The sequence below is a fragment of the Thermobia domestica genome, chromosome 5 (assembly GCF_964235325.1).
Source record: "Thermobia domestica chromosome 5, izTheDome1.hap1.1, whole genome shotgun sequence".
Taxonomy (NCBI): Eukaryota; Metazoa; Arthropoda; class Insecta; order Zygentoma; family Lepismatidae; genus Thermobia; species Thermobia domestica.
Window position 1 is genome coordinate 162357125 of NC_137458.1, and position 144179 is coordinate 162501303.

Below are 144179 nucleotides of genomic sequence, written 5' to 3' on the forward strand. Positions count from 1 at the left end.
ACAATACAGTTATCAATTTTGGTTTCGGTGATTCATAAATTAGCCTGTAGATTAAGTCTATTGTAAGGTCACCGACCATTGTAAATAGGATTACAGTAATTGAGAATATTTTCATGATTGAAGTTAAATTCCGGATTTACGAGAGTTGATTAAAGGTTAAGGTGTGTAGGATCTTTCATTGTGGGAATCATTTCCGTAATTTTGATTGGGGGATAGGATTTTTAGGTCCTAAATTAATATTAATCTCCGAGTTTGCCTTTTTGAAGTCATTGTTGGTTAAACTCAGTTCAGTTGATGATTGCAAATATATTTTTGATAAAAATTGGGTTTGCTTGTATAGAGTTTGAAAATTTAAGAGAATTTAGTTGGAAATTAGTAAAATTTATCAGTGTTAGCTGTTTTCTAAAAACAGTTTGAAGTTTTTCATAGCTCCATTAATAAAAACACGAGTGACTTGCAACTACACAAGCTGTCAGCTGTGGATGATTTCTATTTACATTTGTTGTTGTTAAATAAAGTGAAATTTAATAAAATTTGTCAACCTTTATTTGTACTGGCTTGCGTGCTAGAGATTGAATGAATGAGTTTCATTGTAGAAGTAGTTGTAGTGTAGCTAAATTGGAGTATTTATATATTGTCATAATTGAATTTATTTTTGTGTTACTACTTCCTTATTTAAATTGTACTTTGTGTTTAATTTACATTTTGTTAAATTATTGTGGTTTAAACATGGAATTTGACAATCGATCTGTTGTTTCAAATGCTACTTCAGTTATTATTGAAGATCCTATGATAGAAGTAGTTGAAGTTTCTGACATGTCGACTCAGTTTCTACAGGAGAATATTGTAGCGCCACCTAGATTTGAAAATGATATTGTTTACCAACTAAGCGATGAATTGAATAAACTGAAGATAGAAAATGGGGGTAATAGTAAAGGTGCAAACAGATGTTTTGCAGGATTAGGTGTTTCCAGTAAATTACAACAAAATTCTGAATCGTTTAATCGAGTTGTTGGTTCTCATCGCTATGCGAATAGAAATTTTACAGTACAACCTAACTTTGTTGATAAATATCTTAGTCATAGAAGCGAACATGCGTCAAGGTTAGAGCCTGGTAGGTCGTTAGAAGTTAGTCATCAAGAACCATCTGTTGAAGGTCATGATTTAGGTAATCCTAATATACCAGTGGCGTTTAGTGGTTTAGGAGTAAATGATCATTGTCACATGCCAGATCAGAATCAGCATTTAAATAGGAAGGAAATAAAATTTGATAATTTAAATCAAGAAAGTCAGGGAAATGATAGAAAATTTATTGTTCCGCCTCCTCCCTTGCATTATAAGGGTGCTATCCCTAAGGTAAGAGACGTTAGGTCTCAGATGATATCTAGTGTGCACAATATTTGTAAAAAGGACTCTGAAATTGAAACTGAAGTAAAGCAAAGAGTACTTAACCAACAAAATTCAGGGAACTTTGAACAACCTCCTCAGTATGTAGATAGTGTGGGAGCTCAAGTGTTTGATGGTATTCATAATACGTATGGACATTGTCACGAATCAGTAAGGTCTCACTACTGTGAACCTCCTAGAGCCTTTATGCCTTTAAACACATACAGTGTTCCTGAGAGAATTCCGGTAGCAACAAACTGTGAGGATAATTGGAAATCTTTTGATCCTTTAATAGATAAGTATGTTTTCAATAAGATTAGTATTCTTATTGACACTAAACTTGGTTCTTTGAAAAAGATTGATGGTAATGACAGTTTTCAAGTATTTGAATTGATGCTTATTTTAAACGATCTTGTTTTAAATTACAACTTCCCTTTAAGAATGATTTTGTATGCAGTTTCTGTTAAAACTTAAGGGTTGTTGTATACAGAAATAATGAATAGTCTTACATTAAATAAAACTTGGCCAGAATTAAGGATGACTTTGTTGAACAAATTTATTTCTTTAAACGTTAGGGGATATTTAATAGGAGTTAAAGTATATAGGCCAATGAAACCTAGTGAACATGTGATGGAATTTATAGATAACGTGTATAATTCAGCCAAGGTTTTAAATGTAGGGTCAAGCGAGTTTGAAATCTTGGAAATTATCATTCATGGTTTGAATCCTGTGTATAGGTATAAATGTTTTTCAGATAGGATTCCACGAAACCTTACTGAAATGAAAAATATAATTGAGCAACATGATTTGTACAAAAGATCAAAAAGGGAATACTTAGAAATTAATTCATCTAAAAACAGAAACTTAAAAACTTGTTTTGTTGCAAATGAAGATCAGGAGGTAAGGGTGGCCAGTAGTGGTCCATCAGCTGAGAATGCTTATAAAGGCAATAGATTTAAGCTTAATTATCCTAATGGAGGGAATAGGTTTAAGGATACCATGAATTATAGATCTAATAATAATTCTAAAAAAGTTTCTGAAAATAATTTTTCAAATAATGTCAATAAGAAAAACTTTGAATCTGAACAGGGTATAACATGTGTAAGTGGTAATAATGTGAGGTTGTACTCAGATAAGTCAAACCAACTCAGTCCCAGCACGGGAGGTCCTGGGAAATCCATAAATGACAGAAAGAGTGTAAAAGCATCTCCTACGTACAGAGTGCCTTCTAGTGGAGATAATTGTTCTGCAACCTTTGTGATTGGGTCCATTAGTGATAAGAGACTTCCTCTTTGTATTGACAGCGGAAGTTCTGTAAATTTAGCATCGTCGACTCTAATTAATCAAATTAGTCATCTGATTAAGAGGCAACGATCTATTCCGTCGATGAAAATGAATTCTATGATGTGTTCTAATGTGACAGAACCTAGAGAAGTCACTGTGGACTTAAACTTAGGTGGATTCAGATTTGAAGTGGACTTCGTAGTGATAGCTTCTTTACCCTGTGATGCGATCTTGGGTACTCCGTTTTTGCGTTCAACTGGTGCCATGCTTGACGTACTTGGAAATAAACTTTATTTTCGAAACCAAAGAAGATACGTTCCTCTGAGATCAATGGAGACTTTAAAAAATTTCTTTGAAGTAGATGACATCCATGGTTCGAGCGGCTTGAAGGATGAGGGTCTGAAGCCTGTTTGTATTTATCTACATGGCTTCCGTCGTCGAAACAACTTCATCCCTTCCGTTCCTTCAGTGGTGTCTGGTGCTAGGGAGATTGGAATCCAGTGTGAACCAGTTCCTAATTTGGACTATCCGGAACCTGAAGATACAATAGTTAACACTTTTCCAACATCAGTTTCTGGTCTTGTGGATCAACTTGGACGTGTTAATGGACTTCGTGATCATACTAGAAAGAACCAAATATCTAAAATCGTCTTAGCAACTGGTGAAGTGTACGCCGATAAGGATGGAGTGTTAGAACGGGTAGATTCAGGTGAAACCAAAAATGCTAACGAGTGGAGTGAATCCTTTGAAGAAGAATTTAGTGAAAGATTTAAGAAGTTAAAACAACAACTTGGACTGGAATCTTCGAGTGACATAATAGTTTGTGAGAAACCACCACTTGAAGAAACTGAAATTAACTTGGATAATAAAGAACTTCATGAACCTGAGGATGAATCTCCTATTGGTAGTTCTTCGGAAGATGATAGTGATTATTGGATTGATCCAGATATAGTCATTTGTGCGATCTCTCAAACAGGATTTTCCTGATGTTGTGAGTGAGAAGGTGGGCTGCCTCAAAGATTTTAAATGTAAATTGTACCTTCGGGAACAAAAATATTTTAGAGAAAAACCTTTTCCTATACCCAGGGAAAAGAGACAAATTTTTGAGAATGTCATTAAAGAATTAGTTGAACAAGATGTGTTAGTTGAAACAGATCATTCAAACTTTGGTAGCACATGTTTCATTGTGAAAAACCGAGATGGTTCATATCGATTAGTTGCCAACTTTGTAAAATTGAATAGTATGTTGTCAGATTATGTTTTTCCGACACCTCACATGGAAGAATGTTTAAGTAACTTATCTGGGTGCCCCTATATATCATTGTGTGACCTAAAGAAGGCTTATTTTCAGCTGGAGCTTGATGAAGCGAGTCGAGATTTAACTACGATAGTCACTCCGATTGGTACCTTCCAATATAAGAAGCTCCCAGCTGGAATTAAGGTTGGAAGTAGTGTTTTATCTAAATGTATGAAAGATGTACTTGGTGACCTTGAACCGTATGGTGTTCATGTATACTTTGATGACATTTTAATCGCAAATAGGGATAAGGAGTCACATAAAAAGGCGATTAGAATGGTGTTAAATAGGTTTAGAGAATATGGTTTGACTATATCTCCTGATAAGAGTTTTTTCTTTAAAAAACGGATTAAATATTTAGGTTTTATAGTCGATGGGGATAATATCACCATGGATCCTAAACGAGTTGAGTCTATTCTTAATCTTCCACCTCCTAAGACCAGAAAGGCTGTGCAGCGATTCTGTGGAGTAGTTAATTTTTATTCAAGGTTTATACCAGGATTTCAAGAAATTATAGGTCCTATATCTGAGTTAAGATCTATTAAGAAGAAGTTTGAGTGGGGGGAAGCCCAAAATAACGCCTTTTTAGAAATAAAAAGAATTTTCTCAGAAGAGCTTATTCTAAAAACACCTGATCTTTCAAAGAGGTTCGTAGTACACGTCGATGGGTCCTCGCGAGGCTTAGGAGGCGTAATTTCACAGAAAAATGATAAAGGCGATTTAATTCCTGTGGGTTTCTTTTCGAAGAAACTAAGTGAGGCCGACCGGCATAGATCAATCTATGAGATTGAATTTTTAAGCCTAGTTAAAACCATAGTAAGATTCAAACATTTTTTGTTTAATGAATTTGATTTGTATACTGATAACAAGGCCTTAAGTTGGATAATTAATAACTCTAAAAGACTACTAAAGTACGGTTCACTTATAGAACAACTTTCTCAGTTCTCATTTAAAATCCACCATTTGAAAACGAATGAGAATAAAGTAGCAGATTTCCTTTCTAGGCAGTATGATATGTTTAATTTTGACCATAGGGTTAAAGTCAAAGAAAGTAATGATGAAACATATTTAGTATTGACAAATCTTTGGAAATTACCTTTTCTAAGTGAACCATTGATCGAATTACAACGTAAAGATCCTGAAATAAATGAGTTAATCGTTAAGGTAGAAGGTGGTGAGAATAGTAATGAGTATCAAATCAAACATGGGTTTTTGTTAAAAAAGACTAGGGCAAAGAACAATGAGTGGAAAATCGTTGTTCCAAAAGATCTTAGAAGAAGTCTGGTCGAATACTACCATTTAGAATATCTTACAGGTGGTCGTTCTGGAATATATAAAACCTTACGTAAAATTATGAAGAGATTTACATTTGATGGTTTAGTAGAGTACGTAAAGGAATTTGTTAGGTCTTGTCCAGAATGTCAAAAGGCTAAGCCTTTAAACACTAAGAAATATGGTAGACTAGGGTCTCATGTAACTCGCAGGATAAACTCAAACTGGATGATTGATACCGTAGGGCCTCCACCTTCTTCTGAAGGGTACACTTATCTTCTAATAGCAGTAGATAATTGTTCTAGATATTGTATGCTTGAAAAACTAAGGAGATTATCTTCAAAAATAATTTGTGACAAATTGTATGATTTGTTCTCCCGTTACGGTTTTGTAGAATCAATATCTAGTTATAACGCCTCAGTATTTACATCTGAGTATTTTCAGGGATTTATGTATAGTTTGGGTATTAAGCATATAAAACTGAGCCCTTACCATCCGGAGGCAAATATTGCTGAAAGGTTCATAAAAACTCTGAAATACTCTTTGAAATCTTACTTTGCTGAAAGACAAAACAAATGGAGTAAGGTTATTCGTGAGCTCCAGTTTAATCTTAATTTGTGTGAGCACGAAGGACTAAAAGCTGTACCTTCAGAATTATTTTTTGGTAGAGAGTTAAATAGTCCATTAGAGATCAAATGGAAGGTTATGGATGCTGATCTTAAAGGTTTGAATAGTCAAGATCTTTGGAAAAATGCAATGGATAACATGGTAAACTCTTGGGGAAAACGTCGTAAACTATTTGAAGGTAAACGAAAGGATGTAAATTTGGTAGTAGATGATCTTGTGTTAGTTAAAAACCACGAAAAATCATCTCTGAAAGATAAAGTAACTAAGAGTTTAACGTATCATTGGATTGGTCCATTCAAAATTGTGAAATTCTTAACTTATAACTCCGTGTTATTAGAAGATGTAAACAATGCTAACAATACTAAGAGAGCTCATGTAAGTGATATTAAAAATACTTTGTGAGAAGGAATGGAGCAAACACCAACTGAACAAATAAAAATGAGAATCCTACACATGTAGAGTTATACTAGAAGAAATTAAACTTTAGTATGTAAGGTTAGATTAAGAAAATTTAGATTTAAGTTAGGTTTAGAAGTAGGTTAAGGTAGGAATTAAGATGTCATGTAGATTTAAGATATGATCACAATCGTTTCACGTTCATTTTTTCATGTTCATTAAAAATTTCATTTGTGAAACATGCATTAGGGTAGATTTATATCATTTATAGTGTAGTTAATAGTTGAAATGTATAACATCTGAATAATATTATCTACATGTGAAAGGGAAAATGTCGAAGATCTTATTCTCATTTTGAAAATAAATCCTTTGTTACTTTACAGGATTAACATCTTGTAATTGCCTGAAATTAATGTTTCTATTTATATTTGTAGATTGCCTTTTGTTTTCCTTACATTGATGTATTTTTATGGAGACATGTCAAAATGGTCAACGCATCCTGTAGAATGGCATATGGTCTCGAATGGAACCTAAGCTGTAAACTTGGAAGTTTGGAAATCTCTTATCTGGCTGGCTGTTCTTAAACCCAGACATGGAAAATTGGTCTACATTTGAGTGGAATGTTTCATCAATCTGAAATGGAAATTCTACTGAAATGACAAATTTCAGAATGGACTTTTGAAAAATTTCGTTCAAAGGAAGGATAAATTGAAGTTTGAAATGAAAATTGTATATTGAATATTGTATATAAAATTTTTTTTCCTTAAAATTTTATATTTAACAAGGAGGTGGTGTTTGTAACGATTGCAAAATCGTTACATTTTTTGTTAATAGTTTCATTATGGAAATTACTTTTTTTGTTTTCCTTTTTTTTAAAAAGTAAGAAGTTTACTGTTTTTGTTTTTGAAGAATTATTTTGTTATGCGTTGTTGGATTGAAATGAGAGTACTTTCATTGTAAAGAGCATGAAAAAAGCTTTAAAATGATATATATATATGTTTATATGTTAGCTTGGTTATTCTTGTAATACGGCAGAGAATCAATTCTGATTTTTTTTTTAAATTACATAACCACTTCAGTTAGCGCAGGGGTCTGGAGTGACGTATGTAATGAGTTGGGCGCTGCGCAGTAGCGAGAGTCTTGCTCCTATATATGGCATTCTGATCCGCTGCGCCTCATAACTGTATTGTAGTTTATTGAGCCAACACGGGTTGGACTCAAGTATTAGACATCATTACTTCGCGCCGAAATTTGCTCTTTTTAGAAAACGTGGTCGAGAGTTCGTTATAGCTGTGCCTCGTTTAACTATGTGAAGTGTGTCTTAATTACAACTGTGATTCTAAAACTCAGTTCTAAATTACTAAGAGTTTCAGAAATATAAAATTAAATTGTGTCTAAATAAGTTCTGTAAAGTTAAAAAGTTAAAAGTGAAAAAGTTACTTGTGTTTCTAGAGTGTGAAGTAGTGTTAAAAGAAGACGTATCTTGCAAGTGAATGAAATTAATAAGGTCTAAATTTTCTCTTAATAATACTTCCGTGTTAAACCCTTTTTAAAGAAGCTGAAAACTACGTTAAATTCCTAACGCTGTTTTGTGAGAGACGAAACACGTGTGTTACGTCATCGAGTCTAGTGCGTTTCTTTCTTTCGTTGTGCCACTGAAGGTCGAGTAAGAAATTTAACTGGGTAACTTTAAATGGGGGAAGAAAAATAAAAAGTAAAATCAAGTATTAAAATTCCACTTTTAAATTGCATACTCGCGTAGTAACTAATATGAGAAGGATTTCCTTAACTTATTTTCATTCATTATTAAACTTTGTCGGTAATTAATGGTAATTAAAATTCCTAATTACTTTTGTTTTTTTTCTATTAAATTTTAAAATCTAAAACAGTCTCTAATAACGTGCTTAAAGATTTGAAGAACTAAAGTAAAATATAAATTGGTATTTCCTGCTGTGGAAATAGGTTAACTAATTTACAGTGCTGTTAATGAAAAAGTCACTAGTTACCTAATTCATTAATTAACTGCTGTTAAATGCATATATTACTATTTTAGTTCTCTTGGAATTCTCGGCTAGGTGTCAATTGTAAATTTGAAGTAAAATGAATAATTTTGATTAAATCTAGAACATGCTGTCCGACCGAATAAATTTTTGCTTAATTTTTAAATGCTGGAAATATTCGCGTGCACTGTACTGTATGGAATGGTATTGTAAGGAACAGTCTCTAAACCCAAGAGGATCTGGAGTTGAGAAATGGTAACTACCTCTGCTATACTGTCACTATTATTTCCTGCTGTATTACGGTAAGTGTGAAGTAGTAATGCTAGTTAAAAGTATTGTAGTTAGTTAAATAGTTCATAGTAGCACAAGCACTGCGAACATTCCTTAATTAAGAAATACTGAGAGAATTAAAGAGATAAATAGTTCAAAGGTTAATTGTTAATAATTATACGAGGCTACTTCGAAAGTCACGATATCTTTTTGTTACAGTTAGATTAAATTGATTGTCGTGGTTGTTACCTTGCTGTTTATGAATTATAGAATTCCATTTAGCGTTTAATATTTAATGAATTGAGAGTTTTGATTGTGTTATCTTCATTCAAAATCTAATTACTGTAAATGATCGCTGCCTTTCAAAAATTAACTGTAGTTGTTAGAGTAAAGTTTTTTCAATTAAAATATTGAACACCTCCTTCGAAAATAAGAACCTATTAAGAATTTGTTTAATTGTTATAACTGCTCTGAAGGAATCTGAATTGCATTAAATATTTTAAATTAACACTTCTGGAATTTCATTAAATAAAATCTGTAATTCTAATCACCCACCTTCACTCAGTTTAGGGAGTAAGATTGTGTGCTGGTGTGAATGGTACCTAGTTGTTATTTACTTGCTATAATAATATCTTTTTTACAGGATTTGTCCAATCAGGTGTGGTTAAGTCACTCGGGGTCACATTTAGTTTCCTTTTTAACTATTTCAGCTAATAGATGCAGGAAACATTCTGACCGCGATACCGAGAATTGTGACAGATTCAAGCATTCTAGCTAGTTTTGGAGCACTTGTTTTGGGTTCATTTCGGACTAGCAGCGTTCACCCCGCTTCGCTGCGGTCACCCCGGAACGCAATAAACTTTGTTACTTAGATAATTTTTACTTTTTCGCTTTCAAGTGATATGATAAAAACCATAGAAGATTACAGTAAATGTTAACATTATATCGCCTGTCATTTATGTTAACCCGCCCCGCTTCGCTGCGGTCACCCCGGAACGCAATAAACTTTGTTACTTAGATAATTTTTACTTTTTCGCTTTCAAGTGATATGATAAAAACCATAGTAGATTGCAGTAAATGTTAACATTATATCGCCTGTCATTTATGTTAACCCGCCGAGTGACACGGTCATGCGGGTTGCATATAAATACGTTTATTTTTACCTATGATGAACTAACAAAGGATTTGTACGTTATGGACACTTGAATGGTCAATTATCTCAAGACACTGGTAATTAAAAATTAAAGTGATATGATAAAAACCATCTAGGGTCCAAATCCTAATAACCCCCCAAAAATGAAAGAAATTGGTTCAGCCGTATTAGCGTGATGAGGGAACAAAGGATTTGTGCGTTCTCTTTTATATATAAGATAGTTCTTTAAAGAACACGTTTATGATTATCCTTCAGCTTCGTTGGACGACCACTGCGCGGTCAAACTTTGCAACTACTTGTTGCAGTATACCTATTTAGAATGCATTGTACTGTAGAATGTGATTTCTGTACTGTCTCTACTATGTTTCTAAATGTCTCTTACCTTCTTGTCTTGATTTTACAATTAGTTCACGTATTGGAATTGGTACTTCCATTTTGACGCGTCATTTTACTGCCTCTTGCCCATCTCCCTTGCCCAACTGTAACTGCAGTAGTACCTTATCACTAGTAAAGCACTCTACTGTCATCTGTAACCACTGCAAATGCTGTTTGGTGTGTGTTTTGCTTCTTTTGAATATTCGTGCCGTGTACGGAAACTTTTTTTGACCTAAATTTTCAGCAACTTAACTTAAATCGTCAGTTATATTATTGGTATACTCAATACCATCACTATAATATATACAGTGGGCTACAGAAAATCTTCATGTACAAAGTCCGTGAGTTAGGCAACCCAACTAACGCCCGCACCAAGATTAATTACGCCTGGGAGAGTAGCTAGAACAGCAGCATGAAGTTGCCCCCAACTGTTAAAAGAACAAATCGTAAAGAGTGTTTTTGTGCAAGAGTGAGGAGAAACGTTGGCTGACGAAATGACAAAAGGAAGTCTTTGGATACTTGTACTCACAGTAAACAGCACAATGCCAGAAAAAATATACGGACACCAGAGGCGCCGATGAGAAGATAACAGAATTAACTCAAATGAGGGATTATAAACAAGCTAACTTACTTCAAATGACTATACATATATGCGTATCAAATAATAAAGGGATAAATTATGCGGTATATATAGTAGGTCATTTTTTTAAGTAAACACAAAGTTTTGTGCTGAGTTTAGAAACTATTAACAGTAGTCCTACCTGCAAATCAATTAAATTATGGATCGATCATTCGAGGGAAGAGCCCAGCCTCCAATGAAACTTTTGGGGGTCTAACAGGGCCTGAGCTCCTTGGTTCCAGCGCCACTGATTGATACGTAATACTTCGAAAGAAGAACTTCTCCGATTCATTATTCGTTAAATGACTTTTGAGAATGCTAAATATTGGTATGCAGTAATTTATTTCTAAATATTAAAAATGCAAAATTCGATAACACTCAAATGAGTTGGAGAACTTATCCGTTCTAAGCGTATTTCCCCTTAGGTTGCAAATATAACTGATGGTTCCTGATTTGTATAGTATTTCTGAAAATTTAAATATTGAGACACAAGGAGAAAAGGGGAGAGTGTAGTGTCAATTAACAACAATTTAAAAATGCACGAAATTAACGCATAATATCAAATATAGAACCATTAACAGATTTAAGTCTGTAACTCGTTTTCTCCATTCATTTTTCTTCCTTTATTTTCAGGATTACATCATCACTGAATTTCTCCACTGGAGATTATCTTCGTTTAGCAGCATCCAACTGGAGCTCAGCCTTGTAAATGAAACATAGGAAAAAGTCTAAACGGAGAGGGCGCGAATCGAACCCCGACTGGAAATCTCCACGCTAACCATTCACCTAAAGCGTTACTTACTCTGGGTCGCCTAAATAAAGAGCCCTTTCTTGTCGCTCAAAACAGTAGCTTCTTTATAGTCAAACAGATTGGCAAAACACAGGGATATCAGGGCATTATATTCACTAAATTATCAACATTGCAGATTTTTTATAAAACAAAATACAAAACTCCTTTACTTTGAATCAAATACGACGCGTATATTATACACGTAAACAGACTAAAGACGAATCAATTAACGCGTAGTAATCGTGGTTCTGTGGTCAAGGCGCTCGATCCCTAATCTGAAGGTGCGGGATTTTTTTTTTTCAATATATAGAAACATTTCCTTAAATATTAAGTTCTGTTTTGAAGTGCTCGAAAAAATAAAAATCAACTCGTTTCGTCACTTTTCAAACCTCAGTCACATTTATTCACAATGTCCATCATTTATATACGAAGACGCTAAAATGAGAAACGTCAACATTGTTTTAATGGGAACCACAGGCGTCTCTGGCGGGGGGACGAGGGGGTCGCGTTCCCCAATACTTTGAAGTACAAAATATTCAATATTTCATTCTAATTTAATTTATTTACTAACAACAGAATAACAAATAAACTTTCTGCTATGTCCCCCCCAAATTTTACATGCCAGAGACGCCAGTGATGGGAACTGATTTCTGATTTGAATACCAACCTTAAACCACACATCCAAAATGAAAATTATTTATGTTCGTAATACCTACTGCAATATACAAGCGTATACGTAGAGAAAGAGATACTGTGTGTGAGAGAGAGAAGGGGGAAAGAGAGACAGAGAGAGAGAGTATGTGAGAGAGATAAAAACAATATATGCTTGTATTTTTACTTACAATGTGGAAAGTTTTTGTAATTCATAATTTAGGTTTTTATAAAGCGATTTGAACGCTTGAAGCGACTTAATGTTCATAAAGCTGCTTTTCCTTAAAGCTTTTATAATTAATGTCGCAAATAGTCCGATGCTTTGTAATATGTGCCAAAGAAATAAATGCATGGTTTTAGCAGGATAGTATCATCTACCCCTTGCTTCTATTGATGGTATAAAACTAATGTTGAGTTTAACGTTCCTTTCAGCAGCGAGGCTACATGAGAGTTTTACCTACTGATTAGCGTGGAATCCCAACCACATGAGCTCACACCGGGAATCGAATCCGCTCTCTTAAATCAAAGGTGCGTACGCTAACCGCTTAGCCACGAAGGAACTCGGTATAAAAATAAAATACCACATATTACCCCATATTACTTCACCGACAGATTTCTGTTTTATAATCAGTTAAAATAGTATTTATAGACATCTTAGCGAAAAATGTATATCTTATTTCATGCGCTATACGAAACATACAAAGAATAAATACAATAAAAACGAAACAACGACAAGGATTCAATATAAAATGCTTTGCCTCTCTCGAATAAATTACTCAATGTATTACAAGTGCATATCTCGAGCATTTCCAGTAGAACTACTAAAACGCGCTGGCCTTATAACTTCTCTGTGTGGTTTGGTGGCTAGCACGTGCGTCTGTGGTGTACGGGGTCCCGGGTTCGGTTCCGGGTGGGTGTCTGTTCGTGTCCCTGTCGTTCAAGTTTACTGGAAATAGCTGTAGAACGTGTATAACCGAGTAGGGACACAAGTTACTGACAAGGGAAAAGCAGACTTTGCTAAATGAACTTCCGCGCTACCTCTCGCGAGGAAGGAGTGCACATTTAAAGTGTCAATATTACAAACTGCGATAGCCAGAAAACCCGTCTTAAATTTTCTGACTCCCCGCATCAATGATAGAACCCGCTAAATTATCAAGTGGCAGAGTAAGGAGTATCTATACCTTACGCGTAAAAGGTCCCACTCGAGTAATTTTTCTTGTTGTAACTAAGAGAGTAGCCATTTGTAACTACAATTAAAATATTTATTCACCATATGTTTATAATGCATGCAACATTAAAAATGTTCAAATCAGTTGTATCCGTAAATATATTGCCAGTGGCGTAATTAGAGGGGTGGCTATCGGGCTCAAGCCCTTCGAAATAAATTGCGTAAATACACAATTTCATTAAAATTTTTCGGCATTCAAAAGGAAAAACGTAAGTGCTAATTCACGTGTTGTGCATGGCCACTCCCCGAAACAAAATCCTAAATACGCCATTGTTTATTAATTCACTAGATATATTATGGTTGCCACAGTCGTTGTGCAAGAAATGTTCTTGACGCTTCGTATCCATATTTGTGGACAGTGCGAATTACAAGGGATATGAGTAGTGTTGCCACGAGACGAGACATTTCTCGTGTCTCGTCTCGTCTCGTAAACGAGACGAGACACGAGAGGAGACAGACTACTTGTCCCGTCTCGAAAACGAGACGAGACACGAGACGAGACGGGACGTCTCGTGAAAAATCTCGTCTCGTCTCGTGTCTCGAAAATGAAAACGCTAGCGGGAATGGCCAAGATTGAAATTGCTAGTGGTTATATAGATTGCAAAAGGAAAATCCCCTTTGTGAGAAAACATGTTGAAAAGCCTTCATAGAAAAATGTTCTCTGTCTATTGAATGAAACAATCGTGATACATGAGCTTCCAGGAATATCATCCTTAATGTCTTGTCCCCAATTCCCCTTGCTGTAAACTGAGGAATTCTCATTTTTTTTTCATTTCTGGCTGGAATGATGACAAACAAAATCAAAGACAGGGAAGATTTTTACAAGGTCAAGAAACCGAACTACCACCACCATCTATTCAATTTGAAAACTGGATAAGGTCTACACTCATTACAGGCTGTAGTTGAAAGTTCTGGTTGAGATGGCGGATTCTCTGGTGGCGGTATTCTTTTTGCTATATGAACCGAAATTAACCGAAAACGGCAATTGAAGTATGTCATCTTGCAAGTAAAATTTTGTCTTCTCTCTCGTTCTCGTTCACATAAAAATACACTTTTACCATTTTACCAATTGCTCGCTTATTATACAGCAGTCATGTTGTAAAATTCACCTCTTCGTTTGGAAGGCGGGCGCAGGACAAAAAAAGCAAATATTATCGACGAACCCTTCAAACTGTTTGCTTTCAGCAAATTTATGATACTAACAATAACACTTTAAATGAAGAGGTTTTACAGGAGAACCTTCGTTTTGTTACGCGGAAATGTTTGATCTGACCAGTGTGCGAAATTGCCCTCTGCTTCCAAGGTTCGTCGAACCTACTGTTCCTTTCCTCTTTTAAGGTCGCGTCATAACTACCCTTCTTTGAAAACCGAAGATGCAGTAAAATTGTGACGTCACGGCGGGAGCAGAAACAGCTTTCGCCCAAGGTCCTTGTCATTCACCCTTGTTTGTTTCTTTGATTTTTGCAGGAAAGTGAGTGATTCTTGCTTTCCTGTATTAAGAAAACATTAATTACTGTAGTGCTCGTGTTAGCAGGGGCGGCTTGTCTATAAGTGCTGCAGAGCTGCAGAACTACCAGCTATTTTAGTGGAATAAACATATATTTAATTGAGTTGAATTGTGTTTAATTTAATCGAGCTAATAACATGTACTGATGATATTTGGTCTAACAGTGTCCTGAAATTGTACTGCTGGATATGCTACATAGCGTAGAATTACTGGAAACACCTTCTGAAGCTTAATAATATTGCAAGAGCTGTGCACGGATTGCCCTATGCTTTAGCACTGGTACCAAAATATTTACCAGCCGCACTGTATTATGTTTTTCTTGTTTGTTAGATAGGGTTTACTAGAGCTGCACTTCCAGCAGCTCAGAACTCACGAATACTTCCGAAGAAGCCGAAGACACACGACGTGATGTACAGTACACATGAGGCGCCATTCTCTTGCTTTTGATAAAGGTCTTCAGAGTAATTGTTTTGCGCTTTGAAAATAATAGTATTCCATGTTCGAATTTGTGCAAATTTTCTGAACAAACACAATTTGTGTGACTTTTTTTTTTTTGGAAAGCATAAAACTTTAAAAATCCTTCTAACTACCCCAATGACAATAGCTGAAGCAGAACGTTACTTATCTAATTGCCAGGAAAGACTCAATGCTTTGGCTGCCTTATCAATCGAGCGTGATTTTCATATCCACCATGCCGAACTTCAATGATAGAGTAATAGGGCATTTTGTACAGCAGAAGGCATATCGGATGGACTTCATTTAAAACTATAAAATATCTATAATTCAGTAGTAGGAATTTCTGCCTGTAGATATTACGTGAATCCGAAATTTTTATGGTATCTGAAAACATTATGTTTCTTACGATATGGATATGGTATTTTTAAAGTTTGTTGTACGCAACAATGGCGTATTTAAGAAGCAGCTATCGGGCTGAAGCTCCCCCGAAATTCATTAAACTTATAGGCATCCAACAGGAAAAATTAAGTGCTTATTCATATGCTGTGTATAGCTCCTCCCCAAACAAAATCCTGAATACGCTACTGACACCCAATAATCAAAACAATAGTGTTTTGGTTGCATGATACAGTGAAGTTGTATTTTCAATTATAATTCTCATTTATAAGATTAGAGTGCTAAAAATTATGCTGGTTGGTGTACATTTTATAATTAATTACTGCAAACGGGAAATTTAATATATCTATGTACAAAAAAACAACTGTGCAGAACTACCTCAGATTATGGTATCGAGCCGCTACTGCGTGTTAGCCTATAAGCATCTCGAATTCTACACTAAGTACTTGTCGCAATTATAGTAGAAATACTACGGGTTCCAAAGTTATTTATCATGTATTTCCCTCGGTTCCTTTGCGGAAAGTTTGGCAAAAGAAATGCTGTCGGAAAGACATCTTTAAAGTTGAAAACGCCAGCGTCTATTCCGATCATTTTATTCCCGAAGCTTATGGACATAATTTAAAATGTGAGCTTCTAAATATTCTACCCAAGAAAAAGTTTAAACAAGACGTTCCTTCACTAAACTTACCTTTACTATACGGAACCGTGTTGATGTAAATAATGAAAGAATTAAATGTACGGAAGTTAGGTGTTTAAAGAAAAAACAAATCAGACATTGGGGTGCAGCCAGATGAAATAACTATTGTGACTGAAATAAAAAATAACTCTTTGTTTATGTTATTTTTCGTTTGTTTTGTGGAGAGTGAGGGGCTTAAACCAAAAGAAGAGCTCTCCTTTTTGCGTAAAGAGAACGAAAAACTGAAATATAACAGTATGTACAAAGCCAAAAATAATATGTTTACAAACGAAGTTAAAAGAATTGGAAAGCAAATATAATAAAGAATTAATTTCAAAGGCCAGTTCTAAAATATAATATTGTGATCGTTTCAATAAAGTGGTTAAAAACCGGTGGTGGATATATTACGAAAAAAGTTTTATACAGGGCCAAGTAAATATGCTAATGAATGGCAAGAAAAAACTAAGATGGATTGATTAAGATATCATTCATGCGTTAACATCGAATCATTAACATTAAATCATATCGAAAGTTGAAGTCTCAGGATTCATTAGGACCTAAATTATCTTCAGAAATGGTTTCTTACTGAGTGTAAAGAACATTTGGTATAATATTCATGGAACTCCATTGAAAGCAGAAAATATCATAAGAATGATCAAAATTCGAACATTGAAGAACATAATTAACAGAAAAGAAATAGGATACCCAAACCATAATTTTAAATCTGCTATAAAATGTATATCCTATATTTTTACTAATTCCTTACTCCCATGAAAGTATCCTGGGGAGGATATTCTCTCCAATTTTTTCAGACTGAAATCCTTTTATCCCGTACGATTTCGCCCCCTGACACAATACGAAAAAACAAATCCTGTTAAAATCCATACACATGACCCTTCCGGGACTCAACCCGGGGCCTTCAAGCCGATGGTCTATCGCCGCAGACCGCTCAGCTTGTTATGAAGATGTACGTTGTATGATTGCGAATAGATCACGACAATATAAGAAACTTTAATCCAAAATGGCCACCCAAAAATCAACTTTTTTTAGACCACTAGCTAATCTGGGTGTACTGTCATGAGTTTGTTACACAAACGGGGCAACCACCATATAGTGCAACACACCCCGCGGTTATGGGAACAGATTTGTACCATGGAGGTGAAGACTGGCCCCAAGCATTCTTTGGTCCGATGTGTCGTTTGCTCCCATTACTATGGCACTTTAAGTAGAGCTTACTGTGCAGTAACACATAAAATTTCAATCAAATACTTTCCATTACTCAATAAAATTATTTGGTTCCGAGCTTTTTCTAAAAAAAAATAATTGCAACAAATCTAAACATGCTAAAATGGAAAGTAATTTTTGGATTGGTATGGAAACCTAAAGGCTGGAATATATTAAATCAAAGTGTACACACATATCTATCTCTCTATTTATCTATATATCTTTCCATCTCTCTCTCTCTCTCTCTCTCTCTCTCTCTATATATATATATATATATATATATATATATATATATATATATATATATATATATATATATATATATATATATATACAGACACTATAAAGCAAGTGGGCTGATAGTATACGATAGTGTCGTGGATGGTGACACCTTTACATCGAACTTTGCTTGTCGTGTAAACATTATTTGACATTAGTGTCTTCATCTTCGACGTACCTATGAGCAATTTACTGTATATTCGTGTATTGAAACTGGTGAAACAAATTTCAATGTTTCAGAATGTAAAAAAAAAAAAAAAAAAAAAAAGCCAGGATCGAGAAGCCTCAGACAACTAACAGCAGAGATATATTATGTTGTAAACTATTTGCCCTTGCCTTGTGAGCTTATTTGAATTTATTTTTAAGACTTTTAGGCAACTTTGGCCCACCCCGAATGGATGATGATGGGAAAATTAGTGGAATGAAGAAAGTGGTAGGATACTAGACAACTTCGAGAAAACACACATTCAAAAAATGAAATGAAATCTTTGAGTTTTAGGTCCCACGGTTATGCCGGTTAGGCTAAAGAAGGCGGTGATGATGAGTAATGAATGAAACGGTGGAAAGAAGAAAATGGGAGGAAACGGGAGAACCCCGAGAAAACCCAGGCACACGGTGTTTGTCCACCACAAAGTTCACTTGGCAGGGGCTGGGATCGAACACGAGACCCCAAGCACCAGAGATGAACGCTCTACCACTGAGCTACCGCGGCCCCCACACACATTCGATGTTTTTCCATCACAAAGCTCACATGGCACTAACCGAGATCGAACCGACTACCACATACACCAGAGGTGAAGGCTTCACGGTGTAGCTACCGTGACATTTCTTGTATTTGTGTTCTGGTTAATACTTGTAACTTAGTTGTATCTTGATTAGCATGGTGCAAGCCTGCTACATTTAACTTTCGTTCCGATGGTATGCTGCTATATTTTTACGAGACAAGACGAGACAAAACGAGACAAACGAGACGAGACGGGACGAGACGGGACGAGCACATTTTTTCGAGACGAGACATGCTTTGCACGAGACGAGACGAGACAGCCTGAAGTCTCGTCTCGTCTCGTGGCAACACTAGATATGAGGGAGAAATCCCCTTTCGTAATACTGGATATATGCTAGCAATTTGTATTTTCTTGCAAATTACTCGGTTATACACGATCTACAGATATTTCCAGTAACCTTGAACGACAGGGACACGAACACAGACACATCGAGAACATTAAAATTCCAAAAGTTCTCCCACCGTTATTCGAACCCGGGACCCCGTACACCACAATCGCACGTGCTAGCCACTATAAGGCCAGCGCATTTTGGTAGTTCTACTGGAAATGCTCCAGATATGCACTTGTAATTCATTTAGTAATTTATTCGAGAGAGGCAAAGCATTTTACATTGAATCCTTGTCGTTGTTTCGTTTTTATTGTATTTATTCTTTGTATGTTTCGTATAGCGCATGAAATAAGATATACATTTTTTGCTAAGATGTCCATAAATACTATTATAAAACAAAAATCTGTCGGTGAAGTAATATTGGGTAATATGTGGTATTTTATTTTTATACCGAGTTCCTTCGTGGCTAAGCGGTTAGCGTACGCACCTTTGACGTAAGAGACCGGATTCGATTCCCGGTGTGTGCTCATGTGGTTCGGATTCCACGCTAATCAGTAGGTAAAACTCTCATATAGCCTCGCTGCTGAAAGGAACGTTAAACTCAACATCAACTCAACATTAGTTTATACCATCAATAGAAGCAAGGCGTAGACGATACTATCCTGCTAAAACCATGCATTTATTTCTTTGGCACATATTACAAAGCATCGGACTATTTGCGACATTAATTATAAAAGCTTTAAGGAAAAGAAGCTTTATGAACATTAAGTCGCTTCAAGCGTTCAAATCGCTTTATAAAAACCTAAATTATGAATTACAAAAACTTTCCACATTGTAAGTAAAAATACAAGCATATATTGTTCTTATCCCTCTCATATTCTATCTCTGTCTCTCTTTCCCCCTTCTCTCTCACACACACAATACCTCTCTTTCTCTACATATACACTTGTATATTGCAGTAGGTATCAGGAACTTAAATAATTTTCATTTTGGATGTGTGGTTTAAGGTTGGTATTCAAATCAGAAATCAGTTCCCATTAAAACAATGTTAACGTTTATCATTTTAGTGTCTTCGTTTATAAATGATAGACATTGTGAATAAATGTGACTGAGGTTTGAAAAGTGACGAAACTAGTTGATTTTTATTTTTTCGAGCACTTCAAAACAGAACTTTATATTTAAGGAAATGTTTCTATATATTGAAAAAAAATTCCCGCACCTTCAGATTAGTGATCGAGCGCCTTGACCACAGAACCACGATTACTACGCGTTAATTGATTCGTCTTTAGTCTGTTTACATGTATAATATACGCGTCGTATTTGATTCAAAGTAAAGGAGTTTTGTATTTTGTTTTATAAAAAATCTGCAATGTTGATAATTTAGTGAATATAATGCCCTGATATCCCTGTGTTTTGCCAATCTGTTTGACTATAAAGAAGCTACTGTTTTGAGCGACAAGAAAGGGCTCTTTATTTAGGCGACCCAGAGTAAGTAACGCTTTAGGTGAATGGTTAGCGTGGAGATTTCCAGTCGGGGTTCGATTCGCGCCCTCTTCGTTTAGACTTTTTCCTATGTTTCATTTACAAGGCTGAGCTCCAGTTGGATGCTGCTAAACGAAGATAATCTCCAGTGGAGAAATTCAGTGATGATGTAATCCTGAAAATAAAGGAAGAAAAATGAATGGAGAAAACGAGTTACAGACTTAAATCTGTTAATGGTTCTATATTTGATATTATGCGTTAATTTCGTGCATTTTTAAATTGTTGTTAATTGACACTACACTCTCCCCTTTTCTCCTTGTGTCTCAATGTTTAAATTTTCAGAAATACTATACAAATCAGGAACCATCAGTTATATTTGCAACCTAAGGGGAAATACGCTTAGAACGGATAAGTTCTCCAACTCATTTGAGTGTTATCGAATTTTGCATTTTTAATATTTAGAAATAAATTACCGCATACCAATATTTAGCATTCTCAAAAGTCATTTAACGAATAATGAATCGGAGAAGTTCTTCTTTCGAAGTATTACGTATCAATCAGTGGCGCTGGAACCAAGGAGCTCAGGCCCTGTTAGACCCCCAAAAGTTTCATTGGAGGCTGGGCTCTTCCCTCGAATGATCGATCCATACTTTAATTAATTTGCAGGTGGGACTACTGTTAATAGTTTCTAAACTCAGCGCTAGGCTTTGTGTTTACTTAAAAAAAAAATGACCTACTACATATACCGCATAATTTATCCCTTTATTATTTGATACGCATATATGTATAGTCATTTGAAGTAAGTTAGCTTGTTTATAATCCCTCATTTGAGTTAATTATAAGATTATTTAAGTCTCCTAATTGTTATCTTCTCATCGGCGCCTCTGGTATTTCTGGTATATATTTTCTGGTATTGTGCTGTTTACTGTGAGTACAAGTATCCAAAGACTCCCTTTTGTCATTTCGTCAGCCAGCGTTTCTCCTCACTCTTGCACAAAAACACTCTTTACGATTTGTTCTTTTAACAGTTGGGGCCAACTTCATGCTGCTGTTCTAGCTTCTACCAGGAATAATTAACCTTGGAGCAGGCGTTAGTTGGGTTGCCTATCTCACGGACTTTGTACATCAAGAATTTTTGTGGCCCACTGTACACGTTACAAGGAAATACGAACAAATTCAACTAATGTAATTGCGTTTTATTATTTTTTTTATTTTAAGATATAACATTTTGAAATTACCAATCTTCGGTGTACGGAAACTTATTTGACCCACTGTGTATTGAAATGTTTTGTAGGTAGAGTCAAATAATGGACCAAGATTTAGCCCTTCACCTATTTTATTATAAAATGATACTTTTTGTGTCTACAAAAATTCTTCTAACAGAGTCTCTATTATGACCAATGTTGAAGGTTATATCGTCTTGTGCTGGGAACCCTTTCGCTTCATAGCAGCCACCAGGGTTATTCAAGGATACGGTTCTAGGAGACCTCAGCTCATAGCAGCTTTCTTGAGGTGCGGTATTACTAAAGGAAAACCCCTTTACTTCATAGCAGTCTCCAGGGTTTAGTTGTGGTTAGGAAAACCCCTTCACTTCATAGCAGTCTCCAGGGTACTAGGATAGGTTTACGATCAGCGGTCAACTGATGCTTGGTTCCTTCTTGGTCCCTCTTTTATGTGTCCTCTTCGGGTGGCTCGTCTTCTTTCGGTTTCCTTCGTGTGGTCTGTCTCTTTTCGGTGTCCTTCGTGTCTTCCTCTTTAGTGTATCGCCTGCTTGTTTGTAAATATCGTCGTTATGAGTATGTTCTTGTGTTGTGATGTTGAGATCCTTACAATATATAACCGCAGGGTGGTCCAAAATTAGGTATATACCCCTGCATTTATCAAGTATAACATTCTAGCATATAGGTTTATCTGCTTCGGCTGTGCCGAGCTCCAGATATAAGTAAAATACGTTAGGAACAAATAATAAAGAAACTGTCTACCTGATGGATAACGATAAGAAATTATACACGCAATGAGCTGAACACTACGGGACTGTATTACCTACTTTTGAGCCACCCTATATATATATATATATATATATATATATATATATATATATATATATATACGTGTGTGTGTGCGTGCGTTTGGTAGATCTATTTTATTTAAAGCTGTTTGAAAATTCTTTTTTTTTTTTTTTGTACATTTTAAAGAAAGTAAGCTTATGCAATAAATGTGTAATAAAGAAATATTTAAAATTAGAGACAATGTGTGACAGATGATAGATTATTACAATTTAGCAGTCTTATCGAAGTCTAATGTGATTCCACCTAGGTTTTAGACATATATCGATATTAAAAGAATTGTTTTGATAGATGCCTCTATGTTTTCAAGGAATTTTGAAGCTGGTATGAATAAATGCCCCTCATATATAGGATTCTAAAGATAGTACTTGTGTTTCACCCTTGAAAATGGCCTCTCAGATATGCATGTGGGGATCATTGCTAATGTGCTAATGTGTGCATGTAAATTGAAGGAAACAAATTTCTATCGTTGTAAGGCTTGTAATTCTTGTAGGGTACGTACCACGAGAAGAAGACATTATAAATTCTGTCCTTCGTGTATTCTTGATTGAGTAGTGTGGTCATAGTAACTTCTAGGTGCACTACTTCCATACCAGCATTGTCTACTATTATAGAAATACATTTAGAATTTCAATATTGGAATCCCGTACAGCGAAACAATAATAGATAGCGGGAAATGATTTTTACTCTGTCAGAATCTGATGCCGAAAGAGACTGAAGTAGGTGCAACGGTATCGTTCACAAAGAGATGAAAATCGGTCTTCTTAAGTAGTCACTAGAGTTTCAATTGCTATGTTTAATTTGTGGAGTTTGATGGGTTTTCCTGAACTTTATACAGAAAGATCTCTTCTAAATAAAGTACTTATCTTGCAGAAGCTCGTCATTCGCTAAAATGTGAATAAATTCATGACTGTAAGGATGTTTGTTATCTGAATAAATCAATAAGGGAGAGGAACAGGCCTCGATCGTATTAAGAATATGGATCTCTAGCTGAGGTATGGAGTTACGGTTCAGAAATTTTATGATCATACTAAAATGAAGCAAAAAAGTTTGATTACTCCTATGGTTCTCACCTTTGCACCAAGTAGAAAATCTAGATATCATTGCTAACTGATATAAGGAGAAAACACAATAGAATAATTATAGTTATATGAATCGTTCAATTTGCATATTTCAATCTGTATTCCAGGTTTATTTCATGTCACGTAAATTCCACCAGAAATTATCTTTAGTGAAAAGTAAACAAGTATTGGAATGTGAATTTTTTATACAAATAAATATGCAGAAATATATTTTTCCTGTTAATATGTTGGCTGTTCGAAGTTTTGCTGTTTTAAAAAAAGAAAAATTAAAATTCCAGTCCTCTCCATTGGTCAAGGCAGGTAAGGTGCAGTCGAGTGATCGTGAGGCGAAATCCAAAAGAGTTTAGAGATCATCTAAACAACATCAACATTTTTTAACTGTTCTCGATGTTTCTGTATTTGCGTCTGTGTGTTGTTTGATTAAATAAAAATAATATTTAAGATTAAGTGTAAGTCCCTGGAGACAAAATGTCCTGTTCGAGACGAATCATTAAAAACTGACTAATATGTGTTTCTTTTTACAAGATGTCCCGGGTCTGATTTCTGGTGGAAGAGCACTAAAATTTGAATTGCAGTTGTTTGAATTAGTGTTGTTAAAATTCGAATATTCGAACAAATAATATAGAAAACGAGTATTCGGATATTCGAAGAACAGAAGAAAATCGAATAACGAATATTCAAATAATGTTAACAGCACTAGTTCGAACTCCACCTTAAGTTGGGAACCCTGTCTTATAGTTTAAGTGCTGAAAAAGACGCTAAACTCTTATACAACAAATAATATTCTAGTATAATCTACTCTCCTTCACTTAAAATTTCCGCCTCAAAAATGACATTTACGGATATAAATCCAAAATATTTTCAGAAGATATAATTCTAAAATTGATTAAGTGTTTATCATTATTTTGTTAGCTTAAATCTTTAATACATTCTGATATTTAACAAAATCAGAAGAAAATTATAGATCCTCCTTGCAATAACGCAACATGAAATATAAATATAACGATTAAATATATTAATCGGAGTGGTATTAGCAGTAATGAATACAGAGCCAGCATAAAGAGCAACATAGCGCGTGGAACAACACAGCAAACACGTGGGTAGCACGGCCGCTTCTCTTTTCTCCATTCCCAAGTAACTTATCATTTATTTCTGGTATAAATAGATTTATTTCTGGGGAAAATATTAACAAAATAGTCTTATTTACTTTCAAAATTTTTTATAAGTATCAATGTTGAAGGTCTAAACCCTTGTCACTTTTTTGCTGCACTGTTGGTCTCAACACATGCATCTGGAATTCTGGAGTTTGTTTGTTGAAGTCCAGCGTCCCTTTCAAGGACCGAGATTACAGCAGGCGCGAACTTAGAACTTAAAGTGGCGTTCGATCAGCATGCGCTTCCGAACTATACGAGTTTTTAACAAGAATTGAACCCGGATTTCCCACGCCGAAGGCGAGTGCACTAACGATATAGCCACACGAGAACTCTAATATAAGCTTTACCGGAAAGTTTTCTGCGTTCTACCACTCATACGAAAGCACCGTTGTTTTCAAGTTATCAATTATTTTATTGCTTCAAATAATTTCCCTCTTCACTCAGAATTCCTTTCCACCTCGATGGCAGATTTTCAATCTCCCTTCTGTAGAGTATCTCATCTTTACAGTCCAGAAACTGTATCACAGCTTTGTTAACATCATTTTCATTAATGACTTTGTAATGTACCATTACAGTTGAAATTAATGGCAACTTTTTTTTACTCACCCTATACCTAGTAATTTTTTTTTAAAATTCGATTTCGGTTTAATTACACGATGTATTTATTCTCTTTGCTTCAAATTAATGTAATGAATCGAAAGGTCTTACTAGGAATCATATCTTCACGGAATAACATATTTATTTATATATTGATTAATTGTAAATTCCATTTTCGCATATACAAGTTGAATAGTTACAAGATTTACCACTCTGACGTCATACCGAAACATACTTCCGCCATTGGATATAATTTTTCTTAATTTCAGACCAATGTAGAATTAGGCCAGGTAACTAAACCTTCCCTCACCCCCTCTCACTAGTCTATAGTCACTTTCAGATCCGGTTATATTTGGATTTCACCAATTTCTATTTGCTTTGTAATTTCCGCTGCTCAAAGATTTCGCCCTGATTGGTGGAATCCTCCTATCTCTGTCGTTTTCGGCGCAATGTTATCATTCTTACCGAGGAAGCTTTTGGAAGCACAACTTGTCAAATTGTTTACCACATTTCGACTGGACAGGACTGAGATTTTAATGGAATTAAGGTAAAGTCCGATCTAATTTCATAGTTAAGCACTGAAGACGGCGTAGGAGCCCAAAATTCTGCAGTTTCTTTATTAAAGAAACAATTAATAAGTTAGTGAAATATCAGATTCCGATTGACAGGACGCCATGTTGCTGCCAAGCTAGTACAACAGAATGGGAGCGTGATTTTACTTTCCAAATACACACAAACCAACGAGTTCAATTAAGGGTTAGGGAAAATACGACCTGTTTTGTGTGTTTCGTTCGTGTATTTGGTAAATGTGATTTTTTTATTAATCAATAACTCTATGTACATAGTAGGTTTCATAGCTGTAATACTAATCATCAAAATGACAGCTTAATCTAACTAAAAGGGCTCCTATTCACTTTCCGAATGGAATCAGTTCTAGCGGGGAGATGGGTTAGTTATTGTATGTTTTAATGCCTTTTCCCCTCCCAGGGGAAAGGTCCATCAATAAACTTTGTTAAGGTGCCACCATGGCTTCAAACTCTAGTAAACATGTTTTAAACAATTGGCCAGGTCAATTGGACCTAGGGTTACCCTTCTCATTTTGTCCCCCTAAAGTTCAATAGAGCCAACTTTATATACCGACAAGGGAGTAGTGTGTTTTAAGTCTAAGATATCAGGTACTTGCCTCTAATATGCATATAATAAATGGTGCTTGTTTAGTTAATAGTCTTATGTGTAGTACTTATAGTGTTGTATGTAGTTAGTAGTTCTGTGTGAGTGCGTGATGTTACTGTGAGGACAGTGTATTTAACATGCGTTAATTTAATACCATTTGTTTGACTCGAAGTACACCAAACTAGAGTCAATATTATAGTTCCGATTAATAAGTGTAAGGGTGTATTTTAGTGCACGGTAAATTATTTCTCTACTACAGCGCCATCGTGTCCGTTTCCGGTAATCAGTTGTTTGTTGACATTACGTCTTTGCATGAGTTAGCAATCTGGGTTGTTTGATTTTGGCCCCTTATTCTCAAATTACATCCCGTGGATATGGTTTTCGGTTCATACGAGTATACGTTTCGATGAAATGACATGAGATCTTGTAGTATTGAAAATTACAGTTCGTTACCACAATTAGAAACCTAAATATCCGCCGAAATCAAGAATGCATATTTTCTCAACAGAAGTAAGCCTACATGATGTTACTGTTTGTTTCGAAATTATAATATTGAAATCTAATTTCCCGTTGCTATAGAAAGATTTCATTGTTACTTGGATATTATCGTTAAATCAGAAAAAAATATAATCTTTGATAATTCAACATTCAATGAATGTATTTATAAATATTTTTTATTGCAAGTAAATATAATTGAGTGATTCGGAACAAAGAGTCCGTGGTTGGATGAATGTTATCGTGTAGTAGTTTAAGCGTGACGAATTGTGATAATTATAGATTTATTAGTGCATAATGTAATTAGTGTGTGGCCTGCGTATAATATTACTTCGTGTGGAAATGAGTAAATGTAATTATATAGTAACAATACGATTATGATATAAAATGCATGAGATGATAGGACACCTGTACTTAAATGGATAGGCCCATGTTTTATTATATATTGAGAATATGAATATGTTTACTGAAAATCTCTCGCGTTTTGACTTCTACACCGATACATTCATACAACTGAGTTTGCTATTGGATGGTAATCTGTAGTTGAGAATTATATGTTACTTCACATTTAAGTATCTCATATTAACAGCCCCGGTTCTTAAGAATTTCGTCAGATAGGGTAGCATCATGTAGGAGTTACCTTTGAAGGTTTAGGGAAATGATAATTAATAAAAATAGCTACCATCGCCTGGGATCATCGGGAAGTACAGGTTTGGTCATTTGTACCTTTAACATTCATTGACTCTCCGAGATCTTTTTTCTACGTTGCTTACATTATTTACTGTACAGTGTTCATATAGCTAATGGTTCGGATGGGGGCTAGTCAAATTAAATTAACTGCTATTGAAAAAAATTGGGGCATTGCGTACCCGGTTGTCGACCCCTGACCATCTTAAGTATTTTCGGTTCTTTTCTTAGTTTAATTAGATGATGGAAATTAACGACTCCAGACCTTGGCACGTCTGCGCAGGATAGCCATCGGTGATGTTTTGTCACTGAATTCACCGATCCAAAATTTAGTTTATTTTATTTTTTTATTTTGGCAAATTACTAGTTAGGGATATCTTAGCTATTATTTACTCTAGTTTCATTACTATTCTGTACTTTCTTGGTTTACTGAGAGGTCGGATATATTTTTTTTCTGAAATTCCAAATTGAGAATCTACACTAACCTTCCGGTATGGCCGGGGTCTCCTAGAAATAAACCGGATACAGCGAGGAGGGGAATTTCCTTAAAGCTTTCGCCTTTCTGAAAATTCCCTTGTGGGCAAGGGCTCGTTGTGGGCTTGGAGATAATTTTCGAGACTACGTATTTAAGTAAGTCACCCTCTTTCGGCATATGTGAATATTTTTGGCTGTGAATTGTTATATATTTAAATTCGATCACTCGTCTGTGTAGTGAGTAGTACCTCAATTTTCCACCTTTCGTTGGCGCCAATTTCTCTATCTTGTCTCTTTCTTCTTACTTCAAGATTTTTTAATTTTTTTTTACCTTCCCTCCCCGGTTCTGAAACTCATGAAAGCAAACAATGTTCATATCACTTATTTCGATCGTATGTACTAACTGAGACATCGAGGGATACAGTTCGTGGAGGTATTTCAGGTATTTCAGAACAACTTACTACCGTTTTTCACGATACTCAATCCACCATAGGGGGGACTGACGAGATTGTACACTACGATTTCAGATTCCCAGAAACTTGATTATTATTCATCGATCGTACAAACTATACCCATTGATTACTGACTTCTGGTTTATTTCTATTGATTGGTTATATGTTGTGTAAGTATTAGTAGTTTGGGCCCACTAATCTCAAATAACCTGGATTTTTTCTTTCTCTGTATATACATCTATATATATATGCTTACATAGTTTGAAAAGTTACGTGCCTGTTCTACTTGCTGTATTTCCACTTCTTGTTTCGACTTATTAAATAATATCAACCATTTCTTTATACGCGGATCTTAGTAAATTGAATCTTTGTCAATTATCGAGTTTATATATACATTTCAATGTTGCAACCTTATTAAAAGAAAAAGAATTTTTGTTAGTCAGGGTTTTTTTGTTTTGTTTTGAGCCAAGAAAATGTGAATATTTATCGAATATGAAAAGGTTATGTAGAAAATTAAGTGTCGACGAAATACTAAGATTGATATTAGAATAAAATTTATTATATTGAGTAATATGAATATATATATGAGCGAGTATGTATGTAAAGGGCTCGGTATTTACCCTGGTTGTTTTAGGTTGCCATAGATTTTTGACACCCGATATTAACTAACTAGTTGTGATTGTAGAGTATTACCGCGTAATTTGTAATAAATAACACCTTACGGATTTGTTATTAATGTTCGTAACTATTAAATTTTAATACTATGTTAAATGTTGCATGTAAATAGAACAAGTAGCAGGTCGTAAAAATAACCCTAATCCGTATCTAAAATTATTCTGTGAAACCATGACGAAATCAGTGAATCATGAAACAGTGTGCCCCAAATCCTTCCCCTACGACTGGAAACATACCTATTAGTCATTCGCCAGTTCAGTGACTCGAATATCTTGACTCCACGATCTAGACCAGAAATAAAATTTAGTGATCTTAATTTGAACTGAATTTGATTAATAATTTCGTAATGTAAATACAGGACCTAGGATAGGTCCAGAGACCTAGCTCCATTGATATCATATAGTAGAATGGAAATGTGTTCCCAATGTTTGGGACTAGATTCGATATTTTTAAATCTCAAGGAATTTTGGATTTTCATACCAAGTGCGTCAAGTGACGAAATGAAAAATATATATAATGTGAAGCAACTATTTTTGTCTGTAGTTAAGACAAACGACTAACTACTCTCATGGACGCCAACCATAGTGTATAAAGAGAGTTGATAAAGGAGTTATTATCGACGTGAGAAAATGACTCATAAAATTGTCAAAATTTCCCCTCTTGGGATAGAGACTCAATAAAAATGCTTAAAAAATGCTTTTTTTTTAAAAAAAATTATTAACCATTTTTCTTTCTTCTTTCACATTGATATGTATTCGTTCATACTGAATCTTAAATATGTTTAATGTTGGTTTTTTTCTTTTTCTTTTCTTCTTTCGTTTAGTCGACTACTTAGTAACGTAATCCAACTTTTTAATGTATCTACAAAGAGAAATGTGTTATTCGATATTGTTGAAAAGCAAAAAATTTCTGTGCATGCCTATAAACCATATTATTACTATTATTATTTTCTTTTCATGTATCGAAATTTTTCCCTGTTCTGTCAAATTACGTTTTCTTGGAATGTAATAAATGTCTATAGAAATGAAGTTAAGTTAGTTTAATTCAACTAAATGCAACCTGAAGTATACATTGTCCTGTATGAATGTGTGTGTGAGTGAAATGTAGATTAAGTAATAAGTGCACCAATTCTTTTGGCATATATGTACGACTTACTGTAATTAATGGTAGTTGACAATTAAAGTCTTGAAAAGTCAATACTAACTCAATTTAATTTGGCTCTATAAAAGAAGCAAAAGGGACAGAAATAGCCTGAACGAACGATCATCATAGGAGAACTTCGAAAGTCAAAATCTTCGACAAATATGTGTATTACTTTGATTTTTTCGTTCTTCTCTGTGGTCAATTATAACATGCCATCAACGTCATCATTTATACTTTAAGTACTGGATTCTAGTCAAGAACTTTCGGAAATATTGAATAAACTGTTAAATTAAACTTTCTCATCTATCTCAGAGCTAGATTGGGATTCGGTAGTTGGGGTTAAATGGATCTAGGTCTGGGGGGTATGGGTTAACATGTGCCTACCTTTGATCACCTTAATACCAAATATTCGCCCAATAGCTCTTGGAAATAATTCCAATTCTATAATTATTCACTTTCCTTTACCATATTTTCCAAAAATATCCAGTAATAGTTTCCCTCTTTTCTCACCTTCTTACCTCCCATCTTTCTCTTCTTTCCTTTACTTCTTCTATTTTTAATAAACCTGAAAAGGGGGTCTGACTGGGAATTCTATATATAATAAACACGGTCATGTATTTATTTTATTTTATTTTATTTTTCTTCAGAAGTCCGATATAGAAGTTTTCTCATTTTGGTTGAACCTTGTATGTTCGAAAGTAAGAAATGAATAATGTATTCCTATATAATTAGACATAAGCTGATTGCTTCATGAATATCCACCAGAGGTGAAGGGTTCCCACTCACGACTTATCCCAAGGCATCTCATATGCACGATACAGGGCTTTCCCCCTCTTTGTTTCTTTATTTATTTATTTCTCTTTCTTTCTTTCTTTTCCTTTTTTTCCCTTTTCAACTTTCCTTCTATAGAAGAAATTTTGAAAATTCAAAAAGAAGTGGTAGTCTGAGGAAGCAATATCAAGTGAATAAGACAGGTGACTTAAAACTTTCTAACATAGCTCCACTATTTTCTTCTGGGTCAGTAAAGAGGTGTAAGGTCTTGCATTATTATGGAACAGAATGACACCTTTTATGTTCGCTACAGCCTATCGTTTTTCTTTAATTTTGGTATGGAATTCGTCCAACGGAAGGCAATATTTGTCAAAATTAATAGTCTCGTTTGCTTTCAATAATTTATAAAGAATTGCTGCTCTCATATCCCTCCACACTGACTTCTTTGGAGCTAAACTTTGTGTTGGTGTAGAAGCAACAGTTAATCCTGGTCGGCAGTAAGCTCCTTTCCTAGCCACATTCTCGTAGGTGAACCATTTTTCATCCTCAGTTACTAGATAGTCTAGAATCCTTTCAATTCTATGCCTAACAAGGAGAGAAGAACTCATAGTCACACGGTCCAATCGATTCTTCTCAGGTAGTTCATATGGAATCCATTTGGAGTACTTTTCCACAAATTCCAATTGTTTGATGTGTTCAGAAACTATTTGTTGGCCAACTCAAAAGTTACGTGTAATTTCTAATGTAGCAAAGATGTACTTCCTAATAAAAATATTACGAAAAGTATCATCATCAATTACGAAAAGTCATTCAGAGTGTAGTTCATGTTCAAACGTTAGGTCTCCCGTCTTGAATTTCTAGAACCAACTTATACATATATGACCAAATACCGCTCCCTCTCCAAACACAGTACATGAATATCTAGTGGTACCCGATGCTCTCTTTTGATATTGGAGCTCATACTACAATATGCAATGATGAAAATGAACTTTATTCACAAACATATTTTGGGGCCACAGATTCCGTAAGAAATATAGGGAAAGAATCCAACACAATTTTTGATGATCGTAGAAAAAGTGAAACACCTAGTGAACACACGCTACACAACTACCCTACGAAGATGAGTTATAAGTTACCAACTTAATAAAAGTGTATAAGAAAAACACTTAACACAATACCTGATCGCTTCACATATTTTGTGGTTTATTTCTATTTAGTCGTTTGCTTACGTGTAAAATGTTTAATATCTATGATTACTAGGGCTCTGCCGTATGTATAGTGACTAACTTTATGAGATTTACATGTATTTCTAATAAAGCACGAACGTTTACGAGGAACGAACTTAGAATTTAGCAATGAAAATTTCGGAGATTTCTCTTGGTATTTTTTAAAAAATATAACGTTTATTTCTTAATTTAAAAAAAAAATAAAAATAAGTGTTTTCTTTTCCTGCTCGTTTCCAAGAAGACATATGCCATTTTGTTTCATATAAAATATAGTTATTGTTATTTATTTAATTTCTAAAGATATGCGATAAAAAATTTTGGACACGAGTGTACATTCTTCGTTTTCCTTTAATCTTATTCAATTAGCATTTTCAGGTTTCTTCTTGATGCCCTAGAAACCGTAAAGTACTACTCACCATGCTTATTTCATAAAATCAAAAGTTTTAAATAATTTCAAAAGACAAAGAAATATGTGAAAGGACCTCAATTGGTGAAACTTCAAAAGTAGACATGTATCATCAATACAAATGAAACCATCAAAATAGCATTAGTGATTAATGTGATGACCGGTGAAACTGAACGTTCAACCGTTACTAATTAAAATGCAATTAGTAAAACACATTATCGTAGATATTCTCACATTATTCGTAAGGCATTTTTGCCGCAAACTGAGATACGTTTATAGACCAGGGTGTTCACGTAATCTTCGTTATGACAGGAATTATTTGAGATCGTTCATCAACTGCAACCAGTTCCCTCTCTCCCTCTTTTTCCTTCTACCGCAACTTCCAGCGTGTCCTTCATAATGCACTTCCTTCTTAACCAATGCTCCAACCATTTCTCTTCCTCTTTTTAATTACATCTAAAATTCTATTTTTCTGCATTGCTATTTTTAATACTTCCTCATTCGTTTCCTGTTCGATCCATTTGAGTCTTTCCATTCTTCTTCACATCCAAATTTAGAAAGCCTCCAGTACTTTTATCATCATTCTTACGTAATATCAATGATCCTGTCTCGTATAGTATATTTCACACGAAATATTTTATGAGTTTCTGTTAATTCTTTATTCAAGAACACACAAACGACTTCTACCATTGCTATCCATTCTTTCGTTTGCAAAATGAAAAGAATTATTATAGAGGGCGAACAGAAACAAGGAAACGTGGCAGAACTTTTTTGAAGTGATAATATCGTTTATTCTATCTAATTTGATAATTTACTCTTAGAGTATGAATATCACATTAACAATATAATAATAAAATTACATTAATAAATGATTTTAAAGTCATTAAGAGGACTATCTTACTATTTTTAGTAGCGTCAGGATTATATTTGCAACTAAGTCAACATATGTTCAGTGTATGATATTGCATCATCAATGTAACATAAAATTTTCTTCATTTTCTTTCAGTACCTACGCCCATGAGCCCTACCAGAACCCCTGTTGTTGCCCAAGTGGTCTCACTGTCCAACTGGTTGTGGTAGCTTCTGACGACGCAGTTGATTTTGTGAATTACCAGGAACCTCTCATCTACTGTGGCGTTAAGGAGGGTCACTATACAGATAGCAAACCCATGGGTTGTTCCTTTGACAGGAAGATCAACAGGTCGATATGTAATCAACTTAGTTTACAATGTTTTCTTTAAGAACGTTCTATTTACCATCGAAGAGAGGTTACTATGTGAACAAAACTCCACAATGAGATGAAGAGGCACTGGAAAATAACGAGAGCTAAATATAAAAGTTTAAAAATGTTTTGTTAACAAATATACATTTAATGTATTACTTACTCATAATCCTTTACCTGAATTGATTTTCTTTTCGTCTAAACATATCCAAAATTTCGATCACACTTATATAATTAATTACACACTTAAATAAAGGAGCTCAAAGCTCCTCAATGCATCTAAAGAAACTACAAACAGCGTTAACTTGTTTCATAGACCTGTAATACAGATGTCTTGGAGGTGAGATAATGTGGTGAGGAACTTCCTATGTTGAGAAGGTTGATTTTTCACGACAGTCTATGCTTTTGCCCAATATTATTATATGAAAACTTCTCATACAGTTCAACTAGTTTCCCTCGCAAATAGTAATCTTGTAATTATTGTAAATACTGATAACATCGCCAATTTTCGACGGATTTATAGTATGTTCCAGAGATAAACTTTCAGTGGGTCTCGTGGGATAACTATTCGCTAGTTCACAATCATTAGAAATTATAGTTTTACCGCTCAGTTAGTTAAATATTTTCAATATTCTGCCATAATTTCAGGCTTTACTTGGGAGACGGAGAGAGAATGATTACCGACGTAAGAGTCTCAGGTTGTTTATCAGTATATTAGTATACTGTTGGTTAAGAAATGCGAACTTCTCAAGTTCAGGGGCCTCCCTTCCCAGATGACGAACCTGGTTCTAAATAAATAAAGACTATAAAATTAATGAAAATATCAAGATACTGTACACTCGTATATAATTAAGAGTGCACACTTATAACAAATAAGTCATTTTATTTTTACATACTGTATGAAGTCCACTGTCTTGTTCTTCTTGGCAGCAAACTTTTCTATATATAGTCTTTAGATTGAAAACTAATGCATTCTCTACCAATCGTTCTCTATTTGATAGCACGGTCACTGCACTTAGACGACCTGGAGTCATTGTGTTTCTTTTAAATGCTTTCATCATCTTTAGAAAGGAGTCAAACGCATCGCAATATACCACGGAGAAAGTTAGAGAATATACTCCTATAAGTGCTTATAATGACTTGTAATAGAATTGTAATAACTGAAATCGGACTGTGATAGATATTAGTTAGCGCGCAAAAAAAAAAAAAAAAAAAAAAAAAAAACGCTAGCTCAATCGAACGTTTTGTTGATTGTTTTCTGAGAGTTCTAATGCTTTTCTACGTTATCTCTCAAATGTAACGTGTCTATGATAACTGTTCTGATACGCTATACTATTAAATTCCTCTTCAGTTAACAGACGATAAAAAAATAACATTTTAATTACATAATCTATCAGTCATTTATTGCTTTTGTACGTACACAATTATACTCCATAAATAGTAATATGGAAGTTCAGAAATTGAACCAGAATTTGAAGCAGGTAGTAATTTATAATACATAATCTCTACAAAAAAAATCTTCAGCCGTCTGGTCGGCTTAAACCTTACATATTTTCATATATTTATATGCTGTTTAGTGTAAAATGCTTTTCAGACAAGACTGAAAATGAACTGCCGAACTACGTTACTACGTATCTCTTTTGTACGGATATTTCATTCTTTATATTTTGGATTTATGTATGATATTGAGGGCAGGGGAAAAAGTAAGGGGGAACGCTAGAGGACGTCGTTCCCCCTTCCAGAAAATAGCTGCTGTATCCCCCCACTTTCTAAAAAAATACAATGGAGAAAGATAGGCAGGGGGACGGTGCGACGTCAAGCGTCCCCCTACCTTTTCAGATTCTCTTTTACCCCTGATTAAGGAAGTCATTTATCGAAGATAGCTAATAAGGGAACTTATTCACGTTGTCTATTCAGAGGTACAATAATGTAATCCAATATTAATTATAAAAGCAATTGTGTGCTTGAAACCCAAGATAATTTTCACAAGAGAAAATTCCCGTGAAATACTAAATTTTCCAGCCATTTATCTATTAAACAACGTGTCAAAAAGAAGATGAACATGCTAAAAGATTAGCAAATTAGTTAAATCTTCAATTACTTAAAATTTTCCAGTAATGTTTTTTTTTTTTTCTGTGTTAGCTGAAATTGAAGGATTCAAAACTATCAACTTCGAACCAACTGTTCTAAATAGTAGAAATGTCTTCCGAAATGTTAGAGAAATTTAGAATATTTGTATATTTCTTTATTATACAAATTTGACGTAATTATTAGTTTGTAAAAAAAAAAGGAAGAAAAAGAAAGAAAGAAATGCAAAGGAAATGTTATTAGTTTTACAGAGGAATATTGTTGATTTAGTAATTAATCTTTTTGGAAAACCTGACAAACACTATATATATATATATATATATATATATATATATATATATATATATAGGAAAACACATTTCACAGCTCCTTTTAAGAATTTTATGATTATCTCATACAAAACAAGGAGCTGTTATGGAAATTCATTGTTCTAAGGAGTACATATACTTGAATTGTCAGTAAATTAAGTTCGAGAATTCTGTATATTTACTCTAATATTTTACAAATAATGTTGATTGAGCCCAATTGTTAATCTCAAAACAATATTATAACGGTATGAGGACTTTGCAAAATCACATGTTTTGTGATTATTCCCCATCCCCCGCAAGGAAGTCCACGGTTAACATTACATCGTGAAAATGTTTAAAGGTGAAAAATGCCGGGAAATATTTGTAACTGGGCACTCGAAAATACTATGGTCTAAACTACAAATCAACTAACCAACCATCAGAAAATAAAACATTAACAAAACAGGAGAAAGACAGTGACAGATTACAGCATTAAAGAAAACGTTACAAAAGTAATCAGAAATATTCAAAGTGAGGGACATAGCCAGAGTTCTGAGTCTTGGGGGGCCATACTTGCAAATAGAATAACCCATATATATATATATATATATATATATATATATATATATATATATATATATATATATATATATATATATATATATATATATATATATATATATATAGTGAGTTAGTTAGTTAGTTAGTTAGTTAGTTAGATAGATATAGATAAACAAATATAGATGTAATATAGGGTGTCTTAGTAACTTTGTTATTACCAGAGTTGCAACAAAATTTATGAGGAGAAACCGACTCCAAATATGATGTTTTCAATCTAAAGTGAAGATTTTTTTTTTTTTTAATCGGACGAGTCGTGTGGGCTGTACACTCTTTATGCGCCCAATGTTAAATAAAAATGCAACTTTACCATTAACCTGGACCCACAACACAACTGAATGAAGTTAACTTCCTTTTACGCTAAATAAGAGTATGCTGAATGGGAGCATGTTTGAAATGGAATCTGGCCATCACCGACAACGTTTAGGAGGTGATATCTGACATCAAGATAAGACAAAAAGTATAGACCAATCTGGGTGCGCAAATGTTTCCTTTCAGAGTTATCCGACAACATAAAAGAATGAAATTTAAAAGTTCATAGCTCCAATACTGTGAGACGTACCGTAGTCGAGTCAAGACTTCACTTAGGAACTAGCATGTGCCCTATCCAAAAATACATGTTTCAGAATCCTAAGGTACTCATGCAACAATTTTTATATCTAGAGGCAGTTTGGCTACGGGTATATTATTTGAAGTACTCACCAACTATCTCTATAAAAATTGTTGTGGAAGTACTGTAGGATTGTAAAACATGGATATTTGGGTAGGGCATATATTAGTTCCTAAATAAAGTCTTGACCCGACTGCGTAGGATTTTCCAGCGGCATTCAGTTCACTTACAATGACATTGATTATTTCCTCACCGCAGCATAACTTCATTTTAAACTTCTGGGGGATAAATAAGTGGTATTCCCTGGTGCTGCATAATTCTTTAAAAAGGGTCAAAACGTCGTAACAACTCAAATATTTGCAAGAAATTCCCTTTATTTAATCTGCTGTCATCTTCATCGTTACCTTGGAAAAGCCCAAATGGATCACAATCGCCACTGTACTGTACATTTTAAGCACTCGCGAATTTCTTCTCTACAATCGTGGTTTTGCACATACAGGACACCTCCAGTTTCTTTGGACCTCTGAAAACAGTCATTCATACAAATGTTTTGCTATTAGTTGCTAGCAACTTCCTTAGCTTCTTCTTTATCAATAGGGTCCAAATGAATATTTTTCTCAGCAACAACATGCACCTAATCAGTTTGCTGCAGGTACTCACCAATTGCTTATCACTTTTTCCATGTGAAATAAAATATCCAGATTTTATAAATCTCTCCATATTTAACTTAATTTCAAGAACACATTCATAGCAAATTTAACACTGGGTCGCGGTGGCTCAGTGGTAGAGTGTTTACCTCTTGTGCATGAGGTCCTTGGTTTGATCCCAGCTCGCGCCAAGTGAACTTTGTGGTGGACAAACACCGTGTGCGTGGGTTTCCTTGGGGTTCTCCCGTTTCCTCCCACTTTCTTCATTCTACCATTTCATTCATTTCTCATCATCACCGTCTCCTTTAGCCTAGCCGGCATAACCGTGTGACTTAAAACTTAAAGATTTCATTTCATTTCATTTACCACTGTGCACTCCACGTTCAGGAAGAAAATAGACTCTTTACCGCTCAGTCGCAGTGTTGCCAGCGCCAGCAGGTAAGGGGCTAAATAGTTTACGTATTCCATGCTTATCTCTTTTGCCAGAATCGTTGTTAAATATAATAAAAATAAGAAAGTAAATATACACTCAATACCTTCTCGTAAAACAATTAGAATATAAGGTACTGTGTTTCAAAACCCAACAATGGGAGGTTATACTCCTAACCTCTGAGTCGAATCAACCTTTCAGTTTTATCTTAGTCGGTTACAAAAAGTGCATTCGCATAGATTTTTAGCTCCAAGTACCTCCAGGCGACTGTAAGGCTGAAATCACTCTAAAGACTGGAAGAATCTCGCAATGTTAACGAAGAAGACGTCCGGCCCCTAAAGTTACTGATCTTATATACTGTTATTACCGTACCGTTCACTTAACATTTACGAAATAGCCTATAAATTGATTTTAAGAGTAACCTTTCCTTAGAAGTATGAATAATTTCAATTTACTTTGTTTTTTTTTTCGCAGGATAAAAACAATTTGTAACATATAATTTTAAATAAATATTTGGGGGAACAAGCCAAGGTTTGGGGAGGCCCGTGCCCCCCGTGTCCTCTTATCTACGTCCCTGTTCAAAGTACACACAACACTGTAAAACAAACGTCACCACATCTGTAGAACTATTACTAGATGTAACTTAAAACACACAGTACCTTTAATCGAACACTAAATGTCACACCCAGTAACTTTACTCGTAAGCCCAAAAGTTAATACTACAACATCTAAATTTCGGTATGCTAGTAAAAAAAATCAATTTTACAGACTAAGAAAGCAAACAGTATGTAAATTATTCAGAATAAATTAACATTTTATGTTATAATTCTTAAATACAAAGAGTGTTCAAAAAGTTTTGCACAGTGGTCTCTATTTTTTTATGTGTTGCAGGAGGAGAATGAAATTTTTTGTGAACATACTTGAAACATTTAGCTATACACTGAGCCTACTCAATGTGGCCTCCATCAGCTGTGATGCATCTGGTTCAACGTTCTTTCTATGATGTAAATGCACTTTGGTAAAATTCTGGGGATTGACTTTTACACCATCACTTGAAACAGGAAATAAGGTCTTTCTCACTATCAAATGTTTTACCGCGCAGGTGGGCCTTCAAACGTCCAGGTTTGGACAAAAACAACCATGTTTCATCCTGCGTAATGACGCCGTCAAAACACTGTTTCCACTCTTCAGTAAAGGTCGTCATGAGACCCTCGCACACATCCTTCCTCATCTTTTTCATTTCTCTTGTCAATAATCTAGGCACCCAACGTCCACAGATTTTTCTGTACCCTAGTGACTGTACCACTGATACCACACTACCCACTGACAAACCAGTCATTTCAGCAAGCTGTCGTGTCATCACACATCTGTCATTTTGGATGATTTGATTAATGGTCTCCTTATTCACACCACTCACTACCGTCGATGGTCTACCACATCGTGGATTGTCCAGTAGAGAGAAATTACCTTCTTTAAACCTCTGCAACCACCGCTGGATACTGCTGCGATCCAATATGTCCTCCCCATAAACAGGGAGCAACTTCCTGTGAATCGATGTGGCAGAGTCATCGCCGGTCTTGAAGAGGAACTCCATCACCGACCGTTGTCGCAATCTGACATCTACTTCACGGTCCATTATGGCTCACCAGTAAATAAAAGAAAATACTTTTATACACCAACTTATAGCTAAATGTTCCAAGTATGTTCACAAAAAAATTCATTCTCTTCCTGCAACAAATAAAAAAAATTAGAGACCACTGTGAAAAAATTTTGAACATCCTTTGTATAACATATTGATAAGTTATATTTAACTAAACCATTCTTAAATGTTGTCAATATTGGCCTCGAAATTAATATGAGGGTCTAAGATGGATGCATAGCCTACTTATCAAGCAAAAAAATATATTACGAGATATCATATTTCGTAATATATTTTAACTGAGCTTGAATTTTAATCGTTTGATTTTACTAAGTTTTTAGTTAAGTGTTAGGATTAGGATTAGAATTTAGATTTCTGGGCTCTCGACATCTATGGTCATCCAGTATTAGTCCCTCCATTAGTCCATCAAGTATGAGGAATGACGTCCCTCGGCGATCACATTATCCGATGAAACGGAAGGAAAAGAAAATTGGGAAAGGAAGGAAGCGGCCTGATACCTGTATGTTAGGTACTATCCCGGCATTTGCCTGCTTGGAATGAGGAAAACATTATTCAGGATGGCTGACCTCAAAAAACTTTTACACTTTTTCAACTGAGTGTCTCCATCGGGAATGCAGGACGAGTTATTAGTTAAATACTGTTTGGTTTGTAAATACTGAATTTGCATTACATAAAAATTTAACATTACGTAAATTAACTATTAAAATTATACATAAATCGCAAAATTTAATTTTGAGGTAAATTTAAATAGATTTGAAGACGTTAGTAAGAGCACGTCTTTACGCTTGCGGTAGCCAGCCCAAAAATGTAGGGGGAGCTCGGTTGAAGTTAGGGGGGCCCGATCCAAAAATATTATAGTTTATCACCATATTATAGTTCACTTACAAGCCAACCGTGAAATTTTTAGGGGGGCGCAAAAATTAGGAGGCGGCTCCCCTAGACCCCCCTGGATACTGGCCTGCGTCTTTACAATAACAGTTCATTTCCAAGAAAAGACAATAATAATTTTCCATATATTAGAAATCAATGGTGGCGCGGATATTTAATATCTTTATGCAGTGATGACTTTAGATTTCGTCAGGGGGATCTTTTCATTCAAAGTAGCAGTAAGAATATACTGATAATCGCGTTACGCACCATCAGAGATATGCCCTATGAAAAATTATGTTTCTCCAGCACAGGAAATTTGTCCCTGAACTAACCCTTGAAATCAACTGGAATAAGTGTCATTTTATTTAATAACACTTTGTATATAATGTCTGGCTCTCTTTGTATTATATTTTCTTATATTCTTTATTCTCTTTGAGTTATTCACCAAAATTAATAATAAAAGTGGTGTAGAATAACCTCCTAAGGTATAGATGGAGAACGATCGAAAGTTCATTGCTGAGAAATTTCGTGGTTTTATCATTTCATAACTTACTAATGTGCTCCTTCTACTACTTAATGTGCTCCTTACTAGGCTACTACTACTACTACTACAACCATATTATTATTATTATTATTATTATTATTATTATTATTATTATTATTATTATTATTATTATTATTATTATTATTATTATTATTATTATTATTAATAATAATAATAATAATAATAATACATCAGATCACAAAGGAAGATGTTATATCATATGATTCTTTACTTAAGGAAAAGAAAAGATTACAAATAATTTTCAGGCTTCTAGAGAAATTTAGTTAAACCAAAGCAACAAAATTATAAACAAAAATTGTATAACTAAGGATTTTATAAAAATTCTTAAAAACATTAATTAGCCTTTCTTCTTTCCTGGCAATGTAGGGGATCGTATAATTTTTGAATTATCGATACGTATTACTGAATTTTACTTTGATGAAATACAAAATATTTGTGACATTTTAGTTAATGAATCCTTTCCTCAAATATTTTCCTATGTTTGTTTTCAATTATTATTAAGAACAAAAATTCGGTATGAGGTTGCGTTTACAGAAGCTATCAGAATAAAATCAGTATTTTCCGTTATTGTGTCTTGTAGAACAATTATGCTATTGCGTCATCCTCCATCCTGTTATTATCATTCCAACAGACAAGGTGTCGTTCATATTTCCTGTGGTACTACATTCTTGTCATTCCGAAAACAATAAAGTAATCAATATGATGTTACAATTCCAAGATAAATCTACACATTATGTTTATCACGTGCATTGTCAACTTGTAAGTCACGCATGGTAGATGCAGAAATGCATCCGGAAACAACGTAATATCCGGTAAAGAAGGTTCTAGAAAAAACTAGAATGTTCTAGAGTCACTCAACTTCCTGGAATTCTTATGTCATTTGTTTCGAGAGTTCGATATGCTGATTGGTTCCTGGTGAAACACCTTGTATGTAATTGGCTGAAGAATGCAATTTAAAGCCCACTGATGGTTACACCCTTATTAGTCGTCAAGACATTCTCTTAGTGTTCAGCTCGAGGAGAGGATTTGCAGGTAAAATACAATTCTTTTTCCTTAATTGTTTCTCAAAGTGATTGTAGCTACTCTTCAGCGTAATAATTTGTACAGTATGTGAATAATTGTTTTTTGAGTGGGTTTAACTAATACTTTAAAAATTTGAGAAGCTTAATTAGAAAAAAATAGAAATATGATAGCCTGTGGATCATTTCCAAACATAGTGTGCTTTTAAATACATTTATTTCTTTATTTTTTGTAAATAAAACGTATATGATATTAATTAGGCATTTTATACAACGTAAACTGACAATTAATGCTATTGAAAGCCTGCAACACTTTGGTTTCCCTTCACCTGCTGCAAACTTGCAACATGAGGAAGTATTCTAATCTATCGAAAAAAGCATGATTCAGAATCATTTAGTGGTAGTGTAAGCGAATTCCCAAAAGAAGGAAGGTATTCCAATATATTAATCCAGTGTATTAAAAAATATATAGATTCAATTCATGACGTATGAAATGACAGAATTCTGATATCACGAACGGAATCAAAATGCCGAATTTTTTTTCACGTGTTCTGCGTGGTTGCATAGTTAGAGGAGGACTGAATGTTGTAGGTATAATGAATGCAAATAAAATCTTTAGTTTAGTGTCTATGTGCCAGATTATGCCCTGTTGCCTATTGGAGACATGTGGTTCTTGAAAGATAGTAATCGTGAAAGAGTTGATTTATCAATACTAAGCATATGGGAAGACGCGGGAGTACTATAGAAAACTCACGATGCTATCTGTCACAAATTCACTCATCCCGGGATCGAAAGTAAGAGTGCAGCAGAGCTATCCCTGTAGCAGAGCTATTCCTGTAGCACTTAGTCACAGTTCCCCTTTCCCCAGTAGCAAACAAAACCTTTTTGACAACACATTGGAGGCAAACAAAAACGGCCATGTAGTCAAAACTTCCAAAACGGCTTAACAAGAAAAAACCTCGGAAAGCACTGAAACATGAATAGTCGAAGCAAGTAATGACGTGAGGACAATACTACAGAAGTGTGGTACCAGGCAGACCGAAGAAGAAAATAATGTTGACTGTCGAGGTACAAAAATTAAGTGTCTAAAATGAGTGTACTCTGCTCTACGCTATCATGGTGATAGATCAATAGTCCAACCCGCTTCAATTCCTTCTTGATACGTCCGTGACTTGTATTATGAAGTCAATTGTCACCCCTGTTTCTTTTTTCCATCTCATAGTTATGTTTTTATGTCAAAGAAAACGGTTGATAAGTGAATGATTAAAAGAATTTGTGGATCGAAATTATGGAGGAAATAGGAGAAGTTTGAGACAACCTACGAACACAATTTTGTCTACCATAGCTGGCTAACAAACTTGCAATGGGTAACAATACGTAATATGGGAATACGAATGTAGGAAAGCCTATGCATCAGGTAAATTATATGTGCAGGGGGATGAAAGAACTCACGTTACGAATGAAGAGTGCGGTAAGGAAGAGAGGAAAGAATTAGCATGTCACTTGTTTCTATCCCTGTACATATGACAATTTGAAATAAAGAAGGCTTTTCTCTAGGAGCTCTTTGCTGTATAAGTCGCCTGGAATGGTGAAACATGAGTAATACTGCTAGAACTTTCCATTTTAAGGCTGTCCCTTTGCAGTAAATATTTCTTACAGAGTGTGATTTCTAGTGACGTTAACATGTTATAGTGGGCACTTTTTCAGACAGTTTACGAGAAAGATATAGTGACAGCTTGCCAATAGTCCCCTGTTAACTTGGTAATGTCGCACACCTCCGAAACTCTGTTATCTTCTTCTTTTTGTTTTATCTCCTTTTCCCTCGTTTATATGGGGTCGGTATTCCCGTCTTTAATTATTCTCCTCCACTCTATTCCCCCTAGGAGTATTTTATTTTCCATCCCCTCTATTTCAGATCATTTTATAACTTATCTTTCCATTTCATTTTGGATCTTCTTTTCTTCCTTTTGCCTGATACTTGCAGCTTTCCAATTCTTTTTCGCATATAGTCGTTTTTTCTTCGTTCTACGTCCAAGGAATCTCACCCTCTATTATTGAAACTTTTTACTCAAGAGTTCCACCATAACAATGCTTCTCATATAATCATTCCTTATTCTATTCTTCCTCTTCACACAACATGCATTTCCGTCAAAAGAATAGTAAAGGTAACAAGGGTAATGTCCTCACAAACATCCTTCAAGTGGCGAATAATATCGACACCTTCTACACAACATGTAGACCAAAAAAAAAAAAAAAAAAAAAAAAAAATGAAACCTCTGCAATGAAATTTGAGATCAGTATGAAAACAGGCTTTTCTTCACAAATAAGTTTATTCAAAATGAACATGGAAATTTGAAATTTTGCACATTTAATCATTACAGTCTAAAGTTAATTCATATATGATTAGTATTAATCTATCATTATTAGTATAAAGGTATGGCCAACGACACGCAACTTTTGTCATTATCATGTAAGCGGAGTACTTTTCCCTTATAAATTAGAATTCTGAGAAATCTAAACAATACCACTGTAAAAGCCCTTTCCTATGTACTTCTGAACTTTTTCTTTTCAGGTACACAAGATGAAATTCCACGTTGCTGCATTTCTTGCCATCAGCATTTCAATCTGGTAAGATAATAAGTACTCTTACAATTGAAATGTGTTTCTATATATTTAGGGTCCCTTTAAAGTTAAAGAAGTAGCAAGGGTTTAGAGACATGACATGTGATCTTCATCTGCAACCAAATTAAGACTTCATTTTTTGTTATGTTCTGATGTGCTTATCACAAGCATAATGTCTTCAGGAACATTTCTCTTGATTTCAATAATGTATATATACTTATCAATGGAAATATGAGTACGACTACTCATGCCTTTAAAAAAAAGTGCAATTTAGCATGTCAATATCGCTTTGCAGAACAGCTTTGATATGTCGGGGAATGGAGTCATGGAGCTCTTAAATGACAGAGAGTGGCATATTACACCATTCTGCGAGCAGTGTATCTCTCAGTTACGTGAGAGAGAATGGAGACCGAAATCTTTGCCAGATTCGTATCTACAAAATACAATTACAGATGTTCATTATACACAGATCCGGGGATTGGACGGGGCAGGGAAGGTATTCAATTTTATCGCAATGTGCCTCAGACCACGTCGCAACAACTCAGCTGTATGAACGACCTGTCATTCAGGTTTTATTCCGACCACTGTTCCTCTTCACAGATACGGTTTTAATGTGACTCTTGAAGACCATCATCAGCTTGGACACTTCAACAATGGGAATCTATGAACTCTAGGAGAGATGCATCAGGGGTTTCACAGGAATGTATGTAAAGGGATTGTACGAATTCCCATTTCGTGTAAGTCAATGTTGACTTCGATGTAAATCTGTATGCCTCGTACTATTGAATGCAACGAGAAATCTGTGGCTTCAATATGAAGGTGGAATATAATGGCTCCAAAATGTTCGTCTGCAAATAAACTGTATTGGTTTTAGCTTTTTATCCACTCTGTGCAATGTAAGTTTGACATTATAGGAGTAACCCTCAACAACCGTAAATCCGCGTGAAAAATCTTCTCACATATTCACGTATCCAGTCAGATCAACTTCTGGAACCACGAGGACGATAGAAGATATCCCCCCTTTTTTTTATCACATTCCGACAGTACACATTAGCCTCACTCAGAGTCAATACAAACCTGTCTTCCTGTCCATTGCCTGTCTTCTGAATGGACAGCTTTCTACTTATAGTTCACACAGGTTTCTACTATTCGTCTTCCTCTCCATAATGTATGAGAAACGGGGTCATATACACTGGAGCCTTATGCTTCTTGCGGAGTTATGCAATTGTTGTCGTGGCATAATATTGTAATGTTGTAAATACGCCATTATCAACAACACCAAATTGTATTCCAATATAAAATTTGACATCAGTTTATTATCAACAACTTTTCTTAGAAGATAAACTATGTTGTGTCAAGTTGTACAACTCCTGAAGATAATATTAGCTGCTAGATGAAATAGGAAAGTACTATTAGTAATTTTCAATTACTAAGAGAGAAACGAAATCACATTTATACGGCATTTAATACAAAATTCTATTTTATATTTAATTAATAGGCTACTTCTTTGCTTCCTTCAAAATTCCTACTACGGTCTTCGTGGTCATCAGTATTCTAGTAACAATCTAAATAACTACTTGATCATATAAACCATTCCTCAAACTAAGTACAACTTTATTTTCATACTGGTTTAGTTTCTGTTAGAAAAGGGTAAGAAGATTTAAATATTTTTGTTTAAAATAAACAAAACCTATTGGGACCTTTTAAAAATCTTACACGGTATGCTGGGAAGAAAGGAAGAAGATAAAACTTGATAAAATAGCTGGCTTTAATTACTAAAACTAAATTCACTTCCTTAATACTACTTTGTGTAGCTATCCTGGACACGAACAACTGCTTGAATTCTATCGACTCCACAAGATATAAAGACATAGAACTCGAAATAGTGATGCAGGCAGTTATTATGAGACATCAAAGTTCGAGAGTTGCAGGATCATCTCGCTGCAATGCCAAGGACTTTCTGACATCAATTCAAAGTTGTCAATCAAGTTCAGACAAGATTTTGGCGGCCTCTTCAGTAAGTGAGATCGTTGATACTTCGAAGCCATCCAACGGTGACATTTGCATTATACTTTTTATCTTGCTAAAAGACAAAGTCAAATTATGAGTTCCCCATCAGCTCCATCTCCAGGATGATGCATTTTTGTACTGGTCATACACCTTACTGAACTGTTCGTCAACATCGTCCAAGCCCCCGAACGAGCCATCCTATAACAAAAAAACTGCTTCCACCAAACTTTCAGTATATGGGAGATACACATCACGGCCCTAGAAATGTTCTACGTGTTTTCACCTAGGTCATTACTTCACACCAGACACGAAGCGATTAATTCTTTGTCGAATCTGCCACAGTGAAGTGTTTGTAGAACTAGGTGAAGGCCAGAAGAAACGTTCGATAAGGGATTTTTGAACTTTAAGTGGTCCCTAAAGACTCGTCCTGAGCACTTTGTACATTGTCTCTGTTGTCAGGAAGATTAATCGACGCAGATCAACTCCAGAAATGCTTCGACGGTATTACCAAGGGTTTTCAGGGCAATTTGCTATCAAACGCCTCTGAATGAAATGTATCATTCGCATCGTCTAGCCTGAGTTTGATTTGCGAGTTATGGCGTTTGATAATTACTTATATTTGTCTATATTAATGCTCCCATTTACTTTTCTTGATAATTTTACGGTGTTTTACAACTTCTCTAGCAACTATACAATCCTACTTTCCTTGGTTTTACTGGTTTAATCATTTCTAGAACAAAAAAGTTACTATTAGCAGAAGTCTTTTTTAATCAACGCCAAATATAATTTAGTTCACGTATCGCTGAGAAATAGTTAAAATAACACAATTTTCATATTTTCACTCACAAACGACAGGTAACTCTTACTGTTAGGTTTAAAAAAAATCAGCTTTTTATTCTCAGAATGCTCCTACCACTCCGCTCCCATGAATACTGTACAAGTTTTCTATATTAACTATATTAAGGAAAAATTCGTACTAAATGTAAGATATATTTAATTGATGATATAAATAATCTTTAAAAAGTTATTTGATCGGTTATCTGTAGAATGTTATACTTATTCTCTTATTCAAGATTTATCTCTTCCATAGCAATGTTAAGGAAGGAAAAAATAAAGCAATGGCTCCGTAATGTTTTTCATAATACGTGCAGTACACAGCAAAAAATGAGGTGTTGAAACAACACAAAATGACTACCACTTTAGCGTGTTACTTGTGTGTCAATTCAACACTATCGCCTTCCGAGCATATCAGAAATACCTCCATACTGACTGTGAGTATTTGCATTGTTTTTTATTGTTTGGTATGAGCAAAGCTTTGCGAAATATATTTTGCATTTATGGCAAGTAACTAATAACGTCCTATGTTTTCTGTAATCGGTCACAATAATATTGTTGTAAACCCGTGAATCATCTGACAACAATTACACAAATAGCAGTGTTTCCATCTATTTTCTTAATTCGTTATTCTTGTGTCTTAGTACGTATGAACAGAAGATGGCAGAACTGTTGCCAATGTAACTGTTGTCAGACGATTCACAGGTTTACAACAATATTGTTGTGCCATAATGATTACAGAAAACATAGAACATTATTTGTTACTTTGCCAAATATATTTCGCAAAGCTTTGCTCATATTAAACGATAAATAACAATGCAAATTCTCTCGGATAGTAACGAGTTATTTCTGATATGCTCGGAAGGTGATGTGCTTGGTGCTGGCTTCTCACCAGCTGTGACGTACCACACGTCAAACCGATCCTGGGACTTGCTCGTCAGATTTCGCTGAGCAACAGCTATCAGACTTATCTCAGCCAAGAGTAGCTCGTTGCGACATGTTTAGACTGGGACACTTCCTCACCTAAGCCACTATCCGAATGGGTTGCTTCTACCTGCTTATCATACCTTATTAGCTGTTTTGTGTTTTTTGTGTTCATCATCATGGCTACTGGGCGTCACGCTTCTTCTAATCTTTCCTTGGGCCCCTCCGCTCCGTCTGCATGTGCCGACAAGCGAAGGAGAGCTCTAAACGCACGACACGTAGCGAAGTTCGTCCGAATCAGTCTCAGTCACCTCAACCAAAACGCCATCACACTCTCAGCGAATCATCTACTGCATCTGATTCATTTCATCACATGAACGCTGAAACTTCTTTCACTTCTGTTAAACCAGCTATTTATTCATTTCTTCTTACCAACTACGATCCTCAGTATCTTCATCTCAAGAAGCTGTATCATCGCATTATCAAATACATCCCACCCACGAACATCGCACAAATCATCTACACACAGAAGGCATAATTATTAAAACGCCAGACGACAAATTTGCATCCACCCTTCGCAATACTTATTCCTTTGAAATCTTTGGTAAAAACACTTCTATCTCTAAACTCAACACTCCATCAACCACCGCCACCACGCAAACAACCTGCTTTGTCAGTTGTCATCCGAGGTGTTGACCCGTCCTTTACAGATGAAGAAATCAGTCAGGAACTCCAGCTTGATGGTCATTCTATCATTAATTGTATCCGTATCAAAAACACACAAGGAAACATTTACATGGTCTGTGTTTTAACCAATTCTTACGACACCATAGACTCTCTTCTCTCAAATGGCGCCTTCATCTATCGCAAACGTCATCGTGTCGAGCCTTCTCGTTCTCCTGCTCCACTTCCTATGCGATGTGAAAAGTGCCAAGTGTATAACGATCATCCGACCGGCACATGTCGAAACCAACTTAAATGTGGGTTCTGCGCTGGCCCTCATAGCACCCGCAATTGTTCTAACCTGAAAGATACTCCTAAATGATTCACCTGTAATGAAACTGGACATCCTACTTACAGTTAGAAATGCAAGGCTAAACCTACTGCAATTCCATTCAAGCCAGAATTAACGGTACCATTAAAACCGCATATCACTCAAACAGCTTCTGTTCCTCAAGATCTCTGTCAACCAATCACAATTACCCAATTCTTGTCTTTTCTTACTGTTACTCTACAAAATATTCATCCGCTAATGCGCAACCATATTCTTTGCCAAGTCCAAGCTGCCAGAGTCATACTTAATATCAACTTTACAGCTACTTACTCTTCCCAAACTGTTTACTTTCATTCAGATCCGTTACAAACAGAAGTTTAAGGCTGCCTCCGACAAACATCTGGTTTCTTAACGTCATAATGGAGATTACTTTTCTCTTTTTTAACATTCGTTCTTTACCTCAACATAAAATCTTATTTCAACAGCTCCTCTTTGTAAAACATGTTGCGTGTTTCGTTTTAAACGAGACACATCTTAAGGCCCGCACTTACATACACCTGCCAAATTGTACTATGCTTCGGCACGATAACTTGATACCAGCGAGGAGGACAAGTGGTGGGTTCGCCATACGATTTTCACCATCTCTTCCTTTTCGCCGTACTATTCTTCCCATAAATCCACTACCCGAATATCTAGTTACTACTTTATATTTCAAACAGCTCAACATCACTGTTGCGAGCATCTACATCTGTCCTGGACATCCTCTTCCTTATCCGTTTATTCAGTACATTTCAGATAACTATCGTACTTACATCATTCTAGCTGATCTGAATTTTCACAGTCGCACAACTCGCCAGCAGCAGGATTTCCGCAATTACTTTATAACGCATACTTCAGGCCACTTTCTTCCGATACCTAAGCCTACAAGACCTTGTAGTAATACAACACCAGATGTTGTTCTCACTTCTCTCAACCTCCAGACTCGGTGCAACCTAGATGTCTTGGATCCTCTCGGCAGTGACCATGTGCCAATCCTTCTGACCATTACAACCCTACGTTCTGCTTCTCGCGCTACTCCCCCACCCCCACGATCTTATCTTCTGTTCGAAAAAGCAAACTGGAACAGTTACCGCACCTTCCTTCAATATCAATTAGAAAATGTCCCGGAACCCGAAACAGAAGATGACCTTTATGTCGCATTAGATACTATTACAGCTTCCATCCACACTGCCTCTGCCCAAAATATTTCGCTTCGCACCACTCATGCTCACAAACCAGCTCTTCCTCCTCAGTATCTTACACTTATCAAACGTTACCGGGCATATTATCGAGACTTCACTGACACTGGTAACCTTGAGTCTCTCCGTCTCCACCGCCAGTGTCAACGCACTGTTCACAACTACCTTGTTGCTTATAAACGTCGTCGTTGGATCGCTAGCTGCAATGATCTTTCCACCAACACCCATCCTACCAGGTACTGGAAGCGATTCCACCAACTCACTGGCCGATCATCTCGTACAACGTACCCTCTCTTAGCTGGACACGAAGCTCTCGCTGACGATACTACTAAAGCAAACGCCTTTGCTGATTATCTGCCAGGCATTTTTACTCCTCTTGCATCTGATCCTCAATAGGCCGCCATCCAGCAGAAAATCTCAATCTTTCTTCACCCGATCTTCAACCCAATTCCAACTACCACTTACCTGCAAATAGTTATCTTCTGCTCCTATTACGGTCGAAGATATCCGCAGTACAGTCACCAGAAAACGTCAGTCGGCTTCAGGCGCTGATCGTATTTCTTACCGTCATATCAAAGAGACTCCCTATGTTCTCCATTTACTTGCAGTTATTTACACATTTATTTTGCGCACAGCCTACATTCCGACTCACTGGAAATCATCGATCACTCTAATGTTTCCCAAACCAAACAAAACCCCACATGCTGTCTCCTCTTATCGGCCTATTCAGCTCGCTCTTGTGTTCAGCAAAATTCTCAAACGCACCCTTGTCACACGTCTACATCGTCATCTTTCCGCTCATAATCTTCTTCCTCTTCCGCAAGCAGGCTTTCGACATTCTTATTGTATCAATGATCAGTTTCTGCGCCTTACCAGCCATATCACAATGCAGTTCAACACATCCAAACCATCCTGCCTTGTCTTATTCGATTTGGAAAAACCTTTTGATAAGGTGTGGCATCTTGGTCTTGTGTACAAACTCTTCTCTTACCGCCTTCCTCTGTGTTAAATCCGTTTCATCTTCCACTTTCTTTCTTGCCGCCTTAGTTATATATCTATCAACAACCACCTCTCACACTCTATATTTCTGTATTCTGGTGTCCCTCAAGGTTTCTCACTATCTCCGGTGTTATATCTGTTGTATGTGGCCGACTTTCCTATTTTGCCTACAAATATCAGTTTATATCAATTTACAGATGACACAGCCTTTCTCGCCATAGCCAACACTATCCAAGATATAAATCGAACTCTGCAGATTGCTATTCTCATGGTGCAAACACTGGCGACTGACCCTAAATGCTGCTAAAACACAAACCATCATCTCTCTTCCTCCAAACAAACGCTCTCGCGTGTATCGCAACCCTGCTAACTTAGATGTTCATGTCGACAACGTTCCTCTTCAGCCTCAAAACACCGTCATTTATTTAGTGATAGTTTTTGACAGACATCTTAAATGGACTGCTTATCTCAAATCCATCTGCACCAAAGCCTATAATCGCCTCAACCTTTTACGCCGTATCACTGTTACTACCTGGGGATTGAACATTAACACCCTCTTAACCACCTACAAAGTTTTTCTCAGCCCAGTTCTCACCTTCGGTTTTACAGTCTGGATAGCAACAGCTCCCTCATTTTATACCAGACTTCAAATTCTTGAACGACATGCTCTCCGTTTAACTTTCCGTATCCGCCTTCCCAGCCCAACTCATGAACTCTACGATCGCACCCTATTTCCGCACATACTCTATCACCTTGAAACCCTACACCTCCGCTACATTTCAACTCGCTTTCAAACTCATCATCCCCTACTTCTCTCTCTTTGCTTTACACCCGACCGATGTCCTTCTCCGTCATACCCCTCTTTCGCTCCTCTTTACCCTGTACCACTTCTCCTTACCACCTGACAGTCCTGACCAACTTTTCATCACAGACTACATCACTGACACGGCATCACCTTGCATTATTCCATCTTATGCACAGTAGTCCTCTTGTTTAACTGGGCTTCCCCTGTCTCCATCAGATCCGAAGTTGCCCCCAGATCAGAAGATAACACAAATCTGTCTTGCTAACAAAACTCGTTGCAGTGACGTCTTGTGCACCTCACTACCATTCATTCCCATCCATCTTCAACTATGATTATGGTTAACGGCCATAATGTCCAACCCTTCTCATATTATATGATATACTACTCTGTTGATCAGTAAATGCCCCATTATATTTATGATGATGTAAAATAAAATGTTGAAATAAAGTTTAATAAATCTACCAGTACTCATCCACACTTTTCTAATCCCCATCATTCCTTTACTCCACTTCCCGATATAAAGGGCGGTACCCTTTGGGCGGGAGCTAGTCGTCCACGATTAAAAAAAAAAAGCTTGGTGCTGAATTAACACACAAGTAACACGCTAAAGTGGTAGACATTTTGTGTTGTTTTAACACATCACTTTTTACAGGGTACAAAGTTTTTAAAATCATACACGATCTTTATTTCATTTAAATACCTGCTTCAAGGTTTTTGCATTCTTCTGAATTTGTTTCCACTTTTGGGCCTTGATGCAAACATTAGGCCAATTTCATTTTACTTCATTTCTTTGTTCATGGAGTTAAAAGTTCAGAAACTCAGCATCAAAGCTGTATATAATGTCTATCTGATTTAAATGGAATTCGGTTGTTTGGACTGAGGGGAGCTCTGGGGTATTTTCGATTCAGGAATTCAGACCTAAGACCTCTCGATTGCTAGGCGAGGACTGTGACCACTTACCTATGGTAGTTCTGAATAAAGTTATTCTGAATTTACTATTGTTTTCCGTTTTTAGTGGCGGTCTACTGAACAACGAAGACCTTGAAGAGCCTGAAAACAAGTGTCTGTGCGGTGTCTTCAATGCCAGCGCCATCGACAACAACGTAGGAGATCAGAAGCCATATTTTGTGGCTCCAGTGGACGCCGATGTCAATTGTGAAAAGCAAAACCACCTTAAATGCACCAAGAAATGTATTAATGTGGTAAGTACAATTATTCATTTTGCATATGACACTTTTACGCCCTAAGAGAATGACTTTCAGGATTCTTTATATCTCTCTAAATAACAAAATCAATAAACTATTTAAGCGTTGGGCCTTCACAGCAGTAGTAATTATTGTTACAAAGAAGTATAAACAAAACTGCCAACGGATTTATAATATTTTGTATAACAATATCACCGCTTGTCAAATAAGAAAACATACAAAAGACGGTGAATTATGTAGTTGAGGCGTGTGGGAAAACAACGGGACAAATGCCATTTTTGGTAGTGCTTGTCCCGTTGATCAGTAGCACGTAGCATGACAAAATATTTTGCAGGATTATTTCTCCAGATAACTCATCATTTGTAAACAATTTCATAACAATTTCTTAAGGATAATTCACAAATAGGGTGTCGTGTGAGTAGTGTAAATAAAAAAAAACGTTCGTATTATTTCAGAAATGTACGTTTCTTTAGAAAAAAAAACATTGCATCTTTTTTTTTAAATGTTTTTTCAAAGTCATTTGTAATGCATCTTACGTCTATTTAAGTATGAAATATTTTTATGTAGGTGCAATCACCGTAAAATACAACAAAAATTAAACGCTAGATACCGTACTGATATGCTACAAATATTTTACAATTTATATGAACACCATACCTACTAACAATTCGGGTTTCAGCAGTTTTCATCAATATCAACTAAGAAATAAAAGTAGAAATGAAATTCTGTTTTGTCGTGAAAGCAGGCCTTTAATAAGTACGAAAATAATGTCACGAACAGTATAAAATTCAAATAACTTGGCTAAAGGTAAAAACTAATACTAATTTGCCTAGTAGTATTTTTCTAAATATCATATATAAATAATTTGTGGACTAGATATACTGTATATGATATGTAGAGCCGGCTCTACCATATGTGCAACACGTGCATTTGCATGGAGCGGCAAGTTTGGAGGGTCCGGCAAAATCTGTCATAAGTATATTATTTAAATTAAATATTTCTTGTTGGAAACAGAAAATGATGGTAGTCACATTTACTAAGCTGACCTTGTATTTGAATACTACATTTCTAAATTATGTTTAAGTCGCATTAGTTTAAGGTCACATGGACAATGCTAAAGCAAATGGTCAAATAAATCCAAGCACATTTGCTTGATTGTTGTCAAATGCAAATGAAAATATAAAATCCACAAAATAAGATTATTCATGACATTGTACAATTTTCTTCTTTTTCTATTGTATAGCAAATACATACGTTAATGCACTTTTGCCCTAGATCTTAAATAAAATAAACAACATAAATACAAGTTATCGTTGTAATAATCTGTTTTCTAAACTGAGAAAAGATGAAAGGAAGAAAATTTTTCAGTTACTTCAAGATGTCTATATCTTCGTTTAACGAACTGTATAATAGCATGAAGTGTGCATTTCATCAGAGTAACACCAAAATTAGAAGATTTCAATATCAAATATGTGTACACTTTTCTTCACTGCAACTGAGTTCACGCTCACGTGTGAAGGGCTCTCAGAAGACTGCGTGTTATTTTCTTCCCCGCCAGCAGCCCGCTCGTGGCGGCCACTGGCGGGGTGATCATAGTAGCTCAGAGCCGCGGCTCACTTGCACCGAAGCGCATGTGTGAAGGCGTACGTTTAAGACAATATAAAGCAATTTTATTAAGTCTTTTTTCTATCTTTGTATATACAATTTCAAACAGAAATATAATTTGATAGTTTATGTAATTGAATAATGTAAAGAACTTTTCGTTATGTTATAAATGCAAAACTTGATTTGTGTATTTTTGAATTCGGGAGTGTAAAATGTTACTTATAGTGTAAAATGTTAACAGGTGATGGTGTTTGTTATGAATGAAGCCTTTATGTTTAGATAGAAACTATTAATGTCCTCCTTGCTGGTCTAGTGACTAACGCGCGTGTCTTTGGTGCCCTGAGCCCAGGGTTCAATTTCTGATAGAAAGCCATTGAAAATGGAATGCATTACGATGGTTCGGATTCCACCTTAAACTATATACTCACTTTCTCGGTGCTGTGACAAGGGACGCTAAACTTCTACAAAGAAATTGCTAATAAAATGTATTAATCTAAATTAACAAAATATTTACAAAATGGATGTACTCGTTGTTGTTTATAATATTTAAAATTAGGCATGGCTTTAAAACAACAACAAAAAAAGTAGCTGACATTATAAGTGCACAAAGGAATAAATGTATTATTGTAAGCAATTTATTATAAGCTACAAAGTAGGGGAAATGTGAAAAAGAATTGTTAAAATAGAAATCTCATTTTGGAGCCGTTATTGGTGAATCATTAAAGTATTTAATTTATTAGAAATTTTCGGAGGTCACGACCTAGATTTCCGACCTAGATTGGCGATAGGAACTATATTCCCTTCTGTCTTCGATTTCATTATGATTATTCACTTCCGTATTTATTCCTCGTACTATCAATTGATTTCCAAGACCTCTAATGGACGATTTTTTTTATTATCAGAAATCAATGTTAATTTTTTCTCATTCACTATGATAGCTAACAACTTGGAACTTTTCATCAATGTTTGGCATACAATGGGTTATGTTGCGGTATATATATTTGTCTGCCTTGGCGACAGTATTATCATCCAATTCCCACAAATTATTCGAAACAAGGAAAACAAATTTTCGACATAATTTTAGACATTTTCCTTTATGATTTAATTATCATGTGCATCAGAGCATCGACCAACAAATTAACAACAAGAAAAAAAGAAAAGTGCAGGGAAATAGAAGAAACTAGTACCTATCGTGGTAACTGTTTGTTTGTGTGGTCAACAAAATCTATCCTTGTGATGAACTAAACACTGGGTCGAATTGAGTTGTCAAATCCAAAACAGAATGACGACAATCTCAAGATTCTACTGCGATACACGTAAATTCTGCAGACACAGTATTTGAAGAACATTTAAAAAAATAGCCCCAAAACATCATGTACACTAGAGCTAAAGTGCAGAATGACTTAATAGGTTTAGATATTTCATACAGTCTAAAATTGAGGAGAAAGTAAAGCAAAGCCAATATTTCAGTATTCTCGCTGATGAAATAGAGGACGTTCTTCAAGCAGAATAGTTCTCTCTGTGTGTATGAAATAGAAATTTCGATGAATGCGTGCTTAAAGAAAACAATTTATGTTTTATGCTTTTATATGATGTGACCGGAAAGGGCTTATCAAAAGTGATAGAACAAAGTATCAATAGTCTCTGGTAAGACATGAATAATTTAAGGGGACAAGGCTAAGACGGCGTTGAGTCATGAGTAGGGAGCATAGCAATTCTATCTCGCCATTTTCAGTGTCTTTGCTTGTGTTATGTAAGTTACTGAATGTAACAGTCACAGTTTGGAAACCGGCTGCAGAAAAATGACATTAACTTAGTGAATGCTTTCAGTTAAATCAACCTTGTGAAAAAATCTTCGCAAGCTATAAGAGGAAACTCAGCATTAGAATTTCAAAATATATTTGAAGATCTTATCGACACTGCTTCCGAACTAGAAGTTGAAATATTTATTCCACGAGTGAACAAATTTCAAACACACAGACCTAACATTTCTACTTCAAATCCGGAGATTTACTACATGGTTTCAACTTTCATTCCATTCGTTGACGATTTAATTTCTGCGCTAGAAGACCGATTCCTACACTATAAGGAAATCATGTAATACTGTAGTTTTTCATCCCCTATTTGTGTGATGGTTTACGGATAGAGTGAACATGGGACCTCCACACAGAGTCATAAGGGCGTATATGCTCTACGATTTGAAACTGGGGTCAAAAGCCGCTGCAACGGAGTGGAAGATATGCCAGGCCTTTGGTGAGGGTGTCGTGACTGCGCGGACAAATGCAGCGGTGGTTTAACAAGTTTAAGAAAGGTGACGAAACACTCGAAGGCGCACCACCTACCGGAATACCAACACATGTCGAAAATGAAGATCTTCAAGTAGCAATTGAGGAACTGGGACTACAATTCAGTGTGAATAGAGAAACCATTCGGCAGCATCTCCATTAACTTGGGAAGCACTACAAGCTGGGTCGATGGGTCCCACATGATTTGACTCCGGGTCAGAAGACAACGCGAGCAGATACCTCTGTTTCTTTGCTGTCTCGTCTGAGGAAGGAGCCATATCTTTACAAGATGTTGAAATGTGATGAGAAGTGGGTCTTGTACGAAGCTCCACAGCGTCGTTATCATTGGTTAGCATCCCATGAACTGGTTCTAAAACAGCCGAAACCAGCACTGCACTAGAAGAAAGTCATTTGTGTTTGGTGGATTGCTCGCGGAATCGTGCATCAGGCACTGCTACCAGCTGGTCAGAGCATAAATGCAACTACGTACTGTCAGCAGTTGAGCCGTGTTCAAGAAAAACTCAAAACTCTGGAGCCAGTACTTTTGAATCGCAAAGGAGTCCTGATGCAGGGCAACGGTACGCTTCACGTGGATAGGATGACCCGGGACACCATTCTACGCCTTGGGTTGGAAACACTATTGCATCCGCCATACTTCCCGGACATTGTCCCGTCCGATTATCATCTGTTCCATTCCTTGGATAATCACTTTATAGGACGCCAGTTCAAATCCCTAGTAGAGGTGCAATGTGCACTTGATGCCTTCTTCGCTTCACGGCCCACCAAGTTCTACCGCGATGGAATCCATGAACGTCGGCCAGGGAGGTAAATAAGGCCCTCGCAGACCACGCATTGCGGGGGCCCCAAGCCATCAGAGGCCCCACTTCATACTGTCTGCGGGCTGGTCCCCAAGCCTTTAGTTACGCCACTGACGTTGGCAGAAGGTCGTCGATGCTGATGGGGACTATTTTTGATTTTCCAGATACGTCTTAGGTGACATATCGATGTTCGAAGATGGTGTCTGGGAAAGCAACAGAACTTACTTTGTTACCTTATAATTTACAAAACTCAGTAGCGAAAAAAAAACCCACTGTGGACCTTTTTAGCTTCCTGCATTTAAAGTCAATAGCTCAAGTGTTGTAGTACTTACATACATGCTGTGCCGGATTTAGAGTGGGGCTTAGGAGGTCTGTAGCCCCGGGCTTACAAGTGGACAATGGCCTCCACTCTGATCGAAGTCAGAGGCCGCAGTGGCTAAGTTGTAGAGCGTTCACCTCTGGTGCTTGGGGTTCCGGGTTCGATTCCAGCCCCCGCCAAGTGAACTTTGTGGTGGACAAAAACCTTGTGCGTGGGGTTTCTCGGGTTTCTCTCGTTTCCTCCCACTTTCTTCATTCCAGCGTTTCATTCATTACTCATCATCACCGTCTACTTGAGCGTAACCGGCATAACCGTGCGACGTAAAACTCAAAGATTTCATTTCATTTTCTGATCGAAGTCTCCAGTCACTGTCTAAACAGAATCATACAAGATACAATCATCATCATGAGATAAAAGATGACCAAAAATATAAAATATATTCTCTTAAGTTTCTTACTGTACTTTAACAGAAATATATTAGGCGATGTCAGCAGGAGCGACATATTTTGTCTAGCCTCGGGCCTCCAAGTAGGCTAATCCAGCCCTGCATACATGTCTGTAGCCCTAAGGGTCGTTTTGTGTAATACTGGCATAGATTAGTCCAGACAATGATCCTCATATAAATCGAAGTGTTCTTCTCCATATCCAGCGAACTTCTCTCTTGGAGTCTTGGTTTTTATATCGAGTTTGTCTTTTTCACGTTTCCTAGGTATGGGAACACGCCGCGAAAGCTAAATGTCAAATTAACACTAGTTATCCATAGTCTAGTAAGGCTAGTTACGGTACAAAATAGACTAGTGTTACTACTAGTAACAGCAGTTGCTTTGTAGTTTAATAAAGACTTCTACAATATTATTGGCTATAATTCGTGATAGAGCCAAAGCTAAAATCTTCTTTTGTCCACTAGCGTGTTTGTTGGCTGATAACAGATCAAAGAACCAAGAGTCTTCTCAGAGGTTCTTTTTATACCTACTTACATGTTAGAGCTTCCTCGTGGCTAAGCAGTTAGCGTACGCGCCTCTGGCGTGGAAGATCCGGGTTCGATTCCCAGTGGTAGCTCATGGGGTTGGGATTCCACGTTAAGCTGTAGATCCACGTCTCATATAGCCTTGCTGCTCAAAGGAACGCTAAACTAAATATTAAATAAAAAGTAATTTATGCCTTGCGTTGCTTAAGTGATTGCATCGATTCCTATACAGTCAATTGGCGTGACTTAGTTCTGCTGTTTCTATATTAATTCTTTACAAGTTAATGGGTAATTGCGCATTAATTCATATTATGAAAACGAATCCATTGAGAAAGAATGTGAAGTTACATTTCCATAGAGTTATGTCTATTGTTAGGCATGGATAGTATCTATCTTTATTTTTAAATTAAAGAAAGTCTAAAACATACATGAAATGCATAATTGAATAAAATAATTTTCTTTTATATCTCTTCCTCACTATTATTTCTGAGAGTAATTGTAATTCAATATACAATATATTATATTAGAAGCATTGTAATGTATTTTTTAACTTCCAGGCCAATGTTTATAAGAGTGTCTCTAATGTCATCATTTGTGGTGCTATCGAAAACACCGAGACAGGACTCAAGGTAAGAATTCTGCGGTATTCTCTCAGATCTATAGGTTTTCCATTTTCCAGGCGACAAATATTATTGTCGTTTCTGGCGTAATGACTATGAGTGGTTTCGGATTCGATTCGTGGTAGAGAAACTTGCATTGTATACAAACCCAGTAGTAGTTGAAATCCAAGTTTAAAAAGTAGAGTAGTTCTCATATAGCCTCGGTGCTGAAGAGAGACATTAACTTTCAACTAACCAATCATCCTCGAGATAACATTGAACAGCCAATTGAAGACGTAAGTGAAGGAAACTACATTTCAAGCTTAATACTTTCCCCTCCTTATAGTGTTATATCGTTCACCCTCAAACAATTTGGTATTGACTGACGTCAGATTAAGATAGCTTCTAACATTTAACTCACCTGATATCTATGTGTTTGTTCTTAAGCTAACTCCCTGTCTACTCTGCAGTAACTTTCATAAAATTGAACCAATTTTAAGTAAATTTGGTATATGGTTTCTTCTAGCTTTGTAAAATACATAAGTTGTTTTGTAATTACCAGCCGTCAAGAAACTGATTGTAAAGTGAGGTAAAATCAATCCGATGTTGCAAGTTCGCATGTATCCAAAATGTGATTGTGAAACAATTATTTGCAATAACCTTTGTAAAAGTTTCTTAAGTTTTACACAATACGGTATAAATTTTAATTAAATACTTTTAATCAGGGATAAAAGTGAGGAGGAACGCCGGAGGATGCCGTTACCCCATCTCTAAAAAATATCTGTGGCGTCCCCCTACTTCCTAAAAAAAATACAATGAGCAAAGATAGACACGGGGAAGGCGTGAAATCATTCGTCCCCCTACCTTTTCAGATTCAGTTTTACTCTTGCTTTTAATCATTCTCATTCCTTGCGGTTGAAATTGGAAAGCATAAAGGAGCAAATAGCAAAGGGGGTAATACCATCACAAACTTGAAAATTTCTCTTATATACATAATATGATAGAAAAGTAATTCTCCAAGATAGCCTTCGTAAAAAAAAAAAAAAAAAAAAAAAAAAAAAAAAGTTGATGCAATACATAATATATTTTGTTTCAGGATTTCCAATAACCCCACTGCTCCTTAGAGTTATAAATTTATTTTACGATAAATGTCACAAAAATTGACCAATTTTTATGAAACATAGCACTTGTTTGTTTAAAACCTAAGACTTAGTCCTATCGTTTTAAGTTGAAATTAGTTGAAGTAAGGAATGAATTCACCTTATCCAAAAATAAAAACCATAATTTCTTGAAACATGGCGTGTTCTTTGTTCGAGACTCCCCAATAAAAGTTGTTATTTAGTGATAAGGCTTGGGGATTGAGCTTCCTTTTTAAGACCTATTTAACGTGGCTTTTGCAAAAGTAAATAAACTTTTATTAAATGTAGCTCTTCCTTATAGACTCACTATTAATTCTTGGTGGTCGGAGTTAGAGTTGATCAAAAAGGAAAGGCAGAGTTTATTCCAATTAAAACAAACATGTTTCACGAGAAACTTCGTAAAATATTTCCTAGTTTTATGAAACATTGTCTGTGCTCAGTGTAAGATTTAGACTTATCTAATTACGTGTGGTTAAGATTACTCGGAAACATGCCATTCGGAGGGAGGGGATAGGTTCATCTTATCTTGAAAGGAAAATGCTTAGTGGTCGCTTTCCAAATTTCATGAAAAATGATATATACTAGGTTTCCTACGAGGGATATCGATTGAGATTGAAATCAATTAGGAGCAAAGAAGTAAGTTAATTCCCTTTTTAAAATATATAGGATCTACATTTTCACAAACTAGATTTTTCTAGTACAGTATGATTTCATTTGGGCTTTCTTATGAGCCTTTTTGTTTACAGTTAACATTAGTAAGAAGCGAAGGATTCAGTCAACTTCCAATATTGTAAACATATTACTGGCATATGATACATGTCTTTGAGAGAAATTCTGTTTTTTTTTTTTTTTTTTTGGTGTGTGTGTGTGTGTGTGTGTGTGTGTATGTACAGCGTCAGTTTCTTTAAAAGTTTAAGAATTACATTCATTGGGTGGAGATTGTAAAGCATGTCCTGTTACTGAAAAGCCATTCTGTAAATAATTTTCATTACACATCAGTTATTTGCACTGATTTTACCACTACTTTAATAACTTCAGCTGCTTATGTACCAGGAGTAACCTTTGGGTTAAGGCGGTCAAAGACACGAAGTATGAATAAGGCCTGATGAAAGCTTCTAACTTTAACAGAAGATAAAGTCAGAGAACATCTAAAGGACATTGCTGTAATAACTGTAACAATATAACAGAACTATAAAACCTCTGAAACAATAACATATAGCCTAAAGTTCCAAGAGTTTTATTAGCAGGGACAGATGATTAATCTACAATACAAATGAGCAAGACAGTAATACATTCATTCATTAATCAAACATTAGTATTTATAAGTCAAGACAGTAGCGTTTATTATTTAGAAAACAAATATCAATGTAATTACTAGGATTAAACATTATATCCAAACGAACAGAAATATATGGATAACCTAGAAACTGACATTTATAATTCATGAAATATTTGTTTATTTTTTCATTAAAATCGTAGAACATCATTTCATTATTATAATTCATTGTCATAAGTATATTTACAATTTGCCATCGCACGTAATATCATCACATTATATTTACAAATTACAGTTGAACCATAGATCTAAAAGCTAAAATATATTTGATACCGATTACGATAATTTATAATGCCTTGTTTTAAAAAATAGGACAACCACTAACTAAAAGTATATCGGACAGTTCAAAAGTTGTTTGTAAGAGATTACTCAAATGCATTTTTTGTCTCATGAAGTTCATTGTGCTAAACTCCAAATTAACTCATGAACATAACATAAATACGCATACAAACATTCATTCTTATTTGGAGTAAAGATAATTTAACATCAAAGACTGACGATCCTAGATTACAGATTTACAGATTGTTCATCATAGTTTGGCATTAAAATCTCAGAACATGAATAGAAAACAAAACAACTGGCGAAAATGAGTTGTAGAGAATAAATTACTATTCACAAGTATCTTTTAGAATATACCTCAATTACTGCATTCATAAAAATATTATGTCCGACGTTCTTAAAATGTAATACTTTAATTTTGTAGCTTGCATCGTCCTTCATTTTAATTTTAAAGTTATACAGAGAAGAAAAAAAAATCATAGACAAGTCCGTACTTGATTCTGTTTCAAATTACTTCAAACAAACACTGCTGCGCATGTCGGTCATCTTGAAACGCCCAAATTCAGTCACTAATAATGGGTTAAAATAAACGCACACAAAATAACACAAAATAAATGAATACATTTAGGTTCAAGAACTTCAGAAATTTTTAAAATTAAATTATTTGCGAGAAAACATAATTTATTTGTGTCTTTTTTCTAATATTAACAAAAATGTTAATGTTAAAACTCTTTGTAAGCCATGACAGAAACGAAATCTATTGGGTCAGAAACTGGTGCGCAACAAGATGAAATTAGTAATGGTTAACACATTGGAAACCTCCAAGTTTAATAAAATCTTCAATTTGATTCTATCTTCTAGTTGACCATACATACATTTTTCTGTCTCTCCGTCTTTTTGTATGACTATTTCACGATGATTTTTGTAAAGTTTGTTCATTCTTAATTGAAACTTTACATTTTTTTTCTTTGAGGATTAGAAAATGTGGAGTTATTACTTGAATTTGAAATCCGCAGAATGTTAGGGAATAAAATCAGCTAGAAGGTGAACATTTAGGTTTTAATGTAGTGTGATAGGAAAACAAATTTCTGCAATAACTTTGGTAAAAAGTAGCCGACTTTGCATTAATATATAACTTTTATCCATAAGAATTCCGAATCGTCATTACTTGGGTTGAAATAGGTTAAAGATAATTAGTAAAAGGGAATAAATTGGACAGAAGCTGGACATTTTCGCATTACATAACGTGATAAGAAAACACATTACCTCACTACTTCTCTAAAGACAATGTCTGATTTCGATTAAAATTTGTGCATACTTGATACTTCCCAATCATCCTCTTTGCTTCAATTCAAATCGTTCATGTCTTGAGGGTGGGAAAATTAGCGTTCTCCTTATTCGATCCCATACATATCATACTCATGCAGATTCACACAGGAAACTTAATAATCATTAATCCATTTCCACTGGATTAAATCATTATCTACTGGATTTTTCTTGCATTTCAATGAGATGTGCATATCATGGGGCAATAATTCGATATACAGAAGTAATCCTGTTATTATTCCTCAAACTGTCTAGTGTACTATAATATAAAATATTATGGACGATTTTAAATCTCTTATTAATTAAAAGAAAAAGATAACTTAAGATTTTATTATAGTTGTATAAAGTAAAAAGTCTCAAAAGAACGTCATAGAAGCTGTACATAAAAATCTCTCGGTTACAGAGACAGCAAAGAGGTATACTTGTAAATATTTTTGGGTTCTGTGACACTCTAAACGAACAATGTGTGTTTTCACTTTATGTAGAAAGAAAAGGAATAAACATTACAAGGTTAACAATCAAGAAAAGTGAAAACATTATAGATAACAAAATACTGTTTCAAAAATCAAAAATAAAAGCTTTTATTGCAGAGGAGGATCTACAAGGTAAAAACTGGGGAGGGGCGGGCAGAACCCAGGATATGACAAGTATATCATGTTTACTGTAAACTTTCAAAAACATATAAATAATAGCTTTCAAAAAACTGGGGGACCTCGTCCCTCCGGCCCGGCCTAGATCCGCCACTGTTTTATTGTAAGAAGGACCAGTAACTGGGAAAATACTATGACGTCAAGTGTAGCAATTGTCAGCCAAGATATTTTTAAGAGTTTCTACGACGTTCTTTTGAGACATTCCTTTATACAATTATTAAGTCTCCCTTTGTATTTTAATTAATAAAAGATTTAAAATCGTACCCAATTATTCAGATTATAATACATTCCCCCAGCTGAAGTGTTACTCCGGAATAACTTCGAAGTATGTATCGTTTATTCAATTACTTTAAAATCGTCCCTAATATTTCAGATTACAATACATTATTCAAAACAGTCAAACAGCAAGAAATCTAAAAAAAAAAAAAAAAAAAAAAAAATCTTAGTAGCATTGGGAATAACAGTAAAGTATGCTCTATCTAATTCCCACAAAACCATTGGCAAGGACAAATGCCACATAGGAAATCTTCAATCAGCACTCAAATTTCTCTCAGGAAATGATCATAAAACAATTGGCGAAGGCCACAGCCACTATCAATCACACACTCTTACACGAGTAGGCGTCAGTCCATGCCATTTCTTATACGGAATCGAACCAAGGTTCCCTATCTAATATTTCCTACATGTCCCCAACAACAGACAACACAGATCGCCTTGCACAGCTGCAAGACATAAGTCATTTAGTTCAATACATTTTTTTTTAAACTAAAAAGTAAAACAAAAGAAAAATCTCTTCCCTTCATATTTTTTCCTAAGTAACAGATTCTTTTAAGTTGTCTAAGCCAACGAAGGGAGCAGTGCGAAGCTTTACAATAACTGTATTATGGTTCTTACAAAACTCTCCAGAAAATCAATGAAAAGCATATCAGATAGCTTGGCGGGAACATTCAAACAGTTGCAAAAACAATCGGCTCAATTATGCATCCAAAACGTAACAAAAACCACAGCCTTTAAAACAAGATATTTAAAAAAAACTAATTTGATAACCAAGTCGCTTAAGTAATGCCAAAAAACACAAGTAACAAAGCAGAGTATCAACCAAAAAAATCTCACATACTTATTGCATCATACCAAGATCCTTTAGTTTTTCTTTTCGTCAAACAGGGGCTATTTTTCTTTTTCTATGCTCATATAGCTAACTTCTGTGCCTCACGCTAACATAAGTTTGACTTTCCTTCAAAAGAAAGAGAAAAAAGCGTTTCTGAAACAATATGAATAGAAATAACAGTGTGTACTTGTAGATACTAATTCTGTACGGATTTAACACAGAATTTCCGTGTCAAATCTAGAAAAAAATAATTACTCGAAACAGCTTCTCTCCATTCCTTAACTACGTTCGGTTCTAATATTATTGATTTCACTCTCACACCGCAGCAGCCTCTCCTGCAGCGGAGGTTCATTCCTGAGACTTCCGCTACTTCACGACGCCCTCAAACGAGAGCACACCAGCCGTCAACATCACTCGCACCATCAAGACTGGTTCAATCCTGGTGACTTCCCAGTCACCACTAGTGCAACTCTCGACTGTGCTCAAGGTTACACAATCTTAGTGATACTAAAACAGACCTTACCTTCTAGTGCTTTAGTAGACATTATAGATAGTGTCTACTATAATTCACATACTAGTGAAATTCACTAATGTCTGTTATTCACATCGAACAAATAACTTCTTTCTTTCAACAAACAATGAACTATCTATGATGTGTGTCACAATAGGGATAAAATTTCATCTATGGCATGAGCATCTACGTCATCAGTGTCAAAATGAGTTCCTTCCACTTTCTTTTTGAGTTTTGGAAACAGGTGAAAGTTAGAGGTGACAATAAAGTGTGTGGGGACCAATTCGTAGCCCCAATCGTGAATTGCTGCCATTGCGATGACTGACTTGTGGCTGGGAACATTGTCTTTTTGGAGAAGCACACCTACTGTTACTTTCCCATATTATACGATTTTGCCAAATATTATACGCAGCTGCCGTAGAAGACCTACATAGTACTCCCCAGCCCTTTGGAAGATAATCCACTATCACTATCCCTTCCGAATCCCAGAAAACTATAGCCATTACTTTTTCGGCTGACTGGCTTCTTTCAGAGGGGTGTTTCCACCATTTGGAACTTTGTTTGGACTCTGGTTGATAATGGTGAACCCAGATCTCATTTATTGTTATGAATCAGTGCGAAAGGCATCTAGATTTGTCCGGAAGAGATGAAGATTGCCCCTTGACATGTTGTGTCTGGTGAGCTTTTGATCAAGTTCCAAAAGCTTTGGCACCTTCGCGAAAACCTTGCTCATTCCGAGATATTGGGTGATAATTCGGTCAACGTTTGCAGTACATACCTGTAAGTCCACTGCCTTAGCAATCTGCCTGTTCATGCGCTTTGTCAACGTTCTCCTCAGTTAGTGCTTCCATGAGCCTTCCTGATCGAGTGTCATCTTCAATGGAGGTTCTCCCCCTCTTAAATTCAGTTGTCTATTCCTGCACTGTGCACTGTGTCACTATCACCTAAAGTAGCAACCACATCCTCGTGGATCTCCTACAGCTTTAAACCTTTCTTGCGGAGATATTCAATAACAGCTCTCGCCTTCAATTTCTCCATTTGGTCATACTTCTGTCTTTCTGGACCTGTAACATCAGAATAAAAGTCGATATTAATAAAAAAAAATGGTATGACATCAAGGTTCAATAAATATGTCCTAAAAATATTACATATCTCGTTGTAATATTTCTTGGTTAAACTTAGAATGTATATAACAACTCGTATATCAAGACACGTGTTCCTTGTTATTAAATCATAAACAATATCCAATTCTAGAAAAGAAATGGAAAATAAAATTATCTAAACATAGACAGTAGATAGACGTCCTAAATACCTGTAGACTGCAGTATTACTTGTTATCTACATTCATATGCAGCTAATAATAGTTCTAAATGTCGAACCCAAAAATTACTTTTATACACGTAAGACACAAATGGCCTTCTAGCTAAATTCTTTTGTTTCCGTATGTAATTATTTGATGGTACGCAAATCACTCTTAGATAAATAACTTCACTGGAGGGGAGAAAGTAGTTCCTAGGAAATTGAGGAAGGCTGTAGGTGCCATGTCGCAGTACAGTAGATCCATGAGATGAGCAAGTTCTCGTGCTATATGTTACCAGTATCTTAAATGCATATTGAAAAACAAATGTATCGTACATCACTTCTAAAAATCTGACTTCAGATTATGAATAATTACTTTTATGTGCAATTAACTAGTAATTAATAACTAATTTTTATTTCTTTTTTTTTTTCAGATGGCCCTATTCCACAATGTGTGCAACACAGGCTGGATGTACACAGGGTTGTCTTCTCCTGAACCCTTGTGCTGCAAAAACTCTCAACCCATACCTTGCCCCAAATAAAGGCTTTTATGTTAAATAAGAGAAGTATTGGAACATTTTAAGATGACGACCCAGGCTTGATTAAGGATTGTTTCTCTTTGTGAACTACTTTAATTTCTCTTCTTCCTAATAAAAGCAAATTAAAAACGTATTTTCATTGTATTTTTCCTTTCAATTTTCTTTAACACAAATCAGTCAATTTCGTTCATGAACAGTGTTGAATTATGTTTTGTTGGAGAAACATTTTGTTTCATACCATTGGTCAATTCTTGACATTTCTTTTTTTCTATCACTCGAAAGTTGACAAAAAAAAAAAAAATTGAACTTTTATTCAATAACCAGTGGCGGCTAATGTTTAGTGTTGCAGCGTTGTGCAACGACCAAAGTATTTCAAGGAAAAATATTATTAGCTGTAGTAGTAAAGAACAGGAAAAAAATACTTTCTAATACTCCTATATACTTTAAATAACATATTCTTTTTACTTCTATAACTGTAAAATCCTTAATCCATTTTAAAAAGCGAAAAACAATCCCTCACAGGGTCTTTAATTTATATTGCATTGAAGCGAGCATACAACGACCAGATTTCTACAGCTCGGCAATTGGAATGAATGTTAAGTCTCCTTTCCACTACCTTAGTAGTTAAAGGCTCTGGTCGTTGCAGTGTTCCTGCAACAACGCGGCACGGTTTCCAGTGAACGAGAAGATTTTTCGCGCCAAATAAGATTTCTGAATTTTATTTCACTACCAATCACATAATGGAATTTATTTTTATGCATTCATATTTTTAAATTACGAGACTATACTGAAGGAAACCAATATAATGACAATTAAGAAAAAAGTGATCACAAAATTACAAAATACGAAAGAAAATATGTAATAGACTAGAAATCAAATGAAAGTAAACACGCATTTACAAATTAATTCTTAGCTTACATAGATAATGAAGGCTTCTTCTACAGTAACTTGTAAACCAAATATTAATAAGTCAATATATAGAATCCCCTTTCTGTGGACAGTATTTTAGTATATACATATTTGTTTTATACTCTTGAAAATGTCCACATAAAACTGTATGATGGCAAACACTACATTGAATTTAGGACTAGTTAGCAATGATCAGGGGCGCTGTTATAAGGGGGGTCCACCGAGCCCGGACCTCCCAAAAAATTTCGAAACTTGACTAACATGTGTAGAACTATACTTGTTTAACAGAGAAATGAATGATGTAGGCAAGATATTTTATTTTACGGCTCGTCATGTACTCTTTCTTTTCTTATAAAAAATAATCGTTCTATCATTTTTTTCTAAAAATATAGGTGACAGTAATTACAATTACTTATCGCCTTTTTGGGTACAGAATAAGACAGGTTCGATATTACATAGACATATTGGACCTCTCAAATACTTTGGACCCCTCCCACCTAATTTTTCTGGGTGTAGAACTGGCAATGCTGTTTGTTTTGACGATCTTTGACTTTTGGCTTCTGTTACATACTGATGTTACGTCTGGCGGGTTTCAAAGTTTGCTTTCCAGAACGTATCACATTAATAAGCATTGTTTTCTCTTGAGTGAAAGTATATTATGTTCATCGTACATTACTTACAACCAAGACGGATGATTTGGAATGTAGTTTTCCTTTTACGCACGTGTATGGGTTGGTGTGTATGTGACATTCGCGATTCATATAGATACCTCTTTTGTATCAGCTGTTTTTTTTTTTTTTTTAAGCCAGTTTTGGTCTTTAGTTATTAGATTTACTTGGGTTGGGTGTGTGCTCTAATTCTGTAAACAACCTACAAATTCTGAATGAATTCTACACCATGACTTCTATAAATAACATTTAAAAAAAAGCAATTTTCCCAGCTCTCCACTGAGGAAAAACTTGCAATTAAGGCTTAAACAAAACAAGCAAAGGGTAATTCAGAAGAGTGTTTGAAAAAAATCCAGTTTAAATTCGTAGGGCATCTTATGGCAGCAATGTTGTTCGCCTTAGATATATTTCCACAATATGTTTTAAATTTTACTAGATAAACTGTGAATAAAGTGTGCCCATTTACATTTTTTTATAATACTAATCTCTGCCACGAACTGTCTTCAATCTACGCTGCAGAAGAATTTGGATCAGTGTCAGGACGACTGGGTTTGCTAGAATGAATTGTTCGCAATAATCTGGAAAAATTATTTAGTGAATCTACGAAGTTTCTGAAATTAATATTAACTTTACCTATGACGTTAGCAAAAAGAGACAGGCGTTTTTCCACATCGAAAAGAATTGGCACTTTCAAGAAATTGAATGTTCCAAGAAAATTTATCACCATTGGTTATGTTTCCCATAGAAAAAACCTGATAATGGGAATACCAGGGTTCAACCAGCATATATTAGATAAATTTACTCAAATCAAAGAGAGGATAATAAATTTACTAATTAAATAAGGTGACTTACCTGATAAAATGTTCTGCATTATTTTTTATTATTTTTTTTAAAAAAAATATGATTTTATTTAATTTCACATGTCACATAGCATTTGCATCTAAAGTTCAATGAGTCCAGTTTATATATTCTGTCTCCGATCATTCATACTACAACACACGAAACCACAATCCACCGGCCGCCACTGTCAACAACGGAAAGTTCTTATCGAAACACACATATGTACACACCATCACACATACACACACACACACACACACACACACACATACACACATAGACACACACACATACACACATAGACACACACATACACACACACACACACATACACACATACTCACTCACGATTGTGTGATATGCAGTGACACTAGTTGACTTTGTGTATGCAAGAAAACACTGGCCAGTCAGGCGTCAATTGAAAGAAATATTAACAAGTATAGACATAATAATCACGTATCAGTGAAAAACAAATTGCACTTTTCATTACATCAGAAGTAAGAATTTTGTTTATGTAGCATTAAGTTTTAAATATTCCTAACGGTATACTTAAGTAAGGTTACGAATGAGCTAAATGATCTGAAAATGAATTACGACAAGCTCTCATGGTTTTCCAGCAGGGTATGAAAGTCTTATGTACTGCATGAATGTTTAACATTCCTCGTAGATCTTTGAGAAATTGATTGAAACGAAAACACCAAGAAACACACAAAAACATAATTCCAGTTCTGTATTGTTCCGGAAATGCGAAATAGAATTAAAACAGAGAATAACTCGTTTACAGTCATACTTGCTTTAACCAGAAAAGAAGTTTTTGAGGCCACCTACAAAATATGTTAAGAGGACGCCATAACCCATATATACTTTTCGTACTAGTACAGCTGGGGAAAAAATGCGGCGTTTATGGTAAGACCAAAGGTGTACGCAGCAACTTTCCTTTGGCGGGCATATGACTTTCTCAGGAGGCCAGACCTTCATATACGAATAGCGAATTGAAAGCCTTGTTTCAGGATGTGAAAGCATTAATAACTCGCCATGCATGCCAGTATAATATTATTTATTAATATTATTTGTAGTTGAAACATGGGTTTTGATACTGTGCAAAATTAGAATAAGATGTTGTAGGAAATGTGCCAATAAGATATTTATAGGAAAATAAAAAAAAGAAAAAATGTTCCAGTAAGTTTATTTGTTTGATGTCCCTTTATAAGTGTAAAAATTGTAAAAAGGAGGAAATATTAATTTCGGATACTGTAGTAATAAAATTGCAACTGTGTGCATCCAGTTAGGTAAATGAGAGTAGGTAAATTAGAGAAATCGTACATGAAACACTTGTTCGGTAACTCTGCAGTCGTTGGATCCCCCACCAACTCACTGACAAACAGAAAAGAATGTGAGTAAATTGGTACCGCTAAATGTTGGATAGATTCAATGGAGAGTGATCAAAAATCATTTTCAACATCATCACAGGTACCGAAAGCTAGATATGTCAGTAGTACGATCCAGAAACGATGCGGCAGTCATCAATTTGGGTCTTCCCACGTGCGGATTCGCTCCAAAAAAAAGGGAAGAAATCTCAAAGCGTTGGGAGAAAATTATTTGCTCTTTCTTCTTACCCAGTGACCCTATCGTGACAGTTTCGCTGGAAGAACAAAAACAATGACAGCACCCAAATTGTTTGAAGCGGTGAGGATGGAAGTCCACATTCAGGTCTGCGCGATCTCCTCTTGCACCATGACAATGCATCTGCACACACCGGTGAACAAACAACGGGGTTTCTGACCGAGTTAAAAATAAAAACTTTGTCCCACCCCCTTACAGTCTTGATTTAGCCCCATATAACTTTTTTCCTTTTCCCTACAGTGAAAGAGAAAATCATGGCCATTGATTTGAGTCACCGGAAGTTTCTTTGATTGTTTATGGGGAGCACCTAACAACAATTCCTAAAGAGATATGACGTTCGACGTTTCAAAAATAGTTTCCGAGAATGAAACAATGTGGTGGAGAATGCTTAGAGATGTGAGAGTTTGGACAATGTATTTTTTTTTTTAATAGAATGACCCACGTATACTCAAAGAGAGAGAGAGCATTGGCGGGGTAATCATGAAATCAATGTGGCAGATTACTGGCGGTATAAGGGTAATTTCGTTGGAGACTCAGCAACAACAACCATCGGTGGTCCGCTATTTCGTCGTTTGAGGTCCGCCGCTTCTTGCTAATGTGGATATTATTTCTGAAACACATTTTTACTAAGCCATAAATAGCAAACATTATCTTTGCATGTGTTTCTATAGATAAACATATATCGTTTGTAACATCTGAAAAAGAATAACCTAATTAGGATACAATAATCATTCCACTTACTTTAAATTCCGATTCCCGAAAAATATCTTGTACTTCCAAGCTTTTGGCTCTCCCCTAGAGCCTTACTTACGGAGGATACGCATGACGAAAAGAAATTTAAAGGTAAGGGTCAGGGAACATCTCACAGATGCTAAAGCAGAACATTCAGTTTTAGGTCTTTCGAAACGTTTAAAAGAAGCGCAACAGAACAATGTAAACCCAAGAATTTTATTTGGAGCCCAAATGGAGGAGTCTTGTTTTTAAAAAAGTTTATTTTTATTTTAAAAAAATGATAAGGGTTTTAACATAGATAAGGGTTAGCGAAGCAAGGAATGGGAGATAGTAATTAAAAAATACATCCAGTATTGTCACAAGAACAAAAACATTAACATGAGTTGGCAGCCTTCTTTGCCTGAACGAAAGAACACAACTTGGGCCCGCCACTTCAAAGTGTATTGCACTATCATTTGATGTGTGACTGGCAGCAATGAATAAGGTGTTTCTGCATCGTTCTAGTCCGGTGGGTCCGTTTCTTTATATTTCCTTATGTTTTTATTATTTTACTGCTATTTTTATCCCCCGTGAAGAAGGCTAAAGGGGAGAACTGAAATCATGAATTCTTGAAGATGCAAGAAATTTTCAGGAATCATAATTGAAAGTAGGTGAAATGATTGTTAAAACTCCTGAGCATGTTAGCAGATTGTCTAGAGCAGTATGCCGCGAAATTTTAGAAATTACAAATCATGAAGGATTTAATAATTAGTTTAAATCAATTTGAGAAAGACTGTGCCAATTAACATCTCCACCAGCAGCAATAGTGCTCAGTTCTAGAGTCACTACTTTATAAACATCTATAGTTTTGCACTATTAAAAGTTATACATGGTGGACATAAACTCTCTCACTGATAACAAACATTAATAACAAGAAAACAACGAATGATAGAAGCATGTGGTCTGAAAACATCGCTTGTATGATACTTCACGATTTTGCCACAGCTTCTGCCATCTACTGCAGATGACCGCAGCGCGATAGTCATTTGTTTAAAAATGACGTCAGCACAGCGAAGTGTGTGTTGTGGTATCATGAAACAAAATCTTCCGTCACAGTTCAACGAACATTCAGGAGAGAGTACGGACAGCAGCCACCAGATGATAAGAGCATCAAGAAATGGTATAGCAAGTTTATTGCAACAGGAAGTATTTCAGATCGTGAAAGCGGTAGATCAAGTGTTAGTGAGGAACGTGTGGAAACTGTTTGTGTTGCCTTAACCCACAGCCCACGGAAATCCTTGCTTTGTGAACTACTTTCTGTGGGGTTATATTAAAGACAGTCTACGCAACACCTGTCCGTGATATTGCAGCATTCAAAAACAAGATAAGGGTCGTAATAGACACAGTGACTTCTGAAATGTTGAGTAACACATGGATGGAAATTGAATATCACATGGATGTCTTGAGGGCAACTAATGGAGCACACGTAGAAATTCTCTAAATCAGGTAAAAAAAAAAACCTTTGAAATTTCCTATTATTTGATGCAAACCGCATGCTTCTATCATTTTTAATTTTCTTGTTATTAATGTATCTTATCAGAGAGAGACTATATGTCCACCCTGTATTATTATTATTAATAATAATAAAAAAAAAATAAACAAATGTGTCGCGATGTCGGGAGTTCAGTAGTGTGCCGTCAGTTAAAAATGGTTGGGAACTACTGGTCTAGCGTGTAATAGTTTATCTGTTACTGCAATATTATATAAATAGTAGATATACCATAGGGATTTTATATAAGGAAGGTAGGTTACTTGTACATAGTAAGGTAAACATGAACTAAATATCAGACAATTATTTACAAAATCAGTGTGTATTTTCTCAACAGTATTGCAATACAAAAGAAGCTTGATTACACAGCATGAAAGCATTTCGTAAGGTTCGTAATGTAACTTTGAGATACAAACGCTAGCTACCAAATAACAATTATAAATAAGGAGAACTAGGGCGAGAAAAACTCTATTCTACTTTATTTCTACTGCCACTATCACTAAGGATAAATCACAGAACTATTGTAAAACTAAACTAAAACAAAAGCAAATCAATACAATGAACATAAAAAGGAACGGAATTTTATAACTATCACCATGGTGAAAGCAGAGTTTCAACACTGAAGGATTTTCCAGGTTTCTTTAACAATTACAGGGCTGTAAGTGCGCATGCTGCACTATGATTCCATTTAAGAAAGGTAATTCGGAAATTACAAATTATTATTATTATTATTTTAAATTTGTCAGTATATAAACCTCTCTTCCACTTAACATGAGACTTGTCCATTATTTAACAGTACATTACAGGAGCCACATTTTTCCTCCTAATAAATATATATATTCCAAATTATTTCTTGTACTTTGTTGATTCCAGATACTTCTGCGTCAGTCTATTACCAAAAGATACAAGTCAACTGCTGTATTTTTAAAAATATAATAATGTATTGCGTGAATGCTTGTAGAAAAACTGAGATTCTCGTATGTAAGCTGCTCCCTTTAATACTAATGGTAAAATTATATAAGAATACTTTGTAGTTGTGTCTCATAAAATTAAAGTTACGCATCATTAACAAAAACCTTATCCATAACTACAATTTTAGGATGATTCCATTAAAAGACTTCTAATGAATTGTGTCAACTATCACTCTTTTTTACAGAGAAGGTCAAATGACAGTTTAAAATTTATTTTCTCCCTTCTTTATTTATATACTGTCTTTTAAATTAATAGATGGCACTTTTATTCTACGTGATAAGATTATTCTCAATACTGCCTCATGTTTTATAAATTCATCATTTCATACAAGATTATGCTATATGTACAGTTTCAGGTACAGTATTTATGTTAAATTTCTGTCTCTGTATTTTGATTTTTCTTTGACGTTTTATCGCATAAAAAGACAACAGAAGTCTCCACATTTTAACGTATTGATTGTTCTCTTTGTAATGTTAACTTTCTAGTCTGTTCTTTTCTTTTTTTAATACAAACCTTCAAGTATGATCATACCATACTGCTTGCAGTGTAAACGACTTGATACATTCATGAGCCTTTTGATAGCTAATGTAACAAGAATATCTTCAACTAACAGGAATGACTTTATTAAGATATTTAATTTCTTCCTGCATATGTACAACTCAAAAGACGTTGACGTTTATTTGATCATTTCTAATAATATTTTCCAATTTTAAAATGGTTTCGATCAATTACAAGGAAGCCTTTACCCTGGCCTGTTGGAGAAGTTATCGTTACTTTCTCTGAACACATCATAGCTCCTTCACACGAATGCAACAAAGAAAACCACACCTGAAATTTCCACGCCTCACTTAGATTTCTCCAAACGTTGTGATTCATAACAATTTCAGACTATTAGGGTGAGATTCTTAATGTAAACGATGGTAAATAAATGACTGACTTCTTCAGACATTTATTTATATAAAAATAATCGTACACAATAATTCGTCATTAATTTGATTTCAGTTTATAATTATTTTTATAATATACTTTGTATCTTACATACTTTAATTACAAAAATATATTTTATTGAGTTATAGTTACAAAAATGCGTTTTAATGCCATAATATTATTGTATCAACCAGACCTCTGTCATGTGTTACATTAAAATATATTTTAATTTTAAAGGAATTATGCATTACATATATATTATTTATGGCATTTAAATTTGTATCTGTACACTTCAGCAAGTTCGATATGCAGCAAAATACGATTTATTATATGGACTGTCTTAATTACAGTGAATAAAACTTATCTGCTTAGGAACAACTACTCTTTAACAAATACTGACATTCAAACACATTCTATTTATACTGTCTCTATTTATACCGTAACATGCTTACAAATCAACTTATGTAGTATACTACACAAACAGCAAAATATATTTAAACACTGAAGCAAAAATACAGTTTGCAGAATTATATGTGACACTGGCTATAACTATTTATAAAAATCTACTTTATATGAAAGCATACCTACATACTCTTATCCATATGCTCGAAATAAAATTCCTTAAGATGACTGGAATACTTTTCTCACCAATCAAAGAACTTACTTAAGCAAAAGGATCAGGATTCAAAATACAGAACTAATGCTTAATTTGGCTTGTCACGCTGATATAATAAATTAAACCTTTTATGATGTATATACTGCTTTCAAGGTTTGAAGTAATCTCCGGACTGATCTATTACGATAAGACAGACAAGATAAACAGAACTTCCTGATGATTTCTGTATTTTCGAGATAAGTACAATTCCGCCTTTATTACTGCTCACTTCAGGGTTATCACATGAGTATTTGCTACCAGCGTATTGCGCGCACAACCTAATTATTCTATAGTATTTTCACTTACATCACTCACGTACATCATCATTTGAAGAAACTTAAAAAAAATGAAGATCAAATTTTATGGGAATGGTTTAAAAAAAAACATTTCAGGTGAATTCCACACAATTTTTACCCAATATTATACGTAAACATGAAATGAAATATTTAATTTAACGTTCCACAATTTTGCACTCTAAACTAAGAGAGGCAGATAAGAATTGAAAGTGAGTCATAAAAGAACTAGTAGCATGAGGAAATGGAAAGAAGGAAAGCTTCCAGAAAACTCAAAGATAGTATTGTACACTACCAAATCAAGTAGCCTGGGACTGTGCATAAGTTCCTTCCACTAGAAGTGAGTGCTAAGCACCATACCAATATATTTTTATAAGTATTTTCAACTCTGTTGATTAAAAGTTTACTTTTAAGACTGAAGTCACACTTCGTCCAGTTTCTTTTTTTTCTTTCTTTCTTTTTTTAATATTAAATAAGTGAAATGAATTCTCATACACGATACAGAATAATAGTACCTTTCAAGCATTTCCTTCTTGATTCAGAATTCAAGGATTTATATGTTTAACATAGTTATTAATACTAAAATGTGTGATGAATAGTCCAAAATAACGAAAACGACTCTTCTATTTCACTAAAACTTCCTTCAATTCCTACTTATAAGAATTGTTTATTTCATTGAGCAACGGTTATAATATTAAAAGATAAAGTTTCCTTTTATATCTTCGAGTCAAAAAAAAAAAAAAAAAAAGTGCTTTGGCGTTCTCTACTATCCATCTGATGTACTGACTATCTTTGAAAACTTATTCCAACTTAAACGGAAGCTTACAGATTTCAATTGTTACGCATTATTAGAGTTTACTCCCTTTGTTTTTATAGTTTACTGATTACCCCATGATTTTGCTCCCATGCGAAGACGATACTTTATAAAAATTGAGATGTTAAGTATTATTGCCTTCCATTAAGTAAAAGAAAAAGAACTATTCTCAAAGTAAATTAATTCAAGCACATGTAGATCCTTTATTTCCGTAATTAATGTATAGAACTTCTTAAAGATATATTTATTAACTTTCCGGTAATTATAGCCTCCATCTCTTACATTTAAAATTCATTTTCTTTCTGCTTAATAGTGAAGCGAGAAGAAGCTGGTTTTAATCATTTTGTTAAGTATCAATATTAAACTGAAGAAAATTCTCAATAATCGCAGAACCTTATTATTACAACGTAACCATTAAGGTATATTATTATTATTTTTTCTCATTTTGCAATAAACTATTTCCACACTAGATATCATTCATCTGTAGTTAAAGAAGGTATAAAATATGAATTGCAATAAACTCTTCAAGAGAAGAATCAAAGAATTAACATTCGTTATTATATGCCTACTTATACCAGACAACACAATTTTTTTTACAATGTTATAATTTATATCCAAAATTTACTTTAAATTTTAAGAATAACAAGGATGTGTAGATTCAGCATGCTTAAGGTGCCAGGAACACAGTTAGCTCATGACAGTTCAGGAAAATAATTCGTCATAATCCACGTGGTGGGATTTGAATCCTCTCAACACATCAAAAGTCTATAATAAGAATGGTTCACAAGTCAGGTTAACGATCTCAACTCTTATCAATTAAGTTTCTTTATTTAACACTTGAATACGTAACTTTAATTGCGATGGCGTCGATTAAAGTAATACTAAAGTATACAAAAATGTTACTACACAAAATATTACATAAAATTATAGTAAAAAATGTATTCTTGTCAATATTAATAGAAGCCTCGAAAACCATGGTATTATTAGGAAGACAGATGCGATTTTTTTTAAAAAAAGAAAACGCAGTCATCTCACAAACAAGATATTTCTCCAATTCTGACGAACTGACTTCCGGAATTGCAATTTAACATTAAAGGGTATCAGTAACATATCAAAACATTCTCCATTGCACCTGAAATTAGTAAACGGATTAAGTGAAAATTTTCTGCTGATACAATGTGGAATTCTAACTTGATAACAAGGTAAATTTAATTATAAAATAAGTTCTACAATAGGAAGATACATATCACAACATCAGATCGTATTGAGCAGACTACGACTACAATACCGCGCATCACAATCAGCCTTTTCTTTGGTCATGTATGGAAAAATCACAGACTAACTCCACTGTCATAGATCACCGCCACCTTTCCCTCTATGCTTAGGGGCTGGACAATAACACGCCTTTTTCTGGCAATCCAGATACGATTTACAGCCAAGAGTTATGGTGCCTGTGAATAACATTTTGGCAGCAGTTTTACAAGCTGGAATAAGAAGAAAAAGTATTATCTAAGTATACATAAATAAATACAGTTTATTCATATTATCTAAGTATACATAAATAAATACAGTTTATTCTGCAAGCATTAATGATTGTGGAAGTACAATGAATTTGCTACAACTACTGGCATATACAATCTTGCCAAACCAACCACGTGGTCTCCTTTAAAATTCCTATAAATCTATTGCTTTAGTTTGCGTAAGTAATGGCAACAATGACTATACAGTTTAACGGAAATGATCCATTGCATTACTCTTATGAACTTAAGAATACTTTATCATGATCCAGTTGGAATGCAAAGTAACTGGTACCAAAGCCACAAGTAAATATACGTAGCTACGTAATAAATTGCAATATTATGTCAATATTTTTCTGTTTTATCATTTACCTTTTGACACTGCCTATAGCCTACCTATTTTATGGATTTAGACTAAAGGACGAAGGTTGATAAGGCCTATTTGTGATCAATGATAAACTCATTTCTTCTTCTTTTTCTTTTATTATTATTATTATTATTATTATTATTATTATTATTATTATTATTATTATTATTATTATTATTATTATTATTATTATTATTATTATTGGAATATTACTTAAAGACTGAAACTGACGCATTTTTAATCAAATTATTAAAATGATGAGTGGAAACACCAATTCTGATTATTACATCTGTAAAATTTTTAATGGACAGTTTCGACCACTTAAATTATGAGCTTGCTCACCACTTCAAGTTACTCACACGATCGAATCACTTTATAAATATATTTTGCACTTTTAGTGCAAGGGTTTATAGTTGGAGAGAAATTTCTTGTTAAACTGGCTCTTTACGCAGAAAAACATATTACGGGAATTTCTTCATGAAAGAACTTACAACTTAACACCAACACCATAAGCGATCTGTACTATAGGCACTAACAAACATGAAAATCTGTTTTAAGGGATGTACTTGAACCTGAACCCACAAAGTGGGGGTTATGTGTATATTTCCTGAAAGCTTGGGTCAAGGTAAGATCAAAACCGGTTACCAAAATTGGGGAGGTCTTTTACATTCCGTTTGGGACCAGTACTTTTCTCATTTTATTAAAATCTTTAAGCGTGTCCCTAAAGTCCGTTGCAACGCCGAAAAATCTGAAACGGTGAGACAGATGTGAAAATAGAAAAACATGTCTTTCATCATTTCAAAAGTACAACGTACCAAAGTAAAATAAATTGCCCCAGGGTCCTCCGCAGGGTAACAGCCGGGGACCAACTCAAAATTTTTAAATGGAAAGGGGGGTCACCTTGCATATCGTATGAAAGATCGTGTTAAATGAAAGAAGATAAATCAAGTCTCGACTCTCTACGATAAGCCTGTGCAAAATAGCGGTGTGTCAAAATATCAACACAATCTTCATTGCAAAGTCTATGGCCACTCGTATGAATCTGAAAGGGTGGGATAGGTGTAAAAACAAAAACACGGATACGTCATTATTTCAAAAGTATGACAATTCAAAGTAAAATAATGGTCCAGGGTCCCTCACAGGGTCCAACTCAAAATATTGAAATGGGAAAGGGGTTCAAGTTGAGAATCGTATGAAAGCTGATGTTACGTGAAAGAAGATGAAACAAGTCTCGACTTTTGATGATAAGCCTGTGCAAAATGGCGGTGGGTCAAAATATTAACACAAGCATTATTGCAAAGTCTATGGCCACCCTATTAATCTGAAACGGTGAGACAGCAGACAGGTGTAAAAAACCTCAAATGTATAATAAAAAGTAAAATAAAATAAAATAAAAATATGTCCCGGGGTCACCCGCAGGATCTCAGACGGCGTCCAACTCAAAAGTTTCAAATGTCAAGGAACAACTTGAATAATTATTTTGTTAATATGTCAACCATATTGTCATTGCATGAACATGTACTGATTAGTAAGCCTCAGAAAGGTTTACGACCTTTCGCTGCGACAAGGCTTAGGTTATGAAAGAGAAAAGGCCCCGGCTGGATGTTGTTTATGTAAAAACTAGAAAGACAAAACTTGTTGAAAAAGTCGTGACTGTGCTAATTGGAAATGCCTGAGAAATCGGGAAGAATTCGCGCAGACTCTTCTCTGCTAAACATGAGAAATTCTATTTTATGCCGCAACTAATACGGTACCTGTCGAGGTCATAGCAACCAACTTTCTTTATATATATTTGAACCCCTTTTCCATTTCAACAATTTGAGCTGGACCCCGTCTGGAACCCTGGACCATTATTTTACTTTGAATTATTAGACGTTTGAAATAATGACATATCTGTGTTTTTGTTTTTAACACCTATCCAACCGTTTCAGATTCATACGAGTGGCCATAGACTTTGCAATGAAGATTGTGTTGACATTTTAACACCGCTATTTTGCACAGGCTTATCGTAGAGAGTCGAGACTTGATTTATCTTCTTTCATTTAACACCAACTTTCATACGATATGCAAGTTGACCCTCTATCCATTTAAAAATTTTGAGTTTGACCCCGTCTGGAACCCTGCGGAGGACCCTGGGACAGTTTATTTTACTTTGATACGTTGTACTTTTGAAATGATGAAAGACATGTTTGGGCCATTCCATATGAAATCAACAAATCAAGGTGGCTCATGTGTTTGATTTTCTTCAAATTTTGTACAAATGTTGTGGTATCCAAACATAATAGAAATTTTACAGCTCTACCTCAAAGGCGACTGCTGTAGGAGCCATTCGAAATTTAAAGGTTTTGTGCAAAAAACTCCTAAGTCCACCTTCGACTTAAACTACTGAAACCTCTAGAAATCTGGAGATATTAAAGCTATTTGAAAATGGTTTTCACTAAAACAAACTTAGAATTTGTAGCATTTAAAACATTGTATTAATAAATTTCTCAAATGGGGTTAAGCATATGAATTTCGCCATCAAAGAGAAAAAAGAAGGAAAAATGTCAAAATTTGGCAATTATTTCTGAAAAAGGCCCACCTAACATCAACCTCAAATTTTCAAAATAAGTAGCTCTGGTGTTCCTCTTCAACATACAAAAAAATTAGGAGGGTGTTTTCTGGTATGTTCAAGAAAAACAAATTATGACAATGTAAGATGAGGGCGGATTTAGGCACTTTTTGCACCCCCTCCCTATTTCTAATGACTGTTTCCCGTGTTGAAAATGTTTATAATTGTCAAGACTGAGGTGATTGAATATATTAATGTGCCAGAAATTTGAAACTTCAAGTACCATTGCTGAAGGTACTCAGATTCTGTCATTAGTTCTAAAATCATGGACAACTATGAAAAATATTGAAACATTTCAAACAACTCAGTATCTCGTTTGTACACTAAAAGAACTGGCTCACTCAGAAGAGATAAGTACAAAGAATGGGTTTAAACTGACAGAACCCAAATGGAGACAATGATTGAAGATACAGATGACTTCATTGAAATTTGGGTAGGGAAAAAAATTACAAATTAGCGCAGTATCACTTCATAGCCAAATCCCAGAGCGACTACTTAAAATACAAATAATAGAAACTTTGGATGACAAATCATGCTTAATTATAGTTGATTTTGCTGAAAACTACTCTTGTATTATTCAAGATGAAGTTTAAGAGAAGCACTGGACCAACATTCTACTCAACTGTGCAACATTCTAATCTTTTTAAATGCAACATCCTAAGAGATCCTGTAACTTCTCTTATCAAATGTTTCATTATGCTGTGTCAGTGATATGTTAAAGTACGATACAGTTACATTTTATGCCTTCCAAGTTATTCTTTTGAAGTATGTTAACGATGTTTTTCCTCAGATTAAACACGTTATCTACTTTGGAGATGGATCAGCAGCCCGATATAAAGACTATTAAAAAAAAAAAAAAAAAAAAAACTTTGTCAACTTATGCCCATGAGTGATTTTGGACTCAGTTGTGAGTGGAACTATTTTGACACAAGACACAGCAAAAGTGTTTGCGATGACATGGGTGAGACGCTGAAATGTCTAGCGAGACATGCTAGTTTACTGAGGCCACTGGATGACTGGACTGTTACTGTTGCCGATTTCTTCGAATTTTGTCAAACTACAACCAATGTCAAACTATAACCAACTATAACCACACACTTTTTTATGCTCGAATATGTTGGAAAGCTTCGTCCAATGCTTCAAAAGAGACTGGAAAAGCCATAACGTTGCAAGGGACGCGTGAAATTTATCATTATGAACACATCAGCCTGTTAAACTTGAAGTCAGTCGTGTATCTTCTTCAAAGACAACATTCACTCTCAATACTCGAGCAAAATCGAAAGAATCTTTCATGTGAACAATTTATTGCGTGCATTTATGAAGAGAAATGGTGGATTGGAAAAATAGTTGAGAATTACAAGGAACATCGTGACTAATGTGAATTTCCTTCATCCCCGTGGACCCAAGAAAATGTTTTTCTGGCCAAAAACACCTGACACATGCTGGATTCCATACGAAAACGGCACCATTAATATTGGAGTACCTAGTATTTCAACTGGTACTGGCAGAAATTACAGCATTTCTGAAAAAGAAATTCAAGCTACTGAGAAGACCTCTAAAATTGCTAATAAGAGATCTTAGGCTCAATATTTCAAATTGCTTACAATCAACCAAACATGTAGATGTTATTTGTGTATTACATAACGATAGTTCACTATTGTTCAGTGTTTCTTTTGTTAAAACAAACAGCACTGTATAGGCTATAATAGGCACATATTGTTTTAAAATAACTTTATAAATTACATTTAAGGAAGAGTTTCTACTTGTTTTCTTTTATTATTATTTTTTATAAGAATCATCAACCACTGTAAAGGAACATACTTAGCCATTCAAGTCATATTACTAGAAAATTAAATAATATGACTTGAATTATTTTTTTCCTTCAACATATGAAAAAACACCCTCAAATTTTTTATATGATAAACAGAAATACCAGAGCTACTTATTTTGAAAATTTGAGGTTGATGTTAGGTGGGCCTTTTTCAGAAATAACTGAAAAATTTTGACTATTTTTTCTTCTTTTTTCTCTTGATGGTGAAATTCATATGCTTACTGACACTGACACTGAATCCAGCATTTCAGGGCACTTCATCACTGTTTTAAAATTCTGTGACTAAATTAAAGGTGTTTGCAGGAATAATATGTCCTATTATAGAACTAGGTTTGGCTAAAATACCATGCTGCTTCCTGATCTTCTAGGCTTTACGAACGAGATACTCGGTTGTTTGAAATGTTTCAATATTTTTCATAGTCGTCCATGATTTTGGAACTAATGACAGAATCTGAGTACCTTCAGCAATGGTACTTGAAGTTTCAAATTTCTGGCTCAATTCATTTATTCGATCAACATTTTCAACATGTAAAATGAAAACGGTCATTTCAAATAGAGGGGTTTTGTGCAAAAAGTGCCTAAATCCGCCCTCAACTTACATTGTCATAATTTGTTTTTCTTGAACATACCACAAAACACCCTCCTAATTTTTTTTAATCAGAGCTACTTATTTTGAAAATTTAGATTGATGTTAGGTGGGCCTCTTTCAGAAATAATTGCCAAATTTTGACATTATTTTTTCTTCTTTTTTTCTCTTTGATGGTGAAATTCATATGCTTAACCCCGCCTGAGTTCATTACTACAATGTTTTAAATGCTACAAATTCCAAGATTGTTTTAGTGAAAACCATTTTCAAATAGCTTCAATATCTCCAGAGATCTAGCGGTTTAAGTAGTTTAAGTCGAAGGCGGACTTAGGTGTTTTTGCACAAAACCCCCAAATTTCGAATGGCTCCTACAGCAGTCCCCTTTGAGGTAGAGCTGTAAAATTTTACAGGTGTGTTATGTTTGAGTACCACAACACATGTACAAAATTTGAAGAAAATTTAAAACATATGAGCCACATTTCAGTTTCAAATTTGTTGATTTCATATGGAACGACCCGTTTTTCTGTTTTCATATCTGTCTCACCGTTTCAGAATTTTCGGGATTGCAACGGAATTTATGGACACGCTTAAATATTTTAATAAAAATGAGTAAGGTGCTGCCCCAAGCGAAATGTATGAGACCACCCCAACTTTGGTAACCGGTTTTGATCTTACCTTGACCCAAGCTTTCAGGAAATATATATATACCATCCCCACTTTGTGGGTTCAGGTTCAAGTACATTCCGGGTTAGATTGAGCTTTTCTTTATGAAGTTAATTCATTTCGCATTAAACTTGTCGGCAAAAATTAAATAATAATTGGTGATATAACAAATTGCAGAACATTAGGAAACACTAAAATTGAAGTTCTTAAACTCGCTGAATGTGGCAATTGAACTATTAAAACAATCTTTTGTCGTAATCATTTATGTTTTATTTGTTTCCAGATCAAGCTATAGACATGACGATTTTTGGGGAATCACCAATCCTTGATAAAAACACTAAATTTTTGAATTTATTTTTTAATTTTTAACCCGGAAATGTATATAAAGATGAAAATACTGTCATCATTTTAAATAATTTTTAGAATACTTTTGGTATCTTTTCACTAAACGCAAGTTACTACTTTAAAATTTGACGTGAAAATCCTTTCCAAAAAATAAATACAACGAATCAATCGAAATAAAATAATGCAAAATGTTATCATGTTGATCAAAGCTAACATTAATCATACTCACGCACTCATTTTACAGAAAATTACTTTAATGTTGATATCTTAAAACTTGTTCTTTAATGTTGATATTTTAAAACTTGTTAAAGTCAAGCTGTTTAGATCAAACCTACGTGGAACAATGTTGCACCTAACATTATTTTTTTTTAAATTTCTTTTCATATGTTCGGAATGACTGTACTTTTTAAATATAGATTTCTATAGACAGGAGATTAAAATACAAGAATAAAAATCACTGTGGTACAATTAGTTCAGGATTTCGAAAAATGAGAAAACACTTATCTTTATAAGAAAAAAGAAAATAAAGCTTGCATTATTACGACAAATATTCTAATTATACTAAAAAATATATACCTCGCATACATTAAAAAGATATCAAAAATATTCCAAAAATGGAAAAGATATATTGACTGTATCATAGGCCACAAATGGATCTTAATAACCCTCGTTCTTTGGTTTAAAATAACAAGACACTTACAAGCCAATTTGTTTTACATTACAAAGTTGGAAAAGGAAGATATAAAATCATAATCTGACACTGATAGAAAATTAGTAAGAGAAATGTGACTTAAATAGCTTTTTGTTTGCTTGCTTGTTTGATGTTTGCGTCCCTTTTTAGGACCAAGGTCATATGAAGGGTAAGGGAAAAAACAAGGAATGTCCATGCATGTGTTTTTTCGGGTGCTTTGTCCTATGTGTTGGTGACTCTTTGTACTATTTGACTGTATATGCCATGCATACGTAGATGTAAAAATGTCCATGTAAAAAGGGGCAAAAGATGTAACTAACCCTATTCTTCTTACGCGGTTTTCAATATTAAATCACAGTTTTCTCGAAAATGCAGTTTTGTGACATTCCTTCTTTTTCCCCTTACCCTTCATATGAGGCATGAACCTACAATTTAAAGTGAAATCCAAATCACATGCACACTCTTCTGAGTCTCCCATATAAAAGATTGATTTGGTTTGATTTGAGTACCTTCCCTTTCAGAAGCGAGGCTATATGAGACTTGGACCTACAGCTTAAGGTGTGATCCATATCGCATAAACTCCTACCATGAATCAAACACAGGTCTTTGTGTCAAAAGCGCGTAAGCTAACCATACAGCCACGTGAAACCTCTCTCACATAAAAGAAAGAGGAAATACTAACCATTTTTTCAAGAAATTCATTAATTTAAATACATAATTCAAATGTTGTTTTATCATCCGGTTCCTAACACTCCCGACTTCCCTCCGAAGCATTGGATGTCCATTATTGTCAAGGCTTACCTACTTTGGGCCCTCTGCCTACTTTGGACCCTCCATAAAATCAGGGTATATCTGAAAACTTGATTGAGAGCGTAACTGAGAATTACTCCCTGTAAGGAATACCCTGTATATCTATTGACAATTGAGGAAATATGCCCTTTTGGATTGTGCATGTGTGGCTTCCTTTACGCTGATAAGAACCACCATCCACAATTTTTGGATTTGAAATAAAGCTTGTTGAAATTTGGCTTTATCTTGATTTTGGACAGCCCTAGCTCTGAAACTATGCACTTTTCGCCATAGGTCCATATGAACTTTTTCTCTTATTTTGATGTGAGGAATCACCTCTTACAGTTTGTCGGTATAGTTCATTAACACCCTGTATAGAGGGGAAAAAATGTTCTTAGCGTGCGTCCCGGAATAAAAATCAACGTTTAAAGGGTTTTCTGGCTCCTTTATCAATGTATTTTCTACCACAATGCTATTAACTGGAATATAGTGGTAGACTCTGTTTATCCGCAAAATTGCTTGCTTAAATAGAAAAATTTTACAAAGAGAAAATAAGCTCAGTTCGCACTTTCTAAATACGTTCACTAAATACGTAAAAACTGCATCACATGGACTGTCGTTACAAGGCAGTTCTACATCTGGAATCAACATATTTAGAAAACATGGACAGAAGTTTTCGTAAACGTTTTCTGTTTAAGTTTTTTTTTTTTCGAATGGATTTCTACCTATCACCATGTTTTAGTTGGCAGCATAGCGATTTAAGATACATTGATTAAAACACCACAAAATCCTTGAAACTGTTTGTTTTTTCCTTCTACAAGGTGTCTGGGAAGTCCTTGTACCTCTATGTTTGAGTATCACAGACAGCAACGTCAATAAAATTTTAATTAATGTATCTATTACATGCTATAGTTGAGTTCTTTACATATACGAACTACGTATTCAATGGATCTGTATGTGCTCCATCATTCTGTACATTCAGATGTATGCGTCTCTGTATCTTCCTTGACATAGGACGTTGCGGAGCATCCGAGGAGTTATCGTTCGAAGAGCTTCCTCCACACTTTCGCAAAACTCTTCAGATTTTCTGTACCGACAATGACACACATGTGACTTGATTATTGTCCACAATGAGCTGTGTAGTGTTGTAAGGTGCAGACTTTGTGGGAGTTTTTTCAATGCAGATGGAGATGTAAAAGAACTACGTCTAATCCAGGAACTTGGAAAACTCATTACAGGAGTCACACAGCTGAAGAGCAAAAAGGGCTGGAGCCCTATCCATTCACACAATCCGTGATTCCCTTCTCTTCTCCTGTATTTGGGATATTAACCACGTTTATAATATGTGTAAACAAGAATGTCCATTCACATATTCGTCACAAAGTGTGATCCGAACAAGCATCGTAATGTCAACCCGGTCTATACAGAGTGTCTACTAAAATTACAAAATGAAATTTCGTGACTTTTCCGTGACCTTTTCTTTACCAAACCATAAAATTTCGTAACATTCACAAGAGCGAATTTGAGTGCGAATTAGACCCAATTTTCACGCGAGAGATAGAAGCGTTCTTTGCTTATGATTTGGTAGCGTCTAAAGCCAACCATAGACATTTTTGATGGTGAAGTTTGACATTTAATAGAACAAAATTATCCAATCTGTACTTATATTTGTACAGATAAAAAATAGTGACCCAAAAGCTAAACTTCGAGACTTTTTCTTGACTTTCATGATCCTTTTCTGATTTCGTGACTTTTTCATAACTTTCGTGACCGATAGACACCCTGCTATATCATAACATGAGCTGGTTTTCGTTCCAACTCTTGCACATAATGAGGACTTACCAATACCACAATTACAACGACATTGCCAGTGACAATGTTACAAATATCACAACTAGAATTACATTGATATTGTTCTCTGTGATACCCAAACCCAGGAGTACGAGGACCTGTGTATAAATAGCTCTTACCTTTGACAACATTTTCTCCAAGTTTCTTCTCCTGATCCTCGCAAAAACTATACAAGCAGCGTTTAAACTTAAAATCACAGTTCTCCTTGTCACTTCCACATGTATCATAACAGATGTCATGTTCATCACAGCATTTCGTCATGCGACCAACTGGAAGAGCTTCACTGCTGATCTAAAACAAAAGACACCGATTTTTTACAGACGGAAAATGGAAAAGTTAGAAGTGGGTCATATTATGACTTGTTGCAAGGTTTCTAGGCAAGTAATGCAAACGCTACTTGCCCTGACTAATACCCTATCCATAAAATTGTAAAAAGTTGTAGCATCTATATTGTAATTGACGTAATCTCAGTATCAATAAACGCCTCTAAACATTAAGATTTCACTTAAGTTCAACTGTGCGTAAAGTAAGAACCACTTTACCATGCTGCGAAAAACGCATACGAGGATGGGAAATAATCACTATTTATTTATTATTAAATTTTCAAGCTATGAGAACCATAAATGTGGAAAATTGTATAGAACGACAGCAAAATCAGCAGAGAAAAATTCAAATTGTTTTCCGATATGAATTCAGTGCCCCAAAAGCACATTACTTTACTGATATCAAAAAGATAGAAGGGAGATTAGATTCTTTATTGTGAATAGCCACTGACTGTGACAACAGAGAATACGATATTTCTCAGTAACAATCCTTCAGTATAATAACTTGGCCAGTACTGTACACTACACGTTTTATTACCAGCTGTATAAAGACTACCCAGTGCACCTTTGTGTCTAATAATTTTGATTATGACTACAGTGTATTGAAATTTTAGTAATAAATAAAAAATGGTGTCGTTTAAAGGGTTACATGATAAGTTAAATAATTTTTGAGAGAAAAGGTAACATAAACAGAAATAACACACATGAACAGATTAAATGGCATTTCAATCCTCATCAACTCATCACCTCATAATAATCACCTCTTCTATCACATACTAGACAGTAATTTCTTCCATCATACACTCGATCTACTTGTACTTCATTCTAACACAATTAAAATGTCGTAGATAGTGATTTCTTAATAAATAGTCATATAATGAATTAATCAATCATAGTGCACTAACAACAAGATCTGCATGAATATAAAGATATAAAACTACTTTTTATATAGGTTAAGGTATGCATTTCAACGGACTATTTTCTATTGTTCACCTGAGTTGTGTGTCGTGACATTTGAAAAGATGTGATATTTCATTGACTATTCCTGTCAACATTGACTAGTATGTTATTACTCTGATTTTATTCCTCGAACTGTCACTTATTTCTATCTAGTTCAATATCAATAGATATGGAAACACTTATTTTGATAAAGAGGGCAGTCGCCTTATATTTCATGTATAGTGTTTTATAGTTATCTCATTTCAGAAGCGAGAAGGCTTACAAAATATTAATTCTGACTTCTTAAGTGATGATTTCTTTAACTTCGCACAAAAAGAAAAAGGGAATGAGTAGCAGTTCAAGAAATAATTTCCAGGAAAAACATTAACAAAATAACGCAGTTTTTAAAATGCCACGACGCCATAATGTTCAAATCTACCTCCTTCGAGGTACGTGCCACCATTCTAATTCTGACCTTTGAAAATTTTGTCCCCGAAAATCTAAGATTAAAACAAAAAGTTTACGCGATTCAGTGAATTTCGTGCAAAGTTTCATGAAAGATTTTTCTCGGAACATTTACAGCTGATGACATCATAGGACCAGTATATGATTATACAGCTGCAGACGAGTGGGAAAGCATTCTAATGGCGACCATTGAGTTTCTTGACATCTAAAACTTACGTTTGAGGAAAGAAAGTATCCGATTCGATAAATTTATTGCCAAGTTTAACGGCGAATTCCAATTTTTACTACGTGCTTTCCGCTGTTTACGTCATAGGGCATATGAACACTTACTTCAACGTGAATAGTAAAGCATTTTAATGGTGACTATTGAGTTTCCTGACCTAGAAAACCTAAGTCTAGAAAGAAAGTTGACTCGATTCGGTGGATTTTGTGACAAGTTTCTATTATGGTAACGTGTTTGAAAAAGAAAAAAAGCATCTTGATGACATCATAGGGCCCTTTCTGACAAAAGATGCACTTTTATGTTTGCCAACAAGCATTTGCTTCCTCTGCTATTATCCTCTTATCACTATACAGTCCGTAGCAAAAAACCTGCAACATGAGCATATAAGTTTATTGTGAAACTACGCGTAACAATGCACAGAATCAACATAACGTCTAAGTGGCATGAATCACGCCAGGAGAAACCTCGGCGTCGTCCCCTGCACACTTATTTTGGAGCAAAAGACTCTGTCGTTTCACAATAAACTTAAATGCTCATGTTGCAGGTTTTCTGCTGCGGAGTGTACCAGGTAGCAATCTCTTTCTAATGGAAGGGGGAAGGGGGTTGATCCACTGGTCCGTAGTATGTAAGATATTTAGACAGGGCGCATATTCGTTCCTGTGTAATTCTTTGATTTATTTGTGACAGGCCTCATATTTTAAGATAGGTCGTTTTAAAAAGTGGTTTTCGTATCTTCAGCGGTTTATAACTGAAAGGAGGTGCTTTTCAACCCAGGTTTATTAGAATTTTTTTCTTTCATCTGATATAAAGAGTCACTTCAGGGAGTTTGTTGGTGTTATTTTTCCGTGGCCTGTAGATCAAAAATCATGAAATATAACGAACCTCCTACTTCTGTATTTGCTAAATGATCAAGGATTACGTATTGTCTAGTAAAGTAACGAAATAACTTACATAATGTATAATGCGCTGCATAACAACTGGATACAAGTCATTCAACAACTAAAAGAAATTACTTTAAAATATTTCCAAAACAAATTAAAGATCAAGTAAAGCTAGAAAATGTTTTGTAATTAGTAAATTTCATATTGTTGTTATCTGTTACTGCCCTTCAATATTACTTTACTTGTATGACTAGTTTAGTTGAATTTATAAAATGACACTCAATTTCTTCAAATTTTCTCTTGAATAACATGTCATTAAAGACGTGTATAGTTTGATATATGAAAACATTTCGGTAATTTGAAACTATAATATGTCACAATATTAAGTAGGATTAGATTGTTTCCTCCTATTCTCTTGTATTATACAAGTAGTATAAGTTTCTAATTATGAGAAAAAAATCGTCCTTCATTGATCTTATAAGCAAATCTTTATTGCGATTGTTTTGCAATCTCACATCCGTAATTCGGGAACTAAATGCCCGCACATCATGTTATTTCACACGATTGTATAACAAGTCAATATTTGTATAACAAGTCAATATCTATCACCATGCGAATCCAAAGCGGATGAATTCCGTAGAATTCGTACGATATGACTTTCCTAAAATTGGACCATCAAATCTGAGATCACATTTTCAGGGAAAAAAAATCAACCCAATTCATCCGATCTGAATTAAACTTACCTGTATCCGAAGAAAGTTCGTATCGTCTTTTGCAGTGAGAAATAATGAGTCAGTTATTTCGTTCAAATGCATTTTATCAGATATTATCACCTTAACGCACAGACAGTCGCACATGTTTCCAACGAGTTACAAGCTTATAAATCGCACGTTTGTAGAAATTCTTGTCCCTAGAGTCAAAAAATTGTAGTGATATTAGAATGGACCAACATCTGAGGTAGTAAGAGGAATGAGGTAAAACTTCCCAACCAAGTGTGGTGATCAGCTCCTTGGTCGCTTTCGCCGTATGAGGTCTTCCGTTGTCTTGTAAAAGAATCACACCTTTACTGTTAGCTAGTGCTGGTTACTTCTGACGCAGTGCACCTGCAGGTCTTTGTAACTGGAACGAGTACACCTCAGCTGTGGTGGTTTTGCCACTCCCTAGCAATTCAAAGTGCACAATACCAGCGCTGGTCCACCAAACACACAGCAGTACCTCATGTTGATGGACGTTTTGTTTGGGGGCAAATGCCACAGAACCACAGGACAACCAATGATGTTTTATTTTGTGGTTATTGTATAACATCCTTTTCTCGTCACATTTCATTATCTGATCCAGGAATGAAGATTTCTTGAGGCATAACAGCAATGAAGAAGTAATGGTGAGCTATTCGAGTTTGTTTTCCTCGGTCAAAACGTGAGAAACCCCCTTACTGAGCTTCCATGTCTTTCCAAGGTTATACAGATTCAATTGAATGGTTTCTTCCGATATCCCAAACCCTTGCGTAAGCCCCTTCATGTTTTATGTGAATTGCTCTCAATGTCCTCCTTGAACAGAGCTCCATCGACAGTAGATGGACATCCAGCTCGAGGATTGTCCTGGAGGCTCTCATCTCCTAATGCAAATCGGCTGAACTTCCATGCTGTGCATTCATTCACTGATGCCTCTCCAAACGCTGAGCATATTTTTCTAGCAGCTTGCACAGTACTGCTGACGATTTGAACTCATACAGTAGTAAACAGGACTGTTAAACCTCGTTTGGCACTGACATGCTCACTTGAAAATTATAGTTCCTACAAGACTGCTTTCGACACGGCCGACACGCCTCACAATATTACAATAACTTACGGTTGACGGGAATCTCATCAGACGTCATTCCGAAAGGATTGCAAATACCTGCCATTTGAATTTCAGGTGAAGGCACGAATCTTTTTGGATACCAGATAGCATGGTGGTAGATCCTGATCTGATATAAAGCGTGGGAAATATTGATATGCAGGCTTTAAGTTCTTGAGTTATGAACCATCAAATGTGATATCTGAACTCAATGAAATTTACGCACAAAAATTGTAAACAAAGATTTGCTTATAAATAATCTGTACGGATGACTTTAAAGTACGAAATTAAAGACTTAAATAGACATTCTCACCTCAACGCCCAAAGAGCCGCATCCATTACTCTGAGGTTTATGGTACTTATTAGGAACGCCTTTCGCACCTGAAAATAAATAAATGCATATGGGAAGATTTAAGGTTTAAAGTTAATATGTTACTGTATCCTGTGTGATGAAAAATAAGTGGGTACTTTATTCCTTGTTTTCATTTTCTAAGGATTTAAAAGCTATGATAAATTATATATATATATTACTGACTTACTAAAACTGTATTTACTCCAAAACACTCAAATTAAAACTCAACTATGAACATTTCATCAACAATTTATTACCATACTCATCACAAATCCTTTCAGAAACAGCGTTGCATGTAGAACTACATCCCGTTGATTACCTTCTTCTGTACATCACAACTCATGTAATTCTTGTAGTAGTAAATCTGTTCATAAATTAAAAATTTGTTGGTTAATTACAATGAGGGATTTCAAGGCACAGTTTTAAGTTTTTAAAATCCGTCATTTCTTTTGCACCAACTACGTTTACTAGTAAAATGAAATGAAACCAGGTGAAACCAGCAAGACTACGCTATCCATATAGCCACGAAGGAGCTCTAGTGTATACAGAAGTACATAGATATAATGGGAATTTCTTTGAAAGACTACAGAAATTACGGTGTACAGAAGCACGTAATCAAAAGGATGCAGTTCTACAAAAAATGTTAGTTTTCTAAAAGGATCTATGCTGAAATTGTTAATAAATCTTAGCCGAAACGGTCAGAGTTGAATTATAATTTGGATGTTTCGAGGCAAGTACAATTTGAGTAAATACCAGTACTAAATATGCATCCTAAAAAACGAAGTAACAATTAAATTACTTATATTTGTATTTAGAAACTGCGGTTTTAAATATAGTACAGAAAATATATACACGTGTCCTAGATTAGGAAATACTTGGATCTACTAATTGAACGTATAGAACACATACCACAATACTAACCTCGATGTGTTCCTGTTAAAGTGTACTGATTGACTTAAACGGTGCACTTTCAAATCTTTTATAAATAGGAAACAGAAGTATTGCTTAGAACACGTTCACTATGTGTTCTCGTTGTTCGTTACAGTACTGGTATGGGCGTCTCTGGCATGTAAAAATTGAGAGAGACGAGTATACCAGAAAATGTTTCTGGTCCCGCTACTAAATTTATATCAAAATCGTTAAATAAATGGAAAGCTACTTTAATTTATAGCTCGAAAGATCCGGTTTGTGCCGCTCCATACAATTAATTATAACATATTATTCCATCACTTGCAGGCCACTTACTTCATGTTTAGAAGTTTCCATATACTATGATCCTAAAGGAACTGTTTTTATGTAGAAAATGAAATGAAATCTTTGAGTTTAACGTTCCACGTTTATACCCGTTAGGCTAAGGCAAACGATGATTAAAGCAAGTGAATGATAATGGAAGAATTGGTGGAAGGAGAAAGAGGGAGAAAAGGGAGTACCTCGAGAAAACCCACGTGCACGATGTTGTCCACCACAAACTTACTTGGCCGAGGATCAAACCAGGGATCCCTTGCACCAGAGGTAAGCGCTCTACCACTGAGTCATCGTGCCCCCTGTCTTTACCATTAATATCATCCATTAATTTTACATTTCTCTACGTTTCTTGTTTCCCTTCCATCACACCTTCTACCACTTCACTCATATTACAATTTCTTTTCCAACAATATCCAAATATACTTTAAACTATTTCCCATTATATTCTTATATCTCTATTATTCTTAGTGCTCCTCACTTGTTTATCGTTTCAATCAGCCAAGTTTTTGCAGTCTTCTTGTCATACAAATTTCCGAGAATTCAAGTGCAATATTATATTGTCGTCTTTTCGTAAGGCCTTCGTTTCTGCACCACACAATCCGATACTCTACATCGGATTTAATTTTGTAATGCATGAAACACATGGCACATTTCTTATCATTATCAGCACAATCATCTTAAAGATATTTCACTATTTTTCACATTCATTTCTGTTTATTGTTTACTTTCATATCTTCATTACAACTTACTACTACTCTTTACTACTTACATCAACACTACTTAGGTATTGAAACATAGTCACTTATTCTACTTTTGTTCACACTTCTATAATTGTCACAGCCTCAATCATCCCAGCCACATTATTTTCATATTTATTTCCGTTTCACATGATTTTTACAGCAGTTCTGACATGTTAATATCCAATTCAGATTCCGCAACAATAGCCGTACCATCTGAATAGCAAATATGATAGTTCTTTTAGTTTCTGTCAAATTAATTCGTTTTCTAATTAAAATCTTTTTTGCTAATCTTCTAGGTAGTAAATAATGTCACTGAAAGGCAAAATTTTTGTCAAACACCTCCCAACTTCACTACCATAACTATATCATTTCTTGTTCTATGTTTCAGCGGTTGGTTCATATGTAAGTTTCTTTCGAGACTGGTCTTTTATTTTATCCCACGCTTCTTTCAGATTAAAGCGTTTTCCAAATCAACGAAAACTAAAACTCTTGTCAAAAAAGTCTACTTTATTCGATGGAAGCTAAATGTATCTTTGTGCTATGTCTTCTTCCAAATCAAAACTATACAATTGCTTTATTCCTTCGTCCACATAATATTTTTCATATTTGAAGCTGAACTTTTTACTGTATGCGATGTGAAACTAAGACATTGGTGGAAAGGCATTTTAAATCAGTCAGGATACATCGCCCGATTCCAACAAAATCGCTCCACAGAATATGTCTGTAGAGGGGATGATAATTTTAGCTTGACGATCCTATCACACTAATACCATAAACAACAGGCTGACAGTAGAGCCTGTAAAGGACATGCTGCTAACAGTATGAAGGTTTTCGGACAAGACAAGTATAGTTAAGTGTAGATCACACTGTATGTCTGCAACTGCAGATTTACAACCCGAAGTACATTACAGCTTTTAAATGAAGAAAATCTGAGGTAGTTTTCAGCGATCGAACTCCAAACCTTGAAGCAACATCAAGAATTAGCCAGGAAGAAGTAGAAAAAGGGTTAACGAAAATAAAGGGGACAATTGATACGTTTAGATTGCATGGAAGTACACGCCTGGGAGAGTTTGGGACCAGAAGATGTAGAAATCGTATGGGATCTGATGCAGAAAATTTATGGATAATAAAAAGTATCAAGTAAACAGGGATAATGTTATTGTACCCATTTCTAAGGAAAAGGGAGTTGTACAAGACAGTGAAAAATACAGTGCGTCCCACTAGCTTTCGAACCCGAAATAAACGTTAATTTCCGAACAAATATACATAGGAAAATGAAATTAACAATACACGTGCCTTGTTTCATGCTGAATACATGACCGTCACAGCAGGTGCTGAAAGTGTCCTCCCTGGACGTCAAGACATGTTTGCACACGGCGTTCCATATTGTGAAAAGTCCGATGTAGAGTCTCCGGTGTGATCTCATGTATCGCATTCTCAATGTTGTTTTGCAACTCTTGCAGTGATCGTGGGTTGTTTCTGTAGACGCAACCTTTAAGAAAACCCTATAAGAAGAAATCAGGTGGTGTCAAATCCGGGGATCTTGGCGGCCACGATCCTTTGCAGATTATCCTGTCACCAAAAAGGACTCAATTTCTGCCATGGCCACGTTGGAAGTATGGCATGTTGCTCCGTCTTGTTGGAAACAACCGCGACGCAGTTCTTGATCGTCCAGCTGATTCACAAATTCACTGAAGATGTGTAAGTAAACTTGGTGTGTTTACTGTATCTTCAAAGAAGGTGGGTCCAATGATACGCTGTCGGGAAATTGCACACCAAACTCCCACCTTCAAGAGATGAAGTGGAATCTCATGGTACACATGCGGATTTTCGGCGGCCCACACCCGAGTATTCTGCGAGTTCACATAAGCGGAGAGATGGAACCAAGCTTCATCTGTGAACCAAGTATAGTCTAGGATTCCTGGATTGTCATGCAACAAAGCTTACAACCAACGACAATACATCACGCGCTTTTCCCAATCTGTAGTCTTCAACTCCTGGACGACTGTAACGCGATATGGAAACAGCTTGGCTCTTTGCACAGTTGACTTGGACATCCCTACCTCTTGCGATAATCGACGCTGGCTCTTCTTAGGGGACTGCAAAAGACGTTGCCGCACATTCTGTACTGTCTCCTCGGACATCCGTGGACGCGCGCCTCCATGTCCCGTAAGCAACGTTCTTGTTGTTTCGAACTTGTTCACCAAATAACGTATTGATGATTTCGATGGTCCTTTACGGCATCCAAATTCAGGGCAAAATTCACGTTGAACGGTCTGATACGATCCCGATATACAGCGACTCGAGTCACACTAACGCACGCGTACCACGCCAAGCAGCACTTCCCCTGGCGCCACCTGTCATCTTTGTTTTGACGTGTGCGCTTCTGTTAAACCCTTTCTCGTGTTTAGCATGAAACAAGGTACGTGTATTGTGAATTTCATTTTCTTATGTACATTTGTTCGGAAATTATAAAGTTTTTTTCGGGTTCGGAAGCTAGTGGGACGCACTGTACATAGGAATCAAACCAATGTCACATACAATGAAGAACTGGGAGGCAATTGTACATGAGCCACTACTGGAGGAAACATAAATAGGAGAACATTAATTTGGATTCATACTAGGACTACACTTGGATTTACATGGACGCAATTTTTGTACTAAGCCTTACTATGGAAAAGCATCAGGAAAAACAGAAAGGATTAAATATAGTCCTTATCGATTTGAAAAAGGCCTATGACAGAGTACCACACTAGGAAGTATGGAAATGTCTGAGGGAAAAAGGAGCGCCAGTGAAATACGTAAGGATATTCCAAGATATGTATACAGTAGTTATGACCCAACCACTACCAAGAAAGAAGTAGTGTAGGATTAACACGCTAAATTCAAGTTAGGGTTGGATTACACCAACGCTTAACCGTAAGTCCGTACCTCTACAAGATTGTCATTGATGTTACAACTAAAGATGTATGGGACGAAACTCTCAGATGTGCGGTGTTTGCCGATGATATTGTATTATGCAATGCAGACAGAAAAAAACGTTGAAAGAAAAGTAGAGTTACCGTAGAGAAAGTCTTTAAAAGATAAGGTCTAAAAATTAGTAAAAAGAAAACCGAATGTCTCGACTTTAATGGGGAAGTAAGGCTACAAGAAGAAAGATAGAAAGAAATGAAAAAAAAAAAAAAAATTAGCCAAGAACGATGATTTGGATGTGGGACTGTGAAATTTAAAGAAAGTATATCGTCGTCGGCGATTCAAAACCTGCTATGTGACATTTTCGGCCGTTTCGAGATAATAGTATTATCTGGTGCAGCTTTTAGACTCTCTAATTTATTATTACTTGAGAAGGTATCTAATTACTTGCAGCATCAAATATTACTTATAACATCACTTTTATAAAGCGAAAAATCTAACCAGGATACTGTTTTTCGTTTCTCCTGAAAAATTTATAAAAATGCACATAGCAGGTTTTGAATTGCCGACGACGATATGTCGTTCTGTGTAACTGTAGAATCACGATAAAGAATAAAAGCATAATTTACAAAACAGTGGGTAGACCAGCAATGATTTACGAAGTAGAAACATGACCAATAAAGAAAACATGGAAAAAGATTGAATGTTACCAGAATGAGAGAGTAAGGAAACAACCAAGGTGTAAGAAAGAAAACTGCAGTGGTATGGCCATGGAAAAGGATAGGAATACAGGTAGAGGGAGAGCAAAAAGGAAATGGTTAAGATATAGTTAAGAATGGAATAGATATAGTTAAGAACGATTTCACAGAGAAAGATCTAACAGGAAATAAATTCAAAGACAGGACTTTATGGAAAAGACTTCATAGGAAAAGTCGATCCCACATAAATCGTAAAAGACGGATAGAAAGAGGCACATAACTTTTTTTTTCATACTATACCCTCTAATCCGCATCGAATCGAACCCGGGGTTCCTGCTCACCATGGCGCGCGCTAACCAATACACTACTTACTCAAGTTCCCGACCAACCACACATTTTGATTCTTGAGACAGTTGCTCAGCTATGCGTGCCTGCAAAATACTTGCATATGTGGCGAATCTATAGGGCAGCAGGTTACACTCAAAAAACACGGTAAGTATCGTAATAATGAAATGACACTATTTTAGTTTAACAACCCATAATTATGCTCTTTAGGTTAAATTTCCTTCCTCTCTGGAAACGTCATCAGCACCATTTTTATTACTGTATCACCGGATCCTTTCTTTTACATTTTCTATTGTAAGTTTTATTTTCTTTAAAGAAAAATTAGTGCGAAGTTCAGAGACTTTGATTGCTCATAATAATCGTACGTCTGTATTTCCCGTCAGATCACTGTTTTTACAAAACAAAACAAAACAAAACAAAACAAAACAAAAAAAAAAAAACTATTTACATCAATAATTAATACTATATCTTTAATTTATACTTTATATGTTTGTCCCTCAATTTATTTTTTGTTGTTGTAAACATTAATTCCACTAGCAGATTTAACACTTTTGTGAATCTTGTGAATTTTAGGACTAACGTGCCTGAACATTTATTTTAGCTTCTGTAGTTTGTCAATGGGATTTCTTTTGAAAGCTAGTTCTACATTTTTGTTAGCACCAGGTGTGAATTTGTGAAATAATTTTCAATTAATAATTCAAATTCGGGTGAGGTAAATCCAATTTTTTGAAGTAAGATAAATATGAGAAAATACCTATTAAGATCCTATTTAGGTTCCTTAATAAGACTGCTAATCTTTTTAACGGTGAAATTGTGTAAACTGGAAACGATCTGTAACAAAAATATATATCTATTTGCTCAGAATTTTCTTCTCGAAATGATCCATAATTATATTGGCAAATAGAGCAAATAATGGGCTTTCCATTCCAAGACCTTCTGTTTCCTTGTAGATATGTTCAATTCAATATCAATCAATTTAGTCATAATCTGCAAACAGAGGAAACTAAGAGGAAAAAAAAAGATATCCAACGAAGTCACTGAGCTTCTTAAAATCTGTCTCGACTATAGTTATTTCCAATTTGAAGAACATTCTCACGGATTCGGTGATACAGTAATAAAAATAATGCTGACGACGTTTTCAGAGAGGAAGAAAATATCCAAATTAAAAGCAAAAACACGGAGACACAAGGAAAGACAAGTTATTATTTATTTATTTTTACTACCTTCTGGTATTGTCTTTCTGTATACGACATATATTGTGAAGAAGGGATTTCACAAAACTGAGAATTTCTAAATGTGTCTTGGTAAACTAGTTCTTTTACACATTTTTATGTGTTACATCGGTAACATGATTACAGGAATGTGGGTAAAGTTGAATACTTGTACAGGGGTCATATTTACATCAGTATCAGTGGTTAGTATCTAGGGTTGCCAATTGGTCAATTTTTCACCGGCCTGACCGAAAATATTACTGTTATTTTGATTACAGCAACTGACCGGTACAAACTTCTTATTCACTTCTTTATGACCGTTTTTTCTAAATTTGTATCTAGTTTCAAGCAATTTCATCCAGTTCGAAATATAGATTTAAAATGTAACTTTCATTCTGTAAATCCAAAACTGTCACTTTTCACCATCTATCAACAATTAATATATTTTGTTCATCAGTTTAGATAATTTTAAAGAAATGACAGGGACTGTATCAGGGAAAATTTAAAATTTACTTGTAAGGAATTTTATATATTTATTGAGAGTGAAAAAGGACTTCTTGAAGCAATTTCCTGTGGTTGAAGTATACAGTTTAAAGAATAAATTTCATTTTCCAAATCCAAAATTGTCACGTAAAGATTACATACTTTTGTTTATCTGTTTCGATAATTTTAAAGAAGTGGTGGCAGTTACCAGTAAATACAATAAAATGATCAATGCCGATTTCAGTTTCTCATTTATAGCACAATGTATCTATTAAGCTTATTAGTGATTGTACTAAGGGCATGCAGAATACAGGTGCTAATGCTCTTTGGTTCACGATAGAACATTTCCTTCCCATGGATGGACCAGAACAGACATATTTCACCTATACCTATATCATAAGGAATTTTGAAGGGGTGCCGTTTTTTTTTTTTTTTTTTTTTTTTCAGTTGGCAACCCTATTAGTATTATTGCTCAAAACTAGTACCTTTCAACTGTTCAGTGCTGCAAACTCTCTCATATTCAGAAATAACGAAAACAGAGTTTTCATGGAATTATTAACTTGCTTCCTAACCTTACTATTGTGATGGGGAGTTGCATTAGGGCGATTCTCAGGGTTACGCACAAAAACTCTTTTTTAAAACAAAAATATATTTTCAAATAAAATAAAAAGTATGTCAAAATTAGGGGCGAAATTATTATACATGTTTGGTTTAGTTTTTCTCAGCAAATTCATGTTTCTTTGAGTTAATATAATGGTTATTCTTCATTGTTTAGCCTTAATAACAATAAACACGTATTGAAATCTTAATAAATATATTTTATTCACTTTCTTGCATAAATCTATAACGTTACGCACGGGACAACATTTCTATACTTCATAAAATAAATACGAAGGATAATGAAAAAAATTAATAAGTACATTGACATGCTAATAATAATTTTACTTTGGGGCAAAAGTTTCAATATTTATCTTCTATAATTACAAAGGAAACATGAAAAATACATGTTTTTCGTTACGAACGGGACAGCAAAATATGACATGAAAAAATTACGATGTTTGCCTACCAGAATCAAACTTTAATTAAAACAAAATTGCCAAAGGTCCACTTCATGTTTTCTGCTATTGTTCATATAATTACAGATTTAGAATTTAGTTTGAAAATTATTTGAAAATTGGGATATGTGAAAAGCATTGAGCATGGTGTAGAACAGATAATGTTCATGTTGTCAAAACCTAACAAATATATTTTACAGAAAGATTTTAAATATCTCAGTATATAGTTACACTATTTTTTAATAGAAAAACATACACATCATAGTTTTAAATTAATTTTGAAAATTTACTGACAATGGACCACTTGTCAGACAAGCGCCCATTAATGGGTGCAGATTGACTTTAGGAGGGCTACATATAAATACAGCATGTGGACATATGGCATAAAATATGAATCAACTTAAAAACATAAACCAATTGTGTAGGTGCCCAGTAAAAAGCACGAATACTATGTAACCGAGTCAGAGCTGCAGCGTAGTAAGGGAGCAGACGCGTCAATGACGGCTGGTACACAGACAAGTGAGGGCAGTGGATAGATTTCATATGGCATAAAATCACATGCCTTGCGTGTAGCACTCCCATAATCACTTTGTAAGACTACCATCACATAGTAGTTCACCTCATACCTTCCTTATGGAGTACTGTGGTAAGGAGCACACTTTGCACTTCGCACTTTTACCGTGTTATATTACGTATTGAGAGGTAAGATCCCAATATATTTTGCTTACTTATAAAATCCTATTGTGAAATCACTTCACATATTTCTTACGTAGATTTTGCAAATTTATCCCCCCCTCCTTCAAATAGGATAGCATCAAAACCCCAAAGAGGCAGACGTTGTGGGGCACTGAAGAATGCTGCAAGAATCAATCGGCACCTTTTTCTTTCCTATTGCACCAAACACTTCCAAGGTTTGTTATTAAGACAGTGGGTTTGAAACACTGATACATTATGCTCTATTATCAATTTTTCTAAAGGGTTCTATCACGTGCCATTATTAGAGAGCGGATTTTAAGGTGCAGCACCTTTTCTAAAAATGTAGTTGTTATAACAACCAAAGTTCAAAATATGTATTTCCGAGCATAAAATGAACTGAAATGAAAGCACTTCGTTGCACCTTTTTTGCTAGATTCATAAGATTTCCCGTTTTGTTACTTCTTTTAGCCTTCAGTACCTTTATTGTCCTTTTTCTTTCTCTCTTTTTGCAAAAAAAAAAAAAAAAAAAAATGAACAGAAGAATATGTTTTATTTTCAATCTAGTTTACTCAAACATTCCATAAATTTAGACGCAATCTTGATAGATTTGCTTGGGATAAACTTGCACTGAATTTGCGAAACAATCCGGACATAAAAACCTTCGCAACGTCAACTGATCTTCCTGTCTATGAGCTTACAAGATGTGTACCACTGGTTTCCGTTGATGTCGAGCGAAGTTGAGCTCCAAGCGACAGAAACTAAAATTTGAAAATATAAAAATGCTGTGCATAATCAAGTATAACCAAATTCTGAAGACCCAAAAGTATGTGACGGTTTCTCAAGCCACAATATTTGCTAAATTAAAGTTCTCTTTTTTAAAATACCAAGTTGGTTTTAACCACAATTTTAATACAAGAATGTTGAATGTTGTACAGTACAAGTTTGGGATTAAATAAAACAATTGTGCAATTTAGGTCCAATGTTTAAAGCCAAGACTAACATTTGTTGGTGTAATGAATAAAGAGTATTCATGTAACTGCATACTATAGCACTTAATAAAGATAGCCTATTAACACCTTTTTGAATGATTTTTCAGCCCCTTTTATTCCCTTTTTCCTACCACATTTTTGCACCTTAAAATCCGGTCCTTAGCCATTATGTTCCACTGCCTCCTCACCTCATATCGCATCAATCCGCGAACATACATAGTTCACAATTTAACTTACGTTTCCTCTCTTATTAATCACCCAGATAAGACACTTCTAACGTTTGTTACTCTTATTATCACATTTTGACTGATTCTGTTCATCTCGGGCCGCCATGGGCCAGGGTTTTTTCGGGTTTAATCGTTTTTTTTTTTTTTCCGAAATATTTCAATATCTTTGGGGTAAAAGTGTTAAAACGTGATTTATATTTTAAGATTGTCATTGTCGCAACTTGCAACAATTTTCTGTTCACTACTGTTTTGAAAAAATGGCCGCCATTTTGAAATTTTATATTGAATCGCCGAGAAGATCTATACAGCAAATTTAGAATGTCTCTTGCTTCTACCCTCAAAATTTCAACTTAAATGTCCGAAAATTGCACCCTGTAGCGTGGATACACGTTAGTTGAAAAATGGCCGCCATTTTGAAATTTTACGTTGGATCACCGCCAATATACATATACAGCTAATTTAGTGTCTCGTGCTTCTCTCTGAAAATGTGTTTTTAAGGGTCCAAAGCTAACTTAACCTAACCTAACCTAAGCAAACGTAATATAACATTGTATTATGTAATTATACGAAAATCAATTGAAAGAAGATGAGAAATTGTAAATTTTGTGTGGAAGAAATTACTAGACCCCCTTAACGGAACATTGACTCTAAAAAGCTCAAAACCCCAGATGGGTTTTAAAGTTTTTTTTTTTTTTTCGGGCTGGGCTTACTTGGGCAAACCCTGCCATGTGCGGCAGTAAATCCCAAACTTATATACTATTTAAACAATTACACGTGAGAGAAGAAAACGCGCCAATATGTGGTAGGTGGTCACTATAAGCAAGATTTCTATCCAATTAAAGGTAGTGTGAAGCCTGTGGGCTGCCAGCAACGTATTCGTAGGAGCAGGCGTGAAGCAACGGTGAGTATAATTTAAGGAAGGGTAATAGTTAAGAACAGCTACTTCTCATCTCCCGTGCACGAGAATACATCTTACTGTTGCACTACCTAAACACCCTAAGTACAAGGGCAAGAACTCAGTCTATTACCTACTTTTTAACATCCTAGATAGTCAATGAATAATGCCTGAAAGTATGGCGTTTCTCGTCCTTCCCTAAATGGGAAGTACGGCTCCTTAACTATAACCCAAACCCTTTTAATAGTAATAAACCAAACTTTTCTAAAGCTGATTCTATGTTTACAGATGAATTCCAGCCTACAAAAGTAGGTTTGGATAGCATTTAGTATCTCCCTTAACTCGTTTCATGGTTCCAGAACCGAGTTCCTTGTTTGTCTAAATTGTGATAAAGGTAGAAGTAGAAGGGCCCTGGGGGCTTCTAACTCCCTTCGCTAGCTGTCCCTAGCTCAGCTATATTTTGTAAAGTAACACGCTGTACATCTTATATGTGAAAGATTTGGGAATACTAAATATCAGACGTAGGTTTCTTTACGTTGCCCTTCCCTTGTGAATTAAGATTTTTACCTATAAATTTTGTGTCCCCATATTCTTAATCTGCACCCAAATACAAATTTGATTCTCGTTGAAACTACGTATGATTCGGATTGCACGTTCAAGTGTGCGTTCCCGTCTCATTGAGTTGATGCTGAACAGGAATACAACTCAAAAGAAGAAAAATACCTCTTATCTACCTTAAAATGGCGGGGAACCGTGAATCTTACTTAACGTATCAGTAATATATGCCTGTATTAATGGAAACAAGTCACTTACCACCCGGACATTTAAACTGACAGTTCTCTTCTACAGCTGCATTCAACACTTCATGTACATCTTTCACTTTCCTTGCAACTGTAATAAAATTTCCGAGGATGTCTTTAAAGAAATGTTCTGCTGTAAGGATTGCATCTTTTAAATTGGAGAACAAACCTTCACCGTAACCATTCCAAGCAAATCCTAAAAATGATAACGCATACAGGAATAATTTCATCTTAGAAAACTCCATCTGTGATACATTCACGAGGTTCACAGTATTAATTACAGGCAAATTGCCTTAGTAACGACAAAACACTGAACTTGGCTTCATTCCATTACAGTGTTACAGCTCACGCAGACAGCTACTAGGGCCAGCTGATTTTAGCCAAGATTCCTATGACCAGACATGTGCACAGCAGAATTGGGTACGAGGTGTTTTCTCATTGGTGGGCAATTTACAAGGAATTCTATAAAAAGACACAAAGCTTTGAACCCGCTAGCTTATGTCACAATCAAATGAATACCATATTACACAAAAGGATTAAGCGTCGCAACAGAAGAAAGTACTTCACCACAAAAATCAAATTCAAATATCAGAATTTTTCGTATGTAGAACCTTCTCCACTACTCTTCTGCTTCAGAATGTTTGTAAACAAACAACTCATCGTAACGCTCTGCATCAGTGTTTTGTCTTCGATGTGTGAGTCATGTGATAATCACGAGCTTGCCGGTTATTGACACAAACCGGCTAATGTGTTAATTTAATAATAGGATGACTGTCAGTATCTTATAACAGTGTATGAAGTTCCTTGATAATCATTCAAATAAATTAAAATTTATCCAAACTCCCATGAAAAAATGGAGCAAAATATATAGGCCTACAGGGTGTTAATGAATTTTAACGACACTGTAAAAGTTCATTCCTCACATCAAATTAAGAGAGAAAAAAGTTCATAGGAACCTGTGGCGAAAACTGTATAGTTTCAGAGCTCAGGTTCTCCTAAATCGTAGAAAGCCTAAATTTCAACACGCACTATTTTGAATTCGAGAAACTGTTTAGTCATATCAGATAAAAGAAGTCACACGTATGTCATCGTAAATTCTTGTTGAGTTGAGTTGATTTGAGTTTAACGTCCCATTCAGCAGCGAGGCTATATGAGACTGGAACTTACTGATTAACGTTGAATCCGAACCACAGCTCCCGCCAGGAATCGAACCCGGGACTCCCATGCCAAAGCAGGGGCGGATCCAGGGGGCGATAAACTTTCTTATTTTATATACTGTATATAAATAAAACCCATCGCAGAGTTTGGAGCTCTTAAAACTAGCTCTAAGTAACAGTATTACAATCCACCGCCCGCCTCCAGAAGTCCGTCCTGGATCCGCCCCTGCGCCAAAGGCGCGTACGCTAACCGCTTGGTCACGAAGGAGCTCGCAATTAGCAACACGCAATTAGTATTCAAGTGATTTCCTACAGCGCATAACTCTCAACAGAATTCTCAGATATGATCTTAAGTTAAAGTGGTCCAAAGTAGGCAAAATGTAAGACTTGACAGTAGGCCCGTAGCCAGCCCAAAAATTTAGGGGGCCCCGGTAGAAGTTGGGAGGGCCCGACCCAATCATATTATACTTCATCACCATATTATAGCAAGGTTACTAGAGAGCAGGTTGCCTCGACATACTTCGGTTTTCGTTTGGAGGGAGTTGGTGAAGATCGTAATTCGTCACCCGTAGACCAAACGCTTTGAAGACACTCGAGAACTCTATGATCATTCTACAGTTTTAAATACACTAAATAGAATTATTATCTTAGGCAATAATCTTGGCGTACTGAAAATGAACAAAAACACAAATACTGTCGAAAATGAAGAATTTATCGTAAGGAAATTTCTTTAAAAAGTGGTGATGTATGTACTGATGAAATGCTGAAGACAATGACCTAAGACAAAGATGTTCTTAAGTCAAGTGTGCTACATTGAAACACAATCAGCAATGGAAGAATATGGACTGGCGTATATAGCAGGTTAGCTTGCATTAATAATAATAATAATAATAATAATAATAATAATAATAATAATAATAATAATAATAATAATAATAATAATAATAATAATAATAATAATAATAATAATAACAAAGAAAATGCAAAAAATACACCCTTATTTAAGTAATCAGTACAATAAAAATTTTCCTGTTGATCACTCTTCACCATGAATCGATTCAAAGCAGTGGTGTAACCACATGGGGCATCGGGGCCAGACCCCCCCAAATGATTTCCTGGACCACCGAAATGACCAGCTTTTAAAACACCATCGTCAGATTACCTCGCTTCAGTCATTTAAAAATAACAATGTACGTACATATAATTAATAATCGGTAAATTATTTACCAATCCTTACCGATCGAAAATAGTATGATATCTCTTCCGTGTAAGGAATGGCCAAATGCAGAGCTTGCTGCCACATTTCCTACAATCGATTGATCTAGTGCTCCTGTTCGGATCATGTCCAATATGAAGCATGAAAATATTTTATATAGGCCTATTTTAAAATAATTGTCAATCTATGCTAATACGAGAATTTGTATGATGTTTTTAGTCAAGAATAATAAATAAATATTTTTGTCAGGAAATAAAGAAATGAAGCAAAATTTAAAAGAAAATCACTCTTATGTAGATAGGTTCTGTGTAAAGGGGCTTACATTGTAATAGTTATGCACAAGGGCATAACATTTGGTCCGGAGCTGTAGTTCTTGGTTAAGCATGATAAAAACTATAGTTTTTATACTTGTATAGTTAGTATACTTGGTACATAATATTTATGGAGAAAAGCAAAAACCAAAGCTTTAAAAAAGTGTTTTTAATTTTCCGAACGGAAACGAAAAATTTCCGGGTTTTTCAGGCCTCAAAATCACTAACTGTAAACTTTTTTTGGCTTTGTAAATTGTAGCTGTCTTTTCCACCCCAACCCCACTCCAAAAATGACGGGCCCTCCTAGATAAACCTGGTGGCTACACCCCTGATTCAAAGTTTGTCTCATGCCCATCTCACACAGCCCACTGAAAAGTGCTTTCGTGTGTAAAAGATATGCAAGAACAGTTTCCATTTTACCATGGAAGAACAGTGCGCAGGGGAAAAGATACCATGAAATGTCTAAGAGAATTTTTTGTAGGAGTAATGCTAATGTGAATTCTGAAATAGTGACTACATTTGTGCGAATGAGAACATATAGCAGAAAGTTTTTGAATAGTTTGGCAAAACAGAAAAGTGTTAAAGTTTCTGTAAAAAGAGAAGGAAGCTCTCAAGACAAACGGGAGAAAAAGCTCAGGAAACTTGTCCAGTGAGGTACGGTTTCTAACAATAGAATATTATCGTAAAACACAATTATTATTATAATTTCTGTTTTCGATCATTATTCTATGTAGTAAATTACAGACGCTTAAGTTTGATTCTGCATGCAAACAAAAACAGGGATTTTACTATGTAACGTTAATTCAGTATAGGACTTCTCACGCGAAGACCCTCTTCCTTATTCTTAAGTGGGAAAAAAGCAGACGACAAATTTTTTGCGCGCTTCACGGGTCTATAAGTGACGTCCGGGACAACCTATGACCGTGCAGCATGGTTAAGACGCAACCTGTTCTCTAGTAACCTCGTATTATAGTTCATTTGCAAGCCTATCGTGAAATTTTAATTGGGGCCAGCCAAAGTTTAGGGGGGCTAGTACTATAATGTTTTGTTTCATGGTTATACGTAAAATATACCGTAACAAAATATATCGCAGCACATGTGTTATTCCAAACACGAGAAACTGTAGATCTAGCGGTCACCAACACCTCCGACTTTCCGTCGAAGCATTCTATCTCTTCCAGCCCGTTGATAACATTTGGAATTACTAACTTTTTATAATCATAAATCTAATACTAATTCATGCGGTTTCCCCATGTAATCATTACACTCTTCTTTCGGGTCAATCTCATAAGTTGGTACCTCTATTTACTCGCGGTGAAGCAAAACAGAGGATCTAGGACATGGCATCATTGCAACAGGAAATACTGTGAACATATGTTTTTCCAACACACAAAAGAATTCGGGCTGGAAAGGGTTAAAACTTATCTTTACCTATTTTAGATTCCCTTAAAATCAGGTTATATACTGTATGTGAGAATTTTGTTGGGAGCTTGTCCATGAATCATGCCCTGTAGAAAATTCCTTGAATACCCATTGCATATCGATAGAATATGAATTTTGGGGTGGTATATTCCTTTACGGTGATATGGATCCCCACTCCACGGTATTTCGTGTACGAAGTAACTTGTTTGAGATTTAGCTTTTCCACGCTTTCTTTTGAATGGTTCTAGCTCTAAAAATATGCACTTTCCCCCCTATGTCCGTATGAAATTATTATTATTATTATTATTATTATTATTATTATTATTATTATTATTATTATTATTATTATTATTATTATTATTATTATTATTATTATTATTGTGTGAGGATTAACCTCTTCCAGCTTGTCAGCACAATTCATTAACACCTTATATATATACAGAGTGTTTCAAAACAAAACCGACAACGTTTCGGAGGTGATTCCTGACACCAAAATAAGACAAAAATTATAGCCCAACCAGGGTGCACAAATACTTCCTTTCGGAGTTATAGGCTGCCGAAAACGTGACAAAATGAACTTTAAATGTCCATAGCTCCAAAACAATGGGTCCTACCATAGTCGGATCAAGATTTAACTAAAGAACTAATGTGTGCTCTATCTAAAAATACATGCTTCAGAATCTTGCAATACTTCCGCAACATTTTTATAGAAGTAGTTAGGTATGCCCGTACTTCAGGTTATATGCCCGTAAGCAAACTGCTTGTACAAAAATTCTTGTGTGAGTACCTTAGGATTCTGAAACATGTATTTTTTTATTTTATTTTATTTTATTTTTTTTTATTTTTTTTTTTTTTGGATAAAGCACATATTAGTTCCTAAGTAAAGTCTTGACCCGACTACGGTAGATCCCATAGTTTTGGAGCTATGGACCTTTAAAGTTCATTGTTCATGTTTTCGGCATCCTGTAACTCCGAAAAGAAGCATTTGCGCACCCAGGTTGATCTATACTTTTCGTCTTATTTTGGTGTCAGGAATCACCTTCCAACGTTGCCGGTGTTGTTTTGAAACACCCTATATATATATATATATATATCGGGTCAATAGGGAACAGAAAGAGTGAGGTTCCCGATGGTTACATCTAAACCCCATTTGTTTGACGTGGAATTTTAATGTAATACATGTGCAGCAACACAATCTATCAGTTTAAGTGTGTTAAAAAAAATCCCTCTCCTAAAACTATACTTTGACTCGTTTTTACTACTAGTAAGTCATCAGTAACAGATCAACCATTCTTGTTTCCCCGTGACTACCGATCCCAGTTTTGAATAGAGTGGCTATGTACGGTATTCTTTTTAAGTATTATACTTTTTTGGAGAGGTTCAAATACTGATACACTTTTTTTGTGTGTTTGGTCAAATTCAAAAGTTTTTATTAATCACTATTAGAAATATCAAGAAATGAAAAAATGAAATCTCTGAGTTTTACGTCCCACGGTTATGCCGGTTAGGCTAAAGGAGACGGTGATGATGAGTAATGAATGAAATGGTGGAATGAAGAAAGTGGGAGGAAACGAGAGAACCCCGAGAAAACCCACGCACACGGTGTTTGTCCACCACATAGTTCACTTGGCGAGGGCTGGGATCGAACCCGGGACCCCTAGCACCAGAGGTGAACGCTCTACCACTGAGCCACCGCGGCCCCCATATCAAGAAATGAATCTTGCAACTGCACTCAGGTCAGAAAATAATAATTTCGAACACGTCAAAACTAAAAGAAATATAATGTACTCGGAGAAGTAACGTTTATTGGTTGGATTGCAATTTAGAGTCCCTTTGAATATCGAGGCTATTGTTTAAAGTGGCTTCTTAACCATCACAAATGCGTTCAAAGTTTTCAAAGCCCTTCACCGGAAATCGAACACAGGACTCGTGCACCAAAGGCGCGCGCACGCTGGGTAGAGATGCGCACGGGTCGAGTCGAGACAGGATTTTCCTGACAAAATTCAAGTCGAGACACGGCTCTTCCAATAGAGAAATATACATTTTTCGAATCGAGACATCACTTTTACAGCACATTTTCGAGACGAGACAGACACAAATCTTCTCTCGTGCGTATCCCTAGCGCTGGCCATTAGACCAGTGTTGAATGCTAGGTTATCGCTTATGTCACGTGGTCATGTTCTCTGTCGCTTTCATGACGACGCTACTACAGTAAGCACTAACAAAAAAATACGCTCCCTCTAACAAGATATATTAGCAGTGACTTCCGAGCTTAAGCCCTCCCGAAATTTTATTTACTATATACCGGTACATGTAAATGAAATATCTTGCAGAATGTTCATATTTCCAGAGTAGACTGTTACCATCTTTTCGCCCACATTAATGAGGCAGTTTGGCGATAATTTTGATATTGTAGCAGTCCTAATGCACGGGTGATCGACAGTTTGAATAATTGATACACCTTCCTACGCATATTAATGATCTTGATAATGACACGTCACGTATAATAAATGTTTTCCGCTGTTAGAATGGTTAAGAAATGCTAATGTGACAAGCAGAACATAAAAAGACCTTTAGAAAATAAAATATGCAGATCACACACGTCTAACAAGGTAATATATTGTTGTTTCATTTATATACAGCGGATGTTGGTCGTTGGAGAATATTCTGGAATTTCGTTGTTGGAATGGGATATCATGTGATGGACGAAGCATATAAAATGCCCGGTGTTTTTACTGAAAAGGAGTTATACATTGGTTTTAAAGCATGGATTTACCGAAACCTTTGAATTTTAGTACAAGAGGTGAATGTGATTTTACAGAGTCGTTATCTTTGCCGGGGACACAGTTTTCAACATTGCCGGAAGTGACCCCGCATTTTCCGCCATTGAAAACAGAAATTACTCCGTCTAAATTGGATGTAATAACATTTTTACCGGGAACAGAGTTTTCATTCCAACCGGTGGTGAGCCCGCAACCTCCGCCACTGGAAACAGAAGTTACCCCGACCAACTTGGATATATTGACGTCTTTATCGGGGGCATCCAAATCGGCGGTGAACCCGCAACCTCCGCCACTGGAAACAGAAGTTTTCCTGTCACTTCATTTTGATCGTGAAATAGAAGAATATCCCCCTACACATTCACCAACAGTGAGTAATTCCCCGGTGGAGAATTGGGAGTTGGAAGAATTTTTGAATTTACCATGTGAGTGTACTGTAGAACGAACATCATTGGATTGTATAAAAGACTGTATAATATACTGGAAACCAGACGATATTTGTTTCGCTTGCGGGTTCGGAGACGGCAGTCAATGGACATATGATTGCTTGGTGTTGGATACGGAATCTCTTGAACGAAAAGCTCCTAGATGCCGTAACAATATATGAGATTCGTGAAGAATTATTATCAATTTACAGAAAAAGCATGGACACCCTTTGGCGACGATATGGAATTTCATTGAACGTTTTCGAGATCTTGTGTGGGATATTGAATATAAGCTCACGCTAGTTAAAATTTTACTAGAGAAATATTAAGTGAAATACATGGACATATAGTGAATTGTGTATTGTTTTCAAGTTTAATTGTTTGATTTCCTTTTATTATTATTATTAATTATGTATTGTGATAGTGAGAATTGTGGACAAAACATTACTGAAAGTTGTGTGTTAGAAACTATAACTGTATACTTACGCTCAAATAGAATAAGTGGTATGCACCATAATCCAGGAACTTTTCTTGAAAAACATTTGTTGAATGATAAGACAAGTAGAACTCTTTGAAATCTTTCATGAACGGCATCGTGAAATTTCAATCACAAACTTTATTTTAAAAAATGATGAATGTTTAAAAAATATTGAATTTATTGGACAACTTATTCCAGTTGTCATGGAACGTACGTGTGAAATTTCAGTTTGCTTAAAATGTATATTGTAGACATATAGGTATTTAAGATTTCCCCGAATGAATTTGTGATACGTGAATTTTGTCTTATTGCGTGTGATGATACATTAAATTTCCATTGTTTAGTAAAAGTACCATGTGAATTTAACGATTTACCAATAGGTTGCCAAAAACAAATCGATTGGCTTACAAACCACTAGCATGGCTTGTCGTGGTCTAGTAAGACTGATTATCTCGTATCATATATTCGGAATGTTATGTATGATTTTTGTGCATCAGATGCAACTTTCCTTTGTAAAGGTGGGGGAAAATCCATTTGGATAAAGAAAATCTTTGTTTTAGCAAACGTTGTGGATCTGGAAAGAAAAGGTTGTGCACCATTAGCATAATTACAAGGTACCGTTTGTAATGAAATTTGTTCATTTCATAAGCAAGTAGAATCAAAATCGGCATGTGCATATCGAAATGCGCAGCAATTGAATTATTGGTGGAAAAATGAGCATTCCACAACCCTTACTAAGTGCATAGCAAGTTTAATGTTTTCATTGTAACCTTAAAATTACTGTAAGAAAGATATATTTTATGGAGAACTAAAAATATAAAAGTTAAAAAATGGTATTTATTTATTTCTAAAAATTTACAAACATCTATTTTTTCTTTTTCATTATGTTTTCTACATGTTTTTTTGACAAGCTTATCATTATATTTTAATTTTTAATTTTTTATAATTAAACATTGCAATACAAGTAGGTGGGCGGCACCTGACTCCCGGTAGCTGAAAAATCGCCTTTTCTTCCAGGGTCTCCTGAGAGCAAGGACTCAATTTTCCAGGGTCTCACGATACGCTATGACCCACGCACCATCCACCCATGGTCGTTTACGACCTCTATGTTAGGGGTGTATTTGTTCCCTTTTATGAGCACTTTTTAAGGGAGTGTATTCGTTCTCTTTTATGAGCACTTTTTAGGGGTGTATTCGTTGCCTTTTATGGCCACTTTTTCCACCCCTACTTTAACATAGCAGAGAATACATAAGATTACGAACACATTCTCCAACCCTTATTTAAACATAGCAGAGAATACATGGAGACTACGAACATAGCAGAGCTAATAACCCCTATTGTTACATAGCACAGATTACATAGCAGAGCTAATAAAAGAGTATGGCTTATTTTTTAACCCCTATTGTAATATAGCAGAAATAGCAGACAAACACCTATGTAACATAGCAAAGAATACCAACATAATAGAGGGGTGTACTCGTTTTCAACCCCTATTTATACATAGCAGAGGTAATAAAAGAGTATGGCATATTTTCCAACCCCTATTTAAACATAGCAGAACTAATAAAAGACTATGTCTTATTTTCCAACCTGTATTTTAACATAGCAGAAATTACACAGAGACTACGAAGACACAACAAAAGAAAAGAGTATGGCACATTTTCCAACTCCTATTTTAACATAACAGATAATAAGGGAGTGTATTCATTCAACCACTATTTTAATATAACATAGCATGGCTCGGATGAGAACAGAAAGTGATGGACAATCTAACACACTGAAAACTTGTACTTTTGTATGAACAAAGCAGTCAAAAATTTTGATTTCGAAAAAGTTGAAAGTTGCACGATGTTTATCAAACTCGGGTAGATGATACGTTTGATTATCTTAAATCGAATGCCGTTTAAATTTTATTTCTATCTCTCACCGTTTTCGGGATATAACAATTCGAATTTTTTAAAATTTTACTAACTTCGACCCATTTGGTTTCTGAGTTTTTGAAACTCTGTATATGTGTACTCCCTTGGAAAGACCGGTCAAAAATGTGTTTATGTTTGTTCTATCTCTTACCGCTTTCGAGATATGACGGTCTAGTCAAAAATTTCGATTTTCGAAAAAGTTGAAAGTTGGGCGACGTTTACCAGACGTGGGTAGATTATAAATTTGAAGATCCTAAATCGAATGCCGTTAAAATTTTATTTCTATCTCTCACCGTTTTCGAAATATGACGATCCGAAGTTTTTTTGGCAACTTGGCCCACCCTTGTCGCACAAGATTGAAACATGGTTCCATGGGTTCTTCATGTGGAAAAACGGCAAGGGGTGAGGTACTGGGAGATTTTTTGATTATTTTTTGATATTTTTGACCGTTTTCGAGATATGGGTCATTTTATGAATTTTGGACACTCAAAATGAACTTAGAAAATATTTAGCACATATCTTAGACGATTTGTTTGGAGTATTTCTTATCATTTTCGTGCAATGAAGTTTTTTTGGCAACTTGGCCCACCCTTATCGTACAAGATTGAAACATGGTTCCATGGGTTCTTCATGTGTAAAAACGGCAAGGAGTGAGGTACGGGGAGATTTTTTTGATTATTTTTTGATATTTTTGACCGTTTTCGAGATATGGGCCATTTTATGAATTTTGGACAGTCAAATGGACTTAGAAAATATTTAGCACATATCTTAGCCGTTTGTTGTTTGGAGCCAATAGTAAATAGTTTTATTTTAGCCAATCACTTTTGTTATTTATGAGCCAATAGTAAATAGTTTTATTTTAGCCAATAAGATACTTGACTTGCTGATTTTTCTCCAATGAAAAAGATTTTTAGTTTAGCCAATCAAAGGAAAGCAGAACAACTTTATAAGGGCTGAGGTTCGAAGCTATTCTCAGTCAGTTATTCATCGGCTTGTAAAAAGTGAACATCATTTGCAGACGATAACATTGAGTGAATTTCGAGTGTGAATTAAGGGTAAGTACTTGTTACTTTGTCAAAATTCGAGGGGGTGATTTTTAAGTGTTCCTTATAACCTCACCCATAATTGATTATTTTTTGAAATATACGTTGTGTTGAATACGTTCATGAAAACCAGAGCTCGCTGCGGTCAAAAATAACTGAAATATTGATTTTTAAAAAATTAAGTATTTTTTAACTTTGTGAAAATTTTAGGTGGTGATTTTTAAGTGTTCCTTGTAACTTGCTCTATGGTTGTCTGTTTGATGAAATATTCGATGTTTTCGATCATGCAGATTACGAATATTCTGCCCCTTTTCACCCAGAGTTAATAGTTTATGTGGGATACGCCTAATATGCGATTTTTGAATGATTTTGAAATGTAAGAAATGTAATAATTTGCTTTTTCTCTATTTTCAGGTTTAGAAAATATCACTAAAAACGTTAGGAAGAATACGTTATTGGAAAAACACTTCTTGGTGTTCTATAGTGGGAACAGCCCCAATTACAGTAAAAGCATCAAAGAGCGGAAATACGTGAGATATAGTTTTTGTAAAAAAAACGCTAATAGTACTACTTCTTTTACTACTAATAATAATTGCTAGTTGATACAATAAGAAAGTTACTTTTTATTACAAACACCTGTTTTATATACTATAGTACTCTAAGTAATAATAGTGTTTAATTTTAAAAAATAGAAAGTTCTAGTAAAATTACAATTATTAACAAAATAACTAGAAAGTACAAAAAATTCCGAATGAATGGTACAATGATAACTGCACAACTTGCGAGAACCCCTGAAGGGGAAAATCCAATTACTTGGTTGCGAAGTGGAATTGCTCAACTATTAAATATGTTAATGGTAGATGTAATTCCCACCATCAGGTAGGGCTGACATTATGGAATCAGAATAATCCAGATAGATCGTTTTGGTTTTCATTTCGAGAAGCAGCGAATGTCGGTGAAGACTTCGTCTGGGAGGCTCTGAATCGAGTCATACAGTCTAATGCAAAATGTATGGAACAAGATCGTTTTGTTATTGATTTTCATCATGTGGCTTTACCTATAGGGGAAGGGAGGAAAAGTCAAAATTTTACCTCTGATGATGGATATATGAAAAAATGCAATGGTATAGTCGTTATTAAAAATAAAGATAGTGGTTGCCTTGCTCACGCCCTTGTAGTTGCTAAAGGGCTCATTGATAATAAAGGGGATAAAAATGCATCTAAACCCTATTATAATCAAAAAAGAACTTTATCTCTTTAGAAGCTAAATTATTGTGTAGGAGTTCTGGCGTTAATTTGATGCATGGTGGTGGCATACCTGAATTAAAACTAATTCAAAAATATTTAACTGATTATACGATTACAGTGTACGATGATTTGACGGGAGAGAAAACATTTTTCGAGGACATCGGTGATGAGAAGAAAATTAATTTACTCCTGATAAATAATCATTATAACGTTATTACCAATTTATGTGCCGCATTTAGCTGTTCATACTTTTGCGAAACATGCCATAAAAATATGATCATAGAGAAAAGCATATAGGGTACTGTAAGGCATTATGCCTTAAATGTCGAAAAAATCCTCCATGTAAGTAAACAGATGAAGTATTAAATTGTAATAATTGTAACAGATGTTTTTACGGTAACGAATGTATGGCGTATCATATAAAATCAGGTTTGTGCTCACAGCTAAAAGTATGTAAAATATGCCTTAAAGCGTATGCAATCAAGAAAAATAGAAATCCTCACCAGTGTGGGGAGACATTCTGTATAAACTGTGAAAATATGATGCCCCACCGTTATTTATGTTACATGCAATCACGAAAATATTCAAACGTAGGAAAATGGATGATGGTATTCTATGACATTGAGTGTAGGCAAGATGAAATATTCCGTGAACATGTTCCTAATTTGCTAATCACACATCAAGTATGTTATCATTGTTTTAAGAATAGCGAAGGTAATTCATGTACTGTTTGCAGCAGAAAGGAAAACATTTTCTATGGTGAAGTGTGTGTTACTGATTTTCTGGAGTATTTATGTAATAAATCATCCAATATTAATAAAGTTATATGTGTTGCACGTAATGCAAAAGGATATGATGCACATTTTATTCTACGTGCAATGATATCAGCAAGACGATGGACTCCAAGCGTCATAATGAAGGGGTGTAAAATAATGACTATTGATTGTAAATATTTTAAATTTTTCGATAGTATTAATTTCTTTCCGATGGCTCTATCAAAATTATCTGATGCATTTGGCATAGAAGAAACAAAAGGTTATTTCCCGCACTATTTTAATACGAAAGATAATCAAAGTTATGAAGGCCCTATGCCCGACCGTAAATTCTATGGTTTTCAGTATATGAAAGAAAAAGAACAAAAACAGTTTATAGAATGGTATAAAAAATCCTCAAATCAAACATATAATTGTAAAGAAGAATTAATTCGTTATTGTCGCATGGATGTTGACCTTCTACGGAAGGCATGTGTTAAATTCTTAGTAGAATTCCAACAAATAACTTATGTTAATCCATTAGCCGAGGCAATTAGTATAGCCTAGGCTTGTAATCTGGTATTTCGACGCAAATTTCTCAAAGAACAGACTATAGGTATTATTCCTCATAATGGTTATCGTTGGTCAGATCAACAGTCCTTCGAAGCGATTCAATGGTTGGTTTACGAACAAGAAAGACTAGGTATTACAATCAAGCACGCAGCAAATGGAAAGGAAATGGTTCTAATGGGTGTTTTTAAAGTAGATGGTTACGCACGTATAGATGATCAGATCCATGTATGGGAATATAAAGGTTGTTTTTATCACGGATGTGTTAAATGTTTTAAAACAGGTCGTAATTATCCTATATATAACTATTCACATACCACTCTTGAAATACGGTATGAAAACACCATTAGAAAAATTAATCATTTAAAAACTTGGGCAACGTAGTACATAAAATGTGGGGGTGTGAATGGAAGAATGAACTGCGTAAAAATCCTCAAATTGCAGAATTTGTGGCACATCACCCACTGTGTAGAAAAGATCCTATTAAACCGAGAGATGCTTTATATGGAGGACGGTGTTCAGTTGTAAAATATTATAAGACTGCCCCCGGGGAGGAGGTGCACTACGTAGACGTCATTTCACTATATTCGTACTGATGCAAAGTAAAAAAATATCCCATAGGGCACCCAAAAATCCATGTGGGTGCTGAATGTCCACCAATCGATAAATATGAAGGGATCCTGAAATGTACAGTACTTCCTCCCCGGGATTTGTATCATCCCGTTTTACCATATCGCAGTAAAGATAAACTTTTGTTCCCTCTGTGTCGCAGATGCGCCGAAACTCTAAATACAGAAGAATGGGAGCATAGTGATGAGGAGAGGGCCCTCACTGGGACGTGGGTGGTGGACGAAGTACGTAAAGCCCAAGGGAAAGATTATAAAATATTAGAAATGCATGAGGTATGGGAATATAAAGTAGTGCAATATGATCCTGTTAAAAAAGAAGGTGGCATTTTTATAGAATATATAAACATGTTCATGAAATTGAAAACAGAAGCTCATGGTTGGCCTAAATGGTGTAAAAGTGAAGAACAGAAAAGTAAATATATTAAGGATTATTATGCAAGAAAGGGAGTACAGCTAGACAGTACTAAAATTGGAAAGAAAAACAAAGCAAGAAAAAGTATATGTAAATTGGCATTAAATTGTTTATGGGGCAAGTTTGCTCAAAATGAGAACATGAGTCACACTGAAATTACTCGAGAACTTGCCATATTCTATGATAGATTAACAGACAGTAATGCTGAGGTAACCCAGGTAATTCCAATCGATGAGGATGCGTTATTATTAAATTATCAGATATTGGATGACGCAATTGTTCCACTGAAAAATACTAATGTAATTATTGCGGCATATACCACCATGCATGGTCGATTAGAATTATACAACTATTTAGAGAAGGTAGATAAAGATGTGATATACGTGGATACCGATAGTCTTATTTATATAGTAAGAGCTGGAGGAGTAAAATTACCTCTTGGTGATTATTTTGGCGAGTTAAAAAATGAATTAGATAATATAGGTCCCGATGCATATATTAGAGAATTTTGCAGTGGCGGGACAATAAATTATCCTTACGAGGTCTTCAGTAGAGGTACAACAAAAACATGCTGTAAGGTACGAGGAATTACTCTAAATAGTGAAACAATGAAAATGGTTAATTTTGAACAAATTAAAAATATGATTCTTAATGATGACCCTCCTGTAACTGTGACAAACCCCTGCAAAATTGTTCGTACAAAAGACAGCAAAATTATCAGTAAAGCGGAAACGAAAACCTATCAATTGGTACATACAAAACGCAAAAGAGTTGAAGGAAGTTATGATACAGTGTGTTGTGGTTTTAAGAGAAATAGACTACCTAGGTATTGTAAAAAAAATAAGTTGTGTAAATAGATAATTATACATTATGGATAGTAAACAACTTTTAAGTTCTTTCTACTTCATCGATAATTCCACAGATCTTTGTGTATATTTGAAATATAGGAGTGATTATAAATTTTATGTGTTTGTAAAATTACGCATTGCTAATGAATGTATTGTGTTATAAATTAATGAATGGTCCAAGTTTTTATCATATTCCATGTATATAAATGATTATTTTAGAGAAGGTGAGAATGCAACTGAATACGCACTAAGTGAGAAAACGAAAGTAATACTTGACGCTAATAATGACGATGTTAATTTAATGTATATTTGTGCAAATGATGATAATAGTAGAGTTGAAATAGATTTTTCTACATGGAAAAAAATATTACTATTTCCCATGTATTGATGAAGCAATTTCTTCATGTTCTACACTTGTTCCTCTAATAAGTAAATATCTATATGAATGTGTTGTGAAGGGTAAATTTTCTAAAGTTACTTTTGTTGAAGATATTGTCACAGCAAATCGTATTCAACTAGAATTAGTTTCTATGTTATTGGGTGATTGATAAATATTTTATTTTTGAAGAAATATAAAATAGAGAGAAAAATGTAGTTTCGCCATCCTTTCACTTGCATTATTGCAGGACCTACTGGGTGTGGTAAATCGTATTTTGTAAAAGAGTTTTTAAAACATTATGCTGAAAAATGGAAAAATATAGTATGGTGTTATGGTGAGTGGGAACCTCTATATGAAACTCTATCCCCAGGTTGTACATTTAAAGAAGGACTCCCTAAAATTTCCACGACAGGCTGGTCCACATCTTGTAATTATTGACGATTTAATGCGAGAGTGTGATACCCGAGTTGTTGACTTATTTACAAAAGGTAGCCACCACCGAAATTTAAGTGTTATTTTTATAACACAAAATATCTTTCACCAAGCTAAAGGTATGCGAGACATATCATTAAATTGCCATTATATAATATGTTTTAAAAACCCTCGAGACCAGGCTCAAATTAATTATCTAGCACGTCAATTATATCCGGGTAACACAAAATTTGTACAGGATTTCTACCAGGACGCAACACGAGATCCTCATAGTTATTTGGTTTTTGATTTAAAACAGGATACCCCCGACGAACATCGTGTTCGAACGAAAATTTTCCCCTCAGATTCTTACAATTATGTTTATATACCAGTAAAAAATAATCTCAATAACTTTTATATTTTAATATTCACTTTTAGCATAATAGGTACACAAATGATTAGCAAAGAGAGTGCACTTTTACTAAAACTTTTGGCAAAGGCAAAGCCTAAAGTACGCAAAGCAATTTTACAAAATGCTGATCCCGAATTAATTCGTGAATGTTCCTATAACGTATTGCATGGAAATGTTACGTTAAATAAAAAAGAGAAAAATAAATTAAAAAGATATAAAAAGGAATTGAGGTATTTAGTGAAAAAAGGTCCGCCATTAAAACAAAAGATAAAACGAATAATTGTATAAAAAGGTGGGTTTCTTGCTTGCACCTATTATAGGAAGTATACTATCTAGTTTAATTAAATAATTATGCAGCATTCACAAAAACTTGTTTTAATTGCTCCAGAAAAATTGCTCCTATATCAAACTATATCTAATTTAGATGATGAAATGAAAAATATTTTAAATAGTAAAAATATGAGTGTTGAAGAAAAATGGATACGCTATAAAGAGGTGTTACAAAAATATTTACACATTGTGCAAAAACCTACTGCAACAACATCAACTAGTGTTGGTACTAAGAAGGAGAAGGAGGACGAGGAGGAGGAGGACGATGAAATACTATCTACTCTCCCCGAAAATTATCTGCGTAAAGCAAGGCCTTTATTACGTAAATTAAAACAAAATTCCAACATTCATTGGGTTGACAATGGTAATGTTAATATTTATAATAAATTAATTCCTTGTGCTAATATAGTAGATCTAATAGCAGATTTTGTTAGGTGTCGCAAGAAAAATATTCCCTCTACAGGTTGGGAACCCTTTGCTATACTGTTAGCAAAATCCAATATACCTTTAGAGTATATAGGTAACCCACAGCGTATAGAATATATTCGTAAGCTGACATCATCATCTGCTGCTGCTGCTGCTGCTGATCCAAAATAGCAAGAAGAAGACGAGGAAGAGGAGGAGGAGCCATCAAGTAAACGTAAAGTTGTCAACAGATGGCGTGATTATAAAATATGAAGAAGCTGGCCGATATTTATTATAACCTTTCACATCCTGTCTCGTTTTCAACTGCTACGACATTGTGGAGAGCTGTGAAGAAATCAATTCCTTTACACAAGATGCAAAAGTGGGTAAAAGAACAGCCGACTTATACACTGCATAAACCAGTACGCAAAAAGTTTCCACGTAATCCCTATTTAGTGTTCAATATTAACGATCAGTGGCAAGCTGATTTAAACGATATGCAAAGTCTGCAGAAGTATAATGATGGTTACAGGTATATTTTAACAGTGATTGATTTGTTTAGTCGTTATGCATGGGCTGTGCCTGTACGTACAAAAACTGGTGAAAACATTATAAAAGCATTTAAGCAAATATTTGCATCTACCCGTCGTAGACCCTACAAACAGATAAAGGTACAGGGTTTGTTAATAAACCATTTCAGTTATACTTAAAAAAGCAAAATATTAAATTCTTCACAACATAAAATCTCGATATTAAGGCAAGTGTAGTGGAACGTTTTAATCGAACTATTAAGGAACGAATGTGGAAATATTTTACAGCAAAGAAGACTTACCGGTACATAGATGTGCTATCGAAACTTGTTGAGGCATATAATTCTAGACCACATAAAGCTCATCAATTACCACCTGCCAGTGTGAACCAAGACACTTTTCAACAAGTTTGGAATAAATTAATAAAACCGATGCCTCATACTAACTAACATACTAACATAACTAAAATATAAAAAAGGTGATACTGTACGCATTACTAAAGCAAAACGGCATTTTGAAAAAGGGTACAAAGAAAAGTGGACTGTAGAAATATTTAAAATAAAACAGGTGATAAATAAGGAAAAGAAAGTGGTTTATGTGTTGGAGGATTTAAATGGTGAAGTAATTCATGGTACATTTTACGAAGAATAATTACAAGAAGTGCCTCTGCCGAAACTTTATGAAATAGACGAAATTTTAGAAGTTAAAGGTAAACGTGTATTTGTTCGCTGGCGGGGGTACCCCCTTCCTTTAATTCATGTAGTCCTGTGGCACATTTAAAGAACATTTAGCCACAATACAATATTATAAATGAATGTTATATTTGTGTATATAGGGAAAAAATAATAATGAATGATCCATACTTTAAATACTATACGCATCAAGCAGGTGGTTATAACGTGTATAGGGGTGCGCCATATCAAGAAGGCTATGGTATTGGAAGTTTTTAGGGGGTTTATTTCGAAGTGTATTTCCATTAATTAAACAAGGTGCAAAAACCGTTGGTAAAGAATTGTTAATACAGGAATTAATGTTGGCTGGAGATGTATTAGGTGATAATAGACCTATTGACGAAGCTTTAACATCACGTTGGCAAGAAGCTAAAGTAATTTAAAAACTAAAGCTCAAAATAAAATAAATCAAGTATTGGAAGGATCTGGAAGAAAAAGAAAAAAGTTCATTTTGCACAGACTGGTGGTAAAAAGAAAAGGAAGAGGGAGAGTGATATTTTTGATTAATATGGAACAGAGTACTAGTTTTTATCTTACATTACCGAGTAACAGTTCTATGGAGTATTTTCCACAAAATACTTTGTCATGTTATACTACCAAATTATATCATCCATTGGTGCTAGAAAAAGGTGAGTGGGAGACAGCAGTTGTTGAAGTACATTATACAAATTCATTTCAGAATGTTTCCAAATATACAAATAATATTTTTTATTACCGTCTCATAAATACAAAAAGCTGGAACATAGCTAAAATCTTACCAGGACACTATTATCATGTTGATGACATTCTATCTCAAATTAATCATAAAAGTGATATATTAAATTTACAATTAAAAGTTAAAGCATCAGTAAAACGAATTGAAGTCAGTAGAGTAATAAAAGATCAAGAGAAGCATATAGAAGTACGTCTATCTCCTGAACTAGCCAGAATACTAGGGTTTGATCATATTCAACAGGAAGATATTGCAGTTGTGCATCATGCTCGTTATCCACCTGATTTACAAAAATCGCTACCTACACTTATGTATATTTACAGTGATATTGTAGAACCACAAATGGTGGGTGACACCATAGCTCCGTTGTTACGTATTATAAATACAAATATTACAGAGTATGGTATTAATAATGTACATATTTTTGACAATCCTCATTATGTCCCCGTGCAACGTAAACAATTTGATCAAATTATTATTGATTTAAGAGATAGTAGAGGTAATCCACTTCCTTTCCAGCATGGAAGTGTATGTGTAAAATTACATTTTCCCAAACGTAATACGGTATTGTAAATATTACCATGTGTGAATATTAATAGTAAGAAACGAAAATGCAGTGTGAGTGTATGAAATCAGAATTAGATTTATTTGCTGGTTTACCCACTCAAACCAGTATTATAGGTAATAAAATAGTTCCATATAAACCTGTGGCTTCGATATCTGATTATGCACCAATAGAATTTGTAGTCCCCGGTCATGGAGATGACTATATAGACTTACCCCCTCACAATGTTATATATTAAAGGTAAAATTACTAAATCAGATGGTTCTAATTTAACTTCTGCCGATAAGAAAATCGAGCCTGTAAATGATTTTCTCAATGCAATGTTCAGTGAAGTGCAATTATATTTGAATAATCAACTTATTTCCTACTCTTCACATACATATCCATATCGATCATATATTGAAAAACTGCTAAATTATAATGCTAATGCTAAATCAACGCATCTTCAAACATCAATGTGGTTTAAAGGTACTGCATGGCATATGGACAGTGTGGCCGATAGTAATGTAGGATTTAAACAACGTTTTCTTCTCACTACTTTAAGTCAATCATTTGAATTGTTGGGTTATATTCATGCTGATATTTTCAATCAGGAGAAATTTTTACTGAATGGTGTACAACTGCGTATTAAACTAATTCCAGCTAAACCTGCATTTTGTCTAATGGGTGACACAGATGCTGATGGAAAAGTTGTAATTACAGATGCAACATTGCTGGTGAAAAAGGTTGATGTATCCCCAGCAGTTAAAATAACACAAAATAAAGTATTACAAAATCCTAAATTTAGAATAAAATATCCCATAACAAAAGTGTAAGTGAAGACAGACACTCTGCTACAGGGAATTATGGATAGTACACTTCCAGATCTGTTTTCAGGCATAGTGCCTAAACGTATTATTATTATTGGGTTTGTTAGTAATACTGCTTTCAATGGTACTTATCACACAAATCCGTTCAATTTTCAGCATTTTAATATGTCATTTTTTACATTGTATGTTGATGGATCGCCTGTACCATCCAAACCACTACAACCTGATTTTGAAATAAGCTATATATACAGGCATATTCCACGATATTTACAGGTTCAGGTATTTATTATTCTAATCAAGGTAATGATATTTCACTTGGCGAATATCCTAATGGTTATACTCTACTTGTGTTTGATTTAACTCCCGATTCTAGTGCTAGTGCTGCATTTCATACTAGTCCACAACGGCAAGGAAGTGTACGTTTAGAGGTTCATTTTAAAGAAGCACTGCCATCTCCTGTAACGGCAATTAGTTACGGTGAATTCTCCTCAGAATTAGAAATTGATTTCCAGAGAAAAATATATATTAATTAAATAAAAATGTTAAATACACTTGAACTTTATGAGGCGCTACAACAAAATTTGCCTAAAAATCATTTTATTGGAGTATATGCTGCAGATGAGCTACCGCTGTTTATTCATACATTTCCAGCAGCCATAATTATAAATACACATTCTAGTGATAAGTCTGGTGAACATTGGGTTGCTGTTTATATATCTAATATGCGTGTGGGGGAGTATTTCGATAGCTATGGTATACCACCTTATGTACATCATCATATAAGGTTTCTAAAACGAAACTGTCTGTATTATACATGGAATAATAGACGAATTCAAGGTGATTTATCTCAATTTTGTGGACATTATTGTTTTCTATATCTAGCATGCCGTGCGTCTGGTTATTCACTACGCGATTTCTTAAACAAATTCTCACTTACCACTATTGATGCTAATGATATTATGCTTTATTCATTTATGAGAGTATGATGATGGTCACTGGCGCGAGATTTAGTTCTCCGTAAACCATGTATGTGTGATGGTCACTGGCGCGAGATTAAGTTCTCCGTAAACCATGGTCACTGGCGTGAGATTAAGTTCTCCGTAAACCATCTATGTATGATGGTCACTGGCGCAAGATTAAGTTCTCCGTAAACCAGATGTGTGATGGTGACTGGCACGAGATTATATATATGTGTGTGTGAATAACCAGACGTTAAATGGTGTCGTTATTTTTTTAAAACTCTGCTAAAATGTCTACAAAATGAATAGCCTAACCTTTTAACTCCGCCATTGCCGGTCCCAAGCCCGGGATGAGAAAGGAGGAGGGTTGGGGGTAGCTACCCCCGTAAATAGAGGGAAGGTTCTGCTAAATTATATAGGGGTTGGGAAAGTGCTCATAAAAGAGAACAAATACACCCCTACTGCTATGTTCGTAGTCTTTTGTAATTTCTGCTATGTTAAAATAGGGGTTGGAAAATAAGCCATACTCTTTTACTAGTTCTGCTATGTTTAAATAGGGGTGGAGCAAATACAGTTGTGTGTTCGTAGTCTTATGTATTCATTGTCTGATAAAATAGGGGTTGAAAAGGAGTACACCCTCTATTATGTTGGTACTCTTTGCTATGTTACATAGGTGTTTGTCTGCTATTTCTGCTATATTACAATAGGGGTTAAAAAATAAGCCATACTCTTTTATTAGCTCTGCTATGTAACACTAGGGATTATTAGCTTTGCTATGTTCGTAGTCTCTATGTATTCTCTGCTATGTTTAAATAAGAGTTGGAGAATGTGTTCGTAATCTTAGGTATTCTCTGCTATGTTAAAGTAGGGGTGGAAAAAGTGGCCATAAAAGACAACGAATACACCCCCTTAAAAAGGGCTCATAAAAGGGAACAAATACACCCCTAAAATAGAGGTCGTGAAAGACCATGGGTGGACGGTGCGTGGGTCATAGCGTATCGTGAGACACTGGAAAATTGAGTCCTTGCTCTCAGGAGACCCTGGAAAAAAAGGCGATTTTTCAGCTACCGGGGGTCAGGTGCCGCCCACCTACTAATACATATTTCAAATGAAACACAACGTATCATATAATACAGAAAATATAATACAAAATATCCACACATGATAGAATGATTATCTTGAACTTGTACAGTATTTACAAAATAGAGTTTACAATTCCTTTGTAGGAACTGTTGAATTAGTTTAAATACAACCTGTGCCAGACAATCAAAATAGTACCCATGTTTATTATTATCGATATAGATCGCAATCCAATGGCTACCAGGTAAATCAGACTTATCCAAATTAATAATCAACCCTATTGGGTGTTGAACAAGTATAGGTAAACGATCAATCGGATAAATCCCAGTCACATTTGCGCCACTAAAATACAGTCCTTTAGTAACACTTGTAATAATTGATGACTATACATGTTTATTAGTCTATATCGTCCTTACTTTCCCCCTCTTGTTTTATTTTTGATGGAACATACGTTGCACTATTTGGATTTACGTATAAAACATAACCATAGACATTTAAGTATTTGGCATATAATAAAGCTTCACGCACACAACACTTAAATTGTCCAAATCTGTGTTTTAAATAAGCACAAGAGTAGACATGAAATCCCAAGGAAGAAGCTTTTGGGCACTGTAAATCTAAATTCACATCAGTCCGTTCCAATAGTTGCTGCAGATAGCCCTGACGTGTCCTACCATAAGTATACGAGGTACAGGTATTAGCACAATATTGTTTCAATATAGTAGGTAACAATGAGTAATCTACATCGCCATCGTACCAGTCAATCCCATAGCTATGTTGTACTAGATGTTTATTCGAAAGTATGAGCGGCACACATAATTCGTGTAATGGATATGGTGGTTTGAAAATCCAACTTTGTAAAAAGGGGATATCAGGATTTACAATTGCAAGTTTCTTAATAATAATATGGTCATCATTATCGTTGAATGCGGAGAAGTGAACAATAACCCTCATGGCACTTAAATGACGAAATTTTACATTGTATGATCAGTATATGCATTCCTGTCTTTATCGATTTGAATGAGAGAATCAAATTGAGCGTACACAATACATGTAATGGAACTTTGTAGAGGTTGAGAAAATGATAATTTTAAATTGACAGGGGAATCACGTATGATATCCCACGTAGAATCGTCTAATGTTCCTGTTGGAGATAGAATGAATAGGTAAAAAGTGTATCCATGTCGAAATTCCTCACGGGAAATTGTATGTGAATGATCTTGATAATATATACCGGTGCCGGAAAACAAAGTGGAATATATTTGAACATATAATCCATTTGCAAAATCAGGAGTGAGGGGTGTCGGTGGAAATGATTTTGAACCAACTTCTAATTGCAACTTGTTAACGTTAAAATATTGAAATTCAAAAGGTTTTACATGAGATTGACCGTTAAATGCAGCGTTTGATACAAAACCTATAACGACACCTTTTGGTACTTTACCCTAAAATAAATTATCGAGATTATATGAACTTACTTCTGCGGGAATGGTATAGGTACGAGTTTCAATACGGGTAAGAGGTATGCTGGCCGGAATGTGTTCCACGCCAGCATTGCTTTGCATAGCTAAGTCGGCAGCAATATCTAGACGTCGCACGTGAAGTGTTACGTCTTCAAGTTTGACTTTATATGCTGTATTTTCAGCAGACATTAAACAAAACGTCTTTTGTACGATGTAATTTTACACGTAAACTTACTTTATTAGAAAGCATACATCCCACACCGGCAATATCAGCATGGATACCGTCATACATATCGAATGAGGCACTATTTCTAGCATACTGGGCACGACTTGTAAATCGAGTATTTGCATTGCCTAATACATTAAATTGATTTGCAGTATCTTTATGCCATAATCCCCCCAGTTAAATGGGTTCGAGCGACATCGCTACCATAATTTAATAATATTTCGATATAAGCATGGTACGGATATGAACCAGACTAATTAATTTATCGTTTAATAAAACATCAACTTGACTAAATAACGAATGAAGAAATTTATTTACAGGTGCAACAATATCCGCCTCAAATAAATTTGTATTATCGGCTTTTGTAATTTTACATTTTACATAGAAATAAAAGTATGCAGTGTGAATAAAATCACCAGTTTCACCAGGTACAACAAATCAATTGGTCCTTCTGACGATAAAGTAGAAACCGGACGATATTCAACAGTGGAAGATGACTCAATAGCAGTTTGAGTCATTGGAATAGTAAACAAATCAAGTTCACTTGTACGTACAGTGAGTAAAGCCATGATTAACTAAATATATCACCGGAATATTTTCGATTACGTTTGACTGGAGGACCGAATTGTACAATAGCAGGAGCCTTACGTATTCGTGGACGTCTCTTACCACTACCGGTTAATAACTGACTAAGTTTATTTGCAGCTTTCGTTTTTTAATGTTTCTCCAGCTCCTTCTACGTTAGCACGAACGGATTCTTTAAATGGACGGTCTTCCAGTATATTACCTGCAACTTGTATTCCCGTTTATAATGCCTGCCAACCTACAGCTTTGGCACCTTGCTTTAATAAAGGCAATGGAAAACCAAAAAACCTTTAAAAGAAACTACCAATCCCATGACCTCGCTCATAAACTGGACCTGAAAAGAATGGGAGCCCACGTCCCCACTGATAATACGTATGTTGCTTTTTCATTTTCCAGGAGAACGTTTAAAATGAAGTGTCAATGTTAATATCCCGAACGAAATGGTAAATTTTGTTCTGCGTGGTCGTTTAGTAGTATTTCAACACTGTTAAAGCAAAATTTAGAAAGTGTATATAGTGAATATCTTGATATCGTAACGTTTGAATTTTCTTATAATTCATAATACCAACAGTTGCAATACGTAGTAAGGGAGCTTGCGTATCTCCCACCAATTGATATTCAATAAGATCAGTATACACAAAAATTTGAAAAGGATATCCAATATCTAAGTATGGTTGTTTAAATCCCTGTTTTTAAATAACGAGATCAAAGTGTTATGAATTAAACATTTGGTTCAGAAGTAACATGAATAATATTGGAAGCGTTAAATCGTATAAATTCTGAAACTTTATTTAATTCTTCCAGTATGTGTTCCATATTTGCATAATATCCAGGAGTAATTTTACTTTTCATAATTTCATGATCTTCTAATTTGTACCAAACGATATTTTAATCTTCGGTGACATTATGACATGTTAAAGGAATATGTATTTCACTTAATCCGACACACCAATCCGTATCTGTTAAACGCACAGTATTTTTTAAATTATTAATGAAATGGGTTAAACTACTTTTAGGATAAACGTCTGTACTTGCATTTGAAACTAGTGTAATGTAGAAGCTGTCTTCTATGCTTTCAGAAATCATTTTCGTTTAAAGTGAAGTGTCAAGTTCGAAGTTCCAAAACGAAATTGTAAGTTTATTCCGCGTTCATCTTTTAAGTTTACTTCTATCGTATCAAAATATTTCTTTTCGACTTTCACGTACTGCGGGTTATGAAATAAAATAATTTTGGTTCGTCCATACCGCTCGTAAAATATACTAATTTTACGAAGTAAAGGTCCAATTTCTTCTTCTTGTTTTACAATATCCACACATAAGTTAACTTCTGTTGGAATATTATAATCAAGGTTACAAGGATATTTTCCCTGAGGTGTCAGGAATTGTTAGCTATTTTGATCTTTTATATACACCACTGAATTATAAAAATTTGAATTTTCATTCATAAAACCGGGTATATGTTGTAAACCTTTTAAGTCTAGAATACACCGACCACGTGACCGGAAGGAATGTTGAATATACACTTGATTCTTAAAAAAATTATATTTTATTATACGTACATTTTCGGGAATTAGATTTAAGATGGCTTTAATGGATGCATAATATCCCTCCGTTACTTTAACAGGATATCGAATACATTCACCATCAATAAATGTATCGATTGTAATTAGTTCACCCGGACCGACATTATAAAAACTCCATGGTATATTAATTTGTGTTAAGCCCACAACCCCCCCCCCCCCCGGTCCGTTAAATCTATGGCTCGTGCAAGTTTTACTCGAAATGAGGATGTTGTATTATCAAAAAGAGTACTACTTGCATTGGAGGGTAACGTCACGTAAAATCCGTGTTTCAATGACGAATTCATTATGCAGACTGAATACTAGATACTCGAATCCACGAATTCATACTTCGTGGGTAGCCTAACCATTTTACGAAAACCCACCCCTTCTTACGTTAAAGAACTTTTTCAATTCAATAGGCCTTGTTTGAGCTTAGAATTTTTTTGTAATTCTTGAGCATAAAATATTACATTAATTTCATAACCATTCCAGTCTTTTAATTTATAAGTTAACGGATTTGATTCCATACACATATCAACGAGAAATATTTCTCGAGCCCAATTCGGCAAATAACCTTTTTCAAGTTTATGTTTATATTTAGTAATGCGAACATAAACTCCTGCTTGAAATTTACACGTTAATTTCTACTTATTTAAAGTCTTTCCGTACAGGGTATTCCACATTTGATTGATATTTGAATCATTTACTTCTGCGGGTGCTATTTTAATAGTTGAATGATAACTATGATTATAATTGTGTACAATTTGACATCAATGTACCAATAAGTTTTTTCTGCAGTAAAATAACGATATATTTTACTTTTAATGGTACGAATCACTCTTTCTACTAAAGCACATTTTATTTCCGAATATACACTATAATGATAAATTCCAAAATCTTTAAACACTTTCTTTACATGGTGATTATAAAAATTTGACCCTAAATCAGTTTGAACGTGGACCAGTGATGGCAGTTGGTTTAAAATTGAAGTTATTGCATTGGCCATTTCAGGACCTTTGTTTTTTCAGGAATTCAGTACAAGTGCCGCGTAAAATGTCAATTGCACATAAAATATAACGATATCCATCCTTATACTTTCCAATATTTTGCATGTCCGCCAAATAGCATTTTAATGTTTCATTAGGACCACTAACATAATATTGTTTCCGTGGAAATGTTTTTCGTATTGGAGCATGCATTGTATATGCATCTTGTGATGCTAACCATTCTTTAATTTTCTCTCGGGATAATTTTGTTTTACGTTCTAATGTACTAACACTGGATAAAGATGCAGTATCTGAATACTTGTAATAGATTTTTGATAATTTTGTCATTTTTATTTACATTTTATATTCTTTCCAATATCGGAATACGTTAGCTGCAATTGCGGGAGATACTGCAGTCGAAGAAGAATGCCGTTTTCGAATTTTACTGCCAGTCACTTTCGGGGTTTGAAAAGCAGGTGAAGGCGGTCGTGGTGTACGTGAACTAATAAATTCCCGAGGAACATTAATATCATCTAATAACCTTTTAAACGACTGTAATCCTACTGGTTGTGTTGAATATTTCCGTGTACGAATAACATCATTCACTAAATCGATAATGAATAATAATAATAATAAATAATGAACCGGGAATGATATTTCCACCGATAGCCACTGTACCTGTTTGATCCCATGATATTTTCTGTGAATTAATGATTTGTTTAAGTAATAAATCCGTTTCCCTTCGGAGCGTTTTCGGTACTGATTGTAATATATCGGGTACAAGAGTTAATATAACACTATCTGTACGACTACTTGTATTTTCTGAGTCAACAATTGGTAAGACAATAGGATTTTCCGGTGTGGGACCCGATTTATAATGTAAATATTGATGTAATACTTGCTGATACAATTTCCATTTTTGTTCTCCACTCAAATCTGTACGTTGTAAGATTTCGCTCATATCTTTATCTAGTCTTGATTGATGTGCTTCATGCGTCTTTAAATTAAATTGTATTCTATGAAGTGCATTTTCTGAAACTAATAGCACTTTACGTAATTCCGACATGTTATCTTCCAAAAATTGTTGAGGCTTAAGCACCAACGAGTGGCCCGAGAATTAATGGAAGTAATGCACCACCTTTCTGTTGTAATAATTTTTTTTGAGAGAAAGTTTTGAGGAGAGAGCACGTAAGATCTTCTTATGTCTACGGAGCCTTTGCTTCTGAATTGAGCACACTTCAATCAAGGGAAGGTGGACGTCATACAATTCACAAGTCAGATGCGTAATTACATTTTCTTTTATTTATGAAAAAATTTCTATTATTAATTATTTTAATCTTTTTATTTTAGCTCATATTACTGCTTTATGACAAAAAAGGCAAAAAAGATGATCCCCCACTTCCAGTTTCACCGGGAGGGGAGTGCTTTAAAAAGGACAAGTAGAAAGCACATTGGATTGATAGAGCATAGATGAGGACGCCTTAAAGTCAGTATTGCAGAGTGTCCTTTTGAAAGGACGGTAGGCATATCTGGGTTAATGATATGGGGATATTTCCTTTTATAGTATTTTTGCTACTTGTGATATGGTACGAATCAAATCACCCAGTGCGTTTTGAAGAATAGCTTTCAGATCGGATGGCTTGCATTTCGCAAGCGTGCAGAGCGTATTATAATGATGTTTTACCTTCAACATCTTGATGCCAACTAAACAAAACGGTGTGGCCGAGTTTTAACACTACTGTACACATACATTATTTATCCGGGAAATACATTTGTTCTCAGTCGTAGGGCATCATGTGTTTGCTGTGTAAGATCAAACAATAAATACGTGTGCGCAGTGGCGTATTTACGATTTTATTTCGGGAGGGCTTTGCTAACTTTCGGGGGGGGCTTTGCCTGAAAATGTGAAAATTCTGCAAAATATTTCATATACTTTACTATAGTAAGTAAGATTTTCGGGGGCTTAAGCCCTGAAGCCCCCTTAAATACGCCACTGCGTGTGCGGTTTTCGTGTAATTTCCTTGAAGACATGAACGAGTTGTTTGGTTTCACGATGCATAATTTGTCTCGCCAAATATTCAATTTATAACTTATCACGTGGATTCTTAAATACCACTATATATTGTGCATTTAAACTAATATCTCGAGCATGCCGGGTTTTTGGAAATAAATTTTGAACAATAAATATTAGGTTAATTTCTTTTGCTGAGCGTACTTGGTAAATAATTTGGCCACATTATCATTTGTTTCTGACATTAAATCATCTAATATGAGTAACGAATTTTCACTTATATCAAAAGTATTTATATCGGGGATTCCTTCCAAAAAAACGTATTTTTGCATCAATGTCCAAGTTTGGTATAACTGCGCCATAACACCACAAAATTTCTTGAAAGGAAACATTAAACATATCATTCCTTTCTTTGATTAATCGATTGACAAAGTGAGTTTTACCAGCGGGTAACAAACCTGTGACGAGAATAGTGCAGGGATGTCGAAAACGTAACATCTTCGTTGCAAATGACACAATGTGATAGAAACTCTGCTTTTTAATCCCAAAAAACGAGTATGTGGGCAATCAATTATGAGATCTATAGCCACACGGAACAGTAACACTTTTTGGTACGTCAGTCACTATGTCAGCGTCTATTCGTTTGCGTTTACTGGTCACCATTCGATGGGTCTTTAGTTCTCTTCGAGAAAAGATGCGCAAATCTGGTTTTCGAACAATTTTGGATGGCATTTCAATTTCAGTTTCCTCCCGATTCCCCGTCACTAAATATTAAAAACTATCAAAATTAATTTTATCACTCGTTCTGTGATTTAATGTTATTCCATGAATTTTATATACATATTTCAATTCTCCACTAGCATTGTGTAAAGCGCAGGAGTAATTCTTTGCATCTAATGCTATTACTTTACGTATTTCCCAACCCTCGGGAACTTCATTTCTTAACCCACCCAAATAAGAACTTAATTTTAATGGGAGTTGCTCATCTTTTCTTTGTATAAACATGATACTGTCCGTATCGCAATAGATTACATTCTGTTCTCCAACACTTGCTAGTAGGTCATACAACCACAGTCGTACCCATGATGTTATGAATTCCGCTAACGCAATATTTGCAAATGCTAAGGGGGTATTTTCACTTTCACAGTCTTTATATTGAATAATTAGATGATTTTCACCAACTGGTGTTACAGCTTGAATTTCATATTTAGCATCTGTTAAAATTTTCAAAAAATCCTCTGCTGTATCAACAATTGTGCACTGAGACATATCTATTCTTTGTCTCCATTTCCCGTATAGCGAATTCAAAAACAGTTTCGCTGTACTGCGCAGGCCTGGATTACATTCTATGTTCTTATAATTTAACTGTATTCCCTCATGCCTGAAATATTCTTCAATATACTTTTCCTGCTCTTCTTTTGTACTGCATTCAGCAGGGAAGCCTCAAGCTTCTGGTTTTATTTGTAAAAAGCATTTGACGTATGAGCCAAACAATCCTTCACAAACACCTTTTTCCGGGACTAAGAAATCGAATTCCCATATTTCATTACTTTCAATTAGCTTATACTCATTGTCTAATGCTTTGTGCAATTTGGGGGTACAGAACGTACCAGTAATGATACGTTCAAGACCTATGGGCATATATTCGTCATCACTTTGTTCGTCCATGCACGATTTACATAATCCAAAGATCAATCTGCCTCCCGTAACATAAGGGAGGATTGGAAAATATAAATCGGAGGGTGCAAGAACACTGCACTTTACAAGTCCGTGAATGTTTCGCACATTGGGGAAATTGGGGCCATTGTGTACTTCAGGTACATTCACAGGCATGCCTCGTATACACAATATAGCTGGATAAAGGGATATGACATCTACGTAAACCACGCATTCGTCCTCTGCAAGTCTACATATAACTTAAATTTTTCTGTTTTACCTCCTTGATAGGCAGAGTTCGGAATGAGAGGATCACGAATGTGTTTGCACCGTTGTTCGAGGACATCCTGTATATGTTTATCACGCTTTACCATTGCATCCCATTCACATTCCCAGATTTCTATTATATTATAAACTAGTTTTTTTAGATAGTTGCAGCAGTGCACTGTTTGTTCGTATCTCTTCTCAAAAGTGTTGTACGCACCATTTTCTTTGCATAAAATGCTATTTCTATTATTTTTATAGCAAATTTTACAAGGATGCTAATAACATCCCATGAATTAGTATATATTGTTTGCTTTTGCGTCAAAACCATCGATTTTATGTCTGCCAAACCGTTTCTCCAACCCATTATTCGAAGTAACAATAGATCTCTTTGTTACATGTTTCATATACTTCAACCACTTTAATGCTTTAATACTCTGTTCTTGAGTAAGTTGGAACCCGTTTGGAAGAATAACTGGAATTGTGTTTTCAATCAAATGATGACACCGGTATGTCAACATTGCTAAACTAGCGATCGTTGTGCTGGAAATAAGACATTGAATACCATTCGTTTTCTCTTCAATCATTGAGGTAAATTTAATCACTACCGCCGCCAAAATACGCACTTCGTTCCTTTAGTACTCTAACAATTCTTTCTGAAAATAAAAAATATTACCATTCCGTACTCGCTCTTCATGCCACAGCATAAGTTCTGCCCGGTGTGCCGTACTACGTGAGTCAGGGTCATAGTAGTGCAATACCGGTCATTCTTCAACATAATTTTGATGTTCCTCTGTACGAAAGAGGTATGGGAAAACAGAAGCGTAGCTAGAATATTTTTCAGGGGTGGGCAACGAAGGGCCCAAGAAAATTTTCAGGAGGCCATCTCCAATGAATGAAAAATTTGATTCACATAAATTATATATATATACAGGGTGAGCACAGAAACAGTCCCAGGTTTCAAATTAGTGTAAATTTAATATGCCAAGGAATATTTTGCTGAAATTTTGAACGTGATACATAAACTCAAAAAGTTTTTGTAGCAATAATTGAAATCGCAAATACTCCATGTGCGCGCCACCCTGTAACGCGGGAAATATCGAGGCGGTAATCTAGCTCCAACCACACGTTGTGAAGCATATCCGGTGTGATGGAGTTGACAGCATCACTGATGCGTTCTTGGAGATCGTTCCGAGTTGCGGGTAGAGGAGATGCATACACTTTGTCCTTCACAAATCCCCACAGAAAGAAGTCTCAAACAGTGAGGAGGTGATCTTGAGGGCCACTTGCAAAGAACTTTATCATTGACTCCAGAGTACCCTATCCATCGGTTTGGGAGGTTCCCGTTTAGAAACCTGCGTACAGCACGATGCCAGTGTGGCAGCGCTCCATCTTGTTGTAGAACGAAGTCGTCTATCTCTGCATTACTAAGTTGCGGAATCCTTACATTGTGTCTATCCTTACATTGTGTCTATTCACCTTTCCACTAAAGTGAAATGTCGCCTCATCGCTGAAAATGATCTTCGTCAGAAAGTTTTCGTCGTCCTCCATGAAATTTTGCATAGTCTCACAGAACTCACGGCGCTTTACCTTGTATTGTGGGTATAACTTCTGAACCAACTGCAGTCGGTACGGGTAACACCGCAAACGTTTGCGTAAGATCTTGCTTACTGTTGTTTGTGGCATCTGCACCTCTCTGCTAGCTTTACGTGTAGACTTCTGTGGGCTGAGTACGAAGGCTGCTCTTACGCGCTCCACAGTTTCCTCGGAGACTGGACGTTGCCCTGAATGTCCTTTTCTTTGATCACAAATGCACCCCGTCTCAATAAACGTTCTATGCCACTTCACAATGGATTTGTGTGTGGGTGGATCAGCATTAAATTGTCGTTTGAAATCACGCTGCACTCTCACAAAACTACTTGTTTTTGCAAATTGTAAAACGCACCAACTTTGTTGCTGTGGGGTGAACGCCATTTTCGATGTTACTGCCCTCTAGCTGCCCTGGTCAGAACTAGGATTTGGAAAGATAGATGGGAAAATACTTTGAGTTTACTGAGCTCTGTACAAAATTTCATGTAAATATTCAATTAAATGTTAATTATATGGCACTTTAAAATCAGGTACTGTTTCTGTGCTCACGCTGTATATATATATATATATATATATATATATATATATATATATATATATATATATATATATATATATATATATATATATATAGGTGTGTGTGTGTTCAAGATGAATGTTTCCATCTTCGTTGTTCATGTTCATGATTGTTGTTCAAAACAGCGAAAATATAAGAACTTACTACCTCAAACAACTAGGACACATTTATACAATTTATTTCCATTCTAATATAAGTAGTTACTTAATCCCGGCGTTTAAAATATGTGTGACTGATTGATTTAGCGAATAAAGTGCCTCGTTGAAATTCGCACTTATATCATGATACTAGTTATTTTAGGAATTTGCTTATTACATACGAAGGCAGAGCTACCAGAACTTTAGCTGTACTTTCGAATCGGTTGAAATACTAATTTCACTTGTGTGCTTGAAAGCTGTAACACATAGAAGCATTGATCAATACCAGTTTGTAACAGTTTACATTACCAAAAAAAACATGTAGTTTACTTAGGTAGATAATAAAACTGCATATGAATGCAAAAACAAAAGTACGATCAACCATGTGCATTTGAGCTAGCGGTAGAACAATACTTCAGATTCGGAAGATGATGTGATCGACCCTCGTGGGCAAATATGTGGACTTAGGAGTTTACCAAGATTCTTCCTTAGTTCACTAGCGAAATAATTGGGCCAATTGACTCATTTCCCTCATTTCTATTCTCTGAGCCTCGGGTGTTTCAAAGCCTTAAAATAAATTCGAATGTAGTTTAAATAACTGAACGCTACTATCATGTAGTCGATGCTAAATTAAAATTGTTAGTTTTGAGATTGGATATGAATGCACAGCATTAACTAGTAGGCTTATATCCTGTTCAAAATTCACGTCACCACTGATTTATTGTTCTGCATAATTCCTACAATATAATTTTCTCGGGAATGGTTAAGAATATTGTGAGGAAGAACATATATAAATCTGCGATAAAATTTGGTATTCAGTGACTGAACTCACTGAATGGAGTCTTTATAGACCAGTTCCATAAATTCCTGATATCTCTCTGATTACTAAATATCAGATAAAATAACGGAATGACACAACCTGGTCACGGGAGTAACTACCACTTTTACACAAAATAACATTACTGTTGCGACCAACTTGTATCATTTCGGTATCTTACCTGATGGTTAGTGATCAGGAGATTGTAGCACTGGCTCTGTGATAAACTTTGGAATTTCTCTATGAAGTAGCATTTTAGGGATTAAACTACAGTTGAATTTTTTAAAGGAAAATATTTCTGAACGATTTATTTACAAAGAATCACTAAATTTTATTACATTTCCCCAGGCTTTAGTTAGTAGTATCGGTCCATCAAGCGCTGACTCCGTTTTCCTGAAGGCCGCTAGTACAGCTTGTTATCATTGTACCAGAAGGGTTCTACAGAATTGCTAATGCCCAAGAGCATTAGGAAACTAGACGTACTAAAGAAAGACCAGAAGATAATCGAGCGGGAGAACCAGTATCGATAGCAAATAGTACTTGCTCGTAGTATTCAGCATCTAATTTTTCTCAAATGATCGGGATGCAAACAACAGAGAGAATAATTATTTCACAAGTAATAATAAAAAAACTTCTGCTCTCTTCTTTTATTGTTAATTAAACAAGACGGCTCGATATTAAGTTGCTTTGAAAAGAATAAGGCCAAATTATTTAATGGATGCTATGCATTTGTTCTATTTCGCCATAATCAATGGGAATTATTTACTTAGTGTACAAATTATAATAAGTAATGTACGAAAACTTCTTTCTTCCAACGCAAGTATAATGTTTTTTCTGCAGTGTATGCTATTTGTAAGTAAGCATCTCATATTTTAGTATGACCTTCAACATTGAAGCGAATGAGAATGCCGACGGATTTGACTTTTCTGTTTTGTTCTTTGTCCAAAACAAAGAGATAACTAGATAAGGGACAGAGGTTAAAGGAATGTTCAAGTGGTGAGGTCAATGCATATGCACCCCACAGATTTCAGTGAATTAGATCTTGCTGAACTACAAGCAAAAACGAGTAAAGATATTTTATTCGGAGCGCAGATTATTACAACATACGGTATTCTGCAACTGGTAATTCTGTTGTCGAGAGAAGTTTTGATAGTAGTTTCACTTGTAGCAACGACCCACTCACCGTTTGTCGACCTATAGCAATATCGCTGTGTAGGGGGGCCACTAGGAGGCCAAGAATTTGAGCAACGGGGCCTGGCCCCCCTTGGCCCTCCCTTAGCTTCGCCATTGATGGAAAATCACCATTTTTCAATTCAACATTCAATCCAAATGTTTTCGGTAATTTGGATATTTTTACACCAAGATAAAGGAAAGTATCCCGAAAATAAAATCAATTAATGATACTGATTTTAAATATCTTTTGCCTGTGCATAAGAACATGTGGAGTTATTTTTTGTTTTTCAATAAGTGTCCGAACACAAAATAGACCATCATATCGCGAATTATTGTGAGCAAGTGCCACTATGAACTGATATTCTGGCCTTTCCATAAGCACATGTTCAATAAATGCTTCCATGGTTGTGAAAGAAAACATAAGGTTCCCGGTATTTTATCTCCACATTTAAAAAACAAACTACCTACTCCAGTATTTATGCAGTGAAAACATACATTCAAACAACACAAATTTACAGCATGCTCCCGTTCAGCTCTTCTTTGGTGCTAATAACATTGTTTCCACATCAAATATAATGTACTAAAACCGTTCAGTGCGTTTTGGCGTACACTTTTGAGCAAAACATCGATGGCCAACAGTTACTTGCCCTTTACAAAGACTACAATAGTAGTCGCCGCATACATGAGGAGATTTTCTTTTTCTCATATCGTAAATTACACCACATGAGTTACATAATTTCACGTAATCACATGTGGATTTCTT

General features: G+C 35.2%; 2 protein-coding genes across 2 annotated transcripts; one reads left to right on the forward strand and one right to left on the reverse strand.

Annotated features, from left to right (window-relative positions):
• Nucleotides 1–42782: 42782 nt before the first annotated feature.
• LOC145686223 (uncharacterized) lies at nt 42783–69442 on the forward strand. The gene is made up of 5 exons (XM_081759296.1): nt 42783–42911; nt 45471–45526; nt 54340–54526; nt 61081–61152; nt 69205–69442. The coding sequence occupies exons 2-5, from the start codon at nt 45480–45482 to the stop codon at nt 69310–69312; spliced, it is 414 nt and encodes a 137-aa protein (XP_081615422.1). The 5' UTR covers nt 42783–42911; nt 45471–45479; the 3' UTR covers nt 69313–69442.
• A 6470-nt stretch (nt 69443–75912) lies between these two features.
• GXIVsPLA2 (phospholipase A2 group XII) lies at nt 75913–108489 on the reverse strand. Its single transcript, XM_081759297.1, has 4 exons — nt 107851–108489; nt 95502–95569; nt 90641–90812; nt 75913–80754 (listed from the first exon to the last, which is right to left on the reverse strand). The coding sequence occupies exons 1-4, from the start codon at nt 108080–108082 to the stop codon at nt 80621–80623; spliced, it is 606 nt and encodes a 201-aa protein (XP_081615423.1). The 5' UTR covers nt 108083–108489; the 3' UTR covers nt 75913–80620.
• Between the last annotated feature and the right edge of the window lie 35690 nt (nt 108490–144179).

Coding starts and splice junctions, on each gene's coding strand:
- GXIVsPLA2 (XM_081759297.1), bottom strand. CDS start 108,082: ATGGAGTTTTCTAAGATGAAATTATTCCTGTATGCGTTATCATTTTTA. Junction 95,570..107,850: donor TCAGTTTAAATGTCCGGGTG/GTAAGTGACTTG, acceptor ATTTATTTTCAG/GTGCGAAAGGCGTTCCTAAT. Junction 90,813..95,501: donor GCGGCTCTTTGGGCGTTGAG/GTGAGAATGTCT, acceptor CTTTTGTTTTAG/ATCAGCAGTGAAGCTCTTCC.
- LOC145686223 (XM_081759296.1), top strand. CDS start 45,480: ATGAAATTCCACGTTGCTGCATTTCTTGCCATCAGCATTTCAATCTG. Junction 45,527..54,339: donor GCCATCAGCATTTCAATCTG/GTAAGATAATAA, acceptor TTCCGTTTTTAG/TGGCGGTCTACTGAACAACG. Junction 54,527..61,080: donor CCAAGAAATGTATTAATGTG/GTAAGTACAATT, acceptor TTTAACTTCCAG/GCCAATGTTTATAAGAGTGT.